This window comes from Dromaius novaehollandiae, unplaced genomic scaffold (assembly GCF_036370855.1).
Source record: "Dromaius novaehollandiae isolate bDroNov1 unplaced genomic scaffold, bDroNov1.hap1 HAP1_SCAFFOLD_42, whole genome shotgun sequence".
In the NCBI taxonomy this organism is placed as follows: Eukaryota; Metazoa; Chordata; class Aves; order Casuariiformes; family Dromaiidae; genus Dromaius; species Dromaius novaehollandiae.
In genome coordinates, this window is record NW_026991361.1 from 2,395,567 (window position 1) to 2,524,189 (window position 128,623).

The following is a 128,623-nucleotide window of genomic DNA, read 5'->3' on the forward strand; positions in this document are numbered from 1 at the left end:
AGGAGGCCTCTCCTGCTCGGGGCACACTCAGGCCACAGGGAAGGAAAATACCTGTGAGAAAGTTAGAAAAGATTCAGCCAAGAACCAGCTTGCCACCTATCAACATCCCTGGAATGGCCATGTATTCCGAGGAAGAAACAGAAAGCGAAGAGGAAATGCTTTGTGATCTCCTCCCCTCTGTCCTCCAAGACTGTGTGCCAGGGGCCCAGACCACGCTATGGGGGATTCACAAGTCCACGTACTGGACCACTGCATCCACAGCAAGCTCTCCAAAGACAGTGCTGCATTCCCTACCTAAACTGAGGCCCGGGAGCACCAGCGAGACCCTGCCCATCATAGGCCAGGAATTTCCAAGAAAGCCCTTCCCTCCTCCGTGTGCAAAGCCCCCTTCCCAGAGGGCAAGGCTGCGGAGACCAGTGCGTGAGGCGCCTGTGCCAAGCGAGCCAGAGCAAGCCCAGTGGGAAGAGGAAGCACTAGCCAGCAAGCTGGTGGAAGGAGTCCTGCAGAGGTGTGTGGCTACAGGCTGTGTTTGGGCACCTTTGGAGTAAAAAAGATTTTTCTTCTGCGGAAGTGGAAATTGTTGCCTTTCAGTTTGTGCCCATGGCCTCCTGTCCTCTCCTTGCCACAACCGATGAGTCCAGCTCCATCGTCTTTAGTCCCCCTCCCCACCGTCAGATGTTTTTCCCCACTGATAAGATCCCCTCGCCCTGCCCCGAGCCGTCTCTTCTGCAGGCTGACCAATTCCAGCTCGCTCCCCCTCTCGCCCTGTGACACATGGCCCAAGCCCTTCATCAATCAACCCCCTTTGGTGGCCGGGCTCGCTCCACTAGGCCCACGCCTTTTTCTTCTACTGGGCAGGCCACAACTGGGCAAAGCACTCCAGAGGTGGCCTCCCCAGTGCTGAGCACAGGGCAAGGAACACCTGCCTCGACCTGCCGGTCACACTCTTCCTAATGCAGCCTGGCGTGCTGGCGGCCGCCTGTGCCACAAGGGCACGTTGCTGACTCTTGGCCGCTTGCTCTCCCCCAGCACCCCCAGGTCTTTCTCTGCTGAGCTGCTTTCCCGCCGCTTGGCCCCTAGCCTCTAATGGTGCAAGGAGTTCCTGTGTCCCGGGGGCAAGAACAAGTCCTTGCCCTTGACAGCCAACTCTTTCTGCGCTTCCACAACAAGCAGCTTAGCTTTGCCAATTACAATATTGCTTACACACCATTTTACTACTCCGCATGCTCAGGGGAGGGGTCTTTACCCGGGCGCAGGCCTTTTTGGCCTATGGGCATGATGCAAAGGCACCCTGAAGGAGGTGGATAGGCAGCAAAGTATTTCCTGGTGAGGGCAAATAACCTGGGCTTGCTTTCTCAAAGAATACAGAGCATTAAGGCTTTTCCTGAGTCCTCACTTTTCCTCCCCTTTCACTGTCCTCATGCCTGAGCCTAGCAAAAGCTTGAACTGTGCTTAGAGTCATCCATGGGGGGCTGATGGCTACAGCAGTGTCAGTGCTTGGAGAGGAATCATCTACTAAGACATACCTACAGATGGGCCTGGGCTCCCTGCTCTCACCCTCCTGCCTCCCTAGCAGGGAGACGCCTCAAAGGGTTGCATCTTAATGCGCCGGAAAGACACAAAAGCAATTGAAAAACACTGTTGTGAGCACAAAGCTCTGTCACTGACACGGGTGAGGAAACAAACTCTCCTCTATTTACAAAGCAAAGCAAAGATTCCTTTTGCACTTAAAAAAATAATGTAATGCCAAGCCTATATTCCCTGGGAGGCCCAGGCATTACCACAATCACAGGCAGGGAACGAGGGTCCTTTCTGGTTTTAAAATCCAGCATGTTTCATCCAGGGGCCACACATCCCCCACAGAGGCACCCATCCCTCCGGCACCAGGAGATCATGGGCTGGGTGCCCAAGGACAGACGCCCACCCGGCCGGCTGTGGCACCCCCCACCACCAGAGGCCTGCACCCTGTGTCAATGGCCCCTCGGAGGCTCTGGCATAGCCTAAGGACAGTGGGGAGAGCAGCGAGGTGGGCTTTGCATCATGGAGGAAATGCGGTTTCTCCTGGGGACCCTCTTGGGCACACAGGCAGCCCTTGCCCTGCCCCGGATGCAGCTGACTCTGGGGGGGCCCTCGTGGGGCCTGTGGAGCACAACTGCAGCCTGCCCTTCCTGAGAGCGGGCAAGGCACTCCCTGTCCGCAAAGTCACCCCCTTGGCCAAGCAACCTGTGGCTCCGGCATCCTCTTTCCCTTTCCGACACGAAGCTCCTGCCGGCCCAGCCCTGCCGGGGGGCAGGATGCCCAGGGCATCCCCGACGCCCAGGCGGGACAGGCAGAGGAGCTGGGGCCAGGCAGCGCCCAGTGCGGGCAGTGCTGCTCTCACGCGACATGGCTGCCACCACCAGCCTCCCACAGCAGGGAAGCCACCGGCTGCCCTCCCCTAAGATGGCGGCCACTGCCCCACCCCACTGGGTGCTGACAGCCCCGCCCCTGTCGCCATGGGGACGGCCCAGCCCAAGGCAGAGCCGCCATGTTGGCTGCGCCCTGCAGCTGCTGAGGGGCAGGGAGAGAGCTGGAGGCAGGGTGGGCCAGGGCCGGGGGCCGGGCTGAAGGGGTGGGTGATGTTTGGGGCCAGAGACCCTCCAGGACCCCACACACCACACAGAACGCCCCGCCACCCCAGGGCACATGAGAAACCCCCTCAGGCTCCCACACACCCTCACAGCTCCCCCCAGTTTGCCACTCTGGGCCTAAGGGCGCGATTCTTTGTGTTATAAGGAGGACAGCTCAGTTAGGCATACATGGACCTTGAATTCTTTTGCCAAATTGGCAATTCATACCTAGAAAGGAAACATTTTGATTTAATGTTTCTTTTAGGGCTTTAGCAGTTCTAGGATGTCCTTGATTAAAGAATGCTTCTTCTCAGAAAATAGAGATAGAGGTTACCCTGATCTTCCTACCCCAGGCTTTGGGGTATCCAGTGCACCGTGACAGTGGGAGGCCGGGTCCATCGTGGGGAAAGGCGGTGCCGCGGCAGGGTGAGAGGGTCAGAGCGGGAAAGCACTGAAACAGCGCGGTACTGCTGGAGCTCTGGTTTGGTGGCCACTTCTGCTCCAGGACTCACCCACACAGTGTCCATTAGGCAGCTGTTTACTGTTTTCCCGCTTGTTTGTGTGCTGAAACATTTTGCTTAGAACGGAGGATTTTGAGTTCTTTATTTACAGCTTCTCGTTCAGAGTTTACTACTAAGGGTTTCTCCTAGCGAGATTATGACTTAGTACTTCATTGCATAGTGCTCACAGCTCACACTTTATCATTCAGGGTCTAAAATTTCAGCCACTGATTAGAGGTCAAGGTTTAAAATGTGACAACCAATAAATATGAAACCGCTAAGTGTAGTTTGTGTTCTAGGGTTTACAGTCCATTGCTTCGAGTTCAGGGTTTGTGGCTTACTGTTAAATAGAAAGTCTAAACCATTAGATGAAGAACTGTAAGCCTTGAGCGCCAAATGATAAACTGTAAATACCTATGTGGGATTTGTCACTTTCCACTCTGCCACCCAGCATGCAGCTCTGTGGTCTGAGGTCTAGGCTCTGCTCTAGGTGCCAGAGTAGAACTGCAGACAGCTAGGGCCAGGGGTTTCCCGCTAGAGTATCAAAGCTGATGCTTATCCCCAAGGGAAAAAAGAGGGGAGTCCAATGCCAGCTGGGTGACTTAGCCACACCCATGGCCTTGTCCAAGCAACAGCAGAAGCCAATCAGTTGGATGACTGCCAGTCCAGTAACTACTCTTCAGGTGCCTTGGAGAGCTGAGGAAGCATACTGGTACTTGGGCCCATGGCTAGTCCGCTCCTAGCTGTTGTTTGTGCGTATTAATGAATAAAGAGTTGCTTTGATCTCCAGACTTGGCTCTGTGGTTTCTGTGGTCTCTGCACACAGGAAAAAGTGCCTGAACACAGTGCCCTGGGGAGGAGGTTACACAATGTTTCTGGAGGATGAGGCAGCCTGCCCTTAGATCTCTCCCACTATTTCGGGTGCCCTTGGACAGCCCCAGTGTTGTTTACAAGGCCTCAGGAGCCTTCCATATGGATTTCCATGGATGTTTGAGACTGTTGGAGGCTTTTCCCACTGCCCTGGAGACAGCTAGGGTCCCTCCAGGGCGGTAGGAGGGCCCAGATGCCCTCCTGATGCTCCCTGAGCTGCTCTCGGCACCCCAGCAGTGTTTCGGAGCACTCTGGGGACAGTGGGGTTTTCCATACCCATGGCTCCCACTGTCCCAGTACTGGGTGGGGGATGTTTCCCATCTCTGGTGGGATCAGGCAGGGTTTTACAGGAAGGCTGGGACTGTCCCTGTTGGCAGTGGTGCAGGGCAGACCCACGCTGGGTGCAGGCCCACAGTGCTGTGTGCTGGGCAGCTGGAGAAAGCAGAGGGGGTTGGCCTGAGCAGTGCAATGTGGGGCAGGTCTGGGGTGACAGGAGGGATGGGGGGGCTGTGGTGGCTCTCAGTAGCAGTGCCTTTGTCTGGGGCTGGGAAGGCAGCAACCTGGAGCAGAGGATCACTGGGACCACAAAGGACCACTGAGAGGAGGGGAAGCAGTGGGAGAGGAGGGTCATGAGAAGCATGAGTTTTAACAAGCTTTTCCTTTTCTAGTCTCCTATAGGCTTGTCCAGTGGACATGCAATTCCCTCACCGTGAAGACTGGATGGCTGCAGCAGGGTGGTTCTGCTTCCAGATCCCTCCATCTTCAGGTCCTCTGTGGCATGCCCTTCTCGCTAGTGTCTCAGCTGCTCGTGCCACGGTAGAAGCTGGGCAGTCAGGCCAGATTGAGGCCAGAGCAGTTTGGCCAGAATATTTCCGTAGTGTCCATTGGACACTGCAGACTTTGGGAATGGAAAGAGAGCATGGGTCACTCCTGCTTGGGGAGGCACACTGGGATCTCCTCCGTGGTCTCAGCTTGCCTCACATGGAAACAGTGCTGTGTGTAGTGGTGGAAGAGGTGCCTGTCCCAAGGGGAGTCATGAGACAGGCTGTTTCCCTAAGCCTATTGTCCTGTTCTCCTGTGGCAGCATCATTGGAAAGCTTTGTGTATTTGTTTGGCCAGTAGCCCCACTACATTGCACAAATCAAAGAGCGGATCTGTTGTGTGGCACCCAAGGGAGTCTTAACAGTGTGAGCAGTGCTTGTGAGTGAGGAGAAGTGTGAAGCCAGATGAAGTGAGTAGAGAGAGGGATTTGGAGAGACAGGGTTGGGCTGTGGATTGCAGTGGAATGCGAAGAAAGAAGGCCTTGCACACTGGTTGGAGAAAGAGTTGGGGAGCAGACAAAAAGCCAAGGTTAGTAAGCATCTGGACAGTTTCCTGGTGCTGTATCTTTTCAGTTGCTTCACGTACTATGGTGGTGAGCTGGACAGCATTGAACTGGACTTTCTGCCTGTCCTATGATGAGATTAAGCTACATGAAACCTGTCCTCCAGGGATATTTGCTTTTTGGCACTCACATTACTGACATGCATGGCTTCCCAAGGACCGTTCTGGGTGGGTCCTGGTGCACGAGCAGTGATTGCTGAGTTGTGTGCTGGGCCAACACTACTGCTGAGAGAGCTGGGTTTGGCTTCTCAGAGGTAAGAAGTGGGGTCTGAGTGGGAAGGTGTTCAGGAAGTCCCTCAGAGGGTCCTTTGCTTCATCGGGAATGTGTACAACCCTGTAGTCTCTGTTTGCACACAGCAGCCAGTGCCTTCTCAGATGTGACCTGAGTTAACAAAAGCCGTTGTTAATGCTAGTGTGTGCTAGCAGCCTTGCACAGATTCAGCAGCCTTTCAGCCTCCTGAATTTATTAATTCTCATGCATTCCATGTCACTACTCATCGCTGCAGCTAACCAGTCTCTGGGTGACTGTGGCCCATTGCCTCTCAGCACATGCTTTTCCTCTCTTTGGCCTGCTGTATTCTGCTTCCTGCTTTTCCATCCGCACCCTCAGGTACCTAGAGAGCCCATTCGCAGAATCACAGAATCCCTGGAGTTGGAAAGGACCCCTGGAGATCATCTAGTCCAATCCTCCCGCTCAAAACAGAGACCCATAGAATAGGTTGCTCTCAACTGTGTCTACTTGGGGTTGGAACGTCTCCAGCAATGGAGACTCCACAACCTCTCTGGGCAACCTGTTCCAGTGCTCAGACAAAGTTCTTTCTTATGTCTAAACAGAATTACTTGTATTTCAGGTTGTGTCCATTTCCACTTGTCCTGTCACTAGCTATCACTGAGAAGAGTCCAGCCCCATCTTCCTTACTATCCCTGCATCAGATATTTATACAAATGGATAAGGTACCCCCCCCCCCCCCCGCCCAAGCCTTCTCTTCTCCAGGCTAAGCAATTCCAGCTCTCTCAGCCTTTCCTTATATGTCAGATGCTCCAGTCCCTTCATCATCTGTGCAGCCTTTTGCTGGACTCACCCCAGTAGGCCCACGTCTTTCTTGTACTGGGGAGCCCAGACCTGGACACGGCAGTCCTACGAGGTCTGAGCAGAGGGGAAGGATCACCTCCCTTGACCTGCTGGCAACGTTGGCCTTCCTTGCTGCAACAGCACATTGCATTGCATACACTAATACAGAACGGTCTTCTATGAAATCCCTTCCTCTCGGATTACAAGTTACAGCTGTCATACCATTAATATCACTCAGAGTGGACATAACTGCTGATATTCACTTTGGTGTTATTTTCATTATATTTACTTGTAACCATGAGCATAAGCATTTTTACCTTGTTATGATTATCATAACTGATAAAGTACAAGTGCAATTAACCATTCAACAGGGTGCCTTAAAAGATACAGAGCAGTAATTCCCTTAAGGATCCATCCCTTAAAAACTGACCCCAAATATCTCCCCGTAACAGGCAGACAATGGTGGGATGTTTCCCTTTCCACATATAATTAATCTATTTGCCAGGACATTCTCTTTTACTGTGAGTAAAATTATACTTACAACTTACCTTTTCCAGGACACAGGTACATCCTACCTTGTCACATCACCTAATTTAGCTCAGATACATAAACAGTGCTATTTCCTGTCATTACTGGAAGAGGTAGTGTGCAGTTATGATGTGATGATCAAACCAGTTCCATCCCTCTTGCTGTTGACAGCAACAGCTTCATCTGACTCACAATTTTTGCCTGGCCTACCCCTGTTCTTAGCCTTCTTGTCTTCTTGGAGGATGTTTCACACACTAGCAGTTGTCTCCGAAGTCTGGGCCAAGGTTATGCGGCTGCGCCACATCAGAGCTGGGCTTCAGATCCTTCAAATGCAGGCAGCTAAACAGGCAGGAGGAGAGAGTGGTGGAGAGAAAAAGCAGAGGGGAACTGTACAGAGTTGTCTTTAGGCCTGACAGAAGTCCCTGCTTCCAGTCTGAGTCTCCACTCCTTCACACTGCACCATCATTCTAGGATCTTTGGCTACAGTCACCCACAAAATAACAACTTGCTATGGCTCTCTGTATTGTTAGAGTGCATAGTTAGACACAGCTAACTAGACAGAGGTTTTATTACAGGTGAGCTAGCTAACCACAAATAATCTTATTGGAGGAATTACTGGTTATTCCAGTTAGAGCAAAGTAAAGTTCCAAGCAAGCAAAAACCTGACACGCATGGCCTGCAAAGTTAGCTTAATACAGGGCCTGTGGCCCTGCTAGCAATGGCAAGGCCATATTCACTGGCCTACTGGTTGTTGTTCCCCTTCTCCTTTGGTAGTCCAGGAATCACAGGTCCAGCAAGGATGTTGTAAACTGTCCTATTGCTCAAGGCTCCCAATCAGGAGCAAACAGAGCATCTTCTTGGAGGCACTGGTTTTCTCCTATCATCTGGTTTGCCTCGTGATGACTCATTAAGGTCTTGAGGTAGCCTGTAGTTCTTCTGGGCAGTGTAGGGTCATTACCTGATTTGCTACATGTCTGTCATTAACACAAAAACTAATACAACAGCTAAAATCCTTGCTGTAGGATGTAGAGCCAAGTTAAAAATGCTGGCAATTGCAGGAACCCTCTCTGAGTCCAACAGAGCGAGCCATACACAGCACATCCTAGAGCTCAAGGCCAGCAACTGCTACCGCCCAAGTTCTTCTGGCAGTATCTCAACTGTGGGCATCTCAGCTCCTCAGACTTGCCTCAGTTTCCACTGTGGCATTGTAGCTTGGTCAGTTATTGGCTGTTGATGGAGCTGTATTAAAATCTGTCGTCTCACAAAAGATGATAACGCGCAAGCCACAAGCTTGTCCCACCCTTTGTTTCTGAGGGATAATGATTTGCTGTGGGTGGGAAGGAGGGGGAGTTAAAACTAAATAGCCTGTGGAGGTATCTTTAAGAAATGTTGTGTGTCCTTATTTTTGGTGCAGCTGTGCTCTGCCCCTTCTTCAATTAAGGCACAAGCAAGAAGATCCAGTTGCTGTAATGCTTGTACCCCTTCCCCCCTTCGTTAATATTAATGACCACTGTGCCACTTGGGCAGATGACACTGCCTACTGAAAACTACAGACTTCTAGACTGGATTACCGCTGGACTAGAACAGCCAGCTGGACTATTCAAGCCTCAAAGATTGTCACAATCCCACCTGCTGCATAACCTTCTCACAGCTGGAGGATTTCTGTCACAAAGGGGACATGGTTCCTGTGCTACTGCTACCCCTTTTTCCTTCACTATTGTTTTGTAGCAGTCCTGCTCCCACAGAATCAGCCGCTCTTGAAATCCTTATCGCAAAAGACTTTCCTTGCACTCAGAATTCTAATGCAGGAACTTCTTTTTAAAGAAGTGTCTTTCAGTGTGGTTCAAACATCAGCATATTCCTTGCCCCAAGTCCTTCACTGTTTCTCTGAACAGTGTTTTAAATTGTCACTGACTAGGAGGAGCTTTTATTTCACTCGAGACCTTAAGCTTGCTTTCTGTTACCTATCAATTTCTCTGTTTCTCCGACCACCATTCCCAAGTAATTAACCTGGGGTTGCACTAACAGGGCTTTGGTCAAATTGATCTCTTAATTTTAAAACTCAGATACTTTTCCCCCATACTACTTCTTCTGTGCCTCCGGTCACTAGAATATCATCTAAAGAATACCTTGGTTTCTTACAGCCCTTAAAACATAGTCTTTTGTAAATGCACAAAATCACACACAAAAATATATATACATGTGTATATACCGGCATGCACTTTATGTTATCTATACAGACCTTACCTTATGTGATGGTGTTCCATTAATCATGGTCTGTATTCACAGCAGTATTAAGAAGACATTGATGCTCACCAAGAGAAACAGAGGACCTCATCTGGAGATGGAGACACTTTTCAGTTGGATCCATTTGCTTTTACTGCCTCAGTTTGTATGTATTTTTCCCTTTTAACTTCAGCCACGACAATTAGCCTCTAAAGAAGATCTTATATGCTTCTTTTTAATGTATGCATATAGGATAATAAAACAAACGTGGTGACAAAAAGCTAAGCAACATACGGGTTTGAATATCCATAGGGCTGGAATGGATTACTTGTTCTTCTGTGCTACAACTGGAAGACAAAAATAACAAAAGATTGTTATTAGCAGTTATCTTAGTTACCCAAGCTGGAACATCTCCCTCCCTCAGAGTTTCTGGTGATAGTCAAGGTCTGCTAAGCTGTGGTTTTGCTTCCTTCACTTTATCCAGTTCATTAGCTATTGTTCATAAACAGCTGCTCACCAGTCTTCCATCTTTGTTATCCATCAGTGTTTGTTATCCACTGGCTCCTTCTCTTCTACACAGCAAAGAGATAAGGTTCATACTTCTATTTAAATTGCCACTATTTACACGTATGCATAAATTTTGACCATCTTCTTTTTCTTCTTTCTTCTCTAAAAGGTTTTAAAACATGGCTTCCCATTATGTTACAGAGTTAACTTTGGGGGAACATTAATACAGCACTTCTGTTTTGGTTACTGGATAGGTATGAGTATCCTCCACTACTCTTGATATCCTTCCTAGATCCCTCCTATACTTGCAGGCCCTTGCTTCAAAGAACATGACTGAAATCAGTTCTATCACTAGGTCTAGCCGCTTCTCTTCAAGTTGTCCTTTGGAGAGCTACCCTGGAAAGAAACCCTAAAAAATACCTAGAGAGGCCTTGAGGTTTCTATATTTCGGGTCACTTTTCCAAAGCTTTTACTGTGAGTAATAATGGAACCACTTCTAGGATATTTTGGTTACATTTCTGTGTTACTTAAGCCTGAACTTAATTGTGTCAGCCACAGCCTGCACCTCATAGATACTTTTTTTTTTAATATATCGATGGATGTGTTAGTGTCCAGTAGGTGCCAGGGGGCTCTTCATTTCTTGACCACCCAGCAAAGTTTTCAAATTAATACTTACAGGGTCATTTACATTTAGTTTTAAACGACTAATATTCTTAAGTTTACAAATTGACCACTATTCCATTTTGAGTATGAACACTGATGACTAAATTGTCTTTAGTAAACGACACAGAGCACAAGCGCTAGTCAGTTTAGCTAGTTCATTTCCATTTAACTCCTAATTTAAAACTCCTAATTTGAAAGTGCCATGCTCCAGTCCACGGCAGTGCTTCTTTTTCATGATCTGAGATCTGGAGGCTGTGGAGGGAGCAGAGCTCCTGGAGTTGGGGTAATGGCCTGCATCTACAGGGTGAGCTGGGGAGTGTTGGGGTCATATCGAGGCATGTACTAGCAGGGCAATACAGGTTTGGGCACAGTGCCTGAGGCCACGGGCTGTATGTGTTTTCAGAGGGGTTCTGGCTTGGCTGTTTTCCCCTGCCCAAGGGCATGAATCAATCAGTGGGAGGGAGCTGCACTGCTGGGAAGGAAACAAAGTAGGACTGTATGCAACGTCTTGCAGGAAAGGGCAGTTTTACAGTCCTGCACTTGCCTGTTTTCCCACTAAAAGCACCTAGGAAGCACCCCGAGCACGTCAGAGACATCAACTGTGGTCCACTGGACAAATTCCAGAGTGATTCCTGGGTTTGGGGTGTTTGGCTGAAAGACAGGTGAATGCAGGTACCGGTGGGTCTGCTGTGCTTTTCGAGGCAAACATGGCATGGTGTGAGGGGCTGGGGATTTCTGCAGCAAAGGTGGCTGCCCAGGGATGAAGGTGGAGGGCGAGAGCATGGGGATATAGAGTGGGACTTTTCAGGGGAGCCAAAGGAGCAAGGAGGTTAATATATATGGGGGCGGGGGGGAATGAAGAGCATGAGGACTGTGGTGGTGGTCAAGGATCACCTGGCAGCCTTCAGTGCAGCCCAATTAGGTATGGTGTTACTCTCAAGAGCATGATTCTGTACATCTCAGACGGTACTGGCCATCTTTACTACCTCTGTGTGTATGATGCAAGAGAATTTGTCTTACTTGCAGAGTCCAGGGGTGAGGGTTACTTTCCTAGAATCTGTTCAAGTCTGTTATAGAGAGGGTGGTCTTTAGTAACCCAGAGACCCAGAAGCAGCAACAAAAGGCGCGCTTGAGCAGAGGAATAAAAATGGGACGATGCGGGCGGGATGGGGGTGCATCGCAGAGGAGACAAAGAAGAGGCTCTAGGCTGCAGAGGCCAAAGAGGGAGCCACAGGACAAAGTTCAAAGGGACAGAGACGCGGCAGCCACGGAAGGTCCGAGTGGCAGGTCCACATCGAGCGACGGACAGCCACCTGGGAAGAACTGCGCGAGGCTAAATGCAGGGCGGCGGGCTCGTGCCCGGGGCGAGGGACCAGGTGGTGGTGGCGCTCCGAGTACTCACCGCTCTGTGGTGGACTGGAGCTGCCCCAGCCGCAGGTGGCAAAGCTCCTCCTGTCCCATGTTTGAGCAGGCACTTACTTTAGTGGGGGTGAAAGCACTCCTGCGGCTCTGCCTCTGCCTAGTCTGGGCTCAACTTGCCGGGGAGGCAAACCACAAGCAGCAGGGCGGAGGTGAGGACAAGCGTGTGAGCCTCGGCCATGCCAGGGCGGCGGGCAGCGCACTGCCGGGGGCCTCGGAGGAGAGGGGCCGTGAGGGCAGGGCTGGGGGGCTGCGGGGGCAGGGCTGGAGGCGTGGAGCTCCGCGCGCCAGGACAACAGGGACATCGGTGCCACGCAGAAAGGCTTCCCCGGGGGACTCGGTACCTAGCAGAAAGGCTTCCCCGGGGGACTCGGTGCCGTGAAGAAAGGCTTCCCCCGGGGGACTCGGTACCTAGCAGAAAGGCTTCCCCCGGGACTGGGTACCAAGCAGAAAGGCTTCCCCGGGGGACTCGGTACCTAGCAGAAAGGCTTCCCCCGGGACACTCGGGAGCTCACACAAAGGCTTCCCCGGGAGCCTCGGTACGTCCCAGGAAGGCTTCCCCTGGGCACCTCGGAATGCCACAGCAGAATTCCCCCCGGGGACCTGGCAGCGCTCAGACTCCTGAATGCTCAGAAAGCATTCACCCCAGGACAGCCTGTGCTTCAGAAAAGTGTGACCTCCCGTAAAAGACCCCGTCCTTCTGCGCCTGGTGCCTCTGGCCAGGCCGCTTCCACCTGCTTGCTGTCCTGTGCCTGCGTGTGCTCGGACAAGGCCCGGCAGGTCTGGCCCTGCTGGTACCAGCTGCTGGAGAATGCACTGCCCGCCAGTCTGAACAGCCTCTAGCACTGATGGCTGTGTTGCAGTCCAGCACATTCAAGGCGCATGTCACTGCGGTTAGGCTTTGCCAACCCATGAAGGCTAGCCCACCCGCAAAGCTCCACTGAAGCTGAGGGATTTGTTCTGGCTTCAGGTTTGATAGCAGAGGAACAGTGTTGGGAAGCTACACGTTCAGTGTCACGACCTACAGCAGGAATGACCAGGGAGCACAGTGTCTGTATTAGCCCCGCTGCTCCGACCCCTCTCAAGGATATGCTACTTTTGAAGCCTGGGCACAGCACTGCCCGTTACAAGGAGCCCCTACATTCCCACAGAAGATGCGATTGCAGCTGGGACTGTCCTGACTTACTGAAGTGGAGGCTCGTGGGTGTCTCAAGAGAGACATCAGCTGATACCAGGGGAAGATATCCACTATGTATCCAGCTGATGGGAATGGCTCTCCAGAAATACCCAGCTCTCTCCCCTGACTACAGGCTTTGACAGAGAAAGCGACCTTTTAGAGGCTGGCCCTTTCTCTGGCCAGATGCCTACAAGGAGCTGAAATGAAGGCCCCAATTAAACACGAGTGGTGCAAGATGCCTCTTTCATCCCTGCACATAGTCCTCAGAGCTCACCCACCTCCTGCTGCAGTGCCATCCCGATCTTTCCCTCCTCCAAGCAGAGCACCCCCTGGGAGTGATGGCAAAAGGCAACCTTGCCACAGTTGTCCTGTTCCCCCTTTGGGGATTTACAGACCACCCAAAGAGGCAGGTTATCCTCCTAATGTCTTTGTGTGCACCTGTGCCTCCCTCTCAACAGCTGCCAGCATTTTCTATGCACTGCTGTTTTCATGTCTTTACGGCCCAATTCACGGCACTCCATGTGCTGTCCGAAAAGCAGATTCGTTGCCCGATGTGCAATAAGCCAAGAATTACACACATTTATGTACAATTATAATATTGCTTGCACACCATTTTACTACTATGCATGCTCAGGGGAGGGGGTCGTCACCCGAGCGCGGGTCTTTTTGGCCTATGGGTATGATTTTTTGTGTTATAAGGAGGACAGTTCAGTCCTTGAATGGACTTGAATTCTTTTGCCAAATTGGCAATACACACCTAGAAAGGAAACATTTTGATTTAATGTTTCATTAGGACTTTAGCAGTTCTAGGATGTCCTTGATTAAAGAATGCTTCTTCTCAGAAAATAGAGTTAGAGGTTACCGTGATCTTCCTACCGCAGGCTTTGGGATATCCAGTGCACCGTGACAGTGGGAGGCCGGGTCCATCATGGGGAAAGACGGTGCCCCAGCGGGGTGAGAGGGTCAGAGCGGGAAAGCACCGAAACAGCGTGGTACTGCTGGAGCTCTGGTTTGGTGTCCGCTTCTGCCCCAGGACTCACACAAACAGTGTCCATCAGGCAGCTGCACTCAAGGTGCCCACTGTCCATGTTGCCACTTTCTCCTCTGGTGAGCAAACAAGCCTGCCACACCGCTTAGCAGGCTAGTGCCGGCGCTTGGCTGAGCACACTGCCTATGCACGCTGCAGAGTGCGGAGTGCTCTAGAGCTGCCGAGGACGCTTGCTGTGGCCTGCTGCCAGATTGGAGATAATGAGGCGCACATTCTCAGCTCTGAGGTGTAATTCCCATGTTCAAACCATTCCCCCAGGTTCCCCGGGTATCTCAAGGGAGTCTCATCCAAGACGCCGTTCCCAGATTTCAGCACCTCCGTTCACAGGTACGTGATTATGCCAAGATGGCTGTCTACAAAGTCCTTGCAATCATACGGAAGCAGTTAGAAGAAGAAAATAATCAAAAGGCAGATGCTTTGTGGGGCAGGCCAGAGGAAGACGACACAGGATCGTAGATTCCATCTTAGGTCGGTGCCGTCAGCGCCTGACTGCCTTGCCTTCAGACCCACATTTTGCAAGGTGTGTGGCAGAAAAGCGGACGCCGTCTGGAAAGGAGGCCTCTCCTGCTCGGGGCACACTCAGGCCACAGGGAAGGAAAATACCTGTGAGAAAGTTAGAAAAGATTCAGCCAAGAACCAGCTTGCCACCTATCAACATCCCTGGAATGGCCATGTATTCCGAGGAAGAAACAGAAAGCGAAGAGGAAATGCTTTGTGATCTCCTCCCCTCTGTCCTCCAAGACTGTGTGCCAGGGGCCCAGACCACGCTATGGGGGATTCACAAGTCCACGTACTGGACCACTGCATCCACAGCAAGCTCTCCAAAGACAGTGCTGCATTCCCTACCTAAACTGAGGCCCGGGAGCACCAGCGAGACCCTGCCCATCATAGGCCAGGAATTTCCAAGAAAGCCCTTCCCTCCTCCGTGTGCAAAGCCCCCTTCCCAGAGGGCAAGGCTGCGGAGACCAGTGCGTGAGGCGCCTGTGCCAAGCGAGCCAGAGCAAGCCCAGTGGGAAGAGGAAGCACTAGCCAGCAAGCTGGTGGAAGGAGTCCTGCAGAGGTGTGTGGCTACAGGCTGTGTTTGGGCACCTTTGGAGTAAAAAAGATTTTTCTTCTGCGGAAGTGGAAATTGTTGCCTTTCAGTTTGTGCCCATGGCCTCCTGTCCTCTCCTTGCCACAACCGATGAGTCCAGCTCCATCGTCTTTAGTCCCCCTCCCCACCGTCAGATGTTTTTCCCCACTGATAAGATCCCCTCGCCCTGCCCCGAGCCGTCTCTTCTGCAGGCTGACCAATTCCAGCTCGCTCCCCCTCTCGCCCTGTGACACATGGCCCAAGCCCTTCATCAATCAATCCCCTTTGGTGGCCGGGCTCGCTCCACTAGGCCCACGCCTTTTTCTTCTACTGGGCAGGCCACAACTGGGCAAAGCACTCCAGAGGTGGCCTCCCCAGTGCTGAGCACAGGGCAAGGAACACCTGCCTCGACCTGCCGGTCACACTCTTCCTAATGCAGCCTGGCGTGCTGGCGGCCGCCTGTGCCACAAGGGCACGTTGCTGACTCTTGGCCGCTTGCTCTCCCCCAGCACCCCCAGGTCTTTCTCTGCTGAGCTGCTTTCCCGCCGCTTGGCCCCTAGCCTCTAATGGTGCAAGGAGTTCCTGTGTCCCGGGGGCAAGAACAAGTCCTTGCCCTTGACAGCCAATTACAATATTGCTTACACACCATTTTACTACTCCGCATGCTCAGGGGAGGGGTCTTTACCCGGGCGCAGGCCTTTTTGGCCTATGGGCATGATGCAAAGGCACCCTGAAGGAGGTGGATAGGCAGCAAAGTATTTCCTGGTGAGGGCAAATAACCTGGGCTTGCTTTCTCAAAGAATACAGAGCATTAAGGCTTTTCCTGAGTCCTCACTTTTCCTCCCCTTTCACTGTCCTCATGCCTGAGCCTAGCAAAAGCTTGAACTGTGCTTAGAGTCATCCATGGGGGGCTGATGGCTACAGCAGTGTCAGTGCTTGGAGAGGAATCATCTACTAAGACATACCTACAGATGGGCCTGGGCTCCCTGCTCTCACCCTCCTGCCTCCCTAGCAGGGAGACGCCTCAAAGGGTTGCATCTTAATGCGCCGGAAAGACACAAAAGCAATTGAAAAACACTGTTGTGAGCACAAAGCTCTGTCACTGACACGGGTGAGGAAACAAACTCTCCTCTATTTACAAAGCAAAGCAAAGATTCCTTTTGCACTTAAAAAAATAATGTAATGCCAAGCCTATATTCCCTGGGAGGCCCAGGCATTACCACAATCACAGGCAGGGAACCAGGGTCCTTTCTGGTTTTAAAATCCAGCATGTTTCATCCAGGGGCCACACATCCCCCACAGAGGCACCCATCCCTCCGGCACCAGGAGATCATGGGCTGGGTGCCCAAGGACAGACGCCCACCCGGCCGGCTGTGGCACCCCCCACCACCAGAGGCCTGCACCCTGTGTCAATGGCCCCTCGGAGGCTCTGGCATAGCCTAAGGACAGTGGGGAGAGCAGCGAGGTGGGCTTTGCATCATGGAGGAAATGCGGTTTCTCCTGGGGACCCTCTTGGGCACACAGGCAGCCCTTGCCCTGCCCCGGATGCAGCTGACTCTGGGGGGGCCCTCGTGGGGCCTGTGGAGCACAACTGCAGCCTGCCCTTCCTGAGAGCGGGCAAGGCACTCCCTGTCCGCAAAGTCACCCCCTTGGCCAAGCAACCTGTGGCTCCGGCATCCTCTTTCCCTTTCCGACACGAAGCTCCTGCCGGCCCAGCCCTGCCGGGGGGCAGGATGCCCAGGGCATCCCCGACGCCCAGGCGGGACAGGCAGAGGAGCTGGGGCCAGGCAGCGCCCAGTGCGGGCAGTGCTGCTCTCACGCGACATGGCTGCCACCACCAGCCTCCCACAGCAGGGAAGCCACCGGCTGCCCTCCCCTAAGATGGCGGCCACTGCCCCACCCCACTGGGTGCTGACAGCCCCGCCCCTGTCGCCATGGGGACGGCCCAGCCCAAGGCAGAGCCGCCATGTTGGCTGCGCCCTGCAGCTGCTGAGGGGCAGGGAGAGAGCTGGAGGCAGGGTGGGCCAGGGCCGGGGGCCGGGCTGAAGGGGTGGGTGATGTTTGGGGCCAGAGACCCTCCAGGACCCCACACACCACACAGAACGCCCCGCCACCCCAGGGCACATGAGAAACCCCCTCAGGCTCCCACACACCCTCACAGCTCCCCCCAGTTTGCCACTCTGGGCCTAAGGGCGCGATTCTTTGTGTTATAAGGAGGACAGCTCAGTTAGGCATACATGGACCTTGAATTCTTTTGCCAAATTGGCAATTCATACCTAGAAAGGAAACATTTTGATTTAATGTTTCTTTTAGGGCTTTAGCAGTTCTAGGATGTCCTTGATTAAAGAATGCTTCTTCTCAGAAAATAGAGATAGAGGTTACCCTGATCTTCCTACCCCAGGCTTTGGGGTATCCAGTGCACCGTGACAGTGGGAGGCCGGGTCCATCGTGGGGAAAGGCGGTGCCGCGGCAGGGTGAGAGGGTCAGAGCGGGAAAGCACTGAAACAGCGCGGTACTGCTGGAGCTCTGGTTTGGTGGCCACTTCTGCTCCAGGACTCACCCACACAGTGTCCATTAGGCAGCTGTTTACTGTTTTCCCGCTTGTTTGTGTGCTGAAACATTTTGCTTAGAACGGAGGATTTTGAGTTCTTTATTTACAGCTTCTCGTTCAGAGTTTACTACTAAGGGTTTCTCCTAGCGAGATTATGACTTAGTACTTCATTGCATAGTGCTCACAGCTCACACTTTATCATTCAGGGTCTAAAATTTCAGCCACTGATTAGAGGTCAAGGTTTAAAATGTGACAACCAATAAATATGAAACCGCTAAGTGTAGTTTGTGTTCTAGGGTTTACAGTCCATTGCTTCGAGTTCAGGGTTTGTGGCTTACTGTTAAATAGAAAGTCTAAACCATTAGATGAAGAACTGTAAGCCTTGAGCGCCAAATGATAAACTGTAAATACCTATGTGGGATTTGTCACTTTCCACTCTGCCACCCAGCATGCAGCTCTGTGGTCTGAGGTCTAGGCTCTGCTCTAGGTGCCAGAGTAGAACTGCAGACAGCTAGGGCCAGGGGTTTCCCGCTAGAGTATCAAAGCTGATGCTTATCCCCAAGGGAAAAAAGAGGGGAGTCCAATGCCAGCTGGGTGACTTAGCCACACCCATGGCCTTGTCCAAGCAACAGCAGAAGCCAATCAGTTGGATGACTGCCAGTCCAGTAACTACTCTTCAGGTGCCTTGGAGAGCTGAGGAAGCATACTGGTACTTGGGCCCATGGCTAGTCCGCTCCTAGCTGTTGTTTGTGCGTATTAATGAATAAAGAGTTGCTTTGATCTCCAAACTTGGCTCTGTGGTTTCTGTGGTCTCTGCACACAGGAAAAAGTGCCTGAACACAGTGCCCTGGGGAGGAGGTTACACAATGTTTCTGGAGGATGAGGCAGCCTGCCCTTAGATCTCTCCCACTATTTCGGGTGCCCTTGGACAGCCCCAGTGTTGTTTACAAGGCCTCAGGAGCCTTCCATATGGATTTCCATGGATGTTTGAGACTGTTGGAGGCTTTTCCCACTGCCCTGGAGACAGCTAGGGTCCCTCCAGGGCGGTAGGAGGGCCCAGATGCCCTCCTGATGCTCCCTGAGCTGCTCTCGGCACCCCAGCAGTGTTTCGGAGCACTCTGGGGACAGTGGGGTTTTCCATACCCATGGCTCCCACTGTCCCAGTACTGGGTGGGGGATGTTTCCCATCTCTGGTGGGATCAGGCAGGGTTTTACAGGAAGGCTGGGACTGTCCCTGTTGGCAGTGGTGCAGGGCAGACCCACGCTGGGTGCAGGCCCACAGTGCTGTGTGCTGGGCAGCTGGAGAAAGCAGAGGGGGTTGGCCTGAGCAGTGCAATGTGGGGCAGGTCTGGGGTGACAGGAGGGATGGGGGGGCTGTGGTGGCTCTCAGTAGCAGTGCCTTTGTCTGGGGCTGGGAAGGCAGCAACCTGGAGCAGAGGATCACTGGGACCACAAAGGACCACTGAGAGGAGGGGAAGCAGTGGGAGAGGAGGGTCATGAGAAGCATGAGTTTTAACAAGCTTTTCCTTTTCTAGTCTCCTATAGGCTTGTCCAGTGGACATGCAATTCCCTCACCGTGAAGACTGGATGGCTGCAGCAGGGTGGTTCTGCTTCCAGATCCCTCCATCTTCAGGTCCTCTGTGGCATGCCCTTCTCGCTAGTGTCTCAGCTGCTCGTGCCACGGTAGAAGCTGGGCAGTCAGGCCAGATTGAGGCCAGAGCAGTTTGGCCAGAATATTTCCGTAGTGTCCATTGGACACTGCAGACTTTGGGAATGGAAAGAGAGCATGGGTCACTCCTGCTTGGGGAGGCACACTGGGATCTCCTCCGTGGTCTCAGCTTGCCTCACATGGAAACAGTGCTGTGTGTAGTGGTGGAAGAGGTGCCTGTCCCAAGGGGAGTCATGAGACAGGCTGTTTCCCTAAGCCTATTGTCCTGTTCTCCTGTGGCAGCATCATTGGAAAGCTTTGTGTATTTGTTTGGCCAGTAGCCCCACTACATTGCACAAATCAAAGAGCGGATCTGTTGTGTGGCACCCAAGGGAGTCTTAACAGTGTGAGCAGTGCTTGTGAGTGAGGAGAAGTGTGAAGCCAGATGAAGTGAGTAGAGAGAGGGATTTGGAGAGACAGGGTTGGGCTGTGGATTGCAGTGGAATGCGAAGAAAGAAGGCCTTGCACACTGGTTGGAGAAAGAGTTGGGGAGCAGACAAAAAGCCAAGGTTAGTAAGCATCTGGACAGTTTCCTGGTGCTGTATCTTTTCAGTTGCTTCACGTACTATGGTGGTGAGCTGGACAGCATTGAACTGGACTTTCTGCCTGTCCTATGATGAGATTAAGCTACATGAAACCTGTCCTCCAGGGATATTTGCTTTTTGGCACTCACATTACTGACATGCATGGCTTCCCAAGGACCGTTCTGGGTGGGTCCTGGTGCACGAGCAGTGATTGCTGAGTTGTGTGCTGGGCCAACACTACTGCTGAGAGAGCTGGGTTTGGCTTCTCAGAGGTAAGAAGTGGGGTCTGAGTGGGAAGGTGTTCAGGAAGTCCCTCAGAGGGTCCTTTGCTTCATCGGGAATGTGTACAACCCTGTAGTCTCTGTTTGCACACAGCAGCCAGTGCCTTCTCAGATGTGACCTGAGTTAACAAAAGCCGTTGTTAATGCTAGTGTGTGCTAGCAGCCTTGCACAGATTCAGCAGCCTTTCAGCCTCCTGAATTTATTAATTCTCATGCATTCCATGTCACTACTCATCGCTGCAGCTAACCAGTCTCTGGGTGACTGTGGCCCATTGCCTCTCAGCACATGCTTTTCCTCTCTTTGGCCTGCTGTATTCTGCTTCCTGCTTTTCCATCCGCACCCTCAGGTACCTAGAGAGCCCATTCGCAGAATCACAGAATCCCTGGAGTTGGAAAGGACCCCTGGAGATCATCTAGTCCAATCCTCCCGCTCAAAACAGAGACCCATAGAATAGGTTGCTCTCAACTGTGTCTACTTGGGGTTGGAACGTCTCCAGCAATGGAGACTCCACAACCTCTCTGGGCAACCTGTTCCAGTGCTCAGACAAAGTTCTTTCTTATGTCTAAACAGAATTACTTGTATTTCAGGTTGTGTCCATTTCCACTTGTCCTGTCACTAGCTATCACTGAGAAGAGTCCAGCCCCATCTTCCTTACTATCCCTGCATCAGATATTTATACAAATGGATAAGGTACCCCCCCCCCCCCCGCCCAAGCCTTCTCTTCTCCAGGCTAAGCAATTCCAGCTCTCTCAGCCTTTCCTTATATGTCAGATGCTCCAGTCCCTTCATCATCTGTGCAGCCTTTTGCTGGACTCACCCCAGTAGGCCCACGTCTTTCTTGTACTGGGGAGCCCAGACCTGGACACGGCAGTCCTACGAGGTCTGAGCAGAGGGGAAGGATCACCTCCCTTGACCTGCTGGCAACGTTGGCCTTCCTTGCTGCAACAGCACATTGCATTGCATACACTAATACAGAACGGTCTTCTATGAAATCCCTTCCTCTCGGATTACAAGTTACAGCTGTCATACCATTAATATCACTCAGAGTGGACATAACTGCTGATATTCACTTTGGTGTTATTTTCATTATATTTACTTGTAACCATGAGCATAAGCATTTTTACCTTGTTATGATTATCATAACTGATAAAGTACAAGTGCAATTAACCATTCAACAGGGTGCCTTAAAAGATACAGAGCAGTAATTCCCTTAAGGATCCATCCCTTAAAAACTGACCCCAAATATCTCCCCGTAACAGGCAGACAATGGTGGGATGTTTCCCTTTCCACATATAATTAATCTATTTGCCAGGACATTCTCTTTTACTGTGAGTAAAATTATACTTACAACTTACCTTTTCCAGGACACAGGTACATCCTACCTTGTCACATCACCTAATTTAGCTCAGATACATAAACAGTGCTATTTCCTGTCATTACTGGAAGAGGTAGTGTGCAGTTATGATGTGATGATCAAACCAGTTCCATCCCTCTTGCTGTTGACAGCAACAGCTTCATCTGACTCACAATTTTTGCCTGGCCTACCCCTGTTCTTAGCCTTCTTGTCTTCTTGGAGGATGTTTCACACACTAGCAGTTGTCTCCGAAGTCTGGGCCAAGGTTATGCGGCTGCGCCACATCAGAGCTGGGCTTCAGATCCTTCAAATGCAGGCAGCTAAACAGGCAGGAGGAGAGAGTGGTGGAGAGAAAAAGCAGAGGGGAACTGTACAGAGTTGTCTTTAGGCCTGACAGAAGTCCCTGCTTCCAGTCTGAGTCTCCACTCCTTCACACTGCACCATCATTCTAGGATCTTTGGCTACAGTCACCCACAAAATAACAACTTGCTATGGCTCTCTGTATTGTTAGAGTGCATAGTTAGACACAGCTAACTAGACAGAGGTTTTATTACAGGTGAGCTAGCTAACCACAAATAATCTTATTGGAGGAATTACTGGTTATTCCAGTTAGAGCAAAGTAAAGTTCCAAGCAAGCAAAAACCTGACACGCATGGCCTGCAAAGTTAGCTTAATACAGGGCCTGTGGCCCTGCTAGCAATGGCAAGGCCATATTCACTGGCCTACTGGTTGTTGTTCCCCTTCTCCTTTGGTAGTCCAGGAATCACAGGTCCAGCAAGGATGTTGTAAACTGTCCTATTGCTCAAGGCTCCCAATCAGGAGCAAACAGAGCATCTTCTTGGAGGCACTGGTTTTCTCCTATCATCTGGTTTGCCTCGTGATGACTCATTAAGGTCTTGAGGTAGCCTGTAGTTCTTCTGGGCAGTGTAGGGTCATTACCTGATTTGCTACATGTCTGTCATTAACACAAAAACTAATACAACAGCTAAAATCCTTGCTGTAGGATGTAGAGCCAAGTTAAAAATGCTGGCAATTGCAGGAACCCTCTCTGAGTCCAACAGAGCGAGCCATACACAGCACATCCTAGAGCTCAAGGCCAGCAACTGCTACCGCCCAAGTTCTTCTGGCAGTATCTCAACTGTGGGCATCTCAGCTCCTCAGACTTGCCTCAGTTTCCACTGTGGCATTGTAGCTTGGTCAGTTATTGGCTGTTGATGGAGCTGTATTAAAATCTGTCGTCTCACAAAAGATGATAACGCGCAAGCCACAAGCTTGTCCCACCCTTTGTTTCTGAGGGATAATGATTTGCTGTGGGTGGGAAGGAGGGGGAGTTAAAACTAAATAGCCTGTGGAGGTATCTTTAAGAAATGTTGTGTGTCCTTATTTTTGGTGCAGCTGTGCTCTGCCCCTTCTTCAATTAAGGCACAAGCAAGAAGATCCAGTTGCTGTAATGCTTGTACCCCTTCCCCCCTTCGTTAATATTAATGACCACTGTGCCACTTGGGCAGATGACACTGCCTACTGAAAACTACAGACTTCTAGACTGGATTACCGCTGGACTAGAACAGCCAGCTGGACTATTCAAGCCTCAAAGATTGTCACAATCCCACCTGCTGCATAACCTTCTCACAGCTGGAGGATTTCTGTCACAAAGGGGACATGGTTCCTGTGCTACTGCTACCCCTTTTTCCTTCACTATTGTTTTGTAGCAGTCCTGCTCCCACAGAATCAGCCGCTCTTGAAATCCTTATCGCAAAAGACTTTCCTTGCACTCAGAATTCTAATGCAGGAACTTCTTTTTAAAGAAGTGTCTTTCAGTGTGGTTCAAACATCAGCATATTCCTTGCCCCAAGTCCTTCACTGTTTCTCTGAACAGTGTTTTAAATTGTCACTGACTAGGAGGAGCTTTTATTTCACTCGAGACCTTAAGCTTGCTTTCTGTTACCTATCAATTTCTCTGTTTCTCCGACCACCATTCCCAAGTAATTAACCTGGGGTTGCACTAACAGGGCTTTGGTCAAATTGATCTCTTAATTTTAAAACTCAGATACTTTTCCCCCATACTACTTCTTCTGTGCCTCCGGTCACTAGAATATCATCTAAAGAATACCTTGGTTTCTTACAGCCCTTAAAACATAGTCTTTTGTAAATGCACAAAATCACACACAAAAATATATATACATGTGTATATACCGGCATGCACTTTATGTTATCTATACAGACCTTACCTTATGTGATGGTGTTCCATTAATCATGGTCTGTATTCACAGCAGTATTAAGAAGACATTGATGCTCACCAAGAGAAACAGAGGACCTCATCTGGAGATGGAGACACTTTTCAGTTGGATCCATTTGCTTTTACTGCCTCAGTTTGTATGTATTTTTCCCTTTTAACTTCAGCCACGACAATTAGCCTCTAAAGAAGATCTTATATGCTTCTTTTTAATGTATGCATATAGGATAATAAAACAAACGTGGTGACAAAAAGCTAAGCAACATACGGGTTTGAATATCCATAGGGCTGGAATGGATTACTTGTTCTTCTGTGCTACAACTGGAAGACAAAAATAACAAAAGATTGTTATTAGCAGTTATCTTAGTTACCCAAGCTGGAACATCTCCCTCCCTCAGAGTTTCTGGTGATAGTCAAGGTCTGCTAAGCTGTGGTTTTGCTTCCTTCACTTTATCCAGTTCATTAGCTATTGTTCATAAACAGCTGCTCACCAGTCTTCCATCTTTGTTATCCATCAGTGTTTGTTATCCACTGGCTCCTTCTCTTCTACACAGCAAAGAGATAAGGTTCATACTTCTATTTAAATTGCCACTATTTACACGTATGCATAAATTTTGACCATCTTCTTTTTCTTCTTTCTTCTCTAAAAGGTTTTAAAACATGGCTTCCCATTATGTTACAGAGTTAACTTTGGGGGAACATTAATACAGCACTTCTGTTTTGGTTACTGGATAGGTATGAGTATCCTCCACTACTCTTGATATCCTTCCTAGATCCCTCCTATACTTGCAGGCCCTTGCTTCAAAGAACATGACTGAAATCAGTTCTATCACTAGGTCTAGCCGCTTCTCTTCAAGTTGTCCTTTGGAGAGCTACCCTGGAAAGAAACCCTAAAAAATACCTAGAGAGGCCTTGAGGTTTCTATATTTCGGGTCACTTTTCCAAAGCTTTTACTGTGAGTAATAATGGAACCACTTCTAGGATATTTTGGTTACATTTCTGTGTTACTTAAGCCTGAACTTAATTGTGTCAGCCACAGCCTGCACCTCATAGATACTTTTTTTTTTAATATATCGATGGATGTGTTAGTGTCCAGTAGGTGCCAGGGGGCTCTTCATTTCTTGACCACCCAGCAAAGTTTTCAAATTAATACTTACAGGGTCATTTACATTTAGTTTTAAACGACTAATATTCTTAAGTTTACAAATTGACCACTATTCCATTTTGAGTATGAACACTGATGACTAAATTGTCTTTAGTAAACGACACAGAGCACAAGCGCTAGTCAGTTTAGCTAGTTCATTTCCATTTAACTCCTAATTTAAAACTCCTAATTTGAAAGTGCCATGCTCCAGTCCACGGCAGTGCTTCTTTTTCATGATCTGAGATCTGGAGGCTGTGGAGGGAGCAGAGCTCCTGGAGTTGGGGTAATGGCCTGCATCTACAGGGTGAGCTGGGGAGTGTTGGGGTCATATCGAGGCATGTACTAGCAGGGCAATACAGGTTTGGGCACAGTGCCTGAGGCCACGGGCTGTATGTGTTTTCAGAGGGGTTCTGGCTTGGCTGTTTTCCCCTGCCCAAGGGCATGAATCAATCAGTGGGAGGGAGCTGCACTGCTGGGAAGGAAACAAAGTAGGACTGTATGCAACGTCTTGCAGGAAAGGGCAGTTTTACAGTCCTGCACTTGCCTGTTTTCCCACTAAAAGCACCTAGGAAGCACCCCGAGCACGTCAGAGACATCAACTGTGGTCCACTGGACAAATTCCAGAGTGATTCCTGGGTTTGGGGTGTTTGGCTGAAAGACAGGTGAATGCAGGTACCGGTGGGTCTGCTGTGCTTTTCGAGGCAAACATGGCATGGTGTGAGGGGCTGGGGATTTCTGCAGCAAAGGTGGCTGCCCAGGGATGAAGGTGGAGGGCGAGAGCATGGGGATATAGAGTGGGACTTTTCAGGGGAGCCAAAGGAGCAAGGAGGTTAATATATATGGGGGCGGGGGGGAATGAAGAGCATGAGGACTGTGGTGGTGGTCAAGGATCACCTGGCAGCCTTCAGTGCAGCCCAATTAGGTATGGTGTTACTCTCAAGAGCATGATTCTGTACATCTCAGACGGTACTGGCCATCTTTACTACCTCTGTGTGTATGATGCAAGAGAATTTGTCTTACTTGCAGAGTCCAGGGGTGAGGGTTACTTTCCTAGAATCTGTTCAAGTCTGTTATAGAGAGGGTGGTCTTTAGTAACCCAGAGACCCAGAAGCAGCAACAAAAGGCGCGCTTGAGCAGAGGAATAAAAATGGGACGATGCGGGCGGGATGGGGGTGCATCGCAGAGGAGACAAAGAAGAGGCTCTAGGCTGCAGAGGCCAAAGAGGGAGCCACAGGACAAAGTTCAAAGGGACAGAGACGCGGCAGCCACGGAAGGTCCGAGTGGCAGGTCCACATCGAGCGACGGACAGCCACCTGGGAAGAACTGCGCGAGGCTAAATGCAGGGCGGCGGGCTCGTGCCCGGGGCGAGGGACCAGGTGGTGGTGGCGCTCCGAGTACTCACCGCTCTGTGGTGGACTGGAGCTGCCCCAGCCGCAGGTGGCAAAGCTCCTCCTGTCCCATGTTTGAGCAGGCACTTACTTTAGTGGGGGTGAAAGCACTCCTGCGGCTCTGCCTCTGCCTAGTCTGGGCTCAACTTGCCGGGGAGGCAAACCACAAGCAGCAGGGCGGAGGTGAGGACAAGCGTGTGAGCCTCGGCCACGCCAGGGCGGCGGGCAGCGCACTGCCGGGGGCCTCGGAGGAGAGGGGCCGTGAGGGCAGGGCTGGGGGGCTGCGGGGGCAGGGCTGGAGGCGTGGAGCTCCGCGCGCCAGGACAACAGGGACATCGGTGCCACGCAGAAAGGCTTCCCCGGGGGACTCGGTACCTAGCAGAAAGGCTTCCCCGGGGGACTCGGTGCCGTGAAGAAAGGCTTCCCCCGGGGGACTCGGTACCTAGCAGAAAGGCTTCCCCCGGGACTGGGTACCAAGCAGAAAGGCTTCCCCGGGGGACTCGGTACCTAGCAGAAAGGCTTCCCCCGGGGCACTCGGGAGCTCACACAAAGGCTTCCCTGGGAGCCTCGGTACGTCCCAGGAAGGCTTCCCAGGAAGGCTTCCCCTGGGCACCTCGGAATGCCACAGCAGAATTCCCCCCGGGGACCTGGCAGCGCTCAGACTCCTGAATGCTCAGAAAGCATTCACCCCAGGACAGCCTGTGCTTCAGAAAAGTGTGACCTCCCGTAAAAGACCCCGTCCTTCTGCGCCTGGTGCCTCTGGCCAGGCCGCTTCCACCTGCTTGCTGTCCTGTGCCTGCGTGTGCTCGGACAAGGCCCGGCAGGTCTGGCCCTGCTGGTACCAGCTGCTGGAGAATGCACTGCCCGCCAGTCTGAACAGCCTCTAGCACTGATGGCTGTGTTGCAGTCCAGCACATTCAAGGCGCATGTCACTGCGGTTAGGCTTTGCCAACCCATGAAGGCTAGCCCACCCGCAAAGCTCCACTGAAGCTGAGGGATTTGTTCTGGCTTCAGGTTTGATAGCAGAGGAACAGTGTTGGGAAGCTACACGTTCAGTGTCACGACCTACAGCAGGAATGACCAGGGAGCACAGTGTCTGTATTAGCCCCGCTGCTCCGACCCCTCTCAAGGATATGCTACTTTTGAAGCCTGGGCACAGCACTGCCCGTTACAAGGAGCCCCTACATTCCCACAGAAGATGCGATTGCAGCTGGGACTGTCCTGACTTATTGAAGTGGAGGCTCGTGGGTGTCTCAAGAGAGACATCAGCTGATACCAGGGGAAGATATCCACTATGTATCCAGCTGATGGGAATGGCTCTCCAGGAATACCCAGCTCTCTCCCCTGACTACAGGCTTTGACAGAGAAAGCGACCTTTTAGACCCCCAGGCTGGCCTTTCTCTGGCCAGATGCCTAGAAGTAGCTGAAATGAAGGCCCCAATTAAACACGAGTGGTGCAAGATGCCTCTTTCATCCCTGCACATAGTCCTCAGAGCTCACCCACCTCCTGCTGCAGTGCCATCCCGATCTTTCCCTCCTCCAAGCAGAGCACCCCCTGGGAGTGATGGCAAAAGGCAACCTTGCCACAGTTGTCCTGTTCCCCCTTTGGGGATTTACAGACCACCCAAAGAGGCAGGTTATCCTCCTAATGTCTTTGTGTGCACCTGTGCCTCCCTCTCAACAGCTGCCAGCATTTTCTATGCACTGCTGTTTTCATGTCTTTACGGCCCAATTCACGGCACTCCATGTGCTGTCCGAAAAGCAGATTCGTTGCCCGATGTGCAATAAGCCAAGAATTACACACATTTATGTACAATTATAATATTGCTTGCACACCATTTTACTACTATGCATGCTCAGGGGAGGGGGTCGTCACCCGAGCGCGGGTCTTTTTGGCCTATGGGTATGATTTTTTGTGTTATAAGGAGGACAGTTCAGTCCTTGAATGGACTTGAATTCTTTTGCCAAATTGGCAATACACACCTAGAAAGGAAACATTTTGATTTAATGTTTCATTAGGACTTTAGCAGTTCTAGGATGTCCTTGATTAAAGAATGCTTCTTCTCAGAAAATAGAGTTAGAGGTTACCGTGATCTTCCTACCGCAGGCTTTGGGATATCCAGTGCACCGTGACAGTGGGAGGCCGGGTCCATCATGGGGAAAGACGGTGCCCCAGCGGGGTGAGAGGGTCAGAGCGGGAAAGCACCGAAACAGCGTGGTACTGCTGGAGCTCTGGTTTGGTGTCCGCTTCTGCCCCAGGACTCACACAAACAGTGTCCATCAGGCAGCTGCACTCAAGGTGCCCACTGTCCATGTTGCCACTTTCTCCTCTGGTGAGCAAACAAGCCTGCCACACCGCTTAGCAGGCTAGTGCCGGCGCTTGGCTGAGCACACTGCCTATGCACGCTGCAGAGTGCTGAGTGCTCTAGAGCTGCCGAGGACGCTTGCTGTGGCCTGCTGCCAGATTGGAGATAATGAGGCGCACATTCTCAGCTCTGAGGTGTAATTCCCATGTTCAAACCATTCCCCCAGGTTCCCCGGGTATCTCAAGGGAGTCTCATCCAAGACGCCGTTCCCAGATTTCAGCACCTCCGTTCACAGGTACGTGATTATGCCAAGATGGCTGTCTATAAAGTCCTTGCAATCATACGGAAGCAGTTAGAAGAAGAAAATAATCAAAAGGCAGATGCTTTGTGGGGCAGGCCAGAGGAAGACGACACAGGATCGTAGATTCCATCTTAGGTCGGTGCCGTCAGCGCCTGACTGCCTTGCCTTCAGACCCACATTTTGCAAGGTGTGTGGCAGAAAAGCGGACGCCGTCTGGAAAGGAGGCCTCTCCTGCTCAGGGCACACTCAGGCCACAAGGAAGGAAAATACCTGTGAGAAAGTTAGAAAAGATTCAGCCAAGAACCATCTTGCCACCTATCAACATCCCTGGAATGGCCGTTTACTCAGAGAAAGAAACACAAAGTGAAAAGCAAGTGCTTTGTAATTTCCTCCCCTCTGAACTATGGAAATATGGACATCTCTGTGGCTGTCCAGGGACCTGCAAAGAGCCTGAGAGAGCCTGGAACAGCCCCATGCATTGCAAGGCAGTCCAAGAGACACTGTGTAACTGCCTTGCCAGGTCACTGCATTCGGGTAACTTTTACGGTGTGCAAAGAGCTCTGCACCACAGCGTTCAGAGCCCTGCCCTGAGCTTCTGACTGACTGAAAGCCAAGTGTCCCAACATCATCTCCTGCAGCGCTTGCCGCGCTGCTGCCAGATGCCCTGGCAGGGTGCCCGGGAGGGCGTGTGTGTGGTGTCCCTGCAGCCCCTCGGTGACATGGCCTGAGGTCACAGAGGGGGGTCCCACCTCACAGCCGCAGCTCCCCTCTTCCCACGGTGCCCCCAGCCTCTCCCCACTTGTCCCAGCAAGGCCGGGGGAGCCCAGGCACTGCCGCTGCTCTCGCCCCCGCGCTGCTGGGCAGGAGCCGCTGTGCTGGGAGCCAGAGCAGGCAGTGCGACAGCACCGGGGGTGGTCTGCTGAGGTGCAGAGGAGCAGGCCGGAGGGCAGCAGTTGCTGTGCCACCCTCCTGCTGACTTGGCCGCTCAGGTTTTCTCCCTTCTCGGAGGGCTGTTTCTTGCCTCAGGACTGCTTCCAGCTGTCCTCCTCTGTGCCAGAGGCAGGATCCTGTGGGAAGAAAGAGAGAGTCTGCAGGAAGGGGAGCTGGAGAGGAGGAGAAAGGTAAGAGACAGAAACAAATCACCCTTGATTTAGGAGTGCACGCGTGGGCCTTTGGAGAGCTCCAGCCACAAGCAGCGCTTTATAAACCAGTGGAGAAGCTTAGCAGTGGGAAACAGAGCAAGGTGCAGCTGCTGTGTGGAGAAGGTGTCCCCTACATAGTACACCAACCTGAAGAAGGCGACTCAGGACAAACTGAAATCACCATGAGCTGTCATTCCTGAGGAAGTCCCTAGAGAATGTGAGAGGTGGCTGCAAGCTCTGGGTGTACTAAAAGGCCTGCGAGCACTGCCAAGGCACAACCACTGATATGGCCGAGTGTGTTCAGCATGCCCTGCCCCCAAACAGGAAATCTTTCCATAGAGCTGTAGGGTTCGGATTGCTGTGCTGGAGCCTCACACGCGTACCTGTGTTCTTTTGCCCCGGGGGGCTGCTCAGGAGAGGAAGGAGAAAGAGCTGCTGCTTCTGCTGCGACTCAAGGAGGACATGGAGCAGGAAGCGAGAGCTGAGGAAGTGCAGAAGCAAAGGAGACAAGAGAAAGCCCGAAAGGCACGTGAAGGAGCATTCTTTTCAGCTTGTAGGTGGCAGAGAAGAGAGCGACTACTGACAAAAATCCGCAGGGTGTCTAAAAGAGGCGCCAAGTGTGCTTTGGAGCCCTGAGATGCCCCTTAGAGCTGACCGCACCTGGGAAGGCTGCAGGGGCTGGAGGGCCAAAGTGGGGCAGGTTGCTGGCGGGAGCTGCACAGGTTTGTTGTGCTCCAAAGGGGAGGGTGAGAAAGAGACAGCTAGGGAAATGCTTGTGTCCCTCCCAAAGTGGCCTAAACTAGGAGAGGAACTGTGGGCCTTTCCAGACGGGTACTGTAACTATGCCTCTTCAGACCGTGTGTCTTGTTCCCCGGCAGCTCAGTGGGGCAGGAGGCCTCGGCGTTTCAACCTGCAGTCAGACGATGCTGTTCAGGGCAGCTCAGTCGGCACATGGCCATTGGATTTCTGTACATCCTTTTTGGTTCTTTTCTTTTTGTTTGTTTGTTTGTTTGTTTTTCCTTGGAAGTGGATTCAACAAGGGATTGCTCCCAAGACAAACAAAGACACGGCAGGAAATGTGTTGAGGCTTGGGGTGGCAGTTTCTGTCTCAGACAGAAAAGAGTGCCCATAAGCTGTGTGCAGGATGCTTGATGGAGCATCTCTAGGCAAAAGAACCCTTGGGGTAATCTAATCTTTGCTGCTTTTCTTCAATATTGTAGAAGCGACTATTGCTGGAGAAAAAAATGGCATATCACCTCAAAAAGGGGCAAGACCTTCTTTCCTCCAGTGCGGAGGCGGACGTTCCTGGGAAATATTTGGGCAAGTTGCTGTCTCGGGACCCACTGCCTGAAGCCAGAGGTACTTGTAATGCAACTGTTTTGTGGCACTAGCTCTTGCTCCTCTCTCCCAGGTCAGCAGAGACGCCTGCTCTCGCTTCCAAAGCTTTAGCCTCTGGAGGCATGGAGTGAGTTGCGAGCGGTTGGGGCTGCCGCTCTTTTTAGGGCTTTGAGAGATTCTCAGGGCAGGCTGGGTGAACGAAAGCCAGCCCACAGAGCTGTCTTGGGGCTTCTTACCCTTGCGCTTCAGGAATGTGCTCCTGCCAAGTGTACGTGACACGCAGTTTGCACGCTCTCTGGTTCGTGGGTATGAATTTCCTGCACTTTCCCACACACGCAAAGCCTGCCCTGCCCCACCCCCAAAGAGGCAAAGCCAAGCCTGGAAGTCAACTCTTTTCCTACGGACCATCTGTAGGCTGAGCACAGGTCTCTGCTATGGTGGTGGTATGGTGGCTAACCATGGGATTTGGTGTAGCAGTCCCCGACTCTGCTCAGCGCTGAGTCACAGCTCCTGGCCTGGGAAGGTGTGGGCAAGCTTGAGCAGATCTCTTTGAGCCTGGCTGCAGCAGAGCCAGCTCTCCAGCTGCCACGGCCCCCGCCCCGTGGCAGTGGCACATTGCATGGCACATTGCATGGCCCTGGCTTGGGCTTGGGCAGCTAGGGATGAGTTCCCCCTTAGCAGTGCCATATCTTAGCCTTAGGCAGAGAGGATGTGCTTTCCCTGCTGAGGGACAGCAGAAGAGGCTAGCGTCCTTCTCGCCGATGATTTCCAAAGCGACACTCCAAGAACGTTCAAGACGCAGAGGTTAATGCTGTGGTCGTTCAGTGTTGCCTGAGAGGATGAGCATTTGGTTGCCGCTCCCTTTGTGTGCTTCTACGTACAGCATTGGCTGTGGCAGCACCTAGCATGGGACAGGACTGGGCCTTCAAGGAGAGCCCACCCAATTCAAAACCCTACAGGAGGCAAGCTGCAGGGGCTCAGCCATCCTGCTTGCCCTGGGTGCAAGGCCCATGCAGGGAAAGGCAGTGGTCTTGCAGTCCCAGGAGAAGCCTCTTGCTTAGCCCCTCGGCCAACGGCTTTTGCTTGGAAAAGGTTTACAAACTGAAGCGTGATTGCTTTCTCCCCATAGGAGCCTACCAGGCTCATCAGACTTCAGCTGACAGAGAGAACTGCACCAAGGCTTGCCTTAGAGTCACGGTCTGCCAGAAGGGCTCTGCAACGACGCATGCTGCCACAAGCAAAAGTGCCTCTGCTCAGGTACGCAGGCTCTGCACAGAGCTGGGTGCCTGCAGGGCGCCACAGCTCCTGAACTGCAGGGCCGTGGTGCCAGGCACTCCCGAGAGAGTGCTGCCACGCACTGCCTCTCTTGCCTTGTGAGCAGCACCTGGTCACTGAGGAGATGTTGTCTTGCTGGGCTGTGATGTGTCTTCTTTGCACAAAGGCTGTCAGCCAGCAATGGCTGCTTTCCAGAGTCTCTCTCTCTCTCTCCCCCACCCCTTCTCCCTCTGCCTCTGCCTCTGCCTCTGCCTCTCTCTGACACAAGGCACTGGCAGTTGCTGAAGCACAGGGGTGCCCAGGTGCGTTTGGTGGCCACTTCTGCCCCAGGACTCACACACGCTGTGTCCATCAGGCAGCTGCACTCAAGGTGCCCACTGTCCATGTTGCCACTTTCTCCTCTGGTGAGCGCCACACTGCTTAGCAGGCTAGTTCCGGCGCTTGGCTGAGCACACTGCCTATGCACGCTGCAGAGTGCTCTAGAGCTGCCGAGGACGCTTGCTGTGGCCTGCTGCCAGACTGGAGATAGTGAGGTGCACGTTCTCAGCTCTGCGGTGTAATTCCAGCAGCGGCAGCAGCCAGCAGCCTGGGAGAGCTCAGCCTTGCTGTGAGCAGGGCATCAGGGCTGGGATTGTCACAGCAGACCAGAGAGGTTAGGAGACGGGCAGAGCTCTAGAGGTACAAGCAGCGGTCCGTGTTCAGATTTCTGCTCTAGCTGGCACCCAGAGGGCTTTGAGGGCCCGCCGGGCAAGTGATGGAGCAGCTGTGCTGGCGAGATTTGTGTGATGGCCTCTGGCAAGGTGTTTTTGAATGTGAGAGACGAGCAGCTCCCATTCAAAACCCAAAGCAGCTCTCGTGCCGCTTTGCCCTTTGAAGATGAGAGCACCACTCAGCTCCTGCAGAGCAATGGCAAGGGTCCCCACCAGTCCTGCATGGAGATTTCTTGCCCTGAAGGGCGGGGCACTTCAGACTCATGGTCCATCTTCACAGCATCTGCTGAGAAATCTCTCAAACCGGGAACTGCCCTGCCCTGGACTCCCTCTACTGAACTACCAAATGGGCTCTGGCCTTCCTCACCCAGGCAGGGACACCTGTTTCCACCTCCTGCTGAGACCAGTCCACAAGACAGAGCTTTGGCTTGTTTGGGAGCCAGCTGTGCCCGTGCATGGCACAACACCCTGGCACAGCCAGCAGCCTTGAGCCTGCCACTGGCCTCGGAGGCACTGAGGCTGCTGTGACCTCACAAGCACAGCCAGCAGCCAGGAGCCTGCCACTGGCCTAGGAGGCACTCAGGCTGCTCTGACCTCACAAGCACAGCCAGCAGGGGGCGCTGAAGACTAACCTAGGAGGCATGGAGGCTGCTGTGACCTCACAAGCACAGCCAGCAGCCATGAGACTGCCACTGGTCTAGGAGGCACTGAGGCTGCTGTGACCTCACAAGCACAGGCAGCAGACATGAGCCTGCCACTGGCCTATGAGGCACTGAGGCTGCTGTGACATCAACAGCACAGCCAGCAGGCTGGAGCCTACCACTGGCCTGTCAGGCTTTAGAGGCTGCTGTGACCTCACAAGCACAGCCAGCACCCAGGAGCCTGCCACTGGCCTGTCAGGCTCTGAGGGTGCTGTGACCTCACAAGGTCAGGCAGCAGCCATGAGGCTGACACTGGCCTCGGAGGCACTCAGGCTGCTGTGATGTCACAAGCACAGCCAGCACACAGGAGCCTGCCACTGGCCTAGGAGGCAAAAGCATACTGTGTACTGATGTGCATGCTTGGATGAAGGCCCAGCCTCAGACAGCAATTTATTCTAAATTATTTTAACCTTGATCAAGAAACAGCAGTTAGACCAATGAAAGACTTGTGAGGTCGTCCAGTTCCCTCTTCCTGCTGAAGTACAGCTGTTCCTCAGGATGTGTCATCCAGGCAAGGCGTTGTCTGGCTGAACAGAGAGCCCCAGGGGACCCTAACAGAGCCTCTGAACATTGATCTTTCTCTGGATAAGTCTCTCTTAAAGTAGGAGAGAATTAATGGAGATTAAAATGCCATACTGGAGTAGGAATATTTCCTGGGCCTGTCATACAGTGAGGCCTAGAGCAGGTTTGTTCCTATGGGTTTGAGAAGATGGGTAATGGTATAAGAGGCAGGGTGACTTCAGAGTACAGCTAGGAAAAGGTAGGTATTGAATATTCCTGCAGTCTCTCTGGGATAATATCTTTTTCTGAGACTGTTTTAAAGTGAACAGAAAATAATGTGTTTAATAAAAAGAATTTTACTTTTCTTAAGTATATTTCTGTGACGAATAGGATCCCTTTTGTTGCTTGGTTCATCTGTGTGCTTTTTTCTAGCAAAAAGCGTGGCTGGGCAGGAAAGAAGGTGGCTGCCTGTATGCTTCATACTGGCTGCTGCTCCCCGGCCTTGCAAGGAGGCAGAGCCTGGTGGCGGAGACCCACGGTGGCTCTTGCAGAACTTACTGTGGGGCTGGCACAGCTTTCCATGTTACGTTATGATAGGATTTTGATAACTGGAAATATTGCCATTAGAAAACCGAAGAATGATTTTTTTACACGCATGCCTTATATGGGTACCTGATGGAAAAAGATTCAGGCCTCTGGAAGGAGAGAAAAGTGAAAAAGACAGATGTTTGCATGAGCCAAACTTTCGTTCCTCCTTGTGATTGGAAACAGGTTAAGTCTAATGCTTGAGGGGTAAATAAACTGGAGCTACCCTTCTGCAAAGGCCAACTCAAGGTTCATACATAATTTAAGTCATACTTACACTCTATTTTAAGGTTTTAGGTGAGACTTTAATGACTTATCAGCTTTAAGCGGAATTTTCCCCCTAGAGAAGCAATCTATATGCAAAAAGTAAATCAGAGATACATTAATTTCTTCAGTACATAACTCCAGTAAGAAACAGTTTTTATGTTTTATGAATCACCTAGAAAGCAATGAAAAAAGCCTAGTGCATCATTGAGACGCCATCTCTACTTCTAAGGATGAAGGTAATGCTCTGTGACACTAATGTATCCTTGCACCATCTGCTTTTTCAGTCAATAACACTCAAAGCTGTTCCTTTCAGAATTCATTCATTTTGTATGTTTAAATTTTCTGTAGAAAGTACATAGATCATATTTTTTCGAATGAGTTTTCATTTATATTGGATTTATATATTTTAAAATCAGAGGTCAAAACCGTATATTAACAAGAGATAGCTTAGTTGCACAGAGTAAGTTCTTAAAGTAGACTTTTCTGCTTTATAAGCTATTACTGATAGAGAGAGATACAAATCCTTTGGAGGGGATTTATATTATTCAGTAAGTTTTCTTGTAATGTTTTAGAAGAGATCAAAACCAGGGAAATCAAGTGCTCAATATTTCTTTTTCTATGAGTATCATAATGAAGTAAAAACTCAAGATAGGCTGACAAACATAATCAAGAGTTTCATGTTTTTTGGGTCTTGGAAGCTGACATGTAAACTATCCTAGCACTGAATAGAGCTATTCAAACCCACAACTGTGGGTGTCAGCTCAAATCACATCCAAAGTCATCTGGGGAAAGAGGAGCACTGAAGAGTTATTCAAGGAGATGTCAACTTTTCAGTTGCAAAACTTTAATGTTCTCATATTGAATGTTACCTGCCAATTGTCTTTTGAAAGTAAAACATGAAATAAGCCCTTCTTACTGTAATAATATATCCTGTACTAGTAGGGAACATGTGCAGGAATGTTTTCTTTGCCTGTCCCTGCCTGAGGAGAGGTGCAGTGTTTTCTCACAAATCTGGCTCTATTTTCATATTGAAAACTTTGTCACCATCAGTTTATATTACTGTAAATTCCTCCTAGTGCTAGTACAAACATTAAAACCAGTGAAGCTACAGAAGAATTTAGAAGTCCTGCACAAGCGGAATTTTATGCTGGCATTCTATTAAGATATATATTATGAATATTAACTTCTGAAGATGCTCCCAAAATTTTGGGCAGGTATTTATTTATTTATTTATTTCTCTATATTATTACTATTAATTATTTATGCATAAAGGTAAGTGTGCCAAAGCAACAGTGAGCCTGAGGAAGTCTCCTGTGCACAAATTTGAATGTATCACAAGGAACGCATTTGTATGGAAAAGACTGAGAGAGACACCAGAGGATCTACTGTGTAATGTGAACAGACAGAGCAAAAGGGCTACATGACATTTCAGGGAGAGAAAGAGAAATGTCAGATAAAATATAAAGGTGGAGCAATCACAGGACTTTGGGCTCTGTTTAACTCCAGTGGTGCCATGCCACCACTTCCAGGGAAGTTCTAGGACTTACAGTTTACATTCAGCTTTATGTATATAACCGATTGCTATGATGCAGACAAATTGTTCTTAGAGACAGGCCTGCTCACCAGACTTTTCTATCACATATGCAATATATTCATGTGCAGGCAAAGGATTAGAGCTGAGAGAAGGCAGGAAAAACTTGAGCATATGTATTTTGCCTTTATAACAGCCAGTTTTTCCGGCAGCCAGATTAAGAATTCATTGGAAAGGAATGCTATAAATTGCACTCTGTTTCTGTACTGGCCAGTACTCACAAGCTCTATTCAAAGGGCTTGTTGAGATACACCCATGCAGAGAGCAAGTTAATAAAAAAAAATATATATCTTGGGTTTCCTGTTCTCATGTGTAGCTGATATCCTGGCAGATCTTTCTCAAACTATGATGTGAACTGGCAAGTGGGTTGCCAAGAGTGAGATGAAAGAGCATAACAGAGACTGCAAAGTATGGTAATAGTATTCTAATCCCAGCCACACTTACAGTTATTTTATTTATTATTTGTTACATGCCTGGGGGATTCCTGACACATTGCAAGACAAAAAAAAGATACTTCTCCCTGTCTTTAATGCATTTTGCTGTGAAAAGCCCAGCTGTGCCTTTTGCAAACGCAGAGCAGCAACCTCCTTTTCTTCTGAGAGGCATAAGCCCTTCAGAAGCAAGAAGTAATATCCAGAATTCTAGTAATTCAAGAGATAATACCTGCAAGTTCTCTGAGTTACTTAATCAGCTGAATAAATTGTTCCTATGGGATTTTTTTTAATGGAAAACTGGTTTTTAGCTGCTTTTTTTTTAAAAAAAAGAGACAGCTTTCAATTTTTCACATAAGGACACAGATGTGTGCTTCTCCCACATCCCTGTCACACCTCTGGAAACTTATATCCCTTTTCTGTCCCTTAAAAATGTAATTAATGTCTCAGTAGAGACATTGTATAAGTCTCCTCTCCCTGTTATCTCCTAGTCTATGAAATCCTGACTTTCAGATTTTATCAAGGCCTTCCTTGAAGGAAATTGAGAATTCCATTTATTAAACAAAATACAAAATTTCATATTCAATATGAATTTCATATTCAATATTCAATAGACAAAATCTTACTAATTAACAAAAATGGGCCAAATGGATCAGCTTCCAAAAGAAGAGCATTTCATGACTGTAATGCTGTACTGACAGACAGAAAGACAGATAGAAAATATCTATTGACTTTTATTCAGAAATCTAATCTGAGTTTAATAAAAAGCGTTAATGACATGGGGATGCAACTTAATGGAGATATAATCACTCTTTGACTGAAATTTATGCAACCAGAGATCTTTTTTTTCCGTTGTGTGTGTATATACTGTTCCTTGCACAGTCGAACCTTGATGCATGCTTGTAGTTCCTACATAAAACAGCAGTACAAGTAAATAATACTATGGTATTTTATGGCAAGTTTGGACAAGTATGAACATGAGGTCTATTTATTGTTTTGGTTGAACAGTGTCTTTGTGAACAGATATAGCCAAATATGAAGAGAAGCAGAGAGAGAACATAGAAGAGTCCAAGACAGAATAGAAAATGGTCATTCAGCTTGACTTTAAAGGCAGCTGAGGAGAGAGACCTTTTGGGGGCTGCCAGAAAGCAGCTTGGCATTGGAAGCTGTGGGGGAGAATCCCCAACTCTGCCTTCTGTCATTTGATTACCATCCTGTTTCAGGACCCAGGACCTTCTGACTGTTCTTAATAAGTAATAAACATGGTAGCACCAAAGATGTGATGTGATCAATGATTCCTAATCAAATTTATATGATGACTCCAAATAACGTCTGACTGGTTCAAAAGTGGGTAATGAGGAAAATTTGTTAGAAATCTTGATTTATAGTTCTAGAAAAATGGTTTTAACATTTTTTGTAAAGACAATTATAAAATTATTGTGAAGGCAGGCAGATCAACACTACATATTTATATTAAACATATTTATTTATATTATATTGAGAATATAGTTATTTTTCCCAATCTTGTTAAAAGATGCTAAAAGTTGGGATCTTTCAAAGAGAACTTAAATAGTTCCCTTGGAGCACTAAGTTAAGCATTGAAACAACCAGTGTGATATAAATCACTTAGCAACCTCTCTAAATGCATTTTTTCCTTAGATTTGCATGCGCCTGTGTTTTGCTTGTACTCAGAATCTGATTAAGTTCCAGGAAATTCTGAGAACAACTGTGCATTTTGTGTTCAAAATATACAGATGGCTGAGGCTAGATATGTGATGAGGAGTGAGTGGCAGTTTGCTTATTATCCTAGGTTTCAGCTCTGAGGGCAAAGTCAATGCTGGCAGGAAGAAAGGAAAGGGAGTTTCAGGGTGCTTATGCATCACACAACTCAAGTCAAGCAATACTGCTGCACACCCTTAACACACAAATTCTCCTCAACCCTTTTATTATTGCATTGCTTGCTATTATTTAATTATGTCTTGTTAATATAGGATCTTTGGCATGCATGGCGCTTCACCCACAGTCTAATGCAATTCCTGTTTTCTATTTGGAGAACAGACAGGGCTTGATGAAAGTGGCGGCTGTATTCCCACACCACATGGGCCATAGAGGTGGTGATGTGTAAAAGAGTGTCCTCTGCTGCGTGAATGGAGATAATGCGCTTGTGATAGGATACCCTCAGAGGAAGGCATGCTGGAGCTGAAAAGCTGCTTCCCTTTAAGTGAAGATATTAACCTGTAGCTTTTCTGCTGGGGTTTTGTTACTGGATGCTGTCCAGGACTTCTACTTAATTGGGACTGAAATAATAAAAAAGTACTTCTGACATTTACCTTTTGGAGGGGAATTATTCTGAGAGGTCTTTCTTGTAGATTCTGTTACATTCTCCTGCATTTCCTTACTTGTGATGTTCTCAATAATAACGAAACCTGATCTAAAGGTAACATTTTCTTGTACCTATTGATGGCAATATGATTTATCTTAGGAAGGAAAAGAGATTGACAAAAACTTGTGTCTTGAAGAGAGTCTTGGTCCACTGTAAAAGTCTGTGACTGTTACTGTTATTTGTCTCTGCCATAAATGAATGAGACCGTTAACATGCAGCATACACTGTCTTGGATAGAAACACTACTATATTCATTTCACTCTTTAAAACACCTGAACACTAAGAAGCAGTCCAACTCTGACTTCAATTACTCTATTGTGTGTCTAAAAAGGCTGGTAGTCCTGATTTTCTGCTGAATAACTCAGCTTAGTTTCATTGACCACAGCAGAGTTACACAGCCCATGACAGCAGAGGATAGGACTCATTACTCTGGATTTAGTTAGATGTTAATGAAGCAATGTTTGATGCTGATGGACACTGGCCATGGTACACACAGGGCATTTCTCCTGTCCCATAACGTTCTGTTTCTTTCCCAGATACACTGTTTTGTGCAGAAAGCCATCACATGATGCTTCAGTGATGCACAATAAAACATGAGACTGACATTTTGAACATTATTCAAAATGAAATGTAATATTTATTTGGCTTTTGCAGCTCTCAGAGTGCTACAGGAATGATGAGGAGGCATTCTTAATCCCTTTCCACAGGCTGAAGCAAAGAGGGATAGTTGTTGGGATAACCATAAATTAGAAAAGTGTCCTGTCTATCAAATTCTCTCCAGCTTGTCAGATTTTATTCCTACTCTGAGTAAATTCAGAGCTTTGGGAAGACAGGTTTGAGTCCCTGAAATAAATCTGAGAAATGAATTCAGGGGTTTTTTTGAAAGAATGCTACTGTTTGTCCACTTTGGACAGTATGGACTTTGCCATGAAACAGCTGACAACGATCTTAAGCTTATGCAGTTATAGAATGTCATGTCCTCTTGTTATATCCTTCTAGATTTTTTTCCAGTTCTGCTGAAGTCACATTAGAGCTATTCTTCTGTAGTATTCCTTTTTTTTTCTTTACTTATGGGCTTTTAGAGTCCTAGTATGAAAATAAGTTTGTTGATATGATAGGATTTCTTTTCTGAGTTTGATTACTCATGGTCTGGCCAACTTTCTTGACTGTCATAACAATAGAGTGTTCTTCTCTTTAACTTGCCTGCTACTATTTCCTTTTCACAAAGCAAATGATAATTAAATCATACCTAGAAGGATAGATTTGTAAATGGAGTTTCCTAGAGCCTAAAACATAACGGAAGCAATATGAGTCCATTGACCCGGGAAAGAATGTGACAGGGAAGTGTATGTTATGAATGAGACCTGAATGCAGGACAATGACTCGGTGATCTATTGTGGATGGAGCAGAGACAGATCAGGTACCACAAATGATTGTGATCATAGTCATGAGATTTAATAGCTATCATGGTGTTCTGAAAAGACTGGGGGAAAGAGAGAATTTCATCACCAGTTCTTTGCAGAGATCTTGAGGCAACAAAATTGAATGGAATACATTCCCTCTGCCACATAATTCCTGCACTCAAAAAATAAACATTATTTTGAAAACAGCTATTTTAGAAAAACACATTCTGAAAAAGAAGCATTGTGGTCAGCTTTTCTGTACAGGCAAGCCCATTTGATGAGGATATTTCCTTATAGTAATATTCATATTTCAATAAGAAGCGATTTCCTTGCTGCTGATTATGCTTAAAAATTGTTCACACACTTGTTTGCATGGCAGGCATTGTTGAAGGGGCACCTTTTCAAAAGTAAAATTGTGACTGCTACTTTTTACTTTTTTGAAAAAAATGAATGCAGTGGGTATAAGCTTTGATCGTTAACTCTAAAGATCAAGAGGAAAACACTAATCTACACATGTATGAAGGTTATGTGACAATTTGTAACCTGCTGAATTATAGTTTTGTAAAGAGTGAAATACATTTTTCCTAATCTGGAAAATGTTTGGAGGTTTTTAGAGGAAAATTTATCACCATATCAAATAGCAACCAACACGGAAGAGGACAGCCTGTCAGACAGTAAAGCAAGAAAGAATTCCATTGTATCAGACATCTAAAATCTCTGCTATATTTTAACAAAGTGAAGAATATAACTGGACTTTTTGATACTTTCTGATTGACCTTTTTTATTATTTAAATCATAAGACTTTTTAAAGTGTAAATGAATATTTGATGAAATATATGGAAAGCAGCCAACCTTTTACTTAATATTCCACGAGTGAATAATATTATTGACAGATAATGTGCAATTTATTGGAATACAGCAAAGAAACTCATGCATATTTTTTTCACTTATAGGTACAATTCACTGAGTAAACTAGTTTTGTTTATTTTTCTTATTATTGTCCTATTAAATAGAAGAACAAATAGAAATGAAGAGACATAACATGAGATATGGCTTTTCTGCAGAGTTATATTTCTACTTCCTAGCTTTTGAACAGTGGTGATTGATGTAATCATGTAAAATTGATATAAAAATGTGAATGGAGACCACTGTGCAACAAGAGAGTATACTGATGGTTTCAAAATAACATCTCCAAAACAAAAACATGATGAATAATGTATCCAAAACATAACCATGGAACACCTTGGAGGTTTCTGAAATCAATTTGCAAATAAAGAACAACTCATCCATCTTATCACTTTTGCAAGAAGAAAGAATACACAGTGTACTGCCTTTAGATGCTATACAGAAGTTTGGACATAACAAATTTTGGGAAAGCATTTGTGTCTCAAATCAAGACAAAATGAGTTTCCTTGTCTCTCTATTTTGAGGCTGCAAGATTATATTAGCATAATTTTCATTGAAAATTCGTTTGAAATGTGCTTATGCTGTTGTTCTCTGCAAATATGATATCCCAGTCCAGTTCCACTTTTTCTTTCTGATTCTTGCTGAAAAGAAAAATAGGTGAGAGAACATCTTGTTTTCATACCGTCTGCTTTTGCAAAACTTCAGAATAAGAGTATATATACTTGCAGTGTTGTCAGACTGAAGCTATTGTATAGATCCCAGTATGCATTTACTCTCACAACACTCGACGTGCCTGTAGCACCATCCTCAGAAGTGGTAAGGAAAACCCTGACCTTATCCTGAATTTGAGAGCATATTCAAAGGCATACTTATCAGCCTGACTGGTGGCCCTGGCATTCTGACCTATAGACCACCTGCCCTTCACCTGATGTAAAGTAACTCATAGGAAGGACACAGGATAATTGGGGATCCTTTCTCTAATTTCCCAACGTCTGTTCACAGACAGATAGGATTCATGCACAGCTCGACCTCAGGCTGCATTTAGGCAGCCTGTGCTAAGAGGAAGAGTGTGTGGTGTCACATATTGAGAACACCCTGGGCATCAGATCACTCTTCAGCAACTGACAACTCACATTCAAAGTAGTCATAGCTGCTAGAGCCATATAAGAATTTCTTACCAGACTTGGTAAATCCCATGTCTAGGCTAAGAAGTTATAGCTATGTCATCACAACAGTGAACAAACATGGAATTCCACTGAACTTAATGAAAGCCCATGAGAAACAGGCATTGAGTTCCATTCATATGGGAGTGAAAGGAAGACAGATGATCAAAGCAGAGGCATCTAAGAAGCAGAGGCCTCTAAGACAAGAGAATAGTAGACTATGCTGGAGTTCATTGTAGAATTTTCTTTATGAAGGATCCATACTGTTATTCTCAGGCTTAGAACACGCTCTCCCAACCCAGACTCACAGGGACTTCCTCTCCTCTGATGCCACCACCCATTTCATTGAATGATTGCACAAAAATCACAATCAGGTCCTAGATGGAAGGAGGGTGGGGAGCAAGGAGAGGGACTGAAGACCGGTCATAGTAAGGAATGAGATAAACAAGTTTGTTGAGCAAAGATTTGTTTCACACCAGTCTTACTGATTTTTACCAGGAACAGCAATACAGCCTGTGTCCTGGGACAGTCAGTACCTGTTCCCCTAGCTGCAGTCAGAGGAGTGATTCCCAGGGAGCTGTGCTAACAGGATGCCACCAAGGGTAGGTATCAGGAACTCTGCCAGATAATACATGTTACTTTCTCAGAGGATGGGGGGGGGGGGAAAATAGGAGGGCATCCTCACAGACATTTCTTATCCATGTCTTCACCTTCTTCCCTCCTTCAGCTCCAGAAAGAAGGTTCATCTTTCCTTAATGCATTGTATAGTAGGTCTTAAAATCTGCAGGTGGAAGGCACAGCGCTGTTATTACTACTTATTGTTATAAGAGACAACACAGGGATTGCCATCGGTGAATCTGTCTCTCCGAGTTAGGTTTGAAATTTGCACTCCTCAGCTATCTGGGTAGGTTTAAGGAATAATTTTTGTTGAAGCAATAAATGGCTACTGAGAATGATTAATAGCCAAGCTGTAGCTCAGACATTTCATCGATCTCAGAAGATATATAAATAGAGATAATTGCTATTATACAACAAACCATAAAATCAGAAAGGAGGAAAATGCTTCTTTTTCTTCTTTGTGGATACTCAGATAGTGTTCTGCACTCTCTCCCTGTGCTGGATTTTCCACAAGTGGGATCAATAACATCATAGACACAGCCTTAAATACTGATTAAATGATCAAGGACAGATACTGTTTGAGGATAAGCTGAGAAATCATTCACAAAAGCAGATGGTGCAGGACAGAAGTGACTTGACTAAACAATGAGGGTTTTGTGTGCAGATATGTTTGATTTTTTTCTGGCTGAAGCTCTATACTTGTTATATAACCTCTGTTGATTAATTGAGCTTCTGTGCCAGGTTGTTGGCTGCAGCTGAGGTATGCTCGACACAGCTGAAGGGAACTGGAATGCCAAACGGCTGCGAGGCTTTACTTTGTTCTGCCTTAAGTCTGAGACAGCTCTGTGCCAGTCTGGCTCCCCAGTATAAGATTACAGACTGGTCTATTTCTGTTGCTTCTAAACCCAAGGAGTCATTACTACAGCTGGTATTACTGGGACACAGCATTGTCTCTGCCATAGTCTGTGTTTGCCACTGGGACACTTGATGGGTTAGATGCTCCTGGAGTGGTTCTGCAGCATCTGAAGGCCCTCCTTCATAGGGAAAAAAAATGTCTAGTAGCTTGAGATCCTTCTGACTTTCTGTTGCTCAGAGCAGTCTGAAGGTGGCTCTGGCTTCAGGAGGACATTTCAGGAGCCAAGCCACTCTCTGTGTTCTCCAGCTAATCCAGCTAGCCTCTTCCACAAGGTAGGAACTGAGGAAGCCATTCCACTGGTCCTATGTCACATGGTAAGTACTTATGTTTGGGGAACCCAGAAATCATCAGGAGCTATAGGATTACTGGAGCCACTCAATGTGAATTTAATGAGCCAGTGCCTCTGGTCTTGTGTTTTTAGGTACCAAGTGTAAGGCCTAGGCCTTACATGGGTGTTCAGAGAGAAGTCATGCCTGGAGAGTTTTCCTCTTATTCCATGCAATAGGAAGGAACACTAGGGAAGTGTCAGGATTAGGGAAGCCTAATTAGGGAAGATGCCTGCATACAAGTGGGGGGGGGGGGGGGTTAATCATTTTTCCTTGAATAGTAGTGTTTCATTTCAAGAAGCTGCATTGAAATACTTAATTTACCTATTGCTGCCCTGTCCTTGTGAGGCAGATTAAAACTGAGTTGCATTGCCTTTGAGATATGATTGGCTGATTCTTTCCTATCTCTTGAAAGGGGTGCCCATGGGACACCAATTCAGGGACCAAAACTTGCATGAAATTTTAGTGCATAACAAAAATTTCATGAAATTTTTAATTCAGAGGAGTCCTACTCAGTATGGAAAGGAGGCACTAGTGATCTCTTTGGTTTCTCTCTGTGTGCTACAAGAGTTTCTGTCTAGGATATTCATGTGCCTAGCTCCTTGCTACATACAATCTCTCCTTTTTTTTTTCTTAATATAAATCAACTGTCTTTACTAAAAATGAAAATTGAATAACATGTTATAGATTTAGGTGAATCAATATCTCTAACAGATTGAAAGAGGGTTTTGCCCAGTTGATTCATTTGGATTATCAGTTTCTGGAGAAATATACTGCAGTTCATGGATTTTATGAGGCCCAAGATGGCTTTGGCTTCATGCAGGAGGTAATTGACGGTGCCTAATTAATGACAAATGTTTCAAACACATACTCACAGTAGCTAGTATAGACTTTGAACTGATCTCAGCAATTCATCTTTCTTCCAGGCTCATTAAACACTATTTTGAGCTCCACTAACAAACAGCTAATGATCATGTCTTTAGGAATCTTTACAAATCAGTCACCTCTGCCCCTGAATTAGTTTTAAAGGTGTAGGACAGGGAAGCCTAAAAATATGTAGTCCTAAAACCAGGCTGCAGCTCAATTGTTCAGTCTGTTTCATTAGGAGGTTGATGGGCTGTTTTCTCCCTCAGGTTGATAAGCTCCTTTGGTGAGAGAGAGAAGCACCCTTTCTCTCCTCGTGCTGGTCGATGTGTGTGAGGGACAAGATTCAGCCTGCACTATATTGTCCAGTTTTATTTGTATGTTTTATGGATAGACTGCTTCTCCTCAGAGGAGAATTTCTCAGTATAAAGGAGTTCCCAGTGGCACAGTGTATAGCTATTACTACTGTATCCATCAGCAAATTATCTAGGCAGCAATTACAAAATTGAGGCTTGGGTAGTGCAAATAATTGATTTTTCAGCTCAGTAGCTGAACTGAGAAATTGGAAAAGAGGTTGCATTTAGTTTGACTGGAAGTAGAAGCTTTTCCCCCCCCCCCTTCTCTCTCACACAGAATGCAAGAAGAGCACTCACCTACATACATGTGGTGCTGGGATTCAAGCTCAAAGCCTGCTTGAGTAATAGGACTACTTCTTCCATCTGCTAGGAGATTACTCTAATCACAGCATTTGAAAGCTATCATAGCAGAGGTCAGCCTTAGCTAGTGCGCTTTCCTCTATGCTTGTGACTATTGTGAAAAATAAAATTCTCTCTGGAACTATTTTGGAAATTAAATCTACATTTTTTTAATAGCTTCAGTATGGCTCCTGCTGTGCTTTTCTGCAAACATTTGCTGAGATCTCATATGAGACTTGCCTTCAGTTATGTAAAAAACCTCTTCTCTTGACCTCTTGCTGGGTCAAGTGACCCTATGGGATGATTTATGCCTTTGAAAGTTCTTTCAACTATCTTTATTACTAATTGAAGGGCTTCCCAAAAAGACTTAATTCAGCAGTGTGATCTGAAACTGATTGTGACCAGACTCACTCTAATCAGCACTGGCACAAAGCAATATAATATAGGGCCCTTTGCCAAGGACAGTCCGATCTCAGCTCCTGAGAGGTGCGCAGTGCAATACAGCTGCCCTTGGGCTTCCAGGGAGAGCAACAGTATTGCCAGGGTAAAGATGGAGAGCAGGTTGCTGGATTAGCAGTGTTCTCCTTGCTGAGGGCCTGTAAGGAACACACAGGCAGTGGAGTGTGGTGAATAGTGCCCAGTATGCTTTCAGCATGTTTTTCACCTGGCAGAGGTGTCATGCACAGGTGGAATTTCTGAATGCCTTCCCAATGCAGTACCGGGAGGGAAGAGCAATGACCCAAGCATGAGAGGTAGCTGCTAAATCCTCGTGGGAGAAAAATAGTCATAATAAATAAACCAAGCAAATAAAATTGGAAACACTGTACACGGCCTCTGTTGCTTGTAGATTATGTCACTTATGTTCCAGTTTGTCTTTATGTTTTAGTGAGAAAGATTCCTGGAATAACCATGTCTCTGGGGAAGGGAACACAACAACAATGACACTGGTGGATTTCATATCAAATGTTGAGGACATCAGATGATTATATTGGAGACATCAGTTCTTCAGGATGGACTCTTCCTGCTGATTCATTAACTTCAAGAAGGGTTTAAACAATGTGGTTTAATTCACTCTCCCACAGAAAGGAGAGTTCTTTGGCTTATCAGTGTTTTCCTTCAGTGATTATGAGCAAGTCATAACAATATCATAAATCTCTGTAAAGGAAAGCTTAAAGAGATAGCTAAATGTCTGAAATATAAGCAATTTCAGGCTGAGAACTCTGCCTGCATATAGTTAATTTTTATGCTTCTTTAATTTGAATTTAAGATTTAGTTAATTATTATGAGAGGTTTTTCTGAAGGATGGCTGATATCACCCTGAGGCTTATTTTCCAATGTGGAATTGCCAGAGGCATCATATTAGACTTTATCATGCATATAAAACGATCTTTTGTGTAACTTTTTCTAGTGTTCTCAAATGAACACCACTAAAATGAATTAAAAGAGCAAGGGGACCAATAGGTATTATAAATACAATATTATGTTATGAAGTCAACGTTATAATGCCAAAACTGAAGCAGTTCAAAATCAATTGGAGGATGCTTTGCAATTACAGCATAAATTTGTGTCTCCAGGGTTATGGTTAAGTTTCCAGTTGTTATGAGCCTCCTGAGTAATGTTGGAAGTGATTTATTTTCAGGGTGCCTGACTTTGCCATGTAAAATAGGTAAAGCGGCCTCCTCCCTACCATACAAGCCTATTGTGGGAATACCTGGCATGTGTTAACATGCCAAAGTAAGGGAAGTCACGTAACACTCCACAGTGATAACAGAAAGAATCCCATTAACAATTTCTCTATAGGTATATATGTGTGAATACACACACGCACATTTCTGGATAGATACTGCCTATGAGAAACCTAATAATCTGATCGAATTAATGGGACAAGGAGTCTGAAATTCCCAAATATAAGACTTATCATTGGATTGCTTTTTGGACTTACATATCCTCTAGTCTTAATTTTCCAATGGTGAGAAGAAAGCCACACATCTGAATGTTGGACCGTTACTAGGTTATGTTCCCATTTGTATAAGCAAAAGCAATACTAGTCTTTGATCTTGCATCTCAATGAACTCCCTTCAAAGGAATTTTTGCCATTAGCATTTTACTATTGACTTCAATGGGGCCAAATTGCATCTTTATTTCTGCTGCCTTTCCCTGCTTTTCAGCTGGTACAGGAAGATAAGATCCAACTGCAATAGCAAAGGACATTTAAAGGATGACAGAGAAAATGGAGATGCCTAAATACAAAATGTATTACACTAACGTGTTTTTTGATGGGGGGAGCTATCTATGCCTGGAATGCCACCTAGCAGAGTTTATGCCAGGATTGGAGATGCAGCTGCAGTTCAGTCAAGAACATATTAGGTAATTGAAAGATGTCCTGAGGAGAACAGGGAAAAATCCTCTGATAATCTTTCATATGGGGACAAAAGAAACTACCATTCAAAGAAGACTCAATGAAATCAAAGCCTTTAGACAGTGTGTGGGAAAATAATGATGATGAAAAAATGGTGCAAGCATCCATAAAGAAATATATTAAAGAGGTATATAAAAGAGGAATCGGTTGTAAAGATCAGATCTCCTAAGCACCTGAGGAAATTATGAAATCAAAGTTTATCATTTTTATAGGTTTATCAGTATTATAGAGGCAAGCAAAGCATAATGTAGTAGAAAAGTAATCATGACTAGAACACAGGTTTGAGACTACACATTGTTTACAAAAGAGGAAAACAAAGACAAAGGCAACAGAATGGATGCATGCATAGTGACAGGGCAATCTTGAAGGAAATACAAACTGAGGTTAAGAGATAAACAGCAATGTTGGAGAAAAAATGAATCAGTATAAACTGAGGCTGGAAGTCAGAAGGTTCATAACATGAAGAAGGAAGTGAAGTTTTTGATACATTTATGAGATGAATGATGTTACAGGTGCCTATAATGACAGAATTACTCCCAATTACTGCACTTGATGAATCTGAAGTCTATATTCTTCACCATTCAGCCCCATGAAAAGGGAATGCCTGTATATGGTTTTCCCATACAGTATGTAGTCTATGCATATAATTTTCCCATCCTCTTCAGAAACACACAGCCAGCATATCCCTACTGTCTTTGTAAGATTCTGAAGTATTTGGAATACAAACTAGCCTGCCACTTCAGGCAAGCAGGCCCATATACAATTAGTAGCAGTAATGGGGCTGGTTTAAAAAATTGCAGTGTCTTTACCTCCAAATTCTTTCAGGTTTGTTCAATAGCAGCAACACAATACTTTTTATTATAATGCTTTCTCACTACTGCCATAGAGACAGCAGCAGCTGGCAACTGGCAGAAAGCTTTTCCCTGTCTTGAAATACATGTAACTGCTAAAGGAAGAACAGCAGTTTTATAGACTGTAAAAGTATTAAAGCCCATGGCATTAAAGCAATCTCTGATTAATAAAAATCAAACAACTGAAAAGGATAGAAAAAGTCCAAACACATGCAAACCCAATTCTTTACACTCCACCCTTCAGTTCCCATGGTTTCACCCAAACTAAATTAAAATGAGAACCTTCAGGCAAACTGCCATTAAACAAAACTCTTAAAAGGAGAATGCACAATCTAATTATCATGTAACAACTGTGTAGCTTTCATCTACAAGACCAGTATTCCAAAACTGTAATAGTCAATTATGATTATATAACCTATAAAGAAGAATAACTGATGTGCTACGATGAAAAGGAAAAACCTGCAAAAGAACATGAAAGACATCACCAGTGGCACAAAGTGGTGTAACAATAGTACCAAATATAATTTCCTTTCTCCTGTAACTTGTATTTGGATCATATTACAGAGATGGAGGTGCTCACAGTCACTCCCTGAATTCCAGTTAATTTATTCCCCATAGCCAGAGCCCACTGATTAATTTTTTGGCAATATCTCATGAACCCAGAGATCTGGAAATACAAGACACGAGGCTCATGACTAAATCAGTATGTCATAGTTAAGAGAAGTACTTTAAGCTTGCAGGTCATTAATATATTATTTTTAAAAACCTCTCATTTTTCCTCCATTTATCTACCAGTTCTTTCATTCATTCATTCACTCATTCATTCATTCAGATGCCAGCCTTCTCTTTCACAATTTTTAATTACATAAAGGCACAACCAGAAAAAGCACTGTGAAGTGCTACTACATGATCAAAGGCATTGAATGGTTTCTATTCTGTGAGTGAGCAACTAGACCCAGACCCTTCAACCTGAAAAGGTGCAACTGAAGGAGATATAAGACAGCTGTGTAATATTGTGAGTGAAACAGAGGGGATAAACAGGGAATATATACACCACCTTTTCCAGCCCAAGAACTTGGGGGCCTCAAATGAAACAAAGAATTTACGTCATGCAATGTGAGGTAAACTGAGGAATTTTGCAATAGGACATGGTAGTTAAAACTATCCAGGCTCAAAAAATGAACGGACAAATTCCTTAAAAAAAAATATTCCAGTGTCTCTTAAACAGGTAGACATTACCATTGGCTTAGGAGATCTCTAAACTGAATCTCTGGAGGCTGAGACTGTACTGGAAAAGCATAAGTACGTAGTTACCTGGTTTATACACTCTTTCTTCCCTGGCCATCTGCTATTGACCATGATCAGAAACAGAAGTCAAGTCAGCTATTCTGCTGCAAACACACCTTATGTGGAAATCCTGCCTTTACTCTGCTGCACTTACCACAATTAGATACAGCTTGAGGGCACACGCTAAACTGTGAGAAGACTCAAACGAGGTTTATTTGATGCAGTCTATTGTCTTTGATGCTAAACGATGTCTAAGGCACAAAACTTCAGGTTGCCTCAAAGATTTTTTGGTGAAGAGGTTCCTCAGTTATAATATCTATACCATACCTGGAGCTTACCCTTTTTTTAGTATTTTTTTCATCTCTAATCTACAGCTAAAAAGTCAAGATCTCTAATAATTGTTATTCCTGCTGTAATTAGTATTAGAGATCTCAACTCATACTCAAAATCTGATCATGAGGCAAGCATATCTCTGATACTTCCTTAATGAAACACTTTAAAGTATACTTTTCCAAGACAATTTTTAGTCACAGTATATTCCTTTTTATGCATGCTAACATTTTTTTTCTTTTTCTCAGGCTATATAATATTCTTAGTGTACAATAATGTTTTTATTTCTGCCTTTTGTGAATCCTGCATGCCCTTCAATTCTTGCCCTGGTCTCCCAAATACTGTTCTATATATTTATGTTAATATAATACTCTACACCTGTAGTTCCAGTTTTTCCATTAGGTTACCCTGACTCCTTGCATTTCTGTAACAAAATTCCCATTTTTGCATATACTTTATAAGAGTTGTATTTCATATAGGTTAGTTACCTCACTTTCACTGACTGCAGTGATTGATTGCCTGTCAGTCAGTACAAGTCCTTTCTTCTTGCTGTCCCTCTTATTCTCTATTGTTCAGTTACTGCATCCTTCTTTAACTGATCTTTCTCATCTAGCACAGACATCTCATCTTGGACATTCTTCCATCTGTAAAGGATATTACACTTCACTTAGCTATACTGATTCTCTTAAAACCATCTTTCCTCTATTACTTTATTTGAACTCTCTTATCACCCAAGCCAACCTCAAACTCAGAAGATTATTTCCACAGATACTCAGGTATCTATCAAAACATCTTTCAAAAAGTCTGCCAATACTCTACAAAGAATTCTTAAGGACTCTAAAGTTTTTAAGTAATATTGTGAAAAAGAAAGAAAATATCACTGCAGACAGACTGACGGCTTCATCTAGGCATCTACATGCCTTTTTTGTAATGTTGAACTGTGTAGTGTTGACTGTCCCCCAACAACTCCCATGGGCCCTGATTAATTGCATATGTTAAGGATGACTATTCTTCCGTGTGAAAATTGGCTGCAAGAATGTATCAAACAAGTTTCACTTAATTTTTTCTGAAAGTTATCTCAATCATGAGACCAAGGAAGACCACAAAACAATAGAATTACTAATGAGAGCAGAAGTTCATTAGACACTTTTCTGGAAAATATACCAATCCATATTAGTTCCAGTTCTGTCCTGCCTATCAAGGCACTTGTGATAAGGCTAAGTCCACTGCGACTTCTGATTGACAGAGGAATCCAGTGCTATCGTATATTATAATTAACCTGGAGTACACTCTTTCACGCTGTCTATAAATATTTCATTTTGTTTTCTGCTTTGTAGATATTCTGCTTGGTATGAATAGTTCTTAAGTGGAACAAGCAAGTTAACCAGGGGATCAGGGAGACAGGTCTGAAGCACCTCTAATCACTCAGCTATAGTTAGTCTTTTCCTCCGGCAATATCTACCCAAGCCTGGATTCAAGCCCCAGGTCCAAATATTGCAGGGTAGAGGTCTGAACCTGAGTCTTCTAATCTTACAGAGAAATGCCCTTTTGCTCAATTACTAATTGCTTTTAGCAAGTGAATATCTGTCAAACAAAAGATACTCATCTTTTCAAAACTCCTGCATGCATCCTTTCAAAGCATGCAATTTCCATGAAGCATACATAGTTTTGATTTCAACTACCATTTTACAGAAATGTTTATGATTGCTTGCTCAAGTGATTGCAATGGTGTGCTTATCTAAGCTGTATGTATGGATGAGTGTAGATTTTAGACCTAGTTTACACAGTGGAGAAATTTCTTTTCTCTTTTTTTTTTTTTAGACTAGTTACGCGCCTGGTCCATGAGAGTCCAGAACTTAGGGAACTTTGGGCAGATCATGCTGCCCCCAAAAATTATTTGGCCAAATACTGTGGTGAAATGTGTTATAAGTTAAATAGTACTGACATTGGGGTCATGTTGGGCCTTGTTCCAGAAGTGCCAGGCACTCACTGTTTCTCATGCTCTAATATTCGTTCATAGTTAAAAACCTGAGTTACCCAACTATGAACACACATATTTTAGAAACATTTGTAGTCATGAAAAACGTTTTGTTCCCATCAACTGAGTTCAAAATGTTAGTAAGAGGACAGCATATATACGAAAAAATCCAATGTTTGGGGTTTTTTTTTAAGTAGTATGTCATAATTATGGAATATATCCAATTAATATTTAATTTGGGAAGAATCTTATAACTGCTAAAGGATGATCTTTATGGGACAGTTAATCAGAGTATTTTTCTTTGTTCCATGGTGTTTATTGATGCATATTTTAGTAGAGTATTACTCTTGTACTACATACGAAATAGAATATAAAACCCTTGCTTTGCTTTATGTATTGTGCACAGATGAACCCGTTAGCACACTCTATTTTGACATAAAATTATAGGAATATAGGAAACAATAACACAGATAGTGCTATCATTTTCCAACTACCTGTAGTTGTGAAATTTAATGAGGCAAGAAAACAGCCTCTTCGCTCCATCAGCACCCTGCTACCACGGAGAAGGGAGTTTCCGCAGAGGCTGCGCGCAGCCACCGAGCCGAGCCAGGACGTACCCGCTCGCGGGCCGGCAAAGCGGGCGCAGGGGCTTGTCTCCGGCAGAAGGCCGGGTTCCCCGTCGCTGCATGGAAGCGGGAACCTGCTTTTCCCACAAATCGTATTTAAATATGGTGGTTTAAACAAAAATGTACCATATTCTCGTACTATTTGTGAACCTCGATCATGAACCTTCAGGTTTAAAGCGAGCATTGAGGTCACCTGAGGTACCCCAGTCGGGTGAACAGCAAAAATATCGGGGCTGGGGGGGATAAACCGATAACCACTTTGACGAAAACGGCTTTGTTTGTGCCTGTTGCGGCTCGGACGCGTGTGGGGAACCAAACCCCTGGCCACCGGCCTAGTTTCAGCCGCGGGAGTAACCCGGCGGCCCGGGCTGCTGAGGAGAAGACGACCAGCCCAGTCGCCAGGGCCGCGGCCGGACCCACGCCCCGCGCCGGCCCCTGGCGCCCTCGGTGGCCGCCGCCGAGCGGGGCGGGACGGGACGGGGCGGGGCGGGGCGCGGGCGGCGCCGCGGGGGCCTCGGGGCGGGCGGCCGCAGGAGGGCGGCAGCGCCGCGGGGAGGCCGCGTTGCCATGGCAGCGCTTCCCGCGCCGGGGGCTTAGCCGGGCGGCGGCGGCGCGGCGGGGAGAGGCGGGGGCGCCCCCTGCGGCCGCCGGGGGGCGAAGGGGTTAAGCAGGGAGGGCGTGAGGCCCGGCCCGGCACCGCGGGGGTCGCCGCCGGGGGCAGCCGGCGGGCGGGCGAGGGCATGAGCGGCGGCGCGGGCCGCGGGGGCGCAGCGCAGCTGCGGCGGTGAAGCCGCCGGTGCCTCCGTGGGCGGCATGGAGGGTGTCGGCACCGCCGAGGCCGGTTTCTACGCGGAGGAGGAGGCGGAGGAGGCGGTGAGCTGCTACGACTTCGAGCCGCTGTCCATCCTGCTGGAGGACGAGGTGAGTGCGGGCACGGCCCCCCCTTCCCCTCCTTCCCGGGCCGCACCTGCGCCGCGGCGGCCGGGGCCGCGCCGGGAGTGGGGCCGCGGGCAGCAGGGCCCCGGCCCGGGGGCACCGCGTCCCCCTCCGCCAGGCCTCTCTGGGGAGCTGCTGCCGAAATCCGGCCCCCCCAAAAAAGAAAGTTGCCAGGTGAAATTACCTCTCTCCAAAGCATTCCGTTGTTTTTTGTGCTGTCAAGGCATTTGTGACCTGCCTTCTTGCTTTTACAAAGCCCTACTATAGAAACATTCCTGAATTAATATTTTTGAGGTAGGTTTTGAGGCTTTTGACAGCTGCCAATCACATATAAATTGGTGCATTGCCCTGGCCACTCTTTAATCACATATAATAATCCCAGCTACCGAGTTGCTCAGTTGGCTTGTTGGGTGCCGGTCCATCTCCGCGGTGCCGAGCAGAGTCATCGCCGCTGCGCGCGGTGTTTCGTAACTCCTGCCGTGCCCGGGGTTCCCAGCACAGTCATGTTGCACGCTTCCTTCTAGTACCTGGCAGAATTTCTTACATGGGCAAAAGCGGTTTCAGCAGCGGCCAAACAGATTTTTGTACTGCCGTTTCTTATGGCCCTGTGTGAAAAAAGGCCTTTGTCAGTGGGAAATAAGCTGGGGAATTTGTTTATTTTGTGTTTATTGCACCAAATAACCTGTAACTGAATCCTGTTCTGTAATGATGTTTGCCTGAATGTGTTTGGTTTTCCTCTTGCTCATCTTTCTTTGCATACTTTCATGTAAAGTGTGTTCCTTACCCCCAGGGAATATTTTGATAAAATGATAACTTTTTGGTTTTACACACCGAAACCAGATCTAGATTTGTTTATATCTTGTTATATCTCCTGGTTCATGGACCCAAACTGAGTCAGGAAATGAGGGTGTGCTAAAAACAGTCCCTTCAAAGTTTCACAATCCATTTTTTGGTCAAGAGTTTGGCTCTTCTGCTGTTAGCTGAACTGATTTTTCCAGTCTTGGTCTAGAGTTTCTTTTTGTCAGTCAGATGGGTTCTCCTCCTCCGTTATCAATAGCATTCACTGTGGTAGGCCTCCTTGGACTGGTACATGCAAAATACAGAGGGAAGAGGCCTCCTTTTACACATTTACTCATAATTAAATAACCTTGTAGAGAAAGCGAGTATGACCTATCACCTGGTGATTGGAGAAGTTAATTTAAAAGGGCTGCTTGGAGGAATAGTCAATGGGTTTACCTCAGCATCCAGTGTTTTCCTTTAAATATGAGTGATTTAATGAATCATGTTTGGTGTATTTTTCATGGTTCTGGGACAGACTGTTTTGAGGTTTGTGTCCCAAAGTACCAAAAAAAAAAAAAAAAAAAAAAAAAACCCTTTGCAACAAGACTTAGTTGCCAGAAGGCTGTGAATGCTGAGACACCTGAGCTTTTAGCTGCTTAGTCATTTAGCGGAGCCTGGGCTTCCCTTGGCTGAGGGGAAGCATAAGGGCAGAGGCTGGTGGCTGACTCCTCTGCTTTGCAAAAGCCAACAGGCGCAACGGGAAAGCTGCCAGAGCAGAGGAGCAGGGAGTGCTGAGGATGAGGGTGTATTTGAAACACCTTTCTTTACTAGGACTTTCTTGGTCTCAAAGGTGCCTTAATATTTTGTTTTAATTTTTTTAGAGAAGTTGTGACCAATGGGTTTCTCCTCCTGCTGTCCCTCCCTTTGCTTAATTACATATACTGCTGAATCATTTTATACTTTCTGAAGAAAATGTAAGGGAAAACTGAGAACTAAAGTGCGTAATTAAACCATGGTTATCTGACCAGTTCACTTTTCATAGTTATTAAACAGTAATTGCTTTTTGCAAGTCATTTTGGCTGATAATGAGATGAGGGAGGAAAGACATCAGCATCTCCGTTATGTAACGAATGCTCCAGTTTTTACTGCAACTTTCCAGTGGTCCAGACAAAGTATTGTATGTATGTCAGTCATGTATGGGTGCTGGCTGTGCTTTTTCTGATAGGCTTTGGTCTAGCTTACCAGAAACTCCTGTGTTATATTCTTGAAACCATTTTTTTTTTCAGTGAAGACTCTGTTTCTTTATTGTTTTGAGGATGCAAGCTGAATGCATGTCCCAGCTGTTTACAGTGCTTGGTTCCCTGTATTGACATGGCTTTGCTACAAGAGCAGCTGTGGTAACTAACCCCAAGATAGTTTGGCCATTTGGAAAAATACAGGGGTTCTGTGAAGCAAATAACTTCACCTGCTGGTCTTTGGAAGGAGGGAGGGTTGCTGTGTTTTCATATCTTCGCTCACCATCCATTTTTGATGTAAGCCACTGACTGTTCAGCATTTCATAGGCCTTTTTTTTCCCCTCTCCTCCTTTCGCCTTACCTAAATTTCTCTTTCACTGGAAGTGAAGATAAGCTTGTCTGACATGACATCATCACCACATTTCATTTACTCCCAAATAAGAAGTTAACCACAAGACAAAGATGGCTTTGTAGATCAGAACTATAGATATTTCCTACTGCTGATTAATGTCAGCTCTGAGGTCACACCTGACAACCACAAAGTAACCTCAAAGCTTGGCTGATAAGAAATCCTACCAAGTCCTATATAATCTGGTCATGATTGGAAGTGGACACTGAGGCTGTTTTAAAAGCTTGCAGATTTTATATGTTTTGCAGTGCCTTTCTTGTCCAATTCTATCCCCATCCTACCTATCAGCTTGCTCAACTCCTATGCCTGTGGTTTGTGGTCCATCTCCTGGTCGTATGCTTATATTTTCAGACATAAGAACCATGTGCCACCCTCCATGCTTGGAAGAACTACACCATAAAGATGTATAAAATTTTCTCATCCACCCTCAAAATTTGATGGCCAGTAAACTTGCAGCATTATGCACATTGTGCCGAGTACAGTTGGCAGAGAGAAACAATGCGAGCTCTTGTCTCGTGTAGCTGAACTACAAGGGCGCTTGCTGTTTACTACATAGCGCTGAGCTCCTGTGAGGCCCAGCTCCATGAGCAGTGCTAGAGGGCACTGTAGTAATACTGCTGTTAGTAAATTAGTCCCTCCTCAGAAGTGACAGAAAATCAGAACATTAAAAATAGAACCATATAATAGTAAGTGTGCTTTATTTCCTACGCATTTCCCCCCCCCCCCCCCCCAATATTTATGAAGCGTTGCACTTTGGACTAAAAAGCAAAATAAATTTTGGACTCATGTTTGAAGGATGAGTGCAATACTTCCTTCTCTGAAAATCTTGTTAATAAACTGTTACAGCTTCTGTAAATAGTAGTCCAATCTTATTGATGATCTTCAGTATTGAGCTATGTAAACTGAGTTAAAACTATATTTTCCAAGTTTCCTCTTCGGCAATGTAAGTTTAAACCACTAAGTTTCAGTTTGCGTTTCTGAACTGTAAGATACCTCACATTCTGCTTTGCTGATGATGATATACTTTCTAGTTTCAATATGGTAAATTCTGCCATTCTAGAGAGAGTTTAACAGGCCACCCAATTTAAATGCATTGATGTGCATCTTGAATTGAAGGTATATTTATTATCATTCAGAAGTAAAGGCTTTATTCTTAATTATCACATATAAATTAGTGAGAAATGTATTATGCATGATTAATAGTGAGTATAGTTTTGATACACACAGTGACTTCTGTAGATATTTCCATTCTTCTGTTTATCTTTCCTACAGACAGAATCAGGCTTTTTTTTTTTAAAAAAAAAAAGTTTTTAAATTTTGTTTTTGTTCTCAGGTCTTCCAGTTCATGGAAATTTTACTTCTCTAGCTATGGGTGATGAATTAGTTCAGTATTCTAAGAACATACAAAAAAAGTCCAGCTGCATTCAATCAAGCATTACTTCTGAATGTCTTGACCAAAAAAGCCACATCAGAGCCATTTTTTTTAACTGGACTCTTTATAGCCTTCCTTTAGTGACAAAGTCAAAGGAAAGTTGTAAGTTGAAAGACTTATAATTTAGGACAGTAACTTAGTTTCTAAGTCCATAAACTATTATGATTGTGAAGAACCCTGGACATAGAGGGGAGGCCTAGGACAACCGAAGCGTTTGTATTTTTGTTTAAGTCAAAGCTTAAGAAAAACTTTCCAACAGCATGTTGGACTTTGGAGGGCTTATTAAATGGTCTACACAGTTAATCCTCACAATAGCATCATTCTTAAGATGGCTTAATTAGGAAGGTACTTTTTCCCCAGATCACAGATGGCAAAGGGAACTGCTGTGAAGAGAATTTAAAAGTAGCTTATGCAAAAGCACTCGGGAAAGTTCAAGAAAGATGTGGATTAAACAAAAACTTTCTCTGCTCTCACCTCTGAATGTTCAGTTTCCGTACCTTTGGTGCAGGGTTGATATAGTTTGAATAGCTCACAAAAATACGTTTTTGGGTTTTTTTTTTTTCCTGTTAACATGCATTGGTACCTTCATTCAGGTTAACTGTGCTCCTTACGAGACTTATGGTGTTAACCATGATTTCATGCACTTGGTGTTTCTTGGGGTGTTAATCAGGGTCGTAGAAAGTCTGAGAACTTGCTGGAAGCTTTACATTGTGTATCAGAGATTACATTTGACACAATTGGCTACAAGTAATGTCATGAAATGCAGAGTAATTTATGAATTCATGTCTTGGCAGGAGAATGTGTCCCTTGCTGATATTTTGTCACTGCGGGATAACTGTCTCACGGAGCAAGATATCTGGGCAATTTGCCTGGAGTGCAGCCGCTCTCTGAAGAGCATTGCCCATTCTGCGATCTTCCAGACACTCTGCATCACTCCTGACACTTTGGCTTTTAACACCAATGGCAATGTATGCTTCATGGAACAGCTCAGTGGTAAGTATTTGTGTTTCCAGGCAATTTGTTTCAAAAGTATGAAGACTCATGGTGAGAGGCTGTAGTAAAGCATTATACTCTATTCCTCAGACCCTTAATTAAAATGAAGGAAAAAATACAAAACTTCTTCAGAAGTTGGTGAATATCAGTCTGTATAAAACAGTATGCTCAGTTTTGTGAACGGTCAGCAAAGACTTCTGAGTTTGACCAGAAGACTTTTCCCAGCTAGAAATATTAGCCAAAAAAAACCCCACTTTTTTTCTCCAGTCCCTTTAGAGTTATATCAGTTTGTAGCTAGAAGATCCATTCTAGTCCCTATATGTTCTATTCAGATTTTTATTATATCTTCTTTAACCTAATTCCTTTTTAAAAGGATGTCAGAATAAGTGTTGTTGCTTTTTTCTTAGTCAAAATCTAGATCACAGTAGTTGGAAAGAATGGGATAAGGTAGTTTTTAGACTAATATTTGCATTCTTTAGAGTCAAAAATCGTATTTCAAATAAGAACGTAACATCATAAAACTTTTTTCATAGTTGTTGTGGTATTTGTTTTGTGCTTTGCATGACTTGTTTTAGTCTAATTGAATAGCTGGCAAGCAATTGATCCATGACATTGCCTACGTTCAAGTGCTTAAAACGTGGGCTAATGGGAATTCCTGTGCAAAGCAAATGGTGTACCAAGATTTTGTTCTCTGGATACACAGTATACTTTGAAGTGACTTTTCATTAGTTCTGTTTAAAGAAGGTTGTGTTTTTCCTTGAAATGCTGGAAGTTACATAGATACACTGTTTATTTCTTCTCCCTGTTCATCTATGCCCTAGGATCCCCCCCCCCCCCCCCCCCGCCCTGCCTTTGCCTCCATTCTTGTTAGTGTTTGAAAATACAATTTGCTAGTTAGGTGCTTCTGGAAGTTGTCTTTCTGCTTTCTTGTACTTGTAGCCTATGGATCTATTTTTCTGGAGGACAGTGATAACCTCTGGATCTGCTTGCCAGACTTCTTTTTTTTTTTTTTTTTTCCCTTCCTAAAGTAAGTGAAAATTAACAGCCTGTCACCACAGCTTCAGCAGAGAGTTCTGCTTCCTGCAGCTTCTGTGGCTCTGAAGCCAGTGACAGATATCCAACGGGGTGTTGTGCCAAAGGCCTCTTATATCCTCTTGTCTCTTCAAATCAGACAAATCTCCATTGTAAACATTATACTGCAAGAATCCAGTGAATTTCACCAGTGGTAACACCGTATGCTTGTGCAGACTTTAAACCATCCCATTAAAAGAAAGGGAAAGGGTAGCAAGGAGAAGGACAGAATGAGCAGTAATCTATGGGAGAAAAACAAAACCTCCCCCTTTTCCTCCTCCTTCCCCCACCCCTAAAAAAAAATAGCAGGAAAAAGTGTGTGGGGAAAAATGCAGAATTAGTTGTGTATCATCTTTTCTCAGTGGGGAAGCAGAATCAGGAATGTTCTAAGGAGCTTTAAATCAGTTAGTAGCATCTGGATGTTCAACCATGCCAGATAGCTGCAATATATAAATACGTAAAGCAAGTCCTCTCTGGACCTTTCTACCATATATCTGAGTTTAGTATCTTCACAATAAAAGAGCTGTGTGTTTTGCTGCTTAAATATAGGCACAAAAATTCTACTAGAGCTAAAGCTGTGTATGAGTATGCAAAACCTGTGAGCATATTTCTGCCCCTGGTTGAGAAAGGAAATTTATAGCATTCATATATTTATATAGCCTTTTAAATAAAGGAAATATATAGGCTCATAAATGCTATCTGTCATCTGTTGGCTTCACAGAAGGATAGTTTGGGTAAGCTGAATATGTACTTGAAGATGAGGTTTTTGGTCAGGCACTCTTTAACCCCAGTGTTCTTGACCAAGTTCATGTGCCATCAGTACAGTGTGATGTTACATGCATGCCTGAATGCAGCAGCAGCTTCAGTCCCTCTTAGGATGCTCATTTTTTCCTTCTACCTCTTGACTCAGCAGTGACTGTGGCAATAACTCAGTTCTCCACTCAGCAGCGTGCAGATGGGGAATGCACTTCCAACTTTATCATAATAATAAAAAGATAGTAATTTTAAAAAGAACAGAAAGGCCAAGGTTCAAAGTTGGCCCATAGAAGAGGAGTCAATTAGCTATTCGGATTGTTTTTGCTGGCTGAACCCTTATCCCCCAAGTCTTTAGTGGAAAACTGAATGGAAGTTTCCCATTAATCAAATCAAACCAAACCAAACCTGCAAGCCACAGCTGAGCCACACCAGCTTAGGTGATAACTTGGTCCAAACATAAATGTCTGAAGGCCTGCAAAAAGTGGTCAGACAGGTTAAATGTATTTCTGCTCTCTTTTTTTGGTCTGTTTTGTTTCTTAGTCGGAAGTATGGGTTTTTTTGCAGGAAGGTTGAAAATAGCATTTCGTTTTATTTATGGTACTCTAAATATGGATGACATGATCTTCGTAGGTCAGATATGAGTGAACCAAAATACTGTTAAATATCTAGTTTCTTTTGTATCATGAATGTATTGCCAAATTAGTATGTACTTTAAATAAATACAAGTATTAATTTTTAATGTGACACATTTACTCTTTCTTTCAAAGATGATCCAGAGGGCGCCTTTGTACCACCAGAATTTGATATCACTGGCGACACTTTTGAGGCAAGTTTATAAATTTATTGGTAAAATGGGGGGGGGGGGGGGGTTCAGTTGTGTTGATATTTCTGCGGTACCAAATGCTCAGCATTCTCAATGTATAATTTTGCCACATTTTAAGTTTCATTGTGCTGTTTTGAGAGTACACTGTGCGTTTTGTAGGAATAAAACAAATTTAAAATGCTATGTTAATTTTTTGTATAAACATTTGTTTACTAACTGATAAAATGGGAGAATTGGTCTACCCTAAGCCACAGCTGGTCTGTATTATGTTCACTGGTATCCTTCACTGGTTACATTTGCTTGTTTGGGGATTAGCCATGAACTTTTATGACTAAATATAAAATTTGCTTGCTATCCTCTTCAGTAAAATAATTCATGGAAGGGTAATCACCAATTTTATCTTGGAGTTAATGAAGAAACAAATGACTCTCTGTTGCTTTGCAATGCACAAGTGCTCTACATTGTTAAATTAAATTAGATTTAAATTGTTTAGACTAATTCATTAGCCTCCCAAGTCAACCATCTCATTGCCTAGTGCAAGAATGCTTGCTTGCTTAATTTCTATAGAAGACTTTTTTAATACAGTGTTTTTCTGGCATGTATTTCTAGATAATTCAAATAGTTTAATTAGCAACATGTTCCATTGTCATTCAAGGTATAAAAGACTTTATTCTGTTGTTTCATAGTATGATACAAATAACTAGCAAGAGTAAACGATATCTTTTCCATAATTATGTTTATAATTATCTATATTTCCCCAGGGGAGAAGGGTAAGTGAACTTTAAAGTGTAGTACTAGAAGTGAGATGAGAGTGATGAGCCGGAAGGATGAGAGTGTAGTATCACAGAATATGAAGTAGCACAGTCTTTGAAGTTTAGGGATATAAAGATTTTTCCCTATTGCTATGCCTTGTTAATGTATTTATATAGGTCAGCAAAGCTTTAGTGATGTTGCTCTCCTCCCCAGACTCTTTTTTTTTGAGACACTTTATTTTGGGGCGCTGAGGAGGGAAGGGGTTCAGGAGGGGACCAATGTTGCATGTCAGCTTGGCAGTTGTTGTATTCAGATGTGTTTGGGGAAAGCAAGTCCTGAAGTCACCTAGTAGTGCCTATTTATTTGGTTCCTTGTTTTGTTGTACTTCTGAAGCTGCTGTTAAAATCTGCTGAGATAAATGTTCTTTATTCCTTGACTCTTAATAAGCCTTGAAGGCATGAGACGAAGACGTTTCTAATGGGAGTAACTGAATTTGGGATTTTTCAGTTTACAGCCTATTTCCACATTTCGGAGTCCTCTGGTCTTCAATGAGATCACTTTGTGTGTTAGGCAAAATTGACTAGCCAGTATTTTGACAGTGAAGATTTATGGAATTATTTGCTTTTCTGGAAAACTTGTGTTTTTTGCCCTTTCTTCACCTCTAGATGAACTCTATGCTATGTGTATAGCAAGTGGACACACTGGAGGAGATTCTAAGACCAGGGCGATGGAACAAGGTGAAATGGGAGTTTGGAAAGGCTGTAAGAATACTAAGTGACTTGAAATTCTAGTTCTGTCTGAAATACAAGGCCATTTTATCCCTGTCAGGTAAAACTCTTGTTGTCTATATGCAGGTTTAGTGTTTAACTCTTCTCTTAGGGCAGTACTTATCAGTCTCTCATGTCCCAGTGAATCCCAATACCAGGCACAGCACAAATGACAAACATGCAGTCGGGGAAAGCTGTTTGAGTCAGGAGTGGCTCTGAACGTTGACCCTTTGACTTTCTTTGCAAAGGCCCTTGAAGGCACGCATTTGTATGGAAGAGGATCAGTGTCAACACGCTTTTCCTCGTCCCACTGACTGTGAAATGCGGTAAGGGCTGTGCGTGCTGACTTTTGTCCACGGTTCCCATTTCTTTTATCTAGCAATTGGGGAGCCTTGTAGAGCAGGAGAGGGGTGCGACAAGGGGTGTCTTGTTGCCTCAGCTGTCTTCCATTGACCAAGCTAGCTCCGAAGGGCAATGCACAAGACCGAAAAGCCAGGGCTTTCCCTTGCATTGAGATGGAGGTGTATTGTTTTATCCTGACTTTGTATGCATTTCATCAGGCAGCCGGGTGATTCTGTGTGCTCATGGAGCTTTCAAAGCTTGACCTCTTACTGCTTGTGGAGTTTGGTTCAATCTTAAGTACTTTCTAGTAGCAAATTAGATTCTGTCAGGAATTCCACACTGACCTCAGCTTGCTTTTGCTTCTGCAATTTTAAGACCTACAACAGGATAATCCTTATATACCTGTTATGGGGATTTTTTTTTTTTTTTTTTTTTTGAGCTAGTCATCTCCTTCCCATCGTTAATACTTCGAGCTCTTCTGTTCTCTTTTTCAAAGGAATTGACACTTTAGTCTATCCCTTCACCCACAGTTGTTACCTCCAGGTATGTAAAAACAGAATATCATTCATATATACATGTCTGTGAGCAAATCCTGGATGCTTATGCTTTCTTAGCATTGTATGATTCTTTATACTATATCAGTAAGATTGGTATAGTATATATAATAAAAGCTCCTCAACTTTTGTGTTACTGCTCCTTCCTTGGTAATGGCCTTACTTGGTTGTTTTTTTATTGAAGGAGTGTTTTTGCAGCTGCTTAGTGTGCTTTGATGAGAAGAATGGGGAGCAGTGTTTATATTGAAACTGTCTGATTCCAATATAAAGAAAAAAATCAGTATTGGAACTGTTAATTATGTTCAGGATCTTTGATAGCTGTTACTCCAGTGTCAAAGCTCAGCTGATCCAAATTGCTTATGTCATCCAGAGGACTTACTTGGTTTGAGGGTTGACCTATTTTGTGGCTTCTAAAATGGAGCCACAGAATGGGGGTTGTATAGCTATTGGATGACTTCCCCTTTCTAAACTCTTAAAAAAAAAAAAAAAAAAAGTCTCAAAGCTATAGTTATTTCAACAAGAGATGTTTTGTTTCCTGCTTTGTGAATTACTGATCCAGACCTCTAACAGAATTGTGACTCCAGTCTAATTAGTTGCTAAAGTTAGCTGGCACTTGCAAGCACACAAGGGAAACAAGGAGCAGGACACAGGAAACAAAATGAAATGCATTACTCTCCTGGTGTCTGAAGTAACAGTATTAAAAATTTGAATTTCCAATGAGAATCTCAAATAGCAAGAGATCTAAAGCTCGGTCCAAGGGACAATGCATGGGACTGAAAAGAAAGTAATTGATTTCATGTGATTTGTTGTAGAGTTGTCGTATTTGCTGACCTGCTGTCTGTTTGTAAAGTGGGAATAATGATAACAGCACCTTCAGTTACTTTTGAGAGTAGGAAGGTAAAAAACAGCCCTTCAGGGACTTGCCAGCTTCAGTGTCGGGTATGTTATAGGCTCTTCAGAGAGAAAAATGTTAAGAAGTAGCAGTGAAAAGGGCTTTTGGTGTCATCAATGAAGTGTCTGAGCTTTCCGACTGGTGACTTCTTTAGTGCTGTTACAGACCCAACCTGTGGGGTTGGAATCAAAGGGCTGGGGAGGGTTTCACTGCAATAAACCGTTCCTTCTGGGTGTCTGTTCACTTTTTTTCTTCCCTCTCTTTGCTATCCCCTTACAAGCTACTGTTATTACCGGTATGCCCTAGTAGCTGCACTCTATTAAAGGCTGGTGCTGCCAAGAGAGAGGGAAACGGGATTCTCTCCTTTCCTAGGAGAGAAATTTCAGAGTTACAATCCATACTGTAACTCCAGAACAGAGGAGAATTTCTACACAGTCCACTTAATACCATTTTCACTTTTATTCTTGATGCATATCAAGGTGTGTGATGTGGCTGTGCTCAGTAAAAGTTTTCTGATGACGTTGTTACTTCTCCGCATTGGCGTGATTAGTCTCACTTTTCCACTTCTGCTCTAACTTGGAAGATGTGTCTGTATGTGTTATAAGAAATACTGACCACTCTTCTCGTTTGCACTGAACCTTGAGCCAAAAGTCAGTTAGCAATAAGCATCTGAGTATAAAGGCTAGCTTCAAATTATCTAATGCTTTAATCGTATGCTGCTGTAGGAAGTGGTATAGAATGTGACTTTTTTCTGTTCTAGAGAAAAGAGACTGAGATGTAAAAATATAGATTTGAGACTTCTTTTAGAATTTTTCTACTTGAATATTGACTGGGCTTAACATGGTAACAAACAGTCTAGCTTCAGTATAAGCTAAGTCCTGACTCCCTTCTCTGGATATGAAGAGCTTTAACTTTTTCTTAATGAAAGTGGTTACCACTTTGTTTTCTTGCCCTGAGTAGTACAGTGCTAGACCTGAAGTTTGACCAATGAGAGGCACAACAGGAATAGTTAAGTATTGGTGAGTTCATTAATAGACTTATTTCCATAACTATCACTATAAGTTTGCCTCAGGTTAAAAGCACTGGCTGTCTCAAACCAGTTTCAAATAGCTATTTGTCTGTATCACAAAACTGCCATTGAGTCTAACACAGAGGTTCATTGATGCAGAACCCCACATTTCTGAGTTATGAGCTTGTACTGAGATGAAGGACTGATGTCTGCCATGTGTGAACTTGGGTTTATAATCTTCTAATAATATAGCTATTCAATTTTGCTTGTTCTGATGAACCTCTGTAATAGAAATCAGTGAATATCCAGTCTTGACTGCCTTTTTTTCTGTCTAAAGCAGACTGGATAATTGAGAATATAAATGCTTCTGCTAAATGACTTCCTTCATTATTTAGAGGTGATAGAATGCTATAGTTCTTAAACCTCAGTGTGCAGCAGGATTAAAAGCTTTCAGGAATAAAAATCCGGAGAAAAATGATATGGAAATGAACGCTATCTTTGGGGAAGGGAGAAATGTGGGACTGAGAAAGGGAAGAAAGTAAAGGTCACGCTTCTGTTTTTCTCTTCTAGAATTCGTTTTTGCCTTTTCCTAACAAGGTAGGAGAAGGATATGCAGATCTCTCATCTGAGGGAGAACCAGAAAAGGTCAAATACTGCCTATCTCTCTGCTAGAATGTGACAGCTGTCCACTTGTAGTTCTCAGTGTGTTACAGTAGATGAATTTTTTTTTTAAAAAAAAAAGGTCCAAGTGTTTCAACAACCTTAAAAATAAACAATAGCCCATTCTATATAAGCTAGTGTAAATAGAAAAGGCAAGCTAAAAGCATTAAATTTCATCAAAAACTAAATAGTTAAGATGCATATGGCTGTTATTCCTATGAAATGTGGCAAGGAAGTTGGATGGATACCATATATGTATAAATACTTTATATACATATAAATGCATGGATTGAAATGCCATATGAAACCTACTGATCTAGGCAACAGATCAAAGAAAGTAAGGTTCAGGCTGATCCTACTAAAGAAAACGGCTGACAGTCTGGTATTGCAGGTATTTCTCACTAGTTGATCATTACTGAGCTAGTGTTTGGGTCTGAGCTGTTGGTCTTTCTCTGAATATGAAAGCCTCCATCTTTTTCCCAAATCAAAACAGCAGAAGGTATAAAAGAAGTCTTGCCTTTGCCTCTTCCCTGGCTTTTTAAAGCAGTTGCCTGGAGGGTTATAGGATGATGATTTCTACTGTTCTGTTCCTTCTTCAGCTCTGGGTGCGAAAGGAAAGGGAGATGTCATTTTACCTATTCTTCTAGTGGCTTTTTTTGGTTTTGTTTTTTTCCGATGAGGGAAATAAGTCTTTTGAAGCACCACAGCTTGCTTTATTTTGAGTTCTGTTTCTCCTTAGCTGACTTCCCCTGAGACTCTTCTAATTCTGTCTAGCAGTGGCAAAGCTTGTCATCAATGAGAGGTACCTTGTCTGTCCTTGTGTAGTCTCAACTGTTCTGTCTTCCAAGTGTTATTTAAAGCTGTCTTTTCTTTCTCTGACAAAAATAAATTACTTTTGGTTATCTATGTCAATTCTGTGCTATCGGATAGGAAAAAGGATCCTCCTGTTCTTGCTGTTACATCATCAGCCCAACTGTGGTTCCAATCATGAACTTTGTGCTGAGCAAATTTCACTCTTTAATGGGTTTCCACAAAGAGCTAACCAAAGGCAGATTATGAGGCCAAGAGGAATTTAACAGCTGGGTTTTTTTGTTTCTTTCTTTTTTTTGTTTAAACTAAAGAATCTCTTATAATGTGGATGTAAAACTTGATGACCCCAAAAACCTACAGTTTGCTGCTCAGTTCTGAAGTTGAGCTTGCAAGGTTCCTGCAGTGTCCTTAACGTTAAAGATGCACTAAAGGCAGTGGTGGTGGGTTTGGATCAACTGTTATCTCCAGCCTTTTCCATATAAACTGTTACTTCAGGTTAGTTCTGGTACCAAAGCTAAGGATTTTATTTCCTCAGAAATGCATTGCAAGTGGCTTAAGCTTTCTCAGATGGTACTTTATCCTTGGAGCAGGTGCTGTATGAACCTACAGTAGGTACTGTACAGCAGGTAGTACCTACCTGCTCCAGAATTCATGAACTTCTGAGCCCTTTCACCAGGTTTAAAAAAAAAAAAGGTGTGTGGGGGGGTGTCAAATGAGGCTTTCCTCCTTTGTTTCAGACATAATGGCAACAGGTATTTTCTTTTTACCCAGGGCTGCTGGTCAGTCTGAAGCTATCAGTTTTGAAGGAAAAGCTCATGAAAGTAGTAAATGTTATGTTTTACATGTACAATTTTTTGTCTATATGGGCTGTACAGTTCAAGTCATATTGCACAATACATCAGTTTTATGGCTGAATAGACAAGAGCATGGTTTACGTGTGCTTTGAGTTTACCCTCTTCTATTTACATTCTGAGTTTACCCTCTTCTATTTACATTCTGAGTTTACCCTCTTGTATTTACATTCTGAGTTTACCCTCTTCTATTTACCTTCTTGGGATACACTGAGAGCCAACTATTCAGCTCATTTGCCATTAGTCACCTACAACTGTTCTGTGAAAATCAGTGTTTTAGGAGTATCAACAGGATTTGAGGTCAGAGACAGCTGGTGATGTTCTGTGAGTGTTGTCTCACAAGATATTATGCAGTGGGATAAGTTCAGAAGTGTTTCACCAGCTTTTTACATTTGGAGTTCATCAAAGATCCTTATATCTCTTCCTCATAGAAAAAATCTTGTGCAGGAGCTGCTGACATTGGGCTACACCAATCTAGATTATTACTTCAAAAAAGAATGAACAGATTACTGTACAACAAAGGATATTTTGTGATAGGATATATTCTTCAAACACAGTACTTTAGACTCCTGGTGTCATTGGTTCATGGCATGTCAAGGAACAAGGATGCTGCTCGAGTTTATCGGCCTGTAATGTTCTAAACGGGAAACAGTAAAATGTGAATTGTGTGTGTTCCCCTTCAGTTCTTTAACTCCAAAACATGGAATAAACATCCCCCAACATAGGACTGCATAAATGGATTACTCAAAGAGCAACAGATTTTATTACCAGTAAGCAGCCTCTGTTAGGTTTAAGACAAAAATAATATCCTTTTTCTTTTTTCCTTTTTTTTTTAACAAACAACTTTGTGTATTTATGGGGGAAATAAAATCTGCCCAGCATGTGTATAACTGTTTCCTAGGTTTCTTTGTTACTATGTTTACAGAGAATAAATTGTGTTAGTTTTAATTAAGTGATACCTGTGGCAGGTAACTTAAAAGTGAGGAGGTTAATGGCTGATAAATCATAAGAAGTGTTGTGATATGTGAAACTCGCAGTTTCAAATAGTTGAAAAAAAATTACGTTGTTTAGGAAGCTTTAAAGATAAATGGATCTATAACTTTTGCTATCTAACCTCTGCAGTCTCCGGCAGTTTTACTGCTGTACTCTTGCTTACCTGTCGTAATTATACTTTTACAGTCCTGCAGAAGTGGAATCAGCTGGGATATTATTTATCAGTTCTAGGAGTGCCAATCCTTATAATTAAGGAGGGACAATATTGGGATGGAAGTGTAAGAAGTATCTTCTTAATTTGTCCTCTCTCCCTGCAAACACATGAGTTATTTCATGCACTAGTGTTATAGCATGGTTAAAATTACTCAAGCTAGGTAAGGTCTAGCTCTTCTGTATGTTCATCTTCGTGTGACTTGTTAAAGTGCAGTGAATGCATATGAAGGTGACTGGCAGTGGCTCAAGGTATATCTCACTCTTGACCACAACAATTAGGGTAACAGTTTCTTTGTTCTTCAAACTATATTGAGGTCCAATTGAAAATTTCCTGCTTTTGTAGCTCTGGATTGACAGTATTGCTTTTCAAATTCATTACAGCTGCACATACTAGCAAATTAGTGTATGGACAGCAGGCACCCATTTTTGTAGCTATATGTAAAACTAAAACAACTGCTAAAATAAAATGTTTGCAGGTAGCATGCTGATTGCTGTAAGGCTATTGTAAGGTGTTTTTAAACAAATTTGTACCTCCTGTCAAACAAGACCCTAAAAGACCTAAAAGTCTTGTATGCAGCTAGCTAAGCAGATGATTAGAACTGAGTTAAAAAGTGGGCTTTAAAAAATTTCCTTTGTCAAAGTCCTGCCCAAATAAAGAAATTGGAAAGGACTGTAAGCTCTGGCAGGTTAAAGGAATAGAAAATGGAATAAGGTGAGCTGAAGCCTGAAAAACTACCAAATTTTCTTTTCAAATCTATCAGACAAAGGAATCCTGCCAGTCTGCAAAGTCAGCAGATGATCAAGTTACAAAAGAATTCTTCAAACAAGGCCATGGCAGAAAAATTGAGTTTAACTTTTTTAACCTGTTTTCATCTTGGAGGACCTTCAGGAGGTTCCTATATTGCAACTCTTCTTTATGGGGAATTCATCAAAAACTTTGTCTCAAATCAGAGTGTCAGTAGAAGAGACTATGAAGTTGACAAAAATTAACAAAATAAATTTCCAGGAACAGATGGTGAAACGATTCATAAAAGAAGCAATTAGTTAGAGTAAGATTCTTTAGCCTGGGAAAGAGTACCCTCAGGGAGAGGTTATTGTAGAAGTCTGTGAAGTCTTCAGTGGCAGTGGCCATACAGAGTGATTATTTGCCGGATCTCATAAACATAGAAGTAGGTGGCAGCAGTGAAACGAACACAGGGTGGATTCAAAATAAACAAGAGGAAACACTACTTTGCTCAATATGAAGTAAGCTGTGGAAAAGAATTGCATGTGGATAAAGTTTAGACAAATTCATGGAGGAAAAAAAATCTGTCCTGAGCCTTTCCAGGTAAGAGGCCCGGACTGCAAACTGGTGAGATTTGAGTGCCTTGCTAGGTAAGCATCACCATGCAAATACCCTTTTCTTGTGTTCTTCTCTAGTATTCGCTGTTGGAGATGAGACACTGGCCTCAACAGATGCCGCTTTAAAACATTGACAGTTGTAGAAATAACTAATCTTTGGGTGTTACTTTACCAAGAACCAAAATGTCAACCAGCGATGTCAATATGGCACCTCTTCCTCCCCTTTCCCCTCACCTGAAGGAGTGCAGTGTTTCGTATAAATTTGATTATTGCTTTAGGCTCTCTGCCTTTTCTCTCTACGTTCTTTGCAAACCAGAGATGCTACTTGTCTGATTTGTTAGAAAGAATATTTGATAGCTCTGTTTTAAGACAAAAAGTTTATTTAAGACTATTGCCCTACAAATCTCTGAGACATGGTCGCAGCGAGGACAGTGGCTAGCTCTGTATGTGCACCAGGCTTCCCAAGTCTGAATGACTGAGGGCAGTGGGTGCTCACTGGCCCTAATGATCCTTTGCTAACGAACGAGCCCTATGAAGGCAGGACAGGGTACTTGAGGCTTTACTGAAATAAGCCCAGTGGGACTGCTTCCCTGATCCCACTTCTCTCCTGTGGGATTGGGAGAGAGCCCATGTGAGTGTATACATATGCCAGCAGCTCTAAGATCAATCATCATTGCCGTGGGGGGAAACGGTTTGATGCAGCTGTAGTTCAAATTTTATTGGTCTTTTCTGAAACTTCAGTACGTCTCCCTCTTTGGTGGTTCTGCTTCAAGGCCCTCTGGACTGTACTGAGCCCGGGCAGGGGAGTCTCCCTTGGGAGGGCTGCAGGGCTGGAGGCAGAGCAGCAGGAACTGAGCACTAGGAGCTGGCTCTCAGAGACCTCGACTCCCTGCCCTTCTCTTGTGGTGTGGTTAGTCTGTATTGTTAATTTTGTTCTTTCAAAAGAATAAAAGCTATGACAAGCATTACTTGTTTAAGTACAGCTGCTTCAGATGGAAATGTTTATGGGCAAGCTGGAGTTTTATAAAATTCAGGCAGTTCCTTGCAAAGGCCATTTAAATTGACTTGGAAAAGAGGTCAGATGCTGGCACCATTTCAGCTGTTCATATAGATACCTCTTCGCCATTTGATGTAGACCCTCCCAAGGCAACAAGCTCATTTTTGTTTCCCCTAGTCTTTAGGTTTGTCTTTCTTATATACATATGTGTGTATATATATGCATGTGTATATACACATATAATTATATACATTTTTTTTGTCTTAGGGTCAGCTTTATGGTGAAAATCTTATGAAACTTCCTAAATGTTTGATTTGATACACTATTGATAGGGGAAGTGCTTGAAACACTGAAAATAGGAGTCTTTGGGAATACAAATGCTAATTTTCTCACTTCAGCCTGAGTGACTAAAGTAGTCAGAGATCACAAGAAACCTAAACGTAGTAAGAAGGTGGTGTAGGCAACATTCAGTCATAGCAAATCTGCTGCATGCTCTTTCCTACTGCATTTAGATTTTGCTTGGTTCATTTCTCTTTATGTTGTTGTAGCACTGCTTTTTAGATGATTGTATCTGTAAAAGCTTACTTGTATTGTGGGATGTAAACTGATTGCTCGACATTCACCTGTGAACAGGTTAAGCCTTCTAAGCTTTCGCTTAGGTTTTAGGCCATTAAAGGGGCAATTTGAGAGTGGGAATACATGCACGTTTCGGCTGTGAGTAGATTATTTGAGAATATCTGACCTGTAGTTGCATTTCTTTCCCCATTTTTTAAAAAGAAGTCTTTTGGGGAAGAACTTTGCAATGCTGTTCCGGACTTCTCAACTTTTGCGGGCACAACAAGGAACAACTGTATTTAGAAGGGGCAAAATGAAAGTATGGCATCAGTTTAAAATGTTATTTTTCCAGCATTTGCTGGTAATTCAGGAGCTAGAGTATACTTTCTGTGAATAGTCTACAATAGTTTAGCACTTTTATCCTGCAGAATAATTAATCTAATGTCTGAAGGGCCAAATGAATTAAAAAGCTGATATTTAATGCAGCACTTTCCAGTATTTACAGCTTGCTTATGCAGAAAAGCATTTGGTCCCTTTGTAATGAAGGAAAGTATTAAAAAACTAATAGGCCTATTTCCATTTCATTTTGTTGCTGAAGAACATTACTGTCTGACTTCATTTGGCTTAAAAATAGCACATTTTAGAATGAGTCATGAGTCAGTGAAAAGAGACATAGGTAAATATTAAACTTATTTTCTTAATAGTAATTTTTCTTGGGCATTAGCTTGAATTTGTTTATAAAATTTAGAGTTTATAACAATTCTGAAGCTTTCATTTGTGGAACCTTTAAATGCTTTGAATTTTGAAAGGGTGGAAATATCTGCAAATGTCCAGCAATCAAAAAAAAAAAAAAAAAAAAAAAAAAAAGAATGGTGCAAGTTCAAATAAGGGTTAGATATGAATGTCAAAACAGAGTTGTCATATCCTATTCCTGTATCTTTTAGTAAGAAATATTTTACAGTGAGTATTAATTCTATTACGCTCACTTTTTCAATTCTTTTGGAAGACTGAAATTTCCAAACTCAGTGGAATCTTCATACAAAATGTAAATGGCCATTATTCATTATTGCAATATGTGAAATGCTTATGCAGTCACTATTCAAAAGCTCTTTTGTCAGCTTTTTCTCTTTTTCTATATTGTTTATCTGCAAATACGAGTTCCTATAGAAGCTTGCTTCTGCCAAGCAGTAATACAACAGAGCCTCTGTCACACTCTGTGTGTAGGCACTGGAGCTTTTACTGTTTCTCCTCATCTTTTGATTTACAGATTTGAAAACCAGAGGATCCTTATTGTTCCCTGATTTTACTTCTGTAGTGTTCAGTGGTCATAAAATGGCATGAAGTAAGCCAAATAACTTGCCTGGAACTAATACAAGCCTTTTTGAATATATTGCTCTCATGATATAATGTTCTAATGTGATGGTAGAAACGGTCCTCTCCCTTGGTAAGTTCTTCCAGTACTTAGCCTAAAAGTTTTAAAAATCAGTAGTATCTCTGTCTTTTTGAATTCTTTATCTGGTTTTGGTTGGTTGTGGTGTTCTGTTTTTGTGGGGTTTTTTTTGAACTTCTGAGTTTTGTTATGCCTTTTTGTCTTGAAAAACACTCAATTTTAGAAGTTATCTTAATTTGGAGCTACTTGTATGATTATCACTTTCAAATTTTTCTCTCAAATATATCAAGCTCCCATAGCCTGTTGCTGAAAGGGATATTTTGAGGACCTCAGATCATGCTTGTGGTTTTTCTTGGAACATCTTTTCTCTGTGTTGTTCATGCTGGTTTGGGGGGGGGGGGGCTGTCTTTTTTCTTGCTGTATTTGCGAACATTAGGCTAACCTTGTCATCGAGTGGATGTATGTCTCTACCACCAAATCTGGAAATCCTGTTTTCTAGCATGACTTCCTCCCTTTCCCTGCACCCTTTTCAAAGTTGATACTGTAGTGCCTGCCAGCACAGCCTATGTTTTTTCTTACTAGAATTAGTCTTTGACTTAAAAGTTTTTTAGGAATTGTGAAGAGAGTCTTTCTTGAAACCTATAGTATTTATTGGCTTCTGGAAATATAGCATGCTTATGCTATAATGCAATAGTTCTTGTAATTCATAAATCATTCTCCTTGGCTAGATTAAAAAAAAAATTTCCCAGAAAATAAGAAGAATTTAAAAAAAAAAAAAAAAAAAGCAAGAGGGGGAAAAAAAACTTCAGTGGAAAAATTTTTAAGTAAGAAAATTCTTAAGACTTCCAAAGTAGTGCCAGCTTTCACTTGTCTTCCAAGAGAAGGAAAGTTGGTTGCTGCTCTTTCCTGTTCATTTTCTACACTACTTATAAAACACAATGAAAACTTAGGTTAAGCATGAGATTGTTTTCGCTGAGAGCAGTCTGTTTTAGTGAGCCCTGAACATCTTATACTTGTGACTTTGCTTTATTTACTGCGTGTAGGATCTTGCTCTCCTTTCTCAGAAAGTCAGATCATCATCTTAGGCCTAAACTAGTAGTATTAGCTGCAGATCTGGTGCATAAACTTGAGGAACGCCCCACCTAGTGGATAGCCACAAACTCATTCTCTCATTGTTCGGGCTCGGATGGGAAGCTAAGATTAAGCTGAAAAAGCTGTTCTTTACCTGTTGGATACCTTAATAAGAGCAAATGCAAAGGGGGATACTGTGATGTCAACACCACCATATGTCAAAGCTGCATAGCTGTTCCTTTTAAAGCTTTTTATAACCAGTATGTCTGATAAATTGAAGTCTCTCAGCCTCCTGTTAAACTTCCCTATTTCTGTTCCCTCCTGTAGTTATGAAGTAGGTTCTTTGAAGTTAGTGTAACTTGAAGGGACAGAAGAGCTGCAAACATGGCTGCAAATCCCATGTAAAAATGTACCTGTGAAAATTAGTGTTAAATGTGATACGTATGGATAAAATAAGACTGAACAGCAAGCAGTAGGTTTTTTAAGGTCTTATTAATGTGCTTATCTGTAGCAAAATAAGCACAATTTTAGATATAACATGCACCCTATCTTCTCATTTGGAGTATAAAGGAAAGATCCCTAGAGATACATAGATAGCCCTGGTTAAACTAGGGAAGCAAAATACATTGGGATGCTGTAAATCCAGATGTCCCTTGGTGTGACACCATTTTCTTTTTCTGACTGAGAATTAAAAATTTCTAGACCCAGATGGTTGGACATCTTATTACTTGATTGGCATGAAATATCAAAGTACCCAGATACGTGTTTTGACTTGGGAAACTCATTCTAAGCTATGGTAACCGAAATAGCCATCTTCAAAACTGGATTTTCTGGATGTCAGAAGAAGGAGATATCTCAACCCAAGAACTTTCTATGCAAGAAAAAAATCCTTTCTTTCTTCATTATAAGAAGACTGGCGTATCCCTTGTACAGAGAGAGATGTGGTGAACTTTAAAGCAGGACAGCAAAAGGGAGTGGAAGTCGGTCTTGTTGCATCTAAAAGACACTTCCTCATGCTCTTAAAGACAGACTAGGGGTACAAGTTTTACCCCACTGTGAACAGAAATTGTGAAGAAGAGGGATGAGATAATGTCATGTTGGCCTTGCTAGTCCTGCTCCCTGTAATGTCCCCATCCATCTTCGTATGGATGAAGAAAATTTGCCAAAAGAGAAGATTAACCAGTGCTCCCATCTTTGTTTTCTTTGTTCCCTCAGAGTAGTGTTGCTTATCTTTCTGTCCTGCTTTTGGAGTTGGTATTTGAGTTGTAGATAATGAGATTATAAGCAAATATACTTTATCTTCCTCACTGAAAGAAGTCTAGATAATCTCTTATTTAATCTTTTGCATTATGTATCTAGAATAGACACTACACTCTGTAAATGAAATCAGATCCTGAGGAATTGCACATCTTTTGGAGAGACTTAAACATACAGGTAATGTCCAAGTGATAAGATATCAAAAGTGGTGCCTACAGAAGTCTGTGAAATTCCACTTTTGAATTGAGCAAAAAGAGGAGGCAGGAACAAGAAATTTCCACCCGTATTTTAGTTTTCTGGCCTTTCCAGAAGTATTTTGTGTGCTAAATGCCAAGATGGGAAAACAGAACTGTTTCAAGAAAGTTGAAGATTTGGAGTAAGCTGTATTATTCTTATTTCAGGGCTCAGATATAGCCTGTCAGTTGATGTGAGTTGTTAATGTCGTAATACTTGGCATGTCCTTATCTGTTTCTGAAGGCTGAGTTTTAGGTGGTGGTGGTGGTAGTGTTGCGGGGAGTTGTTAAGGATGAATTAATAGATTCTTTTTTTTCCTCCTCCTAGCTGTTATTCTGCCTTTGTAAACCTTAACATTTCTGTAAATAGAATTCTCTCCTGAATAAATGCAGGTGCAGGATTTGTTGATAGAGCACAAATGTAAAGTGTCGTCTGCTTTTGCCATATGATGTAAGAGCATGAGAGCAATATGTTACCAGACTTCACTGGTGATATTTTTAAAGGTATCAGCTACATAGTGGTTGTTGGAGTATAAAAGGAAATTTTCCTAATAAAGAAATATCCATTTCTGAAGTTGGTGGTAGTAGTATGGAGAGGCTGAAATGGGTTATTCTAAGGTGTCCCAACAAAATATGGTCTTGGTTCATCTGGTATGCTGACATTGCTCACTCTGTATAGTGGAAGTGCATTTTAGTGAGTTTCAGGACATACTACTGAAATTATTAAATTTAAATATCCAAATATGTGCCTTATGGATTTTTTCCTCCAATTCTTAGAGGTATAATTAATTCCTTTTTTAATAAAGCCATTTTGTAGAACAGATGCCATGTGTTACAGATCATATAAAATACATGGAATAACTCACTAATATTTTACTGAGTATATTAAATTACTGCAATATAATGTCCCATTTGTACAAAATTCAAGTAAAACTGTATTAAAATTTAAAGCATTTGGCTTTGTATTTCCTTGTTCTTTTTTGGCTTTATGTTCAGCTTTGTGTTATTTTGTCTATCAAGAAATGTAAAATGACTTTATTCCCTGAAACAGTTTGATATCAAAGAGAAACAGAGTCTATCTAATATCAAAGTAAAGGAATAAGTTGTACACTTCCCTTTGCAGACTGTTTCATAAAGTTTTGAACAGTGAAAAAGAAAAAAAGTTATGAAAAAAAGATCTTCCTAAGCTCTTGGTGGAGGGAGGGGGGGAATTTTAGTTTAAATTTATTCTACAATATAATAAAATATGCATCTAGAATCTCGGGCAATTACTAGTCTTCAGTCTTGAGCAGCCTTAGAAGGTATCAGTTTATACCTAGTTAGTTCTACAGCAAATTGCCTTGTACAAACTCTGAGATCACCATCCACTAAACTTCTGTTAACAGGGGTTGTATTTTTTTGTGAGTAGTTCTGTTAGTCCAGAGTAGAGTTCATTTTCCTGCAGCTGAAATAGTTATGAATGGGGTAGCAGTGAATTAAGTCTAAAGAAATAACCCTCTTCCCATCATCTTGTTAGAGTTTTCTGTTGTTCAGGCTTCATGTTTTCATATCCTTCTGCCAATATAGTCCTTTTTCGTCTTGCAACAAAAGTCTCGCCAATCTTTCAATAGTGTATATGTGTGCGTGGTTCTTTAGGGCTACTGGTACTAAGTTTATTACAGTAGCTTATGTAGTAAAATAGAAGAAAGAGTAAATCTTACTAGTCTTACTGTATTTCGTCTGCTAGATCAAAATATAAATCGTAACAATTTCTGCCAGAGTTCTTCTGAGATTCTCGACAGAACAAAAAAGTCTTCGGTTACCTTTTCTGCTTAATAGTGAAGTTGTAAAATGGTGAAGAGCTTGAGGCTATTTTTTTGAAAAGCAATAATTTCAAGTTTTGATCTTTTTTTTTTCAGGTCAGATTACATAGTGGGTTTTTTTCTTTTTTTTTGTTCTAACCTTAGTCTGTGTTATTCAACATGGATGTGTGAAAGTACATCACTGTAATATTACAGGCTTTTAGACTATAGCTGGAGAATAACAGTTGTCCAAATGTGACTTTTTTGGCCTCAGTACTACTACTTCTACTTCAGAATAGTGGTATCTTAATCCTTTCTTCCTTTTCTTTTTTTTCCCCCTTCTGAGCTGATAGTATATATTATAAATGGTCTAGCATCTGCAATCAGTGCTTTGCAGAAAGAATCTGTTCATTCTTCTTTTGCAGCACTCATTTGCTATAAAGCAAATGGAAATAATTTTGGTTCCCTGGCTGAAGATCACCTAGGCTGGGCACCATTCCCGGCATGGAGCCTGCATGATCAGCTCCTGTATTTCTCATCATGCCCTTTCCAGCATAGTCAGGAAAGGGATCGTGTAGCGCCTCTTACTATCTTCAGTTGGTTTGCAGTACCTGAAAGTTATTCCTGACTGCTCATATCAGCCCAGAAATGGTGTGGGTCAAAACTGGATGTGGGTAGCATATAAATGTTGCTTTATGATTATCTGTTCTTTTTGCCTGCCTTTTCTTTCAGGTGCTTTCTTGGAGGTGTGTGTGTGGGGGGGTGCCTATGGAGGAAAAACACACAGAGCTTTGCAAGCGTTTCACTAGGACTTTGCAAGTGTTTTGCAGGCTCCATCACAGCTGGATCCCTTTTTCCTGTCTTTGCTCAGTCTGATATGTGAACCAGCAGAGCCATTTTCTTTCTTCCACTCACAATAGCAGAAGAATGGTTGAGAGGCTTTAATGGGGACATAAGAGCAGCTTCTCAGAGCTGCGTGAGGTCTTGTCAGTGTTTGCCTAGGAACAGTCGCCAAGGAAGCAGTGGGATGCATCTGGAAAGAGAGCCCTCTTCTACTTCCTGCCCATCCTGACAGTTTTTAAATGTATGAGTGTCTGTAGCTAACACTCAGTTGACACCAGTGCTTATCAGATGATGCCCAGGCTACAGATTAGAGATGCTCATATACTGTTTCTTGTGACCTGGTAATTCTGTTTTCCAGAATTTGCTTTTATTGTGATATTGGCAATAAAAATATTCATCGTACTGCCTATGTCACTGGATTAAAGTGAATCGCTGTCTGTTTAAAACATAATCCACGCTCTAGCTTTTTACATTTCCAGTACATTATTTATTAAGGATAATATTTAAGATGATTAATTTTCATTGGTTGTTCTTAGTATTTCCTAACTGCAGGCTAGAACTTGAACTGAATTAATTTCATGACAGCCCATGGTAAAAATAAGAAAAGAATTCAGCTACATAATAGAAATAGTACAGTGAACAGTGCAAGAGACGTTTAATGTAGCATCTTATTTATAAATTCAGCTGTATTGTGTGAGTGAACATGATTCAGTTTAGTCAAAATTCATAACTTTATTCAGCATTAAATAAGTATTTAACACTAATTTTCTCTAGAGCATTTTGTCATTATGTGAAGAAAAACTGAAGATTGCTTCGCCAAGTAATATTTGTCGAAGTCTATCTGCTGTTGGAAGAAGGGTTCTTTCAATTGAATCATTTGGTGCTTCTCAAGGTAAGCTTAAAATGTATTTACTTTAGAATTTTTAGACCTTCTGAAATATCTAACAATTTTTAAAATGCTATGTTTGTGTACTCTTCTGTCAGAGGGTATTTTCTGGATATCCAAAAGTCATTAAATATTTGTGGGTTTGGGTTGGGGGGGAGGAGCAGACAACACAAAACTCTCAATGAACATAATATATTTTGAATAAACTTTTAACTTATTTTGGCTCTCTGTATAGTGTGTCCTTTATGATTAAAAGTAGTCCACTCACTCTTTGTAACATAAGGAAGATACTTAGTAGTGACAGAAAAAGAGCTATAGAGACTTGCTAGGAAAGAGGAGAAGGTTTTAATATATTCTTAATATAAGCATCTGTTTTTTGCATCTAGATGGCTGTGATAACATGTGGAAGGGAAGAGTGTGTCAAAGAAGTTTGGGATCTAAATTATACTCAGATGAGAAAAACAACATAGCAGGTGATTCCTCTGCAGTGGAAGATGTGCCAGCTACCTGTCACAAGGACTCTTCAGCAGTTACTATGGTGACTGGCAGAGAAAGTGGATTAGCGGAAATGCAAATTGATCTGGATAATGACAAAGCTCAACATTCTCAACTTGCAACTCAAGTTAAAAAGAGCAAAGAGGAGGATAAACATGCAGTATATAATGACAGTTTTGCTAGTGTTGCTTTGGATATAAAATCATGCGTTATTGACATGGAGAGAGATGGCATTTTTAAGAAAGGCTGTCTGAGAAAAATTAAAACCTTTCCAAAGCTACCACTTGAAGCTTCAGATACAAACCCCTTTTTTACATCTGTAACCAACAGTGGACTGCTAGCTAGGAAAAATCACTTGCTTACACAAGAACCACTACCTCTAGACAATAATAATGAGGTTGCTTTTTCAAAGGGAAATCTTAATTCATTTGCTATTAGTAATCCACCAAGAGCAGAACCAAAGAATCACCAGGTTAATGATCTTCATTTAGAAGCTCCTTGTGTGTGTACGCAGGTGTCTAGCATGAACCTAGAAGAGTACATGTCACTTATTAATGGTAAAAATACAGGTTTTCTTTCATCTGATCACAAAGAAGACTGTTCTGATGCTACCTCTGAAATGCCAAATATGGCTGGTATGCTAAAAAGCCCTAATCAATCAATTGCTGGAACAAAAATGCTAGACAATTACATGGCACTGGAAGACTGTACTGAAACTTCTCATGGGCCAAATGAAAATTCTTTAATACATTTTAACAAGATGGATGTGTTAACAGTGTTAACAACAAAACCCAGTGGGAACAGATATGGATCAAACCTAATTAGTTCTCCAGAATTAAACAACGGTGTGATGAGCGCAAACAATAATGAAGATAATCTTTGTGGAGGCAGAGGGTCAGAAATCAAAAGTAATGAGCAGGTAGTAAAAATAAAGTCTTCATTATATAGTTGCTGTAGTCACTTATGTGGAGAGGAAATGACTTGAATACTGTGTGATTGCTTCCCCTGCCCCCAGCAAGTTAGTGTGCTGCAGAACAGAATTCTGCTAGTCTGCACACTTTCGCGTTCACATTGGAAATGTGGTGACCCTTTTTTCTCTTCAAAGGTAAAATGCTACAGTGAAATTTCTCCTATTGCAAAATCAACATTCATTTTAATTTTTTAACAAAGTGTACGGGAGCTCACTCACTAGTGTGTTAGTGCAGCATAATTAATAGTTAATTACATTTGTAAGAATACATTAAAAAAGCATAGGTAGATTTTTGAGTCTCTGTTGCTGTCAGTACATGAAGTTCAGTACTTTGCAGTAGGCCTCCCAGGTGCTTATGAAAATTGTAGAGTTCCTGGGTGTAAACTTGACCTTGTTGAAATCAATGGCAGTATCCCATCTGCTTCAGGAGGGGAAAAGATTCCACTTTTCTTAATCTACATATGCATTTAGGATTTTGAGAATTGTACATATGCTGTATTTATCCTGTGTTCTTAAATTACTGCTTCTGTGTGTGCTATGTATATTTCATGATCAAATTCAAATATGTGCACAATATGATGGATATGTCTCAAGCATTTCATCTCTATAAATAGCCAAATAAGAAGAGGGAAAGTTGACTACCTTTTTTTTTGTCTACTAGAATTCAGTGATAGGTAGTGTAGTGTGGTCTCTTCTCTGCTCAGATTACAGATTCTCAGGATGGACAAATTTGGTCTCTCACTAGATGGTTTTCTCTTGTGCCACACTTGAAGAGATGTAAACAATCCATGTAATAGGACAACTGCTGGCTGAAAATGCAGGACGGTTGATGCTTCTCTAGCTGTGCTGTGCCTTGGAAAGAATGAGCAGCACAAGCATCCAGTGCACACTTCATTTGCAGAAATGATGGTGAAGACTTTTCCTCAGCTGTCTCTACTGACAGCTCTGCCTGTTCTCCTTGCCTAACAGCTTGTCTTTCAGTCATCCAATGCAGTGGCCTCTAGGGTTATTTTCAGTCTGTATCCTTCCCTGTTTTCACCCTGCTCTGACACCTCCACTGGAGCAGTAATCAATGACAGTCAACTGCGTAAGGAGCCTGTGATTCATTATAGCTGAGAAATGGATGCCACATTAAAGAGACTGTTCTTACTGCCTTTTTCTCTTTCCCTCTCTTCTCCTCTAAATATGGATACATACCTCATGGCATGGTTTTGTTCTCTCAGGGAGTTACTCATTGAATGCATATTTATTTCTTTATTTAGTTTTTAAATCCTGTAGGTTTCTTCTTCAGACTCTAGGAAAAGATCCTTTTATTGTAAGCATTTTTTTCCTTTTTCCTCTCTCTCCTGCTCTGGACTATGCAACCCTACATACTTCAGAAGGGAGTGAAAGGGGATCATGAGCTCCAAAATCATTCCAAAATTGTCTACTTCTGCTACGCCATTTGTTCCTCTGGACTTCCATGAACCTGCTTTATTTTGTAGATGTGCTTGTATTTCTAACAAGGATCGTGGCATTTTCAGCCATTGATTTCTTGTGAGGAAGCTTGTTATGTCTTAGTATTCAAGTGACAGAAACAGCTCTATCTGCAGTCTTTCATCTGTGTTATGCCATGAATCTCCTTTCTTGGAAGGATATTTTATATTTTTATGCAGAAGTGTATAAACCTAAAATTAATTGCATTCAAGTTGTCAGGGAGAGGGTGACTGAAATAATTCTAGCTATCGGATGACTATAAAGCCATGCAGCTGCTTTTTTTTCCTCCAAGGAATATAGATACTATACTTCAGCATCACTTGTCTGAACATGGAAGTGGACTTACTTCAGGCTCTGTTAACTGGAGAAGTATGTGGGATAAATAAGCTGCCACCACTTAAGAACATGAATTGAGTGCATTGAGAAGGAGTACTGCTTTAGGAAAAAGTCTATTGAATTAAGACCTATATTCTGTCCTCACTGGACCACCAGGACCAGGTTTTAAGTCTGTCTGGGTACATGAGGATGCTTTCAAGAAATTAAGCTTTCTCAGAATTACGGCTTCCCAAATTTCTCCCAAGATTTAAAAGCCATAGGGACTGTTCTGGTTGCTTTTCCAGCAAAAGCAGTTGAAATTGGCATACAGAACATATGTTTTCAGATTAGTCTGCCATTCTTCTGAATGTTAAAATGCTTCTTTTCTTCAGACATTTTATCATCAATTTAAAACAAAATGATCTACAGCCTGCACAGAACTTCATTCTTCCAGACAGGTAGGCTCTAATCGAAGTGAGGTTATCCTGCTCCTGCCTAGTCTGTTGGCCGATCACAGTGAATTAAGAAAAGGTAACTGCTGTTCCAGCTATCTGAAAAGCAGAGTAGCAAATGTGGTCTGAAATGAAGACAGCAGGGCAGCTGATGTCCAAGAAACCAGAGGCTTATAAAGCTATGTTTTCAGTAGAAAAAAGGTTTTATAGACTCATGCTCTATTTTCTTTTTTTAATAATCCCAGCAAATATTCAGGTCCTGCCACATAAAAATATTATGCTCTTTAGAAGTTGTTAAAATCCTATGTCTCAAGTAATCTAGGAGATTTTTTTTTTTCCCTAACTTGGGTAGAGAAAGAAAAGCATTTAGGTATATCAGCTTGCTTTCTTACCAAACAAAATGACTGTCTGTTCCCTGAAATGCAGAGCTTCTAGCCTGCAAATCTATATTGTTCGTTTGTTTGTTTTCCGGAGGAGATGCTAAGGGAGAGTCATTCATTTTCAATAGTTGCTGAATGGTATGGAGGGCTCTCTTGTGAGCCTTCTCCTTAGTGAAAGGGTTGGGGTTTTCTATTGTATTTTTTTTTATTTTTAGAAGCTTTTCAACTCTCTACTTCTCCTCTGGAAGCCAGATTTTATTCCTCAGGTTTCTGAAACAGCTGTTTCTGCCTCTGTCTTACGTCCTGACAATTGCAAAAATAAACCCATACGGTGCTATCCTTTGGTTCCAAATTTTACACCTGATTTCTGCTTACCCTTTCAAGTTCCCTTTCATTTCTGAATGCCACAGTTTTAACAAATACCTAAAAATGTTTGAATTTAAGAAACTAATAATTGAGTCTGCTCACTTGCTGCAAAGGGACGAAATGAGTGTGGAGCCCTAAGAATGTATTTTCCATCCTCTGGGCTAAATGGATAACACCTCATAAGATTTACAGTGCTGCTCTTGTATCAGTTTTCTGTAATATATAAGCATGATTACTGCAAACAGAGCTTTTAGACTAGTATCTCTAGCATCTCTTTTAAGTATTTCTTGTTATTTAGAGTGCAATACAAGTCCCATCGGCTGAAGATCAACCTTGTCTACTCTGGAGAATAGATGGTTTTTCTTACCTGTCAATAGTACTTCTCCAGTGGACAATATTTTTCTAATATCCCAAAACTGCTTCTTAATGCTGTGTGCTTTACTGCTAGTAGGCATTACTAAAAATACTTGCTTGCTGTGTCTTGCTACTGCAATGTATCTTGTGAGGGTTTTCTTAGCATTTTTATAGTTTTGCATGCCATAAATAAGTATTTTTCACTTCAAGTTTGAGTGGAGATCCTTTATTTCTCTAACCAATTGCATTCTAATCAGGTGTGTCCCATCTCTAATGCTTTTAAATGTTTCTCTGTGATTCAGATGCTGTGGCTTTCACATGGGAAGGGTTAACAGGATCCTGGCATACGCACATTTGTTTCATGTTGATCATTCATACCCAGTCAAGGATAAGAGAGGTGAAAACCCATGTAGCCAAACAATGACACTTGAACACTGGGGAAATAACACTTGCAGGAAAGAAAAGTTGTCTATTCCCAGAATAGTACTCCTTAAGTAAAGAATAATGAAAGTCTTTGTTTGCTTTGGCTGTTTAAAATATCCCAGCATCATGTTCATGAAATCTTTAACTGTTGGCATTGTTTGGATACTTTGCTAAAATTATGGTTGTACAGTTCTGGTATCAACCATGAAAAAGAAGACCTGATAAATGCTTTTACTAACACTGAAGGAAAAAATCATTTTCTCAACAAGTGAGGTTTAAATATAATCTTTTTGGCATAAAGCGAAATGTCACCATTATGTAGTTATAGGCATTAATCAGCCATGTGACTTTTCCATATTTTTAGTCAAATTTTCTGTGTGGTGAAAAAAACTTTCTTATTTAAAAATTTCTCTTATGAAAAAGTTCATTTTAGAGCATGAAAAAATTTCCAGGAAGAGGCGCTGGATTAAAATTTTGCTTGTTTTTTAGTGCAGTAATCACCAGTGATAATATAGATTAAATGTTTTATATCTCAGCATTAAAACAAGTAGAGGAAATGAGCAATGTTAATGATTTAGGTGCAGTGGACCTGAGGCCTTATGCATGCTGAATGGTTGTCTTGAGCTCGCTCTGCTAAGTGTCAAAATAGATACTTAGGAAGCAGACTTAGAACGTGCTACAGACTGTTTTGCTAAAAATTTTAGTCAGATATTTTCCAGCACTTCAGACTTTTTTTTTTTTTTTTTTTTTTTTTGAGTTGTAGAAAGAGCTAATAGCTGTGAATTAGATCTGGACTTGCATGTGAGACAGATACCTAAATAAGGGAAAATTCCACTTACCTGTTTACCAAAACATAAGCAAGTGCAGTGGAATCCGAACGTCTGCTAAGTTAAATACCTGCTTTGGGGCTTAAATAAAAATTTCCTCATGACTCTAGGTTGGGAAATGCATATATATTTTTTTCCTTTGGAAAGTATTTTAACCAGACTCTGTTCATCACAATTCCTGCATCCTTCTTTCTTCTGAGACACAATTTCAGTTCCTGATGCTTTTTCATCCCCTATTTTCTTTCACTTTCCTCTTTCTTGTCATAAACTTTTGCTGCTGCTCCTAGGGGTTTTTTTCCCCTCTACTTTCCTGCTATATTTAAAGCTTTCTATCATGTCTTTCTTCCTCTAGAGAGCTTGGATATGCCAGAAGTGATGAGAAATACATTTGAGCGCCCTACTGTGCAGCTAAGTTCAGTCTCCAGCGCAGCGGGAGATTGTTCTTCCCCTTGCGAGCCGTCGATCGCCTCCTCCGGACACGGGGGCCCATCTGTGTGCGCAGCAGAGAAAGTCCGTCTTTCTCTGCTGCAGCCCTTAGAGCCTCTAGGGACACAAACTGCAGGAGGAGGGATTTTCTTGGAGAGAAACATGGCAGGGGGGTATGTACCTACTGTTTAAAAAAAAAAAAAATAGGTCTTCTTTAAACTCAATCTGTGGAAGTCCTCTTCTGTTGATTTTTCTTTTCACATGTCAGCTCTCCACCGTGAATTTGAAGCTTTGACTGCTGTTTTTGTGGTAAAGCATCTGTGAGCAAAGACATTTCTGAGGCATTTGGGAAGTGTTACGCTATGAAGAGGGGAACACAACCCTGGTCAGGGACAGTAATCCTTCAACAGTGTGGAGCTCTGTCTGTTTTGAATAGTCTCTAGTTCATCCCTTTGACTATCTGGTCTCTTCCTCCCTGCTGCGCAGCTGGTGTCTTCTTGTCAGGCAGCTAGAGGTTACTTCTCTAGATGCAGCCAAGGAAAACATTTGCAAAAGAATTTTGCACTCCAGGGTGCTGATGATGGCAAAATTTGAGAATGAAATTTAACCCGATTACCTGTATTCATATCTATCTGTACTAAATTTCCTACTTTTTGCAAAGTGATACCAAGAAGTATGTGATAATACAAGCATCCAATTCTTTTTTTAATGTGTTGAAGGTGGAGAGATTACATAACATTTTAAGTAAAGCAGTGTTTGATGGCACATCTTATTAAAAGTTAATAGCTCATCTGGCTCACCTTTAAGGATTATTTAAACAGTATGAGGCCAAAGTATTTACCTTCTCTGACAGCTATATTATGGTAAATATTAAATTATCGGAAAAGGTACAGAAATTAATGTGGTTCTCTTTTTCTCCCCCATAGATTGCAGGGGAGTTGTTTGTTTGTTGATCTTGATTAAAGGTAATGCAGTCATCTATGCATTATATGTTGTATTATAAAATCCAAATAGTGCTTCACTGAAGGGTGATCCATAGCCAGGATCACGAAAAACTGACTGCAGCAAACAACAGTTCAGAGATTGACTTTATCAAACATGTAGCATAGTACTACCATGCTGTGTAACCAGACTGTAAGTAAGATCAGACCCCTAGTCTGTTTAGATTTGGGGATTTAAAGGTGTTTATAGCAGCAACAAATATTTTTCAAGGTTTGTATTTTTGGTTTTGTTTCCTGTGTTCTAGTTTTTAGGGTTTTTTTTTTCCCCCCAATTAAGTTAATCTCGAATTGATGTTGGTAGTTCTTTTCTCCAACGTGGCTTAAAGTTGCTATTTAGCAATAGTTAAATATCTTAGAGGCTGCATGCACAACAGAGAATGTACCATGTTGTTTTAAATAGTTTGATGGTCTGCACTAACCCAGAGGGATCTGCCTGCAGTGAATTTGTTTTTTACTGCTCCTTTGGTCGATGGCTGAAGAGGGTAATGTCCAGCTGGTGGGTAATAAAAACCACCGATAGTGATAATCTCTTCTATTAGCACAGCTTGATCTAGAAGATAATGTCTATGTAGTACTATCAATGTCAAGTTCTTATATAAAAACATGCACAAAATATAAAGTATGCATTCTCTGAAGAACAGTAAATAAATGTCCTATTGCATTCGAGCAGTATCTTTGTCATATTAAGGTATAGGCCAGGTATAAAAACTAAATTTATAACCATGTTTTGCAAACTGAACAGCCAGTGACTGAAAACAACATAATGTGCTTCAACTTCAAAATAAACCTGTCATTAATTCTGTCAATACTGTTAACATTCTTTCACAGAAGAACAAGAAATGTTGATGAAATCTTTAAGGTAAGACTTGTAATGCAACTGTTAGGGTAAATCAGGATTTGAATTTTTTGTTGTTTTTTGTTTGGATTTTTACATCTTTAAGCCCAGATGATATCCCTTCGGTTATAGGTAGTCTTTGACGTTATGAAAGGATCTTTTCCTAATGTAACAAGAGAGAACTTCCAAACAGCTCACTTTGCCTGAAGCACTTCTATTCTTTGTGAAATCTAATTTGAATTACACTTTTGTAATGCAATTAAGAGATTTATTCATCTATACAGTTAACTGGGGAATGCTTTTTTCAGTAAGAAGAACTATTAGTTTACTACCAGCAACCGCCATAAAAACCTTTTCTTAATGCTTTTAAGGTATGCACATTGTTTGTTAGCATTTGATTTTTCATTGCACCAGTAAACATTTTTGTTTTGCAATAATTTCTAATAATTCTCTCCATGCTCACTCTTTTTTGCAGTGGATATCTCTAAAACTCCTTTTGTCCTGGTATGGTAAGCCTCTGAAAGACTATGAACTGTGGGCATTATGTCATGAATATTTATGTACTCTGCAGACTTGCATAGATTATCCAGGTAAAGGCTTAATTATTTTGAAATATTTGTTTATTTATGTCCACTGTTTTAATGTTCTGTTTAGGCCATTGATGTAAAATATCACTCTTCTATTTTTTGTATAGAAAAAATAATAGGCAATATTTCTAATTTCACACTTTAAACTGTGACTTTGATTTGTTACTCCATTTGGAGGTTTCTTCTATGTATAGCATTGTAAAAATCTCTTATTTTCTCCTTATTCTGTGTTGTTATGATATTTGGGGGGGGGGGGGAGGAAGGAGAGTGCAGGGGAAGGAATATATGTTTCATATCTAAGTAGTCTTAAAACTTCCTCTTTGCTCTCTCTTGCCTGGGTTTGTTTGTGACACCCAACATGTTTTTGACAATCCAGGCCTTTGCCAATTTAAAGTGCCCAGGATCTTGCCATGACTTTCCTCTACTCTTTGCCCATTCTTTTGCCTGAGTTTATGGGAGAGTTCTCAGAAGGCAGCTTCTGAGAGAGGAAAGGGGAGTAGACCTTTGACAAAATTGGAGTATGTTGTACGTCACGTGGGAGAAGACGGTCCTACGTTTCAGTAGGTGTTCTGAATGTTTGGTCTAGCTTATACTAACTAGAAAGCTGTAGCAAATAAGAGCAGAGATGACCTGCCTTTACTTTTTTCTTGCTTTAAGAAGCCAGCTTTTGAGGATTTGGATAGGAATTAGTTTGAAGTCTGGAACTAAATATGAACAAATGGATAGTAGGGTACAGAAAGCTTACTGCATGTCTTCTGTTTTCAGTTTCAACCACTTTGTCTTTTATGGTATAAAAAAGTTACAGGGAAGCTGACTATAAAAAGAGATTTCTGAGCACTTTAAGCAACGTCGCCCTCAAAACTGAGTATCTGATACCTGCATTGCAACAGAAGGACTATTTCAACCCCATAATGCATGTTCCTAGTGTTTCTGAGGGCTTCAAATTACTGTACGTAATGGCCCAGACTCTAATTCAATATGCTTAGTAAGCCTCTGCTGCCATACTTACATGCACCCAGAATGCATATGCCTTCAAAATACTAAAATCCAACTTATGATCTGAACCTTACCTAGCCTATGAAAGTGAACATAGTGATACTAAGCCACTAAATGGAAGGCACCTGACTTAAAACTCCCTACTTGAAGAATAAAGCTGCTTTGAAGTTGAATACAGTTTTCAGATTTAGAATGTTTCTGCCAGAGGAATTTCTGCCTGTTCGGAGTGAGTGACTGCGCATCCCGGAGTGACTTACAGTTGTGTTGCTATTTCGGGGCAGGGTGAAGAGCAAGGAAGTCGAGCATTCCCTTTTAAAAAATTAGCTTATTAAAGATGATGCTGATATGATATAAACAATATGTTAAAATATCCTTTGTCTCATTGCTGGTAGACTGGTAGCTGATGAATGATAGCTAAATAGATGAAATGTGGAACAGGCTGGACTAGTTCTTATTTATTTATTCTACTAGACAGCCTTTTCCTCAAAATCCTCCCTTGAGTGCATTTTTTCATTATGCTTATGAGAAATTATCCGGATAAGAAAACATACCCTGAAGTTAGCATTTTCATATATTTTTGAAAATGGTCATGCTACAAAAGACAAGACAAGTAGTTCAGGTCAGGCTTAAATACTATGGAAGGTAGTAGGCAAGCCTGTATTTACGTTAAGCATATTGAGGCCAAAATTGAGGTCAAGCACATTTTAATGAAGTTAGATGGTTTTAGATATGTTTTGTAGAGATAACTACAAAAGGATGATTTGCTTTTTTATATCTCTTTTTTACTCCTAGACCTCTTCAAACTTGTCTTTTAGTATTTAATTTTAATTTTATTGTCCTAGCACCCTGTTTTTCATAGGAAAGGGGCTTATTTGGTGGTAGCTGCAAAGGCAGGACTACATTGCTGACTGTATGGCTTATTATGCTAAAGTATGTTAAATTAGGCTGTGCTTTGAAGGCTGTAAAAAGACTGGAGCACATCTAGCCGAAGCATTTCTTTCATTTGTTCCTTTCTTGGCCTTCCTCTTCAATGCTCAATATAAAGAGAATAAACTTGCAGCATTCTAAGTCCTTTTATTTATCTTGTTCCCATTTTGTTTTACTTTCTTGTCTTTTTTTCTGGAAGGAATTACCTGTCTGTAATTGCAGCTTAGGGTGATTTCTCATCTGCTGTTATATTGGGTGGTTTCTGTTCCAGCACTAGTGTTATTTAAAGCTTCATTTATCATAGCCTAGGATGATAGCTGATGTTGCAAATTATTATTCAGATTATTTCATTTCTTTGACTGGTGTTACACAGTTACAAGGACAGACGTTTATTACAGCTTGTCTTTTGTGACTTGTTTTGCAGTGTTCTTATGTTTGGACTCTGTACAGATTGACTGCCATGGAAGTATCCTCTTTGCTGCTCCAAAAGCTGAAGGTAAACTGATACATTGAGCAGTCTGCCTTTATTCCTTTTTTAAGGAGAAAAGAAGAAAGAAAATATCTGTTTCTGTTTTCTTTTCTCTTTCAGAATCTTGTGATGTATTTTATTTAGCTCCTGAAATTGAAGAGGAGGATGTAGTTACCGAGAAGGTAATGTGGTAGGTTATGTGGGTTGCTGTTCATTTTATCAGTGGGCAGTTGTACCCCTCTGTTCCTTGAAGGAGAAAGCAAAAACATTTTAACATTTTGATAATAATGCTATTTCTCATTAATCTGTGCTTTGGAATGTGTTAGTCTCCCATAAAATCAGTTGCTTCTTAAAAACTATTTGCCTTCCCTCTCCCAAATTATTGGAGTAACTGCCAAAATCTGTTCTTTGATAGTTTTCTGTAAGGTTTAATTGCTTTCTGTTTTTTAGCACTTGAAGTCATATTTCATGTTCTTGAAGGCATGCTAAGGTGACTGTTTTGAACTGTTCAGGTTAAAGCCGACAGGCGTTAATCTGCTATGGAATATTGGATACAAATAACACTGTTAACATTATGAGTTTGTCAATGTAACTTTAGTAGTATCCCCTAGAGCATTTCCCTATAGAAATAAGTGCCATGGAGCTCTCAGACCAAACATGATAAAAATATTAACTAATCAGCAAGTGAGTATTTGTCTCCATTGCAATTGCATCTCAATTGCAAACTGTACTGCAGCAATCTTATGAGTTAGGAAAGATTTGAATTTACAGTATCTTTCTATTTTGTAATATGAAAAGAGAGGAGCTAATAGGTATCTCCTGTCCTGTGTGTCCCTTTACAAATATGAAGTAGTAGTTGTGAATCAGAAGAAAAACGGCTTTAAAAATCTTCAAAAGCCAGATTTTGTCTTTCTGTAAAATTACTTGTAACTAGAAAATATTTATATAGTTCCTTTCTTTAAAGTCATTCCTTCTTCTTAAATTAAATTGCTTTGATCCAACATGCAGCTTTTTTGAAAGCTTCAAAAGCTATCTTGAAGCTTAAACTAACCCTGAAATATAATATAGCAGCTTCAGCAGACAGTGGAATTAATAATCCTGAAGCTTTCATGATTTATGCTTTATCTCTAGAAAATCCAGATAATTTTTTTTATTGTTTTTCTCCAACATTATATGTAGAATTCTGACTAAGTTCACTTCAGTTTTTGGCTTTATCCTGATACTTGTATAGCTGTTTGGTTGTTATGAACGTTAACAGTTAGAATTGTGGTATGGATATCAAGGCTTGTGTAGTGCCAGCCACAGTAACTACGCTGCTCATCAGTAAAAGGAGCTTTTGCAGAGCATGTGCTGGGTTGGATGGTAATTTTTCCTTTAAAAGAAAAAAAAAAGTTAAAATTGTAATCTTGTTGACCTCTTGGGACTCTGAACCTAAGAGGAAGATAACCTGGGGGAGCTGCTTTCTCTTCCTTCAGACTTTTTGTACCTGTTAATAGCTTTTGTTCAACAGTTCAGATGGTTCACAGGCTGCTTACTTTACAGTGAACTTGCTTGTTGTCCAGTGTTGTTTACATGGCTCAAAAGAGTGCTAGAAAACTCTGTACTGTACGGCCACATCATTTAGTGCTATGCTTAGGTTGCTCTTCCCTGAGCCTTTTCAATGCCCCCCAGAGGCAATGGGATCAAGCGAGGTGCTTTAGCTATGGCAGAGCTGCATTTCTAAACTCTGCTGAGTGTTAAATAGTCTGAATGAGTCTCTGTCTGAAAATAGTAATTCTTCAAATAAAATCAGACTGCTTGTCAAGATCAAGTACTTTTCCAAGGTCTCTCATCATGGCAACTTCAAGTAGTCTAGCTGCCAGCACTACAATTCCTGAAATAAATATATAGTACCTACTTCTTCTGATAGGCATAATCTTCTCTGTAAAATATGACTTGTGCAGACCAGCTTGTAATTACTTTGTGCCGTTTACCTGCTGGATTGTCATGGCCTTTTTTAAGTAAATTGCTGCTGGTCAGATGTTATGGTAGAACCCTAAAGCTTGCAGTAATCTAAATTTTTACATGAGAAAGGGGTTCATCAAAATGTAACACAAAACACTTTTAATAATTCTCCTAGACAAACAATAAGACAAATTATGTCAGTTGTTCCAACAGTAGAATACTAGCTACTATTATCAGCACTGCACGCATAGCTGCTAGTTTTTGAAATGGGCTGGGATTTTCACCAGCATCTTCAGAAGCTGACGGCAGCCTGCTCTTTGGAAGCTCCCGTGCATTTTCTTTACTTTGGGGGTGGAGGAGGCATTTTTGGATGACTACGGGGGATTGGTTTTGAGGAAATTGTTTTGGTCGCCTTACATCTTTCCTCTGTCCTATGTTATACTAATAGGTCTGCATTTATGGTGTTGCTGCAGTTCTGTGGATGGCAGCAAAATACAGCTTCCCACCTGATCACAAACTAGCGTTGCCAAGAAAGTTAAAAAGCCTTCTTCTGGATATGCCAAAAAAAAATCCTGAAGAAAGACCTTCTCTAGCTGATGCAATTAAGGTTACTATATTTAAACAATTTTATGTGAAACTGTTAGTTGTGGTCAGAGCCTTATTTTAGTGATTTGAAAATCAAAATATTAATTTATTTTTGGTAATAGGCTACTATCAAATTAAATGATAACCGCTCATTTTTTTTTAATGTTACTCCTCTAGGGAAATGAAGGGGTGTGTTTTTAATTTATATTGAAATTATCAATAAAGTAATTGAAATAAGTTCATAAGACTTCCTTAGATTAACTTTGACTGACTATTTATCGTGACTTTGTCCTTCTCCAAGAGTAGCTCGCTTAATTGAAAACTTGTTTACTAATGAAAATTATGGTTTTTATGTTTTTAGACATGCAGTTGTTATTTACTTGATCGAGGTATAAACAGCAAAAAAATTCTGGCATTGTTGAGCAAATCTGTCTTTAAGGTAAGAGTGCCCCTCCCTCTTTTTTTTCTTAATTTGCTGCATTTTTTTCCACTTATTTCTGTAAAATATGTTCTAGTAAGATTTTTGATCCTTGCAAGTGTAATTAAGTTTGTTCTAATTTTTTTAAAAAATTTAAGTAATCTTTAAGTACTGCTCCTATGAAAACATTATTAACAGTAAAATATTTATATAATACTAAGAATTATATGTATGTGTGTTTATATATACACATAATATATAATATGCTTAATTATATAGTGACACACACAACAAATATATATTTTTAATTCCTTGCAGTAATGTAAAGGAGACGTGAAAATTATATTCTGATTTTAGAAGTCTGATTTTTTAATGTCTACTCTTAGATATGTATTTTACCATCTATATTTAAGTTTGCTCTGCATATGTAAAAGAGCCTGAAAGTTAGTAAGTCTTGAAATGATGTGGTTGCACTTCGCAAGTATTACTTAGTCAGGAATTAGGGCCAGGATGCAAAAGCTTTTTAATGTAATAATCTAAAGTTAATTAAAAGATAACAATTTTGTCACACTTTTGATGTAGCTGTTACAGTGGGCCAGTGAATTTTTATGAAGAAAAATATTTGTAGTTCCTGAGAGGCAGCAGAATATCTATCTCTCCGTGTTGGAGTGGTCACTCGCTAGGTTATGACACCTGAACTCCACAACCTGCATGGATGAGAGCCCAGAAATAAGGCGAGCCGGTGACTTAGTTTCATGATCTCTCCTTCACTTACATCCCTCTAATCAAAGAATGGAAAGCGTTAATATGAAGTTGCTGTGTTCTGTTTATGTTTCATATCCATGTATAGGACACACAACACTGTTCAGTTGGTCTGGGGAATTGACTTTGTTCAACACTATGAATTGCCTCAAAATTATGGTTATGAAAATTATGCAGTGAATTATCAAGATTTACAAACAGTTCTACCAATCCTTAGAGTTTTGTGTAGCAGTCATTTTAATTCTCCACTTAGGTGTGACTAGATTGTTACTTTGCAGGTTACAGAAGTTCAAAATCTTAATATTCTAGGTTTATAGTTTTTTGAAGTAATGTGCTGAGCAGAGTTTAAAGAAAAAAAACCCTGATAGATTGAGTTTGGACTTCATTTTTTATTGCTAGGCTTCCAAGGAAGAAGTAATCTCTTCTCAAGATCATGTTCCTTTTGGACTTAAAAATGAAAGACATGAAATGGACCCTTCAGAGTCAAGTCTAGGTAAGCAGTCAGATTCTCTGAGACTTCCTTTGTTTCAGTATTCTCTAAATCAATTCCCTGGGTGAGATTTTCTCAGTCAGGTACACAGGTTTTTTTCTTTCTCCATTGCCTTTATATTGTACATATTGTTCATCTTTCATCTAATTCTCTTTCTGTTTTCAGGATTTGTGCCTATTACCAGTGAAAGTAAGCTTATAGCAGTTAAAGGACCAGTACCATGCCAGATTTCTCTAAATTGTGAGAAGACTACACTACCTGTTGCGTTCACCACTCCCGCAACTCACTTTAAGCCTATTATTTTGCAACAAAATGCAAATATAATAAAGTTAGTATATCCTACTGCAAAATAAGTTAAAAGTTTGTTATTAAATCTACTGAATTTGTCCTCAAAAATACTTTGCTCCTTTTCAGAGAGGTTCACAAACCAACTTCTGTGCAATGCAAGAAAGAGATAAGAGAAGAAAAACACATGGACCACAACAGATCAGTATTATATGAAGGAAACACAAATGGTCATGGTACCGAGGACCCAGCTGTTGTTGAAACTGCACCTGAAATACCTGAGTGTCATTTACAAATGCCAGCCTACTCATCCCAAATATCTTCAGAAGAGCAAAAGTCTGGCAACGTGGTTATTTCTACGGTTACATTACCATCACGGTCTGATTCCTCGCATCTTTTACAAGAAAAGAACATTTTATCTGAAGTTTCTTCAAGCTCCTTGGCTTTTCCTGCATCTTCCAATACTCTTCATATAAATAACATCATTCTCAAACAGGACACAGAGAAAAGAGTTTTAACGTTTGTACCAGTACATTTAGCTGTATCAGAGCAAATACCAAATAAACCTCTTCGTTCAAGAATTGCTTATGACTGCTGTCATAGTTTGCCAGTGCTACTTTTGAGTACTATTGCAAGTTATAAAATGAGCACACAAACAGAAGACGATGCCTCCCTTCGTGAAGTGCAAAACTGTGAAATCACTAATACACAGAACAAGTCTGAAAAAAGTAACCAAATTAATAAAACCAACTGCCAAGATCCTGAGTGTGCTACCAGTTTAGACAGTGTTTTCACTGAGCAAGGACATGCACTGTGTACCTCAGTGAATCAAAACACTTCCTATCTCCTTGATGTAGAAGCCTTGTCCCAGCAGAACAGAACAAGTGACACTTTATTACAGAAAGTAGCTCATCTTATACAAGAGGAGTTTGCGTTTGATGGCTATCTTGAGAATGGAGTTGAAGTTATTAATATGGGTATGTATGTTTTCTTATATATATTATATCATTGATATAAAAGAATGTTATTAGTAATGTGTTCTTTCTGTTTCTCTTTCTATCACTCACTCTTTTTTTTTTTTTTTAATAAGGTAACTTTATTTTAACCTTAAAGGAAATTAAGTTTGGTATGTTCTCTGATGCAATTTGTGAGAAATTTTGTGACCTGTACTGGGATGAAAAATTACTGGAGAATCTCTACCAGGTTGTAAATGGAGAAAGAGCTTCACATTTGTGGTAGGTATTTTTTCAGCTTTTTCCTTCTTACAGTTTGGCTTGATGTTTTTTCTATTTCCAAAATTTTAAGAGCTTGCCTATTACTAGCAGCAGGAAAGGATATGCTGCTTCTCTTCAGGTGTCTTTACTTGTTTCCTGTCAACTGTTAATTTTCCATTCTATCAGATACTTCTTGGCTTCCCCCATAGCAAATAGTACTTAATGAATTAGCAGGAAATACTTTGTATAAAGCTTGTCTGTATCTCTGCCCTAGGGTAGGTGAATAATGGAGATCTAATTCCGATCAAATACTGTTCGTAACTATTGATGGAGAGCTTCATACTCGTGTTAGAGAAAGGCCATTTAATCAGAACTGAAATATATTGTTTTTACTGTTCAGCTTGCTTATTCTGTTTGGGTTCCTGTTTTTTTATGCGTTGGCTCAAATTCTCCTTAATTTAAAAGTAAAGTTGCCTTGATGCATCCTTTTCATTCTAATGACACCTTAGAACAAGAAAATTAATTTAGCTTTGCTAGAAGTGCCTTTTACTTTACCTTAGTTTGACCTAATGTTCCTCCTCACAATTTTTGTAGGTAGCATGTTAAGTGAGAAAACACCACCTTAATTAAATTCACATTTTTACTGTTTCATTTTCAGTGACATATTTACCTTGAAAAACAATAAAGACTGTACTTGTTTTATTGCAGCCTCCAAATGTAACACACTTTTAAAAACATCTTACCAAAAACTATTGTAAGCAGTAGTGAATGCATATGCAGAAATTATGTATGTTTTCTTTGTCTGTGTGGTCCTGAACTATAGGCTGGAAGTTTTGACAAAGCAGCTTAGTACATGCAGTCCAGGAGAACTTCAGTATTAGAGGTGTTTCATGTGAGCAGCATGTTTCAGGGGGAACGGAGTATGACCTCCAGATATAAGGCCCTCACATACTGGCCCATTACTCGTTAGGGTTGGGAGTTTTAAGGAACCATTGAAAACTGGTGAGAGGTTAGGTTCTTAATTCCCAGAGTTGAATGTTTTGGCAGGAGAAGGTTGAGCTATTGCAGCTGAATTACTGAGACATCTGAAGAGGTCAACATCTATATGAACTTTTCTTAGGATGTAAAATCTTTGAAAGTGGGAGAAAAAAGGAAATCATCATTTATTAACCACTAAAAAAATACAGGTCTAGCTTTTAGATCACAGTTAAGAACTGCCTCAGAATATCACTGAGATACTGTTTTCCCATTCATCTGCAGAATACAGCAATTCTTAATTGTTATGTTCTTTAACTCAAAACTATCATATTCTTGTTAGGGACAACTTAGAGTCAGACTGTTATCCAGAGACTGAATCCTGAATGAAAAACCCATTGCAATAATTTGCAGTCTAAGTTATGCCTGGAGTTATGCCATCTGTTTATGTGTGTTCTGATATTTTTGTTGAAATTTTGCTAAATGTTGTAAAGGAAAATCTCTGCACCTTGCTCAGTGTGCCTTAATGTCAATAAGAATTTGAATATTTTTCCTGTAAATTAACAACTGAAATTGTGCATACAAACGTCAGGAGTTAGATAAATGCAGTGAAGTCCTTCATGTAGATGCTAGCATTATTCGTAAGATCTCATTTTATCCTGATGTAAATATTTAAGGATATGAAACATTAATTTTTCCCCATCCTCTTGTATTTTCAGCATAACTGAGGCAGGTGATTCAAAATGTGGCAGTGTATTCCAGGAGCTGAAGCAATCTGACAGCTTTTTGGCAAGCAGCAATCAGATGGAGGGTGAGAAGGGACTTTGTGTTTCTAGATCTTTGTGTGTGCTGAGAATCCACCAGTGACTCAAGTTTGGAGAGATTGGCACTTGCAGTGTGCCTTCAGAAAAACATTCACCTCAGAGCTTATGACAGAGTATCTGAACATTGTTGATGCCTTGTGGAATTGTTTTTTATTTGAAGCTTATATATCTGACCAAATGTCATTGAGTGGGATGCCTGCTTCTAAAGCAACATGCAACTGTTGAAAAAGTCATGAAATCCTACTTGCTACATGTGTTTTTTTCTTGTGTTCACCCAGTAGATGTTCTAGTGGCATGCTTTAACGGAGAGAGGGGGGAAGAGGTCAGCCTTACTGAATCAGCTCCATACAGCGTAGCAAGCTTAGCGAGAGAGGAGAGCTTTAGAAAATGCTTGACTCCTTAGGCATTACTGAATCAGGTGAGGATAGACTGAGAGGTGACTCACTAACATTTAGCATACCTGGTCCTTCTTTTTTCACTTACCAGAATTTAAGCAAAGCCAGGCAGTAAAATAAAAAATATATTAAAATAAAAGTAGGGATTGTCAACTAAATTATTTACAAAATCTGGGAAAGGGATTGTACAGAGCTTGTACAAGCTGTTTCATAGTCTAAAGTTACAGAAATTTCACTTGTTTCTGTAGTCCTGAATCTCCTTTCTTGCACATTTTCATGCATTTGTACATAAAGCACATATAAGTCCATCTGTTTTTAAACTAGGTTACTTCTCTGTTTTGAGTAAAGTTGGATTGGGTGTTATGGCAAAACTTAAATTTGTGAGCTTGCACTTGGCTGCTGTCACGCTATGTTACAATTTTTATTTCTGCTTAGAATGATTGCAAGTGTAGAGCGAGGCCTTCCCATGGGGTATGTGACTTCTTTGCACCAGTAACTCAGGTCCATTTAACTCTAAGGCTGGCATATCTAAACCCTGGGGGATTGCTCAAGTGAAAAGGCAGACTTCTGGCAGGTGGCTCCTGTCTGCATTGTGCCAACCTTTGACTGTCACCGCAATCCCTTAGGACTGATAGTAGCTGTTATAACTTCAGAGAAGTCCCATCATAGCTCAAGGGAACTGGTCCTGTAGGAGTAGAATGTTCAACAGTAACATGTGTGTGTCCTTTGGCTGCAACAAATACTCTTGCTCTCTATATATGAAGTAAAGAGCTTCAAGGGTATGGATGAAAAAATCTGAAGAGCTAAGTTTTTTAATGATGTGTGTACAGGTTTGACATGTTTAATTTTGTTCTGAAGCTTCTGTACTATACTTTGTTTAAATGCTTTTTGTACGTATTCAGAACATATTTTGTATTTTTCAAAAACTTATTGACCAAAACTTAATAGTTTTGCAGTTTCTTTAACCTTTACCATTTTACAAGGTATAGCTGAGAAAAAGAAAGCACAGAGCCAAAATAAGCATAAAGGGAACATGAAAGATATTGTTGTCATAGCAATTGACATTTTAAAGTGGAGTAGCACACCTATAACACTGTTAGAGGGCACAGGCAGTCTCACAATTGTATTTTGTATGTGTGGCATTTAAGTTTAACAAAGCATACATCAAAACATGTGACCATTATTCCTTTGACTCCACCCCTCACCCTCTTTAGGAGAAGTGGAAGCAACCTTTGACATGAAGGCTGAGCCTGTGATGAATACATCACTAGACGAAAAGGACTTGGACGAGTCACCTGCAGATAACTGTGAAAAAGAATTCAGGCTGCAGAATACTATTCTTATAGAAAAAGAGGGACAGTGTTTACAAAGCAATGACTGTTGTGTTGGTACAGGCTTTGCAGAAGAAAATATGGAGCCAGGGGAAGAGAGCATGATAAAGACAGCTGAAAACAGCTACCTTGCGTCTCCCAACCTACCTGACTTTCACAGCTGTAATCCTGGTTGGAGCAGTGCATTTTATGGAGCTGACTGTTTTGGTTCCGAAGTTCATAGTTACGTGAAAAACCTTGGAAAGCAGAAATCAAGTGAGTCACAAAATATAGATGCTAAGAAAGTGGTGAGTACATTGATTTAAAATCATTAAGATACCTCTTTACTTACTAGTTAAAAGTATGATAATATCTGTTGTGTTATAGTCAGTTGAACCCCTCTTTCTTCTGTTAAATACTGACTCTAAAATGCTTTCCTACTGAAATGTGTTGTGTCTTAGGGATAAAGCAGGGTAGGGATAGTATTCTGGAACGAAGAGCACTGATATAAAATTGATATCATTGAACTACAACCTGTCTTTTCTTCCCGAAGCTGAGTGGAAAAGCACCACCTGCGGTATGCACCAAAGCTGTGGTGGTAATATTATGAAAAAGAGCTGAGGCTGGCTATGACTGGTGTATAGCCCAGGCTCTCAAAAGGTTCTGCCCTCCGTATGCACTGAGCCCTTTCCCTTGGTCACAGTGAATTCCCTGAAGCTTCTCACCCTTGTCAGCAGAATGGCCATTAGCTCTCAGATCTTGGAGACCACTAATCATCATCAAGAGGGTGGCCTTGTGCCTTTTAAACAGTTTGGGGGCTGGGGTGGGAGGAGTTTATTTTAGATTAGCAAGATCTTTCATGCCCTTAAAGATCACATTGATCATATTTACTTAATTTTTACATTTGTGCATCTGTCTGTAACAAGCTTCAGTTCATAAATATGTTAAGTCCAAAGCAGCGGGTAAGGATATATATGAAACTGTAGAAACCTATGTAGTTGGAGCTGGTTCATGGAAGGAGACAATGAAATTGAAGTAAGTGGGTTAGTATTGGAATACCTATTAGTGTAGGGATACCTGAAATCTTTTTGTGTCCCTGAGAGTGGTTAATTATTTGGTTGGTGTTATCAGTAATTTTTCAGCTGGATAAATATTTAATAAAGATGAAGCAAAAGTTGTACTGCTTTTGCAGATTTACTTACTATGAAATTGGTTGAATTTGTTGCTTTATATTTAAATGAGCATAACATAGTAGACCTGGACAGTTGAAAATAAGATCTGGACTTCTTCATCTCTAGATAGTCTGTTTAAATCTCAGTGGATCTATTCACATCCATCGTCTGTGAAACGATGTGACCTCACTACAATTTGCAATAAAAACCATCACTGTATTTTTCTGTCAAGCAAGTTAAAGCCTGATTCATTAAGGACGTTCAGCCTCTCTTTTGCTCCTTAATGTCCAGGTGTTGGCACATAGGAGAAAACAGCGTGAGAAACGTGACCTACTCTTGGTTTGTGTAAAAATAAAATGAAAAAAAGCTTTCAGGACTGTTGCTCTAAAAATTTACATCTACTCAAGTATTCACATTTTTAATCCTATAGGGTTGTTTAACACTGTGTAAGTATGCCAGCTAGAGAAAAATGGACTTGCATATAATCTCCCTTATTCAAGGGACTGACTCTTGTCTGCAGAACTGATTTTCAAGAGTAAGGAGCTTTTATAAGCATCTAATTAGATTTTTCTAACAAGTAGTCGTCTTACTCTGAGATTTTACAGACCTCTCACCAACTTAGCTTGATTCAAAAGGATAAATGATCTTTTCTTCTGAGTACTTGGCAATTGTTTTTCCCTATTGAACTAGCAGATGTACAACAAAAATGAAGCAAGATTTAAGGTGTTTAGAGTGTTGGCTCTGGAATCTGCTTGCAAAATTAATGTATGCTATTATATATTGCTACTATTTGCACTAATGTGCAAGAACTTGGCTAACCCAACAACCATGCAAGGGGTTGGGGGCAGGGGGAACAGTCATGAGATATGTCTGTAGAAAATTATAGTCTTTGTGCCCCATGCATTCCACTGAGGGAGATTACTGTTGATACTAAATGCAGATCATTCAGTAATCAGTTCATAGCAACAGAAAATACATTGCAGCACCTGAAAAAAGTGCGTACTCTTCTCACTACTGAGGGTAGATGAACTAATCTTTGTTTCTTGTTTGTTAAATATATAGGTATATAAATATACATGTATGTATATATATATGTATTACACATATATGACTAGTAAAATCAGATGGTTATAATTAGTATGAAATCTTAGTAGATGGACAAGAATTAGACCCTGATCTTATTCTGTTTCAGTAATGCAGAACTAGTGTATGTGATCTGGACTGCACATGAGGCCAGATGGACAAACAGGAATAAAATAATTATTTGTAGAAATAGAAGCCTCATATCTTACATAAAAAGCCTTCCTAATGCATCAGGTCACTCTGTGTACAAGTTAAAAAGAATACCATTATAAACTATCATCTTCAATTATGTCATTAAATTCAGTTTATATTCCACTATCTTCTTCAGAGATTAAGAGAAGACTAAATTCACTTGTACGCTGTATTATTAATGCACTGCAAAAGGAAAATTAATTTGCACAGAAACATATATTCTGTGTGTTGTGCTAAGTAATAGCAGGTTCAGCTCCCGCTTATGGCACGCATCCTGCAGACACAAAGCCTTCCAGCCCTTGCAGCAAAGCAGGAGGGGAAGGCAGCCGCCAGGGCTGCCCTCTCTCCAGGGGCACGTACAGGGCTGCCCTCACAATAAGGGTTTTTCTGTGCTCTGATCAGCCCGCTTTCACTTCTCTTGCGGCACCAAGCCTTCGCCCTTAGCCTCTGTCCTCTTCCTCTTTGCCTGCGCTGGCTTTCAGCTCTTCCCTCCAGGGCTTGTAAGTCCCTTTGCAGAGTCTCCACCCAACTTCTCTGCCCCCAGCCTGTGACCAGGAGGTTCGTAGTGAACACGCAGCACGTTCTGCTCACGCTCTTCCCTGTCCCATCCCTCTTCCCCAGTATTCTGGATCCGTGCAGGGAGCTGCCCTTCAGCATGTAAACACCGGTGCTTTAAGGGCAACTTGGAATCATCACTTTTCCCAAGTAAACAAGTGATTCTGCCGTTCCTTTGTTCCCCGGGCGAAGGGACATGCTGTAGAAAAGTGTCTTGAGGAGCAAAATATACTTCAGAGGAAGCAGGATCTAATCCCATAACATTGCACATACTGCTTCATCAAGAATTCGATTTATGCTAGACCTGAATGGTCTATGGAAGATGATGATGTAGAATAGACTGGGAAGGCATCTATCTTCTACTACTCGCCCAGAGTTATTTAGGGGACAAGACGCTTCTTAACGTATCCATTAGATGCCAAACATCAGAAAATGGCCATTTTTTCTGATTCCCTTCCTGTGATTATATTCTCTTAATCAGTTTGTTTTCACTTCCACTGATGAAATAAAAATGAATCTTAAGCGAAAGCAAGCTGTTTCCAATTTATAATCTAGATAATAACTTTTCTGAGCTTTCACTAGTCTGTATGTGATGACTATATAATAAGTTTTAAAAATCCACAGGGTTTAAGTTGTGTGATTCTTGCTGCTAATGTGAACTGTGTTGTTAAACCTTTTGAGCTTCTGTCAAAAACGCACCCCTCAGTGACAGGTTTTTGCTCAAACTCAAATTAATTTCTAGTAAGTCCATGCCATCAAAAGTTAACCTATTTACCAATCTGTTGTTTGATATTTTAGCTCTGAGCCATGTGTTTTTTGATTATTCTGCTTATGGGAGTTCTATCTGCTGCACTGAGTGAATTTATTCCATTTAAAATGTTGTTTCACATAACTAGGTCGCTGGTAGTTAGCTTAGGGCCCAAATACAAAAGCCACCACTTTGAAAAACCACAGTACACATTATGTTCCAATACCCTTGTTTCCTAATGAATCTCTAGATAGGTGTGTTTTTTAGTTTAGTTTTTTTTTCCCTCTGGTAGCTCTTTGCAGGTTTTATTTCAGTATATCATGTTCTAATCATGGGGTAGCCTTTTTTTTCTGCTGTCATTTCTTTTTTCCATGATCTCTTAATTGCACTGCTAATTTTTTCATCTTTACATACAACTTACTTTAAAAGAGGTACAATCAAGTGTGTTTTGTCTTTTCATACTTATTTATTCAGCAGCTTGTTTACCTGTTATACGCTGCTTAAGGGAAAGGCATTCTGCAATGAGAATACATATGGAAAGTGTGCATTTCACTCTCCTATTTGGAACTCAATTGCTAAGTGTGTATGTGATGGGAAAAAATTATATAGGGTCGATTTTCATAGTGCATTCTGGTTTTTAAATACTATTTAAAACTTCTTTTAATACATAAAAGCACTACTGGATGTAATTACTGAATTGACTGTTTTTGGTTCCTGTGAACCTCATTTTATTTGAATGCCTAGGAGCAGACCCTTCTAAAAGTCCCAATAGATTTGGGATTTGTTAGACTTCCACGTACCCCTGAATGTCTCATCCGCATTTAGCTATGAAAACTGAGGGGGGGGGGGGGGATCTAATCTGTTTGTTTTACTCACTTAGTTTCTGAACAGTTAATTTTAAAATACTTGGAATTCAACAGAATCCCAGTTTTTATCCAAATATTATTGCATGCGATTCAAAAATCGTCTAGCAATTGGCATTTGACATTCAGCTTTATCAGTTTCTACTTTCTATTTTGCTGGGAAAACAAACTCAAATGCAATGTCCCTTTATGTTTTACAAGGGCAGCTACTTATCAGAAACTATTATCCCAGATCAGAAGCTGACCCTAGTATGGACGGCCCACTTTCATTGACTGGAAAAACAATGAAAACTTGGATACACAAACAAATATAAATGTTTACATTAAAAATGATATTATTGTGCTAAGCAGGGTATACGTCTGTCTCTATCCACTGTTTAAAAGTTACATAGCTCAAGAGAAATTTAGTTTTTCTATTGTATAAAATGCATAAATATAAAACATATAAACTGAACTTCAAAATTGATATATCCTTTATACAGCAGGTCTCCTGCCTGACTTTTGACCTGGTTGTGTAGTATAATGTAAACCTGGCATGTATCACTTCCTGAACAGCAAAATGAGCAGTCTAGTGGGAACTTTTGTAACACTTCAAAGTTTTCATCTAGAAAGCATGTGTTCTTAATGATGACTAACTGCTTCTGACTTTGCTATATTTTCTTCTGTTCTGAAGTTATACTCAATATCAAGAGAATAAGTGCATACAGAGCTTTTTTTTGGGGGGGGAGAGTCATGAAAATGTAATTTAGATAAATACATGAAAATACTAATGCATTTACAAAAATTGTTAGCACCCCAAAATGTATTTCATAGTCTTTCTCATATGATCATAAGTTAATTCTGGCATGAAAGATGACAGCAATCCTTGGAATCAGTAAGAAAAATGTAGTCTCACTACTCGAGTCCAGCAGCAGTAGTTCCCAAAAATTCATTCTCACATATAATCATGAGACAAAAAGACCTATCACATGCCTGAAACCATGTTTAGTTGTTTAGCCATGCTGAAGCCTGACCAGTGAACCTGCACATTGACTGAAAACCAGAGCCTACAGACTGGTTTGGAAACCACTGCTTTAAGTCAGACATTCAGTGCTTGCAGCAGATCTAGGTCAGCTGCTTAACAGAGCATTTCTGGGGTGGGCTCTGATTTCAGAGCCTATTGCTTTTAGTTTTGGAGGACTTTGGAGTGTCATTTTAAGAAAATGCTCTTGAAAACAACCAGATAAGTGCAATTACATGTCAAGACATATTTACAGAAATGGATTTAGACAAACTCGAATGTACTCTCATCACACACAAACCAGCTCCAGTTCAGAAGTTGTAAAACTGTAACTCCAGTAATGTTTTGGGGGGCAGAGGATGCTTGCTGTAGCCATCCTGCACAGCATAGCTGTGAAAGGCTGTTCTTCCTCGCTATCATCATATTGTTACTGTTTGGATATTCTTTCTCATGCAAAATAACTCTTAGGTAGCTTCTGTTTCTTACTGAAACTTTGCGGGAAAAGCATTTACCATTATGATCAGAATCTTTTTCGTCTTTACACAGGAACTGGAACAATTGCTAATGATAGAGACAAAAAATTATAGAAAGACCATAAAGTTTTATCAGAAGCTATTGCAGAAAGAAAGAAGAAACAAAGGTAATATTACAGCAACCTGCTAGTAATGAAATGGGATATCACATCATTTAAGGAAATTTCCATATACATCAAATCATTGATGTTTTTATGCTGTGTGTATTTTTACATGCAAAGGTTCTGAAATCAAATCGATGTTGCCCAAACTGAAAGGACAGCTACAGGAAATGAAATCAAAGGTGCAGTTTCTTGAACTGGTGAAGAAGTACGTGCAGGCAAGTCAGATGTTGTTTTGCTTTGGTTTCATGTGTCATTCCAATACTGCATCAGTGTAGCTGGCCCTTCAAGTCAGCATGTGAAATGTGGAATGTTTCGACAAGAGCTAAATTAGGTAAAATTTAAAAGAATGATTGGAATAAATGTAATAGCTGTCCAGTATTGTTTAAAAAAAAGCAATTGTTTAAATAAATGTGTTTGACTTTAGGTTGAATTGACTGCATTTTCTGTGGATTTTCCTCTTTGTTTTTGTACGTTTTATTTTTGCATTGCTTTGGGTCTTTGAGCAGATCATGTATGCGGAGCAGTGGGGTGTGGAGTCCTGTGTGCTTCCCACAGTCGTTCACAACAGCAGAACTGACACGTTGGATGTGGCACCTACTGAAGAGCCATCGTTGCTTGTTTACTATAATACAGTGAAACACCAATGCAATAATCAAAATGGAATAAGAGATTTGCAGGCTGGAACACCACTTGATTTAATGGCTTATTTATATTCTAGGTATAGTATATTTTGCACATCCTTAGTTGGGAGTGAAGCAGGGTGTTGTTATTAGTTTTAAAAAAACAGTTTCTACAATAGATCTTAAATATTCAAGATCGCATGAACTCTCCTTTGTATATCAAGCTTACTGTTCCTGTGCAGAAATGGGCATGGGAATGGCAAAAGGCAGTCTAAGAAATAAGCTGAACCACAAAGTTTGGATTTGATCTTAAACTGGAGCAGTTGATAATAAATCAAAAATTAATAACTTTAAACTTTTTAATCCTTTCCTTATTTGAAGTTTAGCTCTGATAGTTGCCATGGAATCATGGCTTTACGTTACTGCTAGCAGGTAGCAATTCTTCAGAACATATAATTTGATAATTCCTATTACATAGGGTCTGGAGGTGAAAACACAGGTTCTGCTTTACAAATTATGGACTCAGTCCTTGAGACTGATCAAGACATATGCTTTTCTCAGGGCTGTAGAGGGGGACAAAGATGTCCTTTAACGCTCAGTTGGGACGAGGGGGTGTCGTTCCAAGGTACCCTGGGAGTGACCGTAGGAGGGAGGGGAACAGCCTGAGAGATGGGACGGCTCCATCAGCCTTGCGCCACTGTCGGGCTCTAAATACAAAAGACACTCCCAGGTGATTTGTAAGTCACAGTTTCATCTGGTTTGAACAGTCAAAGATACAAGGATTCAGTTTCCAAAAAGCGCAAAATGAAATGGAGCGTTTTAAGCGGCAGAGGCAGGTGATAGGAAGCAACATAAGCTTTTACCCCTGACTCGTCCTGACCCTTAGACCGAGTTACTTATCCTGCGTGCTGCCCTTCCTGGGTCAGAGCAAACAAAATGCCTTGGAATCAGAGCTTCACCATTCAGCAGTTTGCAGTAAGCTGTCAAGTAGACATGACAATTAGCTCAGCTTAGTATCTTGTGTACATGTATATAAATATATATAAATAAAATACACTCATATATAATGTGTAAGTATAGTTTTATCATTAAAGCAGCTGCTATTCTAATTACTGCTACAAGAAAAATCTCATTTTCTTTATCAAAGCATCTACTTTTTATGCTTTTACTGTAAAAATCTGCAGCAGCATCAAATGAGATGACAGAAACAAGAAAATTAAATGTGTTCTTCAGTACTAATATTAGAAAGTAAATTTTGAAGATAATAGAAATGTCAGAGAGGTTCTTCATAAAACTCTAATCTCTTTATTAACTTTTTTATTAAACAGAAATTATACTTCTGCTGTTGGCAATCTCAATATTTCTCATTTTTCTCCAAAGCATTGATGTGTAAAAATGAAATAAAAATGAATCAGAATTTCCTGTAGAGCTTGTGAATTTGAAATCCCTGCCAGTTCCTGGTGTTTTGAGGATTTTTATTGTTGCTGTACTCTACTGCAAGAAGAAATCATGTTCTTGCTTGTCTGAAGTTTTCTCTTGTGCTTCACAGAAATGCATTTTTGGAAGGTTACGTACAGCAGTTTCTCTACACTTTTCGTTATTTCTGCACACAAGAAGAGTTTTTGCAGTCTCTTCTTGAAAGAATCAGCAGCACTTTATCCAGGTACAGTAACTTCCTGTGAAAAATATTATCAAAGCACAATTGGCTTTTCCTCTAATGGCAAAGAGCTGCTTCTGAAAAGAGCTACTTAATGAACTTTAGTTTTTGATGGTTGTTTTTATAAGACTGGCTTGGCAAGTGAGAGTGAAATTAGAGCAAGTGCTATATTTGGCAGTATGCTTTCTTAATGTTTTCTTCTAAATTCTGTGAATCTTGCTTTAGCCAATTGTTCGATATTGGATCATAAACACAACCACAGTTTTGTTTCCGTAGAGTCACAGACTGTAGAGATGTGAAACGTAAGCATTTAATTGTACGGTCAAAACCATATAGTATCTGCAGTTTTTTCAACATTTATTTTTAATTGTAATAAGGTATCAATTTTGGTACAATAAGTGCCTTTTTCTTCTCACCAGTGCAAGTCTGGACCCTTCCACATCATTTACCAAAATATGTAACCGCAGTTTCTACATCCTGCAGGCTTGGATTGAAGACTGCTACAGTGTAGACTTTGCAACAAATACTGATCTTTTGTATACTCTGAAAGAGTTTATTTCTTCCAAGGTAAGACAGAATTTTGCTGGAAGCTTTAAGAAAAAAAAGGTCAGTTGAAGTCAGTTATGGTGTATGAGACACTGCTATTATAAAATCTGTCTTAAGTACAAATAAAAGTAAAGTACAAAAAAAATTTGCTGTCTTTGACAGCTATGTTCAGTACAGCTGATTTTGGACTGACTCAAGTCTTATAAGTATTTTGTATCTTGCTTATAATTTCTGGGAAATTCAGTTCAATATTCTATTAATCTATATTCCATTTACAGATTGCTCCATTAAATGGCTATGGTGAGCGCTTGTTGTCATTGCTTGAGGATTCTTCTGCCAGGAAAAGTGGCAGTGCTTATCATTGCTCCAGCATGGACAAATGTGAAGAGGAGGGTGAGGAGGACAGAAAAGCATTACATTCGTTGTGTAAAAAGCTCTCAGAAGATGTTTCCAGGAAGGTATGTGGTTTCTTTAGATCGTAGTATATTCAGCACCTTTTCCATATATTATTTTCTCACAAAAAACAAAACAAAACAAAAACAGAGTATTCAGTTTAGGAGCTGGACCCTGATTCTGTAAAAATGTATATACCTGTGCTTTGTCTGCTGAAAGTTTCTATGGTTTAAACAGTTGTACAACTAGAAAGCTCATCTGAAGCCTTAACTGTGCCCTGTCAACTGTTTCAGTAATAATAGATCAGATAAACCAAATTCTGAGAGGAGTCAAACACTTCACCCTTGATACTAGCTGGTGATTCATAGTTACTGGGAAACCTTTTCTCCCCCTTGGCAATTATTGATACTTTTTATTACATATACATCTTCATTTGTAAGACCAGAAGTATAAGAAAACAGTGAGGGGCAAGGTTTCCTTCTAGAATTTCAAGCTTGTAGCAAAAACTCTTCTGCACTTTTGTCTGTCTTTACTCATTTATAGAGTATGCTAGTGAAAAGTAACCCCAGAACCTGGAACATACTATAGCCTTTGCCCGAAAAAAGTCCTATTCACAGAGTAACTGGAGTGGCATATGAAAGTTGAATGTATTGATATTGTGCAAATTGAATTTGGGATCACCGTCTTGATAAAGTTGCAAAATTCTATGGGGTACATCAGAGATTCAATCAATAAAGGGCAAAAAGAATAGGGAAAAAGCAGACTTCTTTTATTGATGTTGCATCACAATGATACCAGAAGACAGAAGGGAAAAGAATGGAAAAACGAGCAATGTTACTTCAAGCAGTATGTGATTAGAAGTTAATATCAGGATTAGAAGTTAGTATCACAGTGATTAGCAGTTGATATCACAACAGTGGAGTTAATGAAGAGAGGGCATACTGAACATACAGTGAAATACTGCAAGATTATGCCCAGGAAAATAGCATGATCTAGAATGAGATCAACAGTTCACCTTCTGGAAGGACGTTCATTGCAAGTCATACAGGGGAGAAGTTTGAAAATAAAGTTTGATGTCTGTGCTGAACAAAGTCAATGAATAATGATTTGGAATATACAGTACTGCACGCTAGAGCTGTGAAGGTCAGAGGAAATCCATGCCCTGACCAAAAATTGTAAAAAATAAAAAATCCAAAGAACAAGTTACCTTTCAGTCTGATAATGTTGTTGTAAAGAATAATCTTAAGGCATTGACTTGGCCTCATGTTAATTTTTTTTGAATTTGGCGAAAGTGCTCTGTGCTCTGGAAAGAGAACGATAATGTATGCATTAATTCTGATTGCAGCAATAGCCTTTGTATGAGCTTTCATACATTTTCACTCATATGTAGTATCTGTTTCACAGGGCTGTTGGATTCCAAGCAAAAAGAGTGCCAGAGATAGTAAGAGGTAAAATATAAAACTCCAGAACATAAATTATTTTATGTTGACAGGCTTGAATACATAAAAGTTTGTTTTAAATACAGATTGGTTTAGATCTAGAAGCTTCCTGCTCAGGCTCATTGACTGTGCATATCATATTAACCTAAAATAGCAGTATGGGGAAACCAGTTAGTGTATGCCTCTCTGGGTAAGCTTGAAGACTAGCTAAAGAGTTTTGCATTTCCAAAGGTCTTTCTCTGACATGGTGTTCCAGAAGGTTAGATCAATAGGAGACGTAACGTTGGCCTTAGAGAACAGGAGACATAACATTGGCCGCCTTTTTTAGTCCGCAGAACTTCAACTGGAAGCTTTCCAAAGGCATGGGACCAATTGCCCATCATCAGAGACAGCGACTGTACACTATTTCATCCGTTTTGCCAAAGCCATGCTATCACAATTTTACAGAAGAATTCCCGGTTTCCTTTGCTAAAGCAGATGAAGTGGAACCATATCTCTTAACAGAATACAGTGTGCAACAGCTTTGTTGTCAGCTGACATTGCTACAACAGGTACAAAGGACTGGGTTCACTTGGAAGTACCAATAATGCACATCTTACTTTATAGTCAGCCTCTTTTCTTTACTGTTTTCCAACCTTATTGCAAGTTGAGTGGGCTTTCACTATTTCGTAATGCTTGGAATTATAATACTCCATTTTTCTCCAAGTCTCTACAGTGAAATCTAGAATGGCTAACTCGATTCATAGGCACTGATGCCTGTGATAAATTTTGTGAAGAAAAGAAATTTCTGTCATTTTTATCCTCTAGCATTTTAAAAGGATTGCTAGCTCTAACAACAGGATGTATCTTGTTCTTTTTGTTTAGGAAATATTTCATAAATGCCATCCAGTACACTTTCTAAATTCAAGAGCACTTGGTGTTAAAGACAAATGTGTGGCTTCCCAAAAGTAAGTACATTGCATGTTTTAACCATCGCTCTATTCTGTTGATGCACAATAGTTCATGTTATACCTTTAATACATCCAGGAAGAGAGAAACTTTTAAAATACTTTCTGTTTTTCCTCAGAGTAGATATTATCTTTACATGTGTTTTTGAACTTCAGGAGATTTTATATATATGTATATGTGTGTAGCTACATATGTGTGTACATATGTGTGGTAGCTCACATATGCAAAGTGATTTCCTTGAAATCTAAAGTAAGTCACGCCAAAGTATTAGGGAAAATTTATGTTGTGGGCCTTGTGGAGGATTTATTTTGTGGGGAGAAAATTGTAATGGTTTCTGAAGCAGGCTACTTGGCAACTATATCCATGTATAATCTCCGTGACTATTCATTTTGTGCTGTTACAGCTGCTGATGTTCACAGATACGTAAGAATTTTCTTATAGTTCCTATAGAGTGATTACAAATTTTAAATTATTTGTTCAACTGTAATTATTATTTTCATCCAGCCACATGGGCTCTTAATTATAACTGATTGAGGTCTAGTTCTTACATACCCAATGGATTCTGCTAGCTTCTGATTAGTACTTGTTAATTATACTAAATGTAGTAGAATTTTCAGGCTAACAATGGGGAAGGTCCATGTAAATCAGATCTTCTTGTATAAGTTGTTGAATGTCAGAGGCAAGATCAGCTGGTTTATACTGATTTGGGGTGGAGGCATGGGGAAAGGAACTTGTGGTGCCGCTGGGTGTCAGGACCAGAGAACAGCCACTGGCCCATTGTTGAATAGCATAGATGTAGCCTTATGCCCTTTCAGGCTCGGTTTCTTATGTGGTTTCAGGTTTTATTGCATTTGGATTCTCGCTGTTATTTTGTGTGTTAGCTGTTTTTCCGCTTGAACAAATTTGTTTTTTCAGGAACAAGTGTGAAGGTGTCTTTTTATACAGAAGTGTATGCTGCACATGCTTATCTTGTAATTACATATGCTTATCTTGTAATTTTAAGATATTTATTTATTTATTAATAAGTAATTTTAAGGTTTAAGATAAGTAACATATCTCACCATGTACTTTTTAAAAAGTTTTAAAAATCAAGATTGAAAACACTGCAAAGTTATTTTAAATGGTTAGAAATTGACATTTTTCCTTACAAATCCAGTATCTGCATTACTTATTTTTGCCTTTTTTTTTCTCCCCACCCTTTTCATAGAGCTGTTTTGACTGAGGCAGTTTCACTTAAAGTCTGTAATTTGTTTCTGTCAAAGTGTGTACAAGACCAGTATCTTCTACAGTTGTTAAGAAATGCAGACAGTATCAGTACCTGGGTTGCTGCTGAAATTGTAACGTGTCACACTTCAAAGGTTTGTCATAGTTTTATTATATTATTAATTATGAAACTGTTACCTATTTTCTGTCCCTGTCAGTGGACTGTCAGCAGTTTGGTTTATTGTCACTAGGAGGGTCTGCTTGATGTTTTGTAGTAGCAGGTTTGAAAACTTAATAGAATATAAGAAATTAGTTGCCTAAGGATAAGAGAAGTCAGACTTTAACAGGGAAACCTCAGTGACAGAAAAAATAGTGACAGAGGGATATATTACTACAGTCAACAATTTTGATGACAAATTCTGAAAGAAGGTGCATCTCTTTTTTCCTCCTCCTCATCTAATTTTCTTATTTCCAGTCACTTTGTAGATTTATGTAGTAGCACATTCGAGGAGTAATTAGATTTCTGTCTGGCCAGTTACTATTTCTGTCAAAACCAAGCAGCTGTTGACTGTTGTGATTAACTGAAATTTCAGAACTGCGTGCATCGCTTATCTACCTTCTTGTTTAACGGAAGGTTTAACGGAAGGTCACTCCTTAAACTTGATTTATGCTTTGACTTCTGAACTGACTACTGGAGTAATATCTTAGTAAATCTGTGTTTCAATGGCTACTAGGCTGCTACCAGATGATTCCTTTCTAATCACTATGAAAAATCTGAGTCTACATCTATCCACAGTTGTTTCTGTGGATTCAAGGGATCAGAGACCAAACCTCTGAATTCCCTTATCACTCTTTCTGTTGGGTTATCTTCTGGGTTTTTATTTGGCTTCCCAATTTATAGTATTTCTCAGAAACATATATGTGAAATGAACAATTCAAATAGTTTTTAACAAATCCTGGGAGAAGAAATAATCTGCTAGAATCACAATATATAGCTCACAGTTTATATTTCTGACAGGCAGTACAGCACTGGTTGGTCATATAAAGTCTGCATGTTTTGCTAACCTTTCAAGGTACTCAGTAGACACTATATATGAATGATTTTCAGTGAGTAGTGTCGTGTTAGTCCCTTGCTTTCTCTCTGCTGTTTTCTTCTAGTGCTTCTTTCCAGCCTTGCAAGAGCAATAGAATCAAGAAATTACTGGTGATAAGCACTGGGTGTGAGTCTTAGCACCACTCGCTACTTGCAAGGGTACTTTATCCCCACGAAATCAGTAGAACTACTTTCTAATTCCAAAATAAAGTGGTACCCAGATTAAGCTTTTTACTAGCAACTGACTGAATTTGATAGCTTCCAAACACACATGAGCTCTAAAAAAAATTGTGTATCTTAATATTTTTTTCCAGCTGCAGGTGAGCTTGTTATCAAAATTTCTTCTTATAGCAAAATCCTGCTATGAACAAAGAAATTTTGCCACTGCGATGCAAATCTTAGCAGGCTTGGAAAATCTTATTGTTCGACAGTTACCAGTAAGTGATACATTTTGGGACTCTTTTCTGTAACTATTTTGTTTAAACATAATCTTGTTCTGATACGGAGAGTAATGTGAATAACAAAACTGTATTTTGTTTTATTGGAAGGCATGGAAAATTTTACCTGCAAAAGTAGCTGAAATAATGGAAGAACTCAAGGCTGTTGAGGTATAGTATAAAGTCTTTAATGTAAAATACTCCTTGGGGGTTGGAGAAGATATGAGATCTGCCTACATGGGTGCCTCTGCAGGATAAAAGCCAAAATGATTATTTTGTGCTACTAAGGAGATTTTAATTTGATTTAAGACTGTTAGCTCTTGATTAGTCCAGAGTTAACATTAATTTTCATCTCCGTATTTTTCTTAAAAATGTATCCTATGTGGCTAAAAAAAAAGACATTTCAAAGCAATTTAGGATATACACTTTTTCTTTTGATTTCTGCAGGAGTTTTGTGACTCTAATCTGTTTTGAACAACCTTAAGTGTTTGTTCTTATCACAGGCATTCCCTCATTGATCTATCTGATTTTGAAACCTAGAGAAAAATTCTAAGATATAATTTTGTCTGTGGATTAGAAACATCAAGAATTCTCTTTTGGGATATCTTTTGATTGAAGTTACTTTCTTTAGTTCCGTATTTTAAAATGTCTGCCACCAGATTAATTTAAAGTGTTTTCTTCAACTGCAATGCCAAAAGTTAAAATTCATTACAAATAAATATGTAGTGCTAAACACATAAAATGGAGACCTTCTTATAAAGCCTGCTGTGACACTAAACCTGAGATTTGTTTGTGTACATTTTTAAACCAGGTGTTTTTAAAAAGTGACAGCTTATGTTTGATGGAAGGAGAAAGGTTCAAAACACATCCAACAATTCCATCAGCCCATGTTTTGGCTATGCATGTCCAACAGCTTGAAACTGGAGGATTCACGATGACAAATGGAGCTCACAAGTGGACTAAACTTAGGTAACTATTTTAATTATATGTATATCACCTAAATTTTTAGAACAGAATATGGTCTAATGAGGTAATAAGAGGAAACACAGCATTTCACATTAGCGGTTTAAATCATTGCATCATTTTGACATCAGATATAGAAGTGAACGCTCTGTGCCTTTGAATGTAAAGTTTTATCATCAGCAGCAAAACAAAATAATCTTTTTTTCCCATATTTTCTTTCAAGAAATATTGCAAAAGTTGTGAGCCAAGTTCATGCATTTCAAGAGAATCCCTATACATTTACACCAGATTTCAAGCTGCAGTCTTACCTCAGACAAAGAATAACTCGTTTTAAAGATGCAGACATTTCTGCCTTGGCAGCTGACAACTGTGCCAACTTCCATCAGATACCAGCAGAAAAGCATTCTCGAAAAATTCAAGACACACTGCGCAGGATGAAGGCAACATTTCAGTAATTATTTGCATTTTATCTGTTCTATGCCAAGTGTAAAACTGCATTAAGTTGACTACATCTCCTGGACCAATTCCCAAGCAAATAGTTAAGTGAAGTGAATTTCAACATACTATCTCAAGTTGAAATGGATATATTTCTTAACATGGAATTGTAAAACACTGTCTAATGAGATTGGATTTCCTGGATGACTTATCAAAAGGATAAAAATAAAGAGAAAAGTAAAGAGAGGGTATAGATGAAAAGGATAACTCATTCTGTCACTGTTCTTTATCAGAAAAATAATTAGTCCACAAACAAATGTGGAAGAAATACTGTGGAAAGAACTTAAAATCACGGTTTCTGTTGCAAAGTTGGCCTAGGAGAGTTCAGAGTGTAGTTCATTAGATGTTGAATATATTTTTATAAAAACATAGTGCATTTGTACCCTGTCACAGTGTGCATATAATTCAGGGGCACAAGTCCTCTGCTATCCTCTAACTGTTGGTGGTTTTTTCTGTTATGGCGTGTTTCATGAAAACTATACTTGATTTAAATAATTGGCCATCTTTTTCTTCAAACATACTAAAGAAGGAGAGGAATGCCATGCTGAAACATTTTGGTTTGCTTTTAATGCCATTGAACTAACCTGTTTCCAAATAAAAGTAAGACCTGAATCTAAATATTACCACTTTGTTGCTCTGGTTCTGCCTTTGTGGCAGATGTGAAATTGCTTGTTTCTGTCTGTACTTGGTGCAAGAGTCACTTTGCTGATTTGTGTACGTATGTGCACACATTTGATTATAGCTTTTGCTCCTGACATTACTTTACTAGACTGTAATGCTGCAACAGCACTAAGTAAAGATAACTGTGTGTGAAATTTGGATCTGCATCTTGTGAAACTTTGGTGCTAACATATTTATAGAGCTTATGCTTACAAGGCCATCTAAATGCCAATGAAATTGGACGATATTGCTAGAAAGTTTGTTGAGCTACCAAGGTTTATGCAAGGCCAAGACTTTAAACCTACAAGTTGCTTACAAATACAAGTATTTCTATCAGAGTGAAGACTAGTAGTACTCAAAGAGAGATAGGGAAGGGCAAGAAACAGCTAAAATAAGCTCTATCCTGAAGGTAGTTTCTTAGAAAAATGAAGAAAAAAGATATTTTGGAAAGAGCAATGTGAACTAACTGCACTGGAATATTTTTTTGAGGGGAAAGATAATGAAATAAGAAATGGGAATGTGCACATCTTTAGTGTTTTGCAAACTGTAGTATTGCGTTTGACAGAAATGCATGTGCGTGTTAAATTGTAGCTTGTTCAATGTTGAAGAGGAAAGCTTCTCCTTTTCTCTTATCAATAATGGCAATATATATGAACACAAGCCTTTTGCTTCTGCTCTTTCTCAGTCAAACACAATTTGTGCCAGTTCTTTCCATTAAATACCTCAGTAACTTATTCATGCTAATATATTAACACCAGACTAACTTTTGTGCTGTCTTACTAGTTTAAACAATTGTAGAACTCAGTCCCCAGCAGGATTTTCTTGCATTTGTTCTACTTTTAAGATGAATTATTTTGATACATATATGTAAGTTTATCTTGTCATTAATTGTAGTATCCTGACTTACCCCTAGGAAGTAGAATGTGTTGTTATTTTAATAATATTTCTCTAAAATTCTCAACTGTAAAAACACTTAATGATTACCTCTTATCTTTGTGTAATACAGTGATGCAAGAATGTCAATGATAATGCTATCATCAGGCATAAATTTCACATAATATTTGATCTATATGCATTTATTCTAATTTTTTTATTTTTAATTATTTGCTTTGCTTTCTCAAATGAAAGTTTACCACTCACTTAAAGCCACGCCTTGCCTTTGAAAGACAGTAAAATTTAAAGTAGCATAATCTTAACTAATGCAAAGAACTCCACAAAACTTTCTAATCACATGATCTTAGTAAATGCATTGGATACAGTTGTCAGTCAGACTGTTGAAATTGCTTTTCTGGTTTTACTTAGCATTTGCATTTTGCACCCATGATATTTAGCTCATATATTTGTTACAGTTTTGATCAGGATTTAAAACAATTACTACATCTAGAAAATATTATGTTTCTTCTATGACAATAACTGGTGCTATTCAAGCATTTAAAAATCATTTCTTACCTTCTGTGTAATGCTTCAGTGTATCAGACTTGGTATTGCTGTAAATGCATATGATTGCATTATGGTACTACTTTGGGGTGTTCTCATCAATCAGATATTTAAGATTTTCTATTTAGATACCACCCCACAATAAAAAATAATGTAAATAGCTATTGAAAAAATCGCAGTTTTACAAGAAAACTGGTCTGCTTTTGTCCATGAACACTGATGTATGCACCTCTTATATGACACAGATTTCTGAATAAAGTTATGTCTAGCATCTAACTGTATTGTTTGTTTATGAGTAACTTGTAGGAGGGATGGGGATAAAGTTTCCTTTCCTTGTTGGGAATGTCCTTTTAAAACAAAATGAAGGACAAAATTTGTCAAAGAAACAAGTTCAGTATGATTTAGTTGACAAAAGTTTCTTCGTGTCAGTAATGCATAATTGAAGGAGCATGCAGTCTACCCCATGTTCCCGTTCCAATATCAAATGAGAATGTTTGGAAAAAATGAGGTGGTTCTATAACCTGGAACTGCCACTAGCTCTCCTATTTCTTCTCCATTTTCCACTCTCATCCCTCATCTTGTTTTTACGTTGATTATTTTTCAAACAGTGACCCATGGAGTTTCTGAAATGAAATGTGCTCCTTGCTTTGCAGTTGCTCGGTGACACTGGTGTTCTTCCTGCTTCCCTTCGCGGGTGTCTGTCCCCAGAATCCCTGGGGTTTTTAGGCCTTCTGCTAGGTAGAGACCTGGGTACCAAGTCCTAGCTACACTACGTGCATTTGAAAGCTTTATATTTGAGTTTCCAGGACGCACAGCTCCAACACCTCTAGAAGCCAGGAAACATGACTGAATTCTGTTGGATCCTATGAGTTATTTCATAGAAGCCCAACCCAGGAAACTGGAAAATATTTCATGAATCAACACAGATTCATGGTTCTGACAAATCTCTTTCCCTGGAAACTTTTTAACCAGTTCTGAACTTTGCATTTTATTTTTCTCTATTCTGCATTCTTTGTGTATTAGATTGGGTTTTTTTAAGCATTCCTGGGACTCTTTTATAACTCTTCTGAGTATTGTATGTGATTTGCAAAGGATCCAAATTTTAGGAAAGCCATTTCTAAATAACAAACAAATAAGCTATAGTCTGAAGGGAGGGAAGCTGGCAACGTTTTTTCAGTGGTAAAGATATGATTGTGATTGTTTCAATCGCTCATATTAAAATGAAGTAAAGAGTGCGGGTAAGTGGGTTTTTTTTTTTTCCTTTCTCATACTTGCTTAAATGCAATCCAAAGCATATATTCCTTGAAATTACATATTGTGTTTTCTTAAGAGCTTTTCTCCTTTTTTGGCAAAGCTTCTTTCTCAAAGCATGCTTTACAAACAGTTATTTTAAAATCTATGTTGACCTTTAGAAGGGATCTCTAAGCTTTGGAAATGCTGGTTTGAGCAGTATTTTAAAGACTACGCCCCATAAATCAAACTCAGTAATTAGCTGAGTGGTCATCTTTGGGTCATCTCTGCATTACTAACACATTTTCTGACCTATAAATAATTTTTTTATCTTCATTTAGTTATCATTAAGATGTAAATATAAATCTAAAACATTTTCTGCTAGTCATCTGAACTCCCGCCACTATAACTTCTATTAATAGGGTTTTCCGAAGTGATCTTGTAATTTTTTTTTAAGTAACAATGAAGACTATATTTATGGTGGAAGGTTCCATTGAGTTTTGCTGTGATTTCATACTCTGACTCTCTGAAAAATATGCGAGAATGAACAGTTCCACCTTGCTGATCTCTATTTAGAATTTCCTGCATCACAAAAGTTTGAAGGACTTTTCAGTTTTCATAATTCTGTATTTCTTAATGCAGGGAACTGAAAGAGCAAAGAGCTTGAAGATAAAATGCCAAAAAAGAGCAGACAACTCCTGAGATGAGTGTACAGATCCACAGAAGATGTCAGCAAAGTAACTTTGCTCCCCGAAGGTAAATTGCAGGACAAAAATGGGCTCCATCTGTTGAAGATCACTGTAGGAAATGCACCATCCTCTAAATTAGTTTATTTAAATAAAAGATAATTTGACCAAGAGGTTGAAACCTAAAGAAAGAAGATGTGGGGAACTGCAGTATGTCATCGAACACCTGAGATAAGATACTTAGCAATTTACTAGACATCTTAGGCTGCAACTAAAATTGCAAGAATGGTATATTCAGAAATATTGCCAACAGTCTCATTCTTTGAATGTCCAGGCCAAGGGACATGCTGCAGTGTTTTGCATCTCTACCCATACAGCTACGTATCCTCCTAATGATGGCTAGGACATGCTTTAGTCTGAACCCAACATGGGGATAGTTTATATGTAGCCTTGGATGTCTAAACCAGTGCTGGGACCGTGGGAAATAATGGGAAGAAGCTAGACTGTAGTGCACACAATTGCAAAGTATTGGAGAGAGCAAGCCCACACAGGAAGGAAAGATGAGATGAAAGGATACAATATGTTAAAATACTGTCATAAATGTATATACTTGTTTTAGAATTCGAAGACAGGCCTACTGGACTTTCTCCGTGAAAATCAGAAGGGGAAAAGTGCCATAGTAGTGTCTATAGCCAATATAACAAGCAGGAAGAGAGGGCAGAGACTTCATTTGTACAAAAATGATTCATCTCAGTACAGGGAAGAGAAAACTTTAATTATTCCAGATCTTCCAAAACATAATAGGACATAGGCAGTCTAATAAGCTTGTGAAATAGGTTGAGAAAAACTTTTCCTTTCAAAAGATGGTGGATATAAGTAGGAGGGCTGCTTTTTTAGATTTAGTGTGATTAATAGAGAGAAACTGGTTGAAAATCTGAAGGTGGAAAGCAATTAGGATGAAAGTTACTGTGAAACAACAGAATTCATGATTCTAAGGAAAGAAAGGAATGAGAGCAGCAGAATAATAACAACGGGATTCAAAAAAGCAAACTTCAGTAAGCTCAAGAAATGGGTACACAAGGTCACAAGGGAAGGAATTCTAAGGCAAACAGAAGTTCAGGAAAGCAGAGGGCTTCTAAAGAGCGGTTCCTAAAACAGGCCATATTTTAAGTATAACAACAGTCTATCCTCATGCAAAGGAAAGAAAATTGATAGAGCTGTGTGGCTGCAGTAGAGCCTTGTCAATGACCTGAAAAATTAAAAAAGAATGCTGAAAAAGTAGAAACAAGAAGGGTGCATCAGCAACAACAAGTATAAAAGAATAACACAGCATGTTAGGAATAAAAATGGACAGACAAAATGTTATGGCCAGCAGGGAAAAAGAAGTCATAAAAATGGGATCTTAAATACTTTTTCTATCATATAAAGTTCTTTCTTTGCTTACCAGGAAAGGTGAATAAATATCAGATGGTGAAAAAGCCTGGAGTGTTTGCCGTTTCACTCCCTACCCTCACTCCAAACAAAAGGTAAGATAGATGATGCTTATCATGATGAAAGCTAACCAAGAAACAGGCATGCTGGTCTGAATAGGAGATTAGTAAGCTGAAGGCTGTTTTTAGATGTATTAGATCATTAAAACCTCATAAAATCTGTTCTACAGTGCATAAAGAGAAAAAAAGTGGGATGTAGTAGGGGTAAGGGTACCCTTGATAGCTGGAGTAGGGCCAGGACCCAGCTGTATCTGGTATTTTTACTACTGACATGGAGGATGGGATGGAAAGTACACTTACATAACATACAGTGTAAGAATTCACAAAAAGTATGGTAATGGTTTGAATTTAAGCTAATCAACCTCTTGAAGCCCTACATTTTTGAAAGATGAATATAAAATGAAAAATAACTGCAGAACTTGAGGAAAAAACTCTGGGTATTATAATGGATTCCAAACTGAATATGAGTTTATGTGTACAGTTTTCAGATAAGAGGGCAAAAAGAAAAAGGAAGACCTGAGATACAATATATGAGAGCCATACGTGACAGAAGGTATTTATTTTGCTCTATTTGCTACTAATGAAGCATTAGCAGGAATATTTTGCTGTTTAGGCACTGCACTTAAGAAACACACAAACAACGTGGAAAAAGTCTAGAAGACAATAATGAAAATATATTTAGAAAACACAAATAAAGACTGAAAGAATTAGACTTATTTAGAAAAGATTAGATTGTGCAGTACCATGTGTGTGAAATGTTGCTGGAAAAAAAAGGAGTTCTTATAGCTAGACACAGGAGTGTTTTCTCCGTGCTCTGTGAAGGGTAAGGGAGGCAGTACGAATTTTGAAGTAAGGGTGATTCTGTTTCAATTTTTGAATTGGAGAGCTTCTTGTAAATACTGGAATAGGTTACTCACCTGTAACACACCTGTAGGACCCCCTTTCCTGTAGATTTGTGAGAACAGACCAGATAAAGCTGTCATGAGTGCCCAGGGCTATTGGTCCTGTCCTTGAGGAGGCAGAGGGACTCGGCAGTGATCTTCAGTCTCCTCTGCACTCTTTTTAAAGTAGAGGGAACCCAAATTCAAATACTCACCTGCACCCAGGATATGCTGTTCAGTGATTTATTAACTTCATTGTATTCCAGTCACTTTCATTTTCAAGATTTTATTTGCATTTTTCCATTGATGCAAAGCAAAGGAGTAGATGTGGCCAGGGTCTGCATTACTTGAACACATGTAAAAGATGTGATTGAAGAATACTGGATTTACATAACATACATACATTAATGCAGTGGAAAAGCACTTTAGTTCTAGAAACAGGAGGGGGGGAAAGCCCTCCTCTTACATTTTGCTGTTGTAGGGGAGTGGAAGGCATCTCTCAAAGCTGCCAAGAACATCATCGCTTCAGCTAAACTTCTGCAGCTTTTTTACTTCCTTTGTGTAGCAATTTCCTGGATGCTCTGAAGCCTTAATGCAACCAGGAGATGGCACAGGAGACCCTTGCAGCCTTTCAGGTGCTCATGCTGCACTAGGAGCAAAGGTAGCATGAGAAATGTTCAGCCTTCCAGATGTCTGCATAAAATCTGTCCACTAGAAACAGGCAAACGCAAAATAGCAGAGGCTTTTCGGTATTCTATGTTTTAAACAAATATATGTGTGTATTCAGCTGCTCCCTGTAATGTTTTAGAGAAATGCAACACACAACTTCATAATGCACTCATTTCCAAATGTGCCAGTTCTTTTGTGTAAAACCTGCCAATGTAAGGAAGTACACTGTGTGGCTTGCAGGGAACACAGACACTGCTGCAGGTGTACTGTTAGGCGTTGTATATGACTATATTCCTGCCCTCACCCACTCTACAGCCCAGCTCTTCCCTTACTGTTAAACTGAGTGGGAATGGCAGGAGGTTGTGTCTCTGCTCCCTGGTTTTGAGTGCCGCGAAGTCGGTGGATGGGGGGAGTCATCTGAGCTCTGTTGCTGCAGTTCTACATCCCCTCAAACTTGTTCTGTTCCTTAACTAATACCAACATTTGCAGGGTATTTGATGGAAATGAGTGGAAGAAAGAAAATAGGAAGAAACAACATATAGTGAGGAAGACAGAAGAGGGCAAGAAATCACTACAGACATGAAATGGAGAAGAGCCTTGAAGTCAGAAAAAGAAAAGTATCATTGATTTTCTTTTAATTTGAATGGACAGGTTTTGGGGGACTACAAACACATGATTTATATTAGATGAGTTAAGAGCAGGAAGAGTCGATAAAATGTTTCCACTGCTGGGACCAATGCATTTCAAAGCAGCGCTGTCTGGCACAGACCAGGATGGGAGCAGAGAGTGATAGATGACCCAGGGCTACCCGCTGCGGTGGCACATTCTGCGGCTGACCTCACGATGTTCAAATGCTGGCTCTAAAACCAAGAAAAATGATTCATTTTTTTTAATAGCTGAAGGTGAAAAGTTACTTTCAGGAGTGATATATGCTTTAGTGGTGTACAGCTATAGTTCTCTAAAAAGGCATTTGTGGGAAACAAATAGTAAAAATAATGGAACACTTCTTATTTAAGCCATTATCAGATTTATGTTATTTAGGTTGTTAAATGTGATTTCAGAAGTAACCATCATGGGAACGTTTATTCTTCAGCAAAGACTAACAAAGAAAAAGGCCTTGATCTGAGATTCCTGAAGAAAGTCTCTTTGTTAGCTTTTGAAAAGATTTCAGGATATCTGGGTATGACTCGTAGTTTTGATCAGATTTGTAGTCCAAGTGATCTGAACTATTGCTAAAACCAGTGCAATTTGTGTGTGTATGTGTTATGCAAATCACTCTCTCTAGGTGCATCTCCTATCCATAGATAGTTCTCCTTCTTAACACAACATGGATCCTAAAGCATATTTGTGTGCCTCACAATTAATCCCTGTCTACTTTAGGAAAATAAAGCCATTTCTAAATGTCCTTTATCATCCTAACTGTTTAAACCAGCAGTTTAAAAACTCTAATTGCTAGTCTAGACAGAATTAAACTATCTCTAAATTCTTAAGCACTGTCCATAGAGATGCCTCTCCATTAGAAGATGACAGCAATGAGTGATGAAGAAGGATCTGAATGCCTGAAACTTGGCTGTTTTTCCAGTTATATTAGTTGGTCTAATAATAATTTAAAAACGAATCATGTGCTGGTGAACCTTGCTTCTGTAACAGCAGTAATACATGTTTGAATGTGGTCCTGACATATCTACTTTGACTTCTTTTTTGATATGCTTAAATTCTGTCAAGGAACTGTTAAAAACACAACTCATATGAGTCTTTCTCTCCTTAGTATTTGCAGCATCTCTCTGCAGAATATATCTTTTTAAAACATTTCACGGGCTCTGCTAAGCTGCTAGTAACAACCTTATGGTAAGGGGCCATGGCAGCTCTTGGTATTTTGAGTGCTGTGTTGATTTAGATCAGTTCCGAGCATGATGAAGCATTTAATTTTCATCTAGACATTGCCACTGTGTTTATTCCAGGCCCTCCTGGTATTTCTGCACATATGGTCTCTTTATTTCTCCTGGAAAAATAGCTGTTATTCTGTCAAGGAGGAGAGATTATAATAATTGATAATAGAGAGCTTGGTGAAAGGCCACTTGTAATGCTTTTAAGTCCTACAGAGTAATTCCTCAGAAACTACAATGATAGGATAAACGTGCCAGGGCAAAGCCCATAAAAATTGTATGACAGATGCCAGCAGCCCTTGCTTCACGGACCTCCCATAATAAAAGTACTGCATTTCCGCAGATGAACACGCGTCCCCCTGCATGTCCTAAGCCAACTTTTTTGCTCCTTTCATTGCGTTGCCACCCAGCTGCTCCCAGGAGCGCACACTCGCTCTGCTCTGGTCTCACAGGACTCTTACAGGAAGGGACGACTTGCTGTTACCAAAGGACAGTGACCACCTTTGGTCTTGTGTGCCCCACTGCAGCAAGGCCAAGTGGGTGGCAGCTTTCTTCAGTGTAGCTGTAGTGGGGGGCTGCTTGGCAGCCTGGAGGTACTCTGTCTCTTCAGTTATTTCAAAGTTTCAGTGGGAAAGGGAATAGCACAGTCCTGCCCCTCTGCAGGGCTGTGACCCGGCCCGTTGGAGCAGGACTGGCCTTTGCTCTGCAAGATGTGGCGCAGTAATTAGTTCTCAAAGGCTGGGGCTGTTATCCTGAAATATGTCTGTTATCAACTGCTTAATAGGGGTCCAAGCAGGAATAGCCAGTTCTGCAGAACCTCCTCAGCCTGAGCCCAGCCTTGTGTGCATACATTTCAGCAGAGCTGCCTTGCATAAGCACTGTTGTCTTGATCCCATCCTACCTGTCCCAGCCAAAGACATCTATAAAGCCGATCTTTCTTCTCAGCCTCTTCGAATGCAGCTCCTGCTCACAAGAAACATAGGGAGTCTGTGTCAAGTAACAAATCTCAGTTCGGTTTAATTCTCCAGAATGCTAAAATGTTCCCTTCTACCTCCCACAGAACAGCCTGACCTGGACTGGCGTTTGGCATTATGAGCCTCGATCTCCTTTATCATCAGGAAGCTGGTGGTCTTTATTTTCATGGAGAAGGTTCTGTCTCCCCAGAGAGAGCAACTGTCTATTGAACAAACATCTGCATGAAATATTGTCGTCATCTTCAGCAAATAGATCTTAAGACTTCTGCTATGGCAGCCATGTCGGTATGTCTGAGCTCTTCATCTCTACTTCTTTGTAGCAACAGAGCTAGAAGGAGCTCTCCGTTCCTCTTTCAGTCTTTGGCAAAATCCCCAAGGACTTCAGAATGAGCAGGTTCTCATCCTATCAGAAATATCAGTTGATTTTAAAGATAGTATTTTCTGACTCACAGTTTAGCAGTAGGTTTTCAAACAAACACCTCACGAATAACATAGAAACAGAAAGAAGGCATTTTAAGAAATGTAGATAAAGTTAAACCAGCAGCTATTAAATATTGTAGCAGTCATTACATCTAGAAGTCATCTGCCATCTAAATGGAATATTTAAGCTCACATTTTATGTAGAATGGAAATGACATTTGGTTTAACCTTGTCGGAATGGGATCGGTTTGAGTCTCTGAGAGCTCAACATTTGACACCATATTTTGGCTGTGACATTTGCCTCAATAAAATGCAATTAATAAGCCAGCAGTGTATAAAGATGTAATTTGCAGCTCAGATGGTGAAAATGGCTTAAAATCTGTAAAGAAATTATGTGACAGATGTATCAGTGGATGCTAAAACCTGAGACTTTCTAATTTTTAGATCACCATCATATGTCATGTATTCTGTGTCCTGCTCAACAGCTTGCCAGTGCTTGTACTCTGACATAAAAGAGAGTCTTGCAGACAGACTACATGTATATATTGTGTGTATATGTGTGTATAGATTATTTACATAATATGTTATATATTGCATTATGCATTATATATAATGTTTTACATATAATATATAATGTTATGTGTGAATATATATTTTAATATATATACATACACATTATATTGTACAGAGACTAGGAATGGAAATAATCCTCTGCCTGGGCACAAGGGACCAAATTATTTCCTATTTGGCCCTATCCATAGATGCAGAATGCAGTTGCATTAATCACAGATTTAAACTGAGAACGAATCCTGCAGAAAAATAACGCTGCCTTTTTTTAATGGTCATGAGAATTTAGTCCTTGAGAAAGGCACCTTGCTTATTTTTGCTCTTACTTTTGCAAAGGAGGCTTGGCTGGATTTTCTGGGCAAGCAAAATGGCAC

General features: G+C 41.7%; 2 protein-coding genes across 2 annotated transcripts; both read left to right on the forward strand.

The window, feature by feature from the left end:
* Positions 1 to 54,984: 54,984 nt before the first annotated feature.
* On the forward strand, positions 54,985 to 62,621 carry LOC135326028 (kinase non-catalytic C-lobe domain-containing protein 1-like). Its single transcript, XM_064503920.1, has 3 exons — positions 54,985 to 55,092; positions 59,758 to 59,956; positions 62,551 to 62,621. The coding sequence occupies exons 1-3, from the start codon at positions 54,985 to 54,987 to the stop codon at positions 62,619 to 62,621; spliced, it is 378 nt and encodes a 125-aa protein (XP_064359990.1).
* A 12,141-nt stretch (positions 62,622 to 74,762) lies between these two features.
* On the forward strand, positions 74,763 to 118,961 carry LOC135326029 (kinase non-catalytic C-lobe domain-containing protein 1-like). Its single transcript, XM_064503921.1, has 27 exons — positions 74,763 to 74,787; positions 80,715 to 80,810; positions 81,191 to 82,218; positions 89,600 to 89,714; positions 92,059 to 92,130; positions 92,224 to 92,285; positions 94,496 to 94,654; positions 94,994 to 95,071; positions 96,212 to 96,305; positions 96,468 to 96,630; positions 96,717 to 97,564; positions 97,678 to 97,822; positions 99,496 to 99,587; positions 101,210 to 101,613; positions 107,465 to 107,558; positions 107,673 to 107,770; positions 108,062 to 108,273; positions 109,725 to 109,838; positions 110,252 to 110,399; positions 110,657 to 110,836; positions 112,546 to 112,761; positions 113,075 to 113,157; positions 114,366 to 114,516; positions 115,769 to 115,891; positions 116,003 to 116,062; positions 116,703 to 116,860; positions 117,078 to 118,961. Exons 1-27 carry the CDS (start codon positions 74,763 to 74,765, stop codon positions 117,307 to 117,309), a joined length of 5,250 nt encoding a protein of 1,749 aa, XP_064359991.1. The 3' UTR covers positions 117,310 to 118,961.
* Positions 118,962 to 128,623: the final 9,662 nt, after the last annotated feature.

Coding starts and splice junctions, on each gene's coding strand:
- LOC135326029 (XM_064503921.1), top strand. CDS start 74,763: ATGGTAGAAACGGTCCTCTCCCTTG. Junction 74,788..80,714: donor AGAAACGGTCCTCTCCCTTG/GTAAGTTCTTCC, acceptor CATTATGTGAAG/AAAAACTGAAGATTGCTTCG. Junction 112,762..113,074: donor AGCTGACATTGCTACAACAG/GTACAAAGGACT, acceptor CTTTTTGTTTAG/GAAATATTTCATAAATGCCA.
- LOC135326028 (XM_064503920.1), top strand. CDS start 54,985: ATGGAGGGTGTCGGCACCGCCGAGGCCGGTTTCTACGCGGAGGAGGAG. Junction 55,093..59,757: donor CCATCCTGCTGGAGGACGAG/GTGAGTGCGGGC, acceptor ATGTCTTGGCAG/GAGAATGTGTCCCTTGCTGA. Junction 59,957..62,550: donor CTTCATGGAACAGCTCAGTG/GTAAGTATTTGT, acceptor TTTCTTTCAAAG/ATGATCCAGAGGGCGCCTTT.